The sequence below is a fragment of the Eumetopias jubatus genome, unplaced genomic scaffold, assembly GCF_037043125.1.
Source record: "Eumetopias jubatus isolate StellerSeaLion01/CBP00866 unplaced genomic scaffold, mEumJub1_p1.0 scaffold_13, whole genome shotgun sequence".
Taxonomy (NCBI): domain Eukaryota; kingdom Metazoa; phylum Chordata; class Mammalia; order Carnivora; family Otariidae; genus Eumetopias; species Eumetopias jubatus.
The window spans coordinates 30,742,242-30,886,420 of NW_028274819.1; positions in this window are offsets into that span (position 1 = coordinate 30,742,242).

The window sequence follows — 144,179 nt, forward strand, 5'->3', positions numbered from 1 at the left end:
ACCTTAGATACATGGGCTGTCATTCTAGAGAAATAGATTAGTGTTTGGGCTTTGCAGAAGCAAAGGACTAGGGAGAGAGACTTTTTAGAAGTTTCCTGCAAATTGGGCAGGTCACCCCAGAAGAAGTAGGATTGAATATTACTGAAAGCCCTTCATTATTCTGTTGCTTGGTCATGTCAGTCATTTTTGTTCAAATATGGTTTCATATTTCCTGTATTCAACATCACCTGATATTAGGCGAAAAGCATTTTGGATACTACATTTTTTTTTCAGGGTTCTTATCTCTCATGGAACTTGAAATAATCTTTAAAGTAATTGAATATTAGTAAAAATACTCTTCATTTAGATTTATTGGGTGCTATTTTGTCCTAGGTCTGTGTAAAGAGATAGGGTGTGTGAAGTGATGGTAAACAGAGTACTTCCACTTGTGGTGTATATATTCTGGTGTTTATTAATTTAGTTCTCTCAAAAACATGTAGCACAGGATCTAGCGTAAAGCAGATAATACATGAACAAAAATGGAAGAGGTGCATGACCTCCCAGAGCCTATATATTATTCATGGCAGAGAAATTTATAGAGTTAGTGTTATCAGCAGTAAACAAGTTCATCTTCCAGTTGTTTCACACATATTTGATGAGTACTTCTAAGTCTCAAAGAACTGTGGCAGTGAGTGAGTACAAAGGATAGATTGTGATCCTTGCCATTTGTGGGGCTTATAGTTCTGATTAAAATTAGTCAAAATATTTTAAAGACAGTATACGGTACATTCCATCACAGAAATACTACCACACTACTAATTATTATTAATTATTATTATTATTGATAGTTGTAGTAACATTAGTATCTAATGCTCATTTTGCTCTTACCATGTGCTGGACATTCTTCTAAGAGGATTGTATGTTTTAACACCTTTACTACTACAGTAACCATGAAAAATAATTATTATCATCTCCATTTTATACTCAAGATATAACTGATGATATTTCAGATAACTAATAGGTTAAAATGTTTTGCTCATTACCACATGGGCTAGTAGGAAGTACTTGCCAGATTTTCAAATCCAATGATAAGGCTATAGGATTTGGATCCTTAAGAACCCCAGGAATAAGTACAAATTCTGTTTTGTAAGAATAAATAGGAATTTTATTGGGATAAATAAGAACAGGTTGCTTATGAGAGTGTAGAAATATCGTTATTTCAGACTGAGGTGATCAGGAATGCTTATTGGACAGGATGGGGTTAGAAGCGGGCTTTATAAAATGGGTACTGCCCACAAACAATGATATCAGACAAATTACTAAGGTGATCTCCTAAGCTCTTCTTCTCTTAGATGGCATTTAAAAAGCCCTTTGTACCTATTCATGAGAAAGAAGGTCTAATTAAATTTGCAGAATATTTTGCAGGAACATCTGAGAGCAAAATATGAATAGTCCTACCTTCCAGAAGGTTTTCTGTTAGGAGCCTCAGAGTGTGAAGATATTTCACTATAGAGAGAAGACATGATTCCAGGTTTGCCAAATTTAGAAATCACATGAACTGTTGGATGTAGAACAAATTGTGATTTCTCTTTGGTCTTTCATTCCACCTTCTGTTAGATCAATGTGAACTTTCCCTGCTTTCTCCTGTCCTTTATCTTCCTCTTCTTTTTTTTTTTCTCCTCCTTTCTCCTCCTTCTCTGTGTGTCCTCTTCTAAATGCATCTCAGACATGACAATATATATAAGACAAAATAAACTCTTTGCCAAAGTTAACCTGGAATGGATCAGGATCTTCTTCCTGGATCTCATTTCCTTAGAAATGAACATTACTTTAAAAATAAAGCTAAAATAAACATAACTTCATAGGGCCAACAATATTGTGTCTAAAGATTATATTCATGCTGGATTTGGTTAGAACTTTATGTTCAGCTAAATAGGCCACGGGTTTCTGTTAAATTGCAGTTAATGTCATCCATTTTTTTGAAAGTTCCAGAGAATAAATATAACCCTTGAATTTTGATGCATTTGCATGACTACACTGCATACCATTTTCTCTAGATTACGCAGCACCATACTTGATATTTATGTAAGCAGTATTGTGAGAATACACATTTTCTTCCCCCAGAATTGCAATGTGTTCAACAGCATAGGCCTGCCTACTTTGGGAGAACTTGAGATAGGAGCATATGAACTTTTGGTACAGATAAATTAGAAAGTTCGAAAACAACACCTGGCTTTAAAGCAACTCTATAATGGAACAATTTTGTATGCAATGAGATATTCATAGTATTAAATTTCCTAGACCTTTTTTTTTTTTCAACTTCTCAGTATCCTACCTATCACGTGAAATGAAGAACCCATATTCATAGAACAGCTTTCTACTTTAAATTGTTTTAAAAATAATTATGTGATATTCCAAGCTTCAGGGTAAAAAATAGGTAGACAGGAGCCTTTATGGGACATTGTTTTAAATATGACTTATATGGGTAAGGATGCAATATGTATAAATGGAAAAGTTTAATCAGAACCATGGACACAAAATCAACACCAATATAGATTTCTGTGGCATTTTATTCCAGGAAAGGGGAATTTAGCCCTCAAAATAGGATGTGTATTCCCAAACCAATAATTAACTCAGAAAAAAAATAGTTGAGGCGGATTTTCTGAGTCATTGGGATATGGTCTTCAAGTCATCTTTCTAATTAGTTGGGGGCATCCATCAGCACACTTTGCTAAGTTAAGTGATATGGTGCAGTGTTGGTAGTTTGATAGGTTACTCTATTACATTTCAGTGGGAACATTTTAACAAACAAAGCTTTAAAAATAGCATTTAAAAAATAGGTGAAATGAATAACTGTTCAAAAGCTTCGTAGCCATACTTATTGAGGAAAGATTCAGGACAAATGAATGCCTTCTGAATTATTGTTTGAAATATTTACTTCCAGTGCATGCACCCATTCCCAAATGGATATTTATCATAGCAATTCATGGAGAAGCAAGATGGTGGTTATGGAATGAGGGTAACCACATGGAATCTCTCAATCTCTCATCTACCCTTCCACTACACTGTGGTGCTTCTGATATCTTTGTCCCCAAAGCAGTGGCCCTCCAGGCAGGCAGGCACAGAGAATGACAGTGGAAGAACATGAGTTTAAAAAGGCAGTTTCCCAGGCATATTACTCAAGGAATGGATCATTGGAATTAATTCCAGAAGCATGGTGATGACACAGTGATTGCCAAAGACGCAGGCCCCAGAGAGTCAAACAAACCTGAGGATGGCACCTTTTTCTTCTACTTATTAGTGGTATGGCGTTGGGGGAGTTTTCTTTTTCATGCTTTACTTTCTATAATTATGCAATGGAGACAAATAATACCTCAGGGAATTTCTTTGAGGATTAAATTCAATTAAGTACAAAGCTACTATTAATATTACCATTATCACTTTTGCTTTCATTCAAAATTTTGTTTGCATACAGCTGCTATTCTGAAAGCCCAAGTCTAAATTCATTTATTAAGAGTTGTGATGGACAATCACACATCCTTGATTTCCTCTTACCTAACCAAAAGAATATTTATGCTATAATAAGCTCTTCTTGCTGCACCTACATAGGAGAGGGCAGATAACTAAGCTTGCGAGTAAACTAAGGAAAAAAAAAATAGCCACTTGCCTCTCTAAAAGAGACCCAGCAGGATTCATTGCCTGGAGTTTAGATTAATGTCCTGCAGTCTAACTTTGCCCTTGGCCGGAAGGGAAGGAATGAGAAAGAGATAAGCCATCCCTGACATTCAGGAACTGGCCTGGTAGTATCAGCTAAATTTTAATGCTGCTACAGGCTGACCTGGTACTCACAGCTCTGTAGGCTTGGTGTTCTTCTGTTGAACATAGACAATTTCCCAGAACATCAGGATGATACAGAGTCACTTTTTGATCTTTATGATTCAAGACAAGAACAAGGTCGTTCTGTAATTGTGTCTGAATAAAGACAAAATACATACATGTGTCCAAGCCATAACATTAACCAAACATTTTCTCTCCCTGGCCAATATGAATGACTGCTGCTTCTTTATTCAATAGTTTTTAAGTCTCAATCTAGTCTTCCCTCTTTCTAGATAAAATTAAGAAACCCAATCATAGAGTTACCCCTACTTCCTGAGTAGGGAACTTCCAAAGAAAACCCCACCTCCTTACAGTCTCCCTAAAATCACCTAACACAAGCCTAAGTCTATAAGTGTTTTCTAACACCCTTTTACTGGGATGCCCCATGGTTCTGTATGGTGTGTGTTCTCCCTCACTCCCACAAGTTGTAATAAACCCAAGTTGTTAAATTTTAGGTGCATTCCTGATGGTCTTTGACTGGAGGATGTGGACAAAGCTGAGTAAATAAACTATGTGATAACAAGTTTTGAAAATGAGAATATGAGTTAGGTAAACTGCTATAAGTGTTTTTAAAAAATCAAATGGAGTGACAATTTTACTTTCCCAAATCTCTAAACAGAGTTAATCTCTTTTGCTCCTTCGGTACCAACATGGATTAGCTTACTTTGGAAAGGAAAAATGGCAAATGGATTTTTTCATGATGGACCAGGGCTCCCTTTGAGAGCAATCTCTGCCATGTATCCTGAGGGAAAATCTTTTACAAAGACAAACAAAGAAAAATCCCTGAACACCATACTCTGATTTGTAAAACTTTTTCTTTTTGAACAGTAAAATTTTCGTTACTACCTTGTGATAATAGTTGTTAGGATTGGGTGGGTAGAGAGGAGTTCTGGTTTACCGAATGTTCTGATTAACTTGAATGTTAATAATCAACAATAGTGTGACAGAAACAAAACAACCTTGAACTTGCCAGCATTAGGAAGGGGGGACATTGAGAGAAAAGACGAAGAAGGATGATGTGGATTGTTCGGCAATATTTTAGGAACTAGAGGAACATTGTATAGGCTGGAGGGTTTCTATGGCCAGCTAAGAGCAGTGTCAGAAAAGCTTACAGAGAGAAGCGGAACTGAGCTGTCATTTGGGAGAAAAGCAATGATATCTATATGCATAAATGTAAATCCATTGAGTATTCTCATAAGAATGTAAATGTATAAGAAACTGATAACAGTTTCTGCCTCCAGGCAAGAGGACTGATGGATGAGTTAGAGAGAGGAAGGGAGATTTATCTGCATCGCGCAAGCGTGCGCGCGCGCACACACACACACACACACACACACACACACACACCTTGAAACATTTTATATATATATATGTACAACTTGAAAGTTCTCTGGAGCCTTTTCGGAGTCAGATTTTAGTCTGAATCCTGGCTCTCCTGTTTTAACTGGATGATAGTGTCCTTAAGCATAAGTGACTTAAACTTTCTGAAACATAGCTTTCTCATCTTAATAAAACAGTTTAAGAATATCTACCTTCCAGCATCATGGTGCAATTTTAGCTGAAATAAAGCAGAGATGCACTTAGCTCAGTGAGTGCTGCGTATGCCTTCCTGTTTCTTTCATGTTTGTCCATTATGTTCCTCCCACCCCCACCCTCACCCCAGCTCACTTCCTTGGAGTGACCAGCACTGTAACCTGTAACAAGAGAAGACATGTCAGGACAACTTGGCAGAGAGGAAAGGTAGAGGAGAGGGGGGCACAGTCTCACTCTGCATAGAGACTAGAGGAGTAGAGTGGCCAGTCATTCCTCCATTAGTTTCCTCAGGCTACCAAAAGAAATTACCACAAACTTGCTGGCGTAAAACAATAAAAACTTATTCTCTTACAGTTCTGGAAGTTAGAAGTCTGGAAACCAAGTGTTCAACTGCACCATGCTCTCTCTGGGGGTTCTGTGGGAAAATCCTTCCTGGCTATTTCCTAGCTTCTCAGGGCTTTGGGCAATCCTTGCCCTCTCTTGGCTTGTAACTCCATCACTCCAATCTCTGCATCTGCAGCCTCATGACCTTCTTCCCTAGGTCTCTGTGTATCCTCCCCTCTTTCTATCAAGGACAGCAGTCTTTGGATTTAGGCGTACTGTAATCCAATGTGACCTCATTTTAACTTGATTACCTCTGCAGTGATCCTATTTCCAAATGAGGTTATGTTCATAGGTACTAGAGGGTTAAGATTTGAACCTATCTTTGAGGGGGAAATTATTCAAACCACTACCTCACTTCCATCAGAAAACAGACTTGTAGTAGTGTAGAGAGGGAAGAATGATGATAACTAATTTTGACTGTGGCCATTCCCATCCACCTGTATTTCCACTGAGGAAGGACCAATACATTTTTCTAAAAGCATGAGAGAGCAGTCAAATGCACAAAATGCCCCCCAACCCCACACCCAGCTTATGCTCCCAACCTACCGCTTTACAAATATTTTGCCAGACATGTTTTAGATGCAGGAGAGCACAAGTTTTGGACCTAGCAGTAAGAGAATCAGCTTGAAGCAATCTGAGTGTCTACATTTCCCAGGAAAGAGCATTCTTTTAGCTTCAGAATGTGCTGTGCAAGATTATACCCATTTAGGTTTATGTTCTATTTATTAAAAGTCTCATTTTTCAGTTCCCTTTATTTCTTATGTTTTTTTTTTATTCTTAGAATTTATTCTAAGTTCTGATCTTTATGTCTTGAATGAATCCTAAGAAAAATCCTAAGAAATATAAATACCCTGGCATCAGTCAGGGGGCAAGGGAAATAAACTTAAAAAAAAAAAAACTTTAAAAAATTGATTGGTAGTTATTTAGTGGACAGTTCTGTGTCCGTCACTAAAGGTTCAAGCAAATTATGCCTGTTTTAACAAATAGCTTAGCCTAAACTCAAATGCAAGAGAAGGAAAAGAGCCAGTTTGGGGAATTAACTTCAGAGAGACCACGCACCATGAGGCTCTGTGTTTCATTCGAACAGATTTTGTCCAACATGTCCAGCTAATGGAAAGAGAGGTCATACAGAAATTTTGCTAATTATTTGGAGTAAAACTATGTTGTAAGAGGTCGTGAACACTGGCTTTGAGTTCATGAAGACCTTGTTAAAATTTTATCTCTATCATTTTCCCTTTCTCAGGTTCAGTCTTCTCACTTGTAAAAATGAGATGATGGTACCTATTTTCCAGTGAATTAAATAAACTAATTTAATTAATAATAGTTTGGAATAATTTAATCCCAAGAATTAAATAAACTAATGTGTGCTTAGTACACTACCTGGTGTGTTCTTAATGCTCAGTAAACAGGAACCATGTGGCATTATCAGGTAGTAATATCATAGTATGATTTCCATAGTGGCACCAAATATATACTTTCCCAAAGTTGTTCTGAATTGGTTAGAGGAAGTAAGGGAGATCCATCGAAGTATCTTTAACCATGTGTCAAATTAAAAATAGCATATGGCAACTTAGAAAATACCAAATCTCTATATGGAGAAGTTTCCAACTGACCTATGTGTATATGAGGCGAAAAGAATATTTTCTAGTGATGGGCTTATTAAGAATTAGGAACCTGTGCTTGGCTAAAAAAAGGTAACAAAATACATAGAGTGAATTTAATAAGGTTTAAATTTCAAAGCTTCAGATTTGGATTCAGTACCCATTTAGACTAATGATTAGCACCAGATTTTTAATGCTGACTTCAAACCTGTTTTTAAAATAAATTTTTTTCCTGAAAGTTGGATTTATTTTTCAGAACTAATTTTGAATTTATATTTTTACCACATACCTTGACATTTTGTTTTTTATCTCCCCAAAATGTGTTTGGGGCTAGGACTACATCTAATACATTTTTTTTTTACATTTCTCCAAATACTTAAAAAAATTTTTTTATTATGTTACATTAGTCACCATACAGTACTTCATTAATTTTTGATGTAGTGTTCCATGATTCATTATTTGCGTATAACACCCAGTGCTCATTGCAATACGTGCCCTCCTAAATATCCATCACCCCAAATACTTAGTACAGTATTTGACACCTAGTAGATCCTCACTACACACAGACATATACCTACATAAATGATGCCATTATTACCTGTTCTTTAGTGTGCTCCTATTATTTATTGAGCACTGAGATAATAAATTCATATTCATTATTTTATTTAATTTTCTCAGCAATGCTGAGAAGTTAGCATTGCTATTCACATTTTACCAAAGGAAAAACAACAACAGAGGCTTAGAGAGGTGACCTTAAGATGTATTCAAAGACTATATCATTAGTAAGTAGAGACCAACCATATTAGGTCTGTTCCTAAAGTCTCCGATTTTAGCAATGGTATTGCATTTTTTGAAGGAGGTGTGATATGTCCAGGGCTTTTAGATGATTAAAGTCTTAGGGTGTAATTTTGAAAAAAACAAAACAAAACAAAACTTATATCTTAGAATGAATGTTTGATCGGCAGTTAATTCTATTAGTTCCAAAGGCATTCAACCTGCTTCCCACCCCCCTCCGTAATAGTTCTCACATCTACCCATTGGGAAGGAATTATCTGCCTTTTTTTTTTTTTTAATTAAGCATTGCTGAGGAAAAACAAAATCTTTACCAGGGCTTTTGCAATTCAAAAAGGAAATTGAACATAAATTTAGTAGTAGAAAATGAACTCAGCCCTGATGACTCATTTCAGTAACACTGTCAGAAAGAAGAAAATCAATAAGAAAAACTGTTTCTAGCATTTGCTTCGACTTCATCTGTAACCATGAAGCTGATTTCTTTGACACTAGGATATTAGGAACTTCCACAGTTACCTAAATACTATGTTTCAGTAAAGTTCTCAAATTGCTCTGATTCCCCTACGGGTTAGATCAGAATATTCTACACATTTTATGTATTTTGATTATCAAATTATTTGCAGCGCTCACATTATGTGCAGTATAGCACTGGCACAGGTCAAGATCTAGCGTGAAGTAGGAACTCAACACATTGCAGGTAAATTAAGTCAATCTATATGTTACATATTGTGTTTGTTTGGTTTTCTACATATTTTTATTTAAATAAAGTTGAAAATAAAACACAGGAACACATGTAGGTAAAGTGAGGGAATCTGAGTCAACAGTAGAAAAAAACAAAGTAAAAATGGTTGTAATTGATGGGGACAGAATTGAAGCCAGCTCAGAGTTCCTTATATACTCTAGCGTCCAAATTTTTAACAATCGAGGGAAAGACAGAAATATAATCTGTTACGTGAATCATTGTGGGAAAAACAAAAAAACAAAAAACACACCAGTTCAGGAGGAGCACAAGCACATCTGGTCCTGAGCCTTTTTGAATCAGTCCTCACTGAGTAGAAAATACATTATAATGAGCAATAGGTTTAGAGTAAATAAGACCATGCATTTTCAAAGGGTGTTTCTTCTACCAACCTTCACTGTGGGTTGAAAGCACTGTGGGTTAAATGCAAAATAATAAAAGAACCCTCATGGGAATAGATGGAACATGGAGGATGCTAGATCCATAAAGTACACACATCATTGTTAATTATGTGGTTTTTCCCTTCCTAAGGTATTTTACTGTAGAATTTAGTTACTTGGCATTGTGAACCATAACATGACTAGTTTTAATTGCCAGAAGATTCAGAGAATGTAATCATATTAGGCATTAAAGAAACTGTAAGCAAAGGTTTAGAGGAGAGTGTTTGAATAAATCCCTTTAAAGAGCATTTCTCCCTGTATTGTTTATTTCAAACAATAGGTAGAACTTGGAGTCCCCAGGCAGTTTGCCTTTACATTTTCTGGTCTTTGCATTTTTCTGTAAAGAGAATCTAAAGTCTGTCCTGTTTGCTTTGATGTCATTTCCATCATTTAATAAATCCTCTCATAAAGAAGCAACAGGTATATCACCAGTTATGGAAAGAATGCTCTTCTTCATTTTACTACTTTTTTTTAGTAGGCTCTATGCCTGCTATGCCTGTGGAGGCCAACACAGAGCTTGAACTCGTGACCCTGAGATTAAAACCTGAGCTGAGATCACGAGTCTGACACCTAATCAACTGAGCCACCCACTGCCCCAGAATGCTCTTTAAATTGCCTGCCTCGAGAGGTGTAAAGCGTGGCATGGAGGAAAGAGCTTGACCTTTGGGATTAGACACACTTAACATCATTGCATAGTTGTTCTGTGAACTTGGATATATTTTTAACCTGAGACTTAGTTTTCTCATCTATAACATTACACTAATGAAACATATTGTGATAGGGTTCATTGGTTGCTAGCAACAGATAGCCATTGGTAAACTTAACAGAAAGAGAATTTATTGGAAGGATGTTGGGGAAATTAACAGAATATATAGAGAGGCTATAAAACCAGAATTCTGGATGAGAAGGAAGTAGGGATGCCATGGAGGGGTTCAAGAGGCAGAAATTACTTCATAATATTTTCGGAGACCATTGTTATAATACTTCCCACTGCTTACCCTTCCACCCTTTAATTAATCAACTTTCTGGGTTCCTGGAAAGTCCAATTGGCTTAACATGACAGTTTGAGTAGGTGAGCACAGAACATTTTGATTTACAGACTTGCAAAGATTACACACAATGGATGAGAGGTAATTTCCCCAAAGGGTACTTGCCATAAGAAAGATAAACAAGTGCAAATCACCTTAAAAAAAGAATAAAAGGAAAAATATCTCCATTACATCTATGGTGGAGTCAGGTAAAGATTAAGTGATAAAACATTCATAAAGCCTTTGACACATAATAGATTATCCTGGAATGTAAGCTCCATGAGGTAAGGCACCTTGCTTTATTCAGTGCCTCATCTGAAGTGACTTAGATTACTAATTTGCAAAAGTAGGTGCTCGATTAATGGTGGTTGAATGTAGACTCTTAGGATATATTCATTTCCTTCTTAATTTCTGCCATCCTGACTCCTTTACTGGTTAAACTTGACAGGAGATGATAGTTTCTAGTAAGATATCTTCTCAATAAATGGCATTTAACAGCATCAGCTACTTGTACATGATCTTTGGATTTCCAGTCATCCATTGAAACAACAAGGAAACCAACCAACAGCTGGGCACTGGAGGGTAGTGGCATTTCCCTCAACACATGTATGAATGAAATCATATCTACTTTTCTATCTGAATGTCTAGTTCTGAGAATCAGAGATCTTTTGCTTTGTTTTCTCTGTCTTGCTTACCTTTTTCCCTGATCTTAAATTCCATTTTCCTCTGGATATTATTTTACATAACTACACAATCATGTGTTACTTATTTCCCTGATCAAAGCTGCTAGGTGAAACTGAGTGTCACAAAGGGATCCAGAGGCTGCCCACTGCAGCTGCAAGTGAGGCATCTAGAAGTTGTCTCTTAAAGAAGACAGCACCATTTATATTCATATAATTTGGTGCTGCTAAACATTATGACAAGTTTTCTGCTTCTTAATGGTGCTGGGCAGGCAAAAAGCAGGTATCTAAAAAGAATTAAAGGTTACCTTGGCATATCCAAATGAGAATTGGAAGAACTTTGAGTTATATTGTCCAAACTGCTTGTGATAAGTGATGCTAACTTATTTTGCACAGCCAAAAGCATACACACAATCTTCGTTGGCCTCTTGTGTATTGAGGGGTGATAGGACAAAATGAAATAAGTATAAGGAATCTAGGTTTTTGAATATTGTTCCTACCATCACCAGTTGTATGACTCCTCTCTGAATCTGAATTTCCTTTCCTGAAAAATGGGCATACTCTGCCTGGGTGGTTGTTGTAGAGATCAGTGTATTAATGATTATAATTCGCCTAGAAAAATGACACATACAGATATTCAGAAATATTAGACCCTCAACTCGGCAGGATAAAGAGACCATGCTAGTCTGTGAGATACTCTCTTATAGGTGAAGAAATTCCCACTAATATTCAGAATGCTTAAGATCAAACCCTAGATCTATCATGAGGTAGATCTAGATCTATCTAGATCATAGATCTATCATGAGGTAACCGTGTGAACTTGGATAAATTGTTTGAACTTCTTTTAGTTTCAGATACCTCATATGTAAAATAAGGGAAAGAATCCTCATTCTGTCTAGCTAACAGGGTTTTTATGAGAGCTCCCTGAAACATGTGAAGTTGTGAATGGTGAGTTCTTGTTAATTGTAACAGTATTCAGTGCGAGTAAATAACCTCTTCCATTTATTTTGTACTTATTCTGCACTAGACCCAGTACTAATGCAGTAGTATACATTGTCACAACAATCAAATAAAGTTGATAATCATGTTCTTCCACTTCATATTTGAGCAAACTGGGGCTTAAACCATTTAGGAATATTTTCTATATTAGTTTCCTAAGGCTGTTGTAAGAAAGTACCCCCAAACTGGGTGGTTCAAAACAGAAACTTAGTCTCTCACAGTTATTGAAGCTAAAAGTCCAGTTGATATGGTCATGCTCACTCTGAAACTGGTAGGGAGCATCCTTCCTTGCCTCTTCCTAGCTTCTGTTGGTAGCAGTCAGTCTTTGGTATTCCTTGACTCTTAGATGCATCACTACAATTTCTGTCTCTGTCATCCCATGGAATTCTCTCTCTATTTCTTCTTCTTATAAGGACACCACTCATATTAGACTAAAACCCACTCCAATGAGCTCATCTTAACTTGATTACATCTGCAAAGACCCTATTTCAAAATAGGGTCATATTCGTTCACAGGTACCAGAGGTTAAGACTTCAACATGTCTTTTTGGGGAACACAATTCAACTTCTAACATTTCAAAAGGCCAACTATCTAGAAAGTGTTACAGATTTTATCCTAGGCATGCTGTTTCTTAAACTTGAATTCTTAAGCCATAAGACTTAAAGAAATCCGTTTATTTAGATGGTAGATGAGCCAGAACTGGTACCGGAGCTTCAGGATTCCCAGGTGACTGGCTTTCATTCCATGCCAGGCTGCTACTCAGGGAAGAAAAAAATTACAAGCTAAAAGCAGCAACAGTTTTGGGGCGCCTGGGTGGCTCAGTCGGTTAAGCATACAACTGTTGGGTTCATCTCTGGTAATGATCTCATGGGTTATGAGATCAAGCCCTGTGTCTAGCTCTGTGCTTAGCAGAGAGTCTGCTTGAGATTCTCTCCCTCTGCCCCTCACCCCACTTGCTCTCTCTTTTTCAAATAAAATCTTTAAAAAAATAAAAACAAAAGCAGCAGCAGTTTCTATCCATTTTAAGAAGTAATGGTTTGCTGTTGTGTTTAAGGTCCTGCTTCATAAAAAAGGTGAAGAGTGGGCTATTTTACTGAATAGTGAGGAAGTGATCCTTTTTTTTTTTTTTTTTTTTTTCTGACTCTCAGCCTATGTTCTTGGGTGGTTGAAAGTGGGTATATAACAGGCTTGGTCAATAAGAATATTCTATTTCCCTGGTTTCACCGACAGGTTGTAGGATGGGCAAGCAAAATCAACCAGGTCAATGGGACTCAAATACAAAACTCATATCCAAAAATGTCCAGAAGAAAATATTAAAACCCTTTTTGTCCCCCATCCCATGTAGAGTTGTTAACTGTGAAGAAGCGGATCTGGAGTTGGTGCTTCCCAGCACAGTGTCAGAAATCTGGGCATAAGAGTGACAGAGAAGAAAGTGATGGAGAGTACCTGGATTCAGATGCTGCTGATGTTAAATTGTTCCTGAACTTTTGGTTATGTGAGACAATAATTTTTATTTTTTTGCCTAAGCCAGTTAACTCTATTATTTGAAACCAAAGTAGTACAGAGGCTTACTGGAATCTGAGACCTGAGTATTTGTAGATTATGGTGATAATTTATTTAGAGCTTGTGCCTTCCTTAAGATTGATTTCTTGCATGAGGGAGTGAAGAAGTAGATTCTCATGAGAAAAAATGTCTGATCTTGATATAATAAGAGCAAAAGAAAATGCCATTGTCTTAGATGTAACTTAAATATCCTCTCAGTTATACATATCCTAAGGATAAAATTCAATCACATTCACAATTTTTAAGTGTGCTCAAGCAGACAACCCAGCAGCCACCATGAACTCTTCTGTACATACTGATCACTTTTTCTCAGACGAAGACTCTTCTTGGAACCTCATTATAATGGGCATATCCTTGAATCAGAACTTTAGTAGATTCTATTTCTCTTCACATCGATTCTCTGGTGACTTCCTAAAAGTTTGTAAAGCAACTTGATTTCAAAGTCACATGTTTCGCTAAGAAAAGAATTAGAGAAAGATGATTAATGAATATGTGCTTCAATTATTCATTATTTCACTATCTATTATAGTTGACAAGAACAAGTTTCTTAATTGCCAACCAATCTGACAAATTGTAATAATAAAACCCAGGCATTATTAAGCATCTTTTCAGGAGATATGCATGGCTATCAGAAAGATTTATAGTTCACAGTTTTAAATTACAGATGGAACTGTTGATAACAGTGGAAGAAAATGAGTGAAAAGATAAAAGTCTTGCTAAAATAAAACCCAGTCTTTCTTTAGATCAGAATGAAAACAAGACAAATTACTAGATGAGTATATATTTGAGATGGGTTTCTGTAGGGCAAAAACTGGCTGTCTTTATAAAGTAACTTGGCCAAGTTTAGCTTTGCTAGTCTTTCCAATTTTGTGGCGTAATTCAGAGAATTGGGCTAAAGAGTTAATATCTCAAATTGTTCCCAGTATCAGAGTAATTAAGAGCCCTAGGCTTCAGAAGAAGATTGACATGTGTTTTAGTCCACTTACTAAATCCTGACACTTGTAAACTATGGGCAAATCATCTAATCTCTCTGTAAATCAGCATCCTCATTAGAAATCCAAGAATAATCATAGAACCTGCCTTATAGGGTTTTTGTGACTTAAGTCACATAAACACAAAAAGATTAGATTGTGGTATATCTTATACTGTAAATTATAAAAATTATTACAATAATGGTGGCAAAATTATTTTTAATCATATAAATAATTGTATATTTTTCTTATGTACTATATTTGGAGGTCATAGACCATTAATGCACTCAGCAAATATTTATTCAGCATCAATTGTGTCAGGCAGTGTTTTGATTTGGTGGTGTTCACTGGGACACATCAGTGAACAAAACTGACAAAATTGTCTTACTTTATGGTATTTCTTCCTATTGTGGATGGGACATAGTCAATAATAACCTAAAAAAGAAAATGAAGAGTATTTTTTTTAAATTTTATTTTATTATGTTACGTTAGTCACCATACATTACATCATTCGTTTTTGATGTAGCGTTCCATGATTCATTGTTTGCATGTAACACCCAGTGCTCCATGCAATATATGCCCTCCTTAATACCCATCACTGGGCTGCCCCAACCCTCCAACCCCCCTCCCCTCTAAAACCCTCAGTTTGTTTCCCGTAGTCCATAGTCTGTCGTGGTTCATCTCCCCCTCTGATTTCACCCCCTTCATTTTTCCCTTTCTACTATTTTCTTCTTCTTCTTCTTCTTTTTGTAAACATATATCATTTGTTTCAGAGGTACAGGTCTCTGTTTCATCAGTCTTACACAATTCACAGTGCTCACCATAGCACATACCCTCCCCAATGCCCATCACCCAGCCGCCCCATCCTTCCCACCCCCACCACTCCAGCAACCCTCAGTTTGTTTCCTGAGATTAAGAATTCCTCATATCAGTGAGATCATATGATACATGTCTTTCTCTGATTGACTTATTTTGCTCAGCATAATACTCTCCAGTTCTATCCACGTCATTGCAAATAACAAGATTTCTTTTTTTGATGGCTGCATAATATTCCATTGTGTATATATATGTGTGTGGGTGTATATATATATATATATATACACACACACACCACATCTTCTTTATCCATTCATCTGTCGATGGGCATCTTGGCTTTTTCCATAGTTTGGCTATTATGGATATTGCTGCTATATACATTGGGGTGCACGTACCCCTTCATATCACTACTTTTGTATCTTTGGGGTAAATACCCAGTAGTGCAATTGCTGGGTCATAGGGTATATCTATTTCCAACTTTTTGAGGAACCTCCATACCATTTTCCAGAGAGGCTGCACCAGATTGTATTCCCACCAAGAGTGTAGGAGGTTTCCCCTTTCTCTGCATCCCCACCAACATTTGTCGTTTCCTGACTTGGTTAATTTTAGCCATTCTGACTGGTGTGAGGTGGTATCTCATCGAGGTTTTGATTTGGATTTGCCTGATGCCGAGTGATGTTGAGCATTTTTTCATGTGTCTGTTGACCATTTGGATGTCTTCTTTGGAAAAATGTCTGTTCATGTCTTCTGCCCATTTCTTGATTGGATTATTTGTTCTTTGGGTGTTGAGTTTGATAAGTTCTTTATAGATTTTGGACACTAGCCCTTTATCTGATATGTCATTCGCAGATATCTTCTCCCATTCTGTCGGTTGTCTTTTGGTTTTGTTGACTGTTTCCTCTGGTGTGCAAAAGCTTTTTATCTTGATGAAGTCCCAATAGTTCATTTTTGCCCTTGCTTCCCTTGCCTTTGGCAATGTTTCTAGGAAGAAGTTGCTGCGGCTGAGGTCGAAGAGGTTGCTGCCTGTGTTCTCCTCTAGGATTTGGATGGACTCCTGTCTCACATTGAAGTCTTTCATCCATTTTGAGTCTATTTTTGTGTGTGGTGTACGGAAATGGTCCCGTTTCATTCTTCTGCATGTGGCTGTCCAATTTTCCCAACACCATTTGTTGAAGAGACTTTTTTTCACTGGACGTTCTTTCCTGCTTTGTCGAAGATTAGTTGACCATAGAGTTCAGGGTCCATTTCTGGGCTCTCTGTTCTGTTCCATTGATCTATGTGTCTGTTTTTGTGCCAGTACCATACTGTCTTGATGATGACAGCTTTGTAATAGAGCTGGAAGTCCGGAATTGTGATGCCACCAGCTTTGCTTTTCTATTTCAATATTCCTCTGGCTATTTGGGGTCTTTCCTGGTTCCATACAAATTTTAGGATTATTTGTTCCATTTCTTTGAAAAAAGTTGATGGCATTTTGATAGGGACTGCACTAAATGTGTAGATTGCTCTAGGTAGCATAGACATTTTCACAGGATTTGTTCTTCCATTCCATGAGCATAGAACACTTTTCCATTTCTTTGTGTCTTCCTCAATTTCCTTCATGAGTATTCTATAGTTTTCTGAGTACAGATTCTTTGCCTCTTTGGTTGGATTTATTCCTAGGTATCTTGTGGTTTTGGGTGCAATTGTAAATGGGATCAACTCCTTAATTTCTCTTTCTTCTGTCTTGTTGTTGGTATATAGAAATGGAACTGATTTCTGTGCACTGATTTTATATCCTGCCGCTTTGCTGAACTCCTGTATGAGTTCTAGCAGTTTTGGGGTGGAGTCTTTTGGGTTTTCCACATAAAGTGTCATATCATCTGCAAAGAGTGAGAGTTTGACTTCTTCTTTGCCAATTCGGATGCCTTTTATTTCTTCTTCTTGTCTGATTGCTGAGGCTAGCACTTCTAGTACTATGTTGACCAGCAGTGGTGATAGTGGACATCCATGCCATGCTCCTGACTTTACAGGAGAAGCTCTCAGTTTTTCCCTATTGGCAATGGATATTTGCTGTGGATTTTTCATAGATGGCTTTTATGATAGAGGCTATGTACCCTCTCTCCTTACACTCTGAAGAGTTTTAATCAAGAAAGGATGCTGTACTTTGTCAAATGCTTTTTCTGCATCTATTGAGAGGATCATATGGTTCTTGTTCTTTCTTTTATTAATGTATTGTATCACATTGATTGATTTGCGGATGTTGAACCCAACTTGCAGCCCAGGGATGAATCCCACTTGGTCATGGTGAATAATCCTTTTAATGTACTGTTGGATCCTATTGGCTAGTATTTTGGTGAGAATTTTTGCATCCATGTTCATCAGGGATATTGGTCTGTAATTCTCCTTTTTGATGGGGTCTTTGTCTGGTTTTAGGATCAAGGTAATGCTGGCCTCATAAAACAAGTTTGGAAGTTTTCCTTCCATTTCTATTTTTTGGAACAGTTTCAGAAGAATAAGTATTAATTCTTCTTTAAATGTTTGGTAGAATTCCCCTGGGAAGCCATCTGGCCCTGGTTTCTTTTTTGGGAGATTTTTGATGACTGCTTCAATTTCCTTAGTGGTTATGGGTCTGTTCAGGTTTTCTATTTTTTCCTGGTTCAGTTTTGGTAGTTTATGCATCTCTAGGAATGCATCCATTTCTTCCAGATTATCTAATTTGCTGGCATATAGTTGCCCATAATATGTTGTTATAATTGTTTGTATTTCTTTCGTGTTGTTTGTGATCTCTCCTCTTTCGTTCATGATTTTGTTGATTTGCATCATTTCTCTTTTCTTTTTGATAAATCTGGCCAGGGGTTTATCAGTCTTGTTACTTCTTTCAAAGAACCAGCTCCTAGTTTCGTTGATCTGTTCTACTGTTCTTTTGGTTTCTATTTTATTGAATTTTACTCTGATCTTTATTATTTCTCTTCTCCTGCTGGGTTTAGGCTTTATCTGCTGTTCTATCTCCAGTTCCTTCAGGTGTAGGGTTAGGTTGTGTATTTGAGATCTTTTTGTTTCTTGAGAAAGGCTTGTATTGCTATATACTTTCCTCTTAGGACTGCCTTTGTTGTATCCCAAAGATTTTGAACAGTTGTGTTTTCATTTTCATTGGTTTCCATAAATTTTTTTTAATTCTTCTTTAATTTCCTGGTTGACCCATTCATTCTTTACTAGGATGCTCTTTAGCCTCCACGTATTTGAGTTCTGAGTTTCCTCTTGTGATTGAGTTTCAGTTTCAAGGCACTGTGGTCTGAAAATATGCAGGGAATGATCCCAATCTTTTGGTACCAGTTGAGACCTGATTTGTGACTTAGGATATGATCTCTTCTGGAGAATGTTCCCATGGGCACTGGAGAAGAATGTGTATTCTGTTGCTTTGGGATGTTATGTTCTGAATATATCTGTGAAGTCTGTCTGGTCCAGTGTGTCATTTAAAGCCTTTATTTCCTTGTTGATCTTTTGCTTAGATGATCTGTCCATTTCAGTGAGGCAGGTGTTAAAGTCCCTTACTATTATTGTATTGTTGATATGTTTCTTTGATTATATTATTAATTGGCTTCTCCCATGTTAGGGGCATAGATATTTACAATTGTTAGATCTTCTTGTTGGTTAGACCCTTTAAGTAGGATATAGTGTCCTTCCTCATCTCTTATTATAATCTTTGGTTTAAAATCTAATTTGTCTGATATAAGGATTGCCACCCAGCTTTCTTTTGATGTCCATTAGCATGGTAAATGGTTTTCTACCCCCTCACTTTCAGTCTGGAGGTGTCTTTGTATCTAAAATGAGTCTCTTGCCAGACAGCATATCAATGGGTCTTGCTTTTTTTATCTAATGTGATACCCTTTGTTTTTGATTGGGGCACTTAACCCACTTACATTCAGGGTAACTATTGAAAGATATGAATTTAGTGCCGTTGTATTGCCTGTAAGGTGACTGTTATTGTATATTGTCTCTATTCCTTTCTGGTTCTATGTTACTTTTAAGCTCTCTCTTTTCTTAGAAGACCCCTGTCAATATTTCTTGTAGGGCTGGTTTCATGTTTGCAAATTCTTTTAAGTTTTTGTTTGACTTGGGAACTTTTAATCTCTCCTTTTATTTTCATTGACAGCCTAGCTGCATATAGTATTCTTGGCTGCATATTTTTCTCGTTTAGTGCTCTGAATATATCATGCCAGTCCTTTCTGGCCTGCCAGGTTCTGTGGATAGGTCTGCTGCCAATCTAATGTTTCCACCATTGTAGGTTACAGACCTCCTGTCCTGAACTGCTTTCAGGATTTTCTCTTTGTCTCTGAGACTTGTAACTTTTACTATTAGATGTTGGGGTGTTGACCTATTTTTATTGATTTTGAGGGGGGTTCTCTGTGCCACCTGGATTTTGATACCTGTTTCCTTCCCCATATTAGGGAAGTTCTCTGCTATAATTTGCTCCAATAAACCTTCTGCCCCCCTCTCTCTTTCTTCTTTTTCTGGTATCCCAGTTATTCTAATATTGTTTTGTCTTATGGTATCACTTATCTCTCGAATTCTGCCCTCGTGATGCAGTAGTTGTTTATCTCTCTTTTTCTCAGCTTCTTTATTCTCCATCATTTGGTCTTCTGTATCACTAATTCTCTCTTCTGCCTCATTTATCCTAGCAGTTACAGCCTCCATTTTTGATTGCACCTCAGTAATAGCCTTTTTGATTTTGACTTGGTTAGTTTTTAGTTCTCTTATTTCTCCAGAAGGAGATTCTCTAGTATCTTCCATGCTCTTTTCAAGCTCAGCTAGTATCTTTATAATCATCATTCTGACCTCTAGTTCCAACCTCTTACTAATGTCCATATTGATTAGGTTCCTAGCAGTTGGTACTGCCTCTTGTTCTTTTTTTTTTTTGAGGTGAGTTTTTCCATCTTGTCATTTTGTCCAGAGGGGAATAGATGAATAAGAGAAAAAAAAATGCTAAATGGGTAACAACGGCCCCAGAAAAATATACACTAAACAAATCAGAAGAGACCTGAAACCAGGGGAAAAAGAAAGGGGAGAAAAAAAGAAAGAAAATGATCAGGCTGGTGAATATAACAGAGCCACACACTAGATTTTGTGTGTATTTTGGTCTGTTAGAAGAAACTGCCTCCCAAAGTTTTAAAGAAAGAAAAACTTACATATGTATAAAAATAAAGGTAAATATGATGAAGGGATGGAATATGACTGTAAAAATAAAAATTGTAAAATATTTTACAAAAGGAACTGATAAGTTGGTTGAAAAAAGAAAGAAGAAAAATTAAAAAAAAAAACACAACAAAAGGGGAGAGAATGTGATCAGGCAGGAGACTAGAACAAAGCCATACACTAGAGATTTAGTGTAAATTTTGGTCTGTTGGAAGAAACTGTATTCCAGAATTTTAGAGAAAATCTTAATAAGGTTAACTACAATGAAGGGGTAGAATAGGGCTCTAAAAATGAAAATTAAAGAAGATTTTTAAGAAAGGAATTGATAAGATGTTGGTTGAAAAAGGGAAAAAGAAAAATTAAAAAAAATAGAAAAAGAAAAAATAAAGAAAATTAAAAAAATTAACTTTGGAAGACTAAAGAATCATGGGAAAAAAGCCATGAATTCTATGTGCTGTATTCCCCTAGTGCTGGTATTCTGCCGTTCCCATTGATTGGTAAACTTGGTCTTGGCTGGCTGTTCTTGCTGATCTTCTGGGGGAGGGGCCTATCACAGTGATTCTCAAATGTCTTTGCTGGAGGCAGAATTGCCCTGCCTTTGCCAGCTGGGCTAAGTAATCTGCTTGGGTTTGCTTTCAGTAGCTTTTGTTCCCTGCAAGCTTTCTGTACAGCTTTGGAGGAGGAGAGTGAAAATGGTGGCCTCTCAGTCTCCCCCACTCCTCAGTGAGCCCCCAGAGAAAAGCAGTCAGTCACTCCATCTTCCCAGTCTCTGGCTGCACTCCGTGCTCACCCAGCCTGTGACTGAGCGCTTCTATCTCTGGTGCATGACCCCGTGTGGAGTATCCAAACCCAGCAGATCCCCACGGTGCGCTCCTGCACCGCTCCTCCCCGGGGAGGAAGGGGAGTCTCCCAGGATCTGCCCCTTGTTGGGTCCCTGCTGGAAGAGCAGTGGCCTGAATGTGCCATGGATCAGTTTATGGCAACCCCGAGCTGAGAGCCAGCTCCTCGGCTCCGTCTCTGCAGCTGGCTTCCCTGCTCTGATACCTGGGAGCTCTGCCACACTCAGGCACCCCTGGTCTTTCTGTGACCCCGAGGGTCCTGAGACCACACTGTCCCACGAGGGTTCCACCCCCCGCTTAGCCACTGGAGTGACGTCCCTCAGAGGAGCAGACATCTAAAAGTTCCGATTTTGTGCTCCGCTTCTCTATCACTTGCTGGTATCGCCTGACCGAGGCTCCCTCTCCCCGCCGTCTATCCTCCTGAATATCGCCTGGGATTCACTTCTCCACACGTCCTACCTTCCAGTAAGTGGTCGCTTTTCTTTTCAGAGAGTTGTTGCTATTCTTTTCTTCCATCTCCTGTTGAGCTTGTAGGTGTTCAGAATGGTTTGATCCCTATCTAGCTGAATTCCTGGAACCAGATGAAATTTAGGTCTCATACTCCTCCACCATCTTGCTCCTCCTCCTGAAGACTATGTTTTAACGTGAAGAATTTTGTGGGGGAAAATGAGTAGCGGAAATTAAGTGGAATTGGAAATTTCAGAAAGTGCAATTTTCAATAGGGTAGTATGTCAGTCAGGGTTTTCTTACTGGTTCTGTGAACACATTCCTTTAAAAATTTCTTAAAATCATATACATATATCTCATACACCCACACACACACACACACACACACACACACACACACACACACGCACAGATTTTAAGTAATTGGCTCACATATTTGTGGAGGCTGACAAATAATGAAATCTATGTGGCCAGCCAGCATGGTGGTAACTTAGGTGGGAAATGTTTTACATTCTTGCGGCAGAATTCTCCTGGAAGCCTCAATTTTTGCTCTTAAGCCTTTAACTGATTGGATGAGTCCCATTCATATTGTCATAAGTAACCTCCTTTACCTAAAGTCAACTGATTTTAAATGTTATTCCCATTTACAATAAGTCTTCACAGAAGCACTTAGATTAGTGTTTAACCAAACAACTGGGTACCATAGCCTAGCCAAATTAATGCATATAATAACCATCACAGGTAGTCAGGGCAGGTCTTATTAAACATATGGCACTGAACTAGGATTTGGATGTAAAGGAGTTATTCATGTGAATATCTACAAGAAAGAATGTTTCAGGCATAGGGAATATCCAATGCAAAGTTCCTAAATTTGATGTGTGCCTGGCATGCGTGATGGCCAGCACAGAAGTCAGTGTGGCTAGAGTGGAGTGAAGGAGTGGGAAAATAACAAACTGGTCAGAGAGTAAGGTGAAAGAAGCAAATAATGGAGGATGTAGTTTATTTAATGTAGTCTCTTTAATTACAGGATAAAAGAAGAATGGCTATGGAGTGGGTCAATGTAACACTTAATTGGTGGGCTCTGTAAAAATATCTGAAATCAAGATAGAAGTGATCCCTCCCAATCTTGGGATATAGGTTTCCTGAAGGTAGGCACTAAGTATTTCTTGCTTACTGTTGTATCCCCAGGACCTAGTGCAGTACATGGTATGTTTGTAGGTATTACGAATATTTAAAAAATGAAAGAAACGTCTACTTATAAACAATTATTACTTATAGATGCATTTCAATTGTGGAAAACCATTAATGCTAATCTACAGGCACTGGAATGCTTTCTTGATTATATTCCAGTACTTTATTATTTTCTTTTACCATTCCCAACATGGTCTCATTTCTGCCTGGACCTTGAATCTTTTGTTCATCTGCCATTTGCAGTCTCTGGTGCAGCGTAGAGAGTAGAACCCACCTTCTGTTATTGATGCCTCTGATGTTGGCATAAGTTTTTCCAGGCTTTCTAGATCTTGGAAATATCAGTGGATAATATGGAAAAAAAAAGTTTTGATCAAGTGAATGCGTATCATGGTCTTTGATTATATAGGGGATTTCTGAAGCACAGAGATAAGCAAAGATAGATGCACAATCAATTAGGTGAGAGATCTTTATTTTAGAATAAGGAAAGCTGAGGGAAGACGTGATTGAGCTACATGAACTCAAAAGTGGACAAAATATGAGAAGGATGAACATAAATTCATCAAATTCTTACATGTTATAGCTGAAGTCTTCAACCAGTTTGGGATAAGCAATAATTTACATCATAACTGATACCATTAAGGGTAAAAGGAAATACAGGTTAAAAATATAAATAGACTCAAGAATGGATTGGTTAAATTCTTGGAGCACAAAGCCATAGTTTTATTGGGGTAACATACTTTAGAATTATACTTTATAACTTAGATATTGATGGTGGTGTTCTGGAGACATTTAACAATAGGCTCTCTGATAAAAGAACATGCATATATATGTGTACTTATGTACTTAAGTTTATAATAAACTTTAATGATATAAAGGCTGTATAGCACATTTACAAATAATTATGAAATTAAACAATATTCTTTATTATAAATTCTACACAATCAAATTATTCTCAACAAATGATTTTGTCAAACTCTTCTATTTGCAGTTTACCTATGGTTGTAATTCAACAGTGATCTGACAAAATCAGAATACAATAAATTCTTGGTTACTATCATATTTGACAAAGGAGTCACTCATGACATTGTTAAATGAGTGTAGAACCAACATGAATGTTGACTGAGATTTTAATTTACTTTAATAAGTAAGATTGCAGCTTTATTCATTCTTTGATCATGCAAGCAATTTCTTTGCTGAATTGGATAATTGTTTTTGAATACTAGAAGCATAATTTCTCATTTTGAGGGGAAATTCATAACATGACACCCAGAGACACGATCCATTTTAAATTTAATCTTCATTATTAACATTTCCCCAACACTTTAGACAATCAATAAAATAATAAGTCAACCCTAGATTTCTAGCATTTAGTGGTTTCCATGATGTAAATACTCCAAGCATGGCCAATTTCAAACTATTGATATGATGTCCCTGAATTTGGAATTAGGAAGAGATGCAATTATATAATAATTATATGTATATTACATATTATGTTGTATAGTATTTCCATTATACAGATAAAATACATATAAGTAAACTCAAGACCATAGTTGATAATGAAATATGGTAAAAAATAATTAGGAAGTGATCAGTTTTCAGTATTTATTACCTTTGTTTTTAATATAATTTTTCTACTTTACATTTATATAATATAATTTTTTAATAGTAGCTGTATTTAAAAACCAGTTGTCAGGATTCCTGAAAATTTAGCACTTGGATCTTGCTATCTAGTGCTAGCAGCTTCAGTATACCACTAGAGATGACCACAGGCAAGAGAACTTGTCCTTCCCACACATTGTCTTAAACATAGAACCTATATTCAGTAGAAGAAATATTTCATCCTGCATGCCATTACTTATAGTATTCTTCTATAAAGGAATCAGTTGACTTCTGTCTCCTAGATACCACTCTACTTTCAGATTATTTTCTTTAAATCAAAAAAAAGGCAATTCCTCCCCCCTCCTCCATCTTTCAACCATAATAGCTAAGGAGAAGTAACCACATGTACTAAAGTTTTTTTTTTTTTTTCAAAATCCTTTTCCAATTTGCAGGATTAGGTACTTCACGACAGAGTACATAAGAACACAACAGAAAACATCATAAAAGCTGGTTTTATCAGTCTTCTTTGTTCCCCTTTTATGTGGATATCATTTTTTTCTCAGTAACCAACTCAGGATTATAAATTCTGGCTTGAGTACAGTCTGCTATGCCTTCCTTTAGCTTTCTTAAAGCTGCTTTGCAAAAATATCCATAGTCTATCACTCATTAGTTCTATTTATAGTTCTTAACACCCTACCCCAATTTTTAAAGATTATTTCCATCAGACACTAACATATCTATAGTAAGTCCTGAAAACATTAGCAGTCTTCATTGTAGTTTTCTGATGAGATAACTATTTTTTGGAACATATGGTTATAAAAGAATTTTTGGGTACTTCCAGCCATCTTGAACATGAACCCAAATTCTTGCCCAATATAGAGCTGCAAAATAATATTATTCCAAATAATAAATAATAATAACAAAGTTAACCATGTAATTTTCAGAGCAGCTCTATTCTCAGTTGGACCAGGTGCCTTAATTCCTGAAGATATTATTGATTGATTTACAAGTGATCTCATTGTATTGAGACTTCAACTTTTCCAGTTACTCACTTCTGGCAACTTTTTTTTCTAAGTATGTGATCCATGTGACTAAGTACATGTGTCAGTGATATTAAAGTAATGGTACATTAATCGCATCCTAAGTAATGAGTTTATGGGGCAGAAAAACAAATTGGAAGCATGGACTTTTATATTTGTTCAGAAAGGATGTTAACAGATGACATTTTGTAGGCTAATCATTTATAAGCATACCTATTTTCTTTTGGCTATTTATCACACTAAGAACTTATGATATCCTAGTTTAAACTTATGAATAAATAACATATATGGAAGTTGGATAAACTTAGTTTAGTAAAACAAATCTAGTTTTCCCAAATAACTATTTTTTATTTTTCCAAAGTAATGCTTATAGTGGGTCATTCTGAGGCAAAATCTGTTTTTAGGCTTGTATTAATGCTAAATAGTATTGACATTCTTTGTAATGAAAATGAGACAGGCATTAGTTGGACCCAGGAAATAGATTTATGATTCCAATGGCATAAGAAATCTTTATGTAATTATAATGGAACTAATTGGGATTCTAAGTAGAATTCATATTTTATAATAATAAGGTTGTAGATAAGAAAATCTATTGATTATAGCTTTAAAAAAAAAAACAAAAAAACAAAAACTAAAAAAGATTATGCCAGGAGGGAGAATTTCCTCTGCTCTTCAGGGTCCTTCTAGCAAGACTAAGAATCAAACTGATGGATTAACAGATTTGCTCCTGACAGATGAACAGGAGCAAATCAAATTTTTAATTTCCTGTGTACAGAGAATCACACAAACATGAGATTCCAAAGACAGGCAAAAATGAGGTATTTATTTCATTTTGAACTTAAGGGGTGGGGGTCTGGGACTTCAAATAAAAGGAATGCAATTCACAGGAAGATGAAAAAGAGTAAATGTTTGGTAAACAAATGTTTGTTGGGCCACTCAGAAACAATGGGACACAGAGGACTGTGATCAAATAGGCCTTGCTAGGTTCCTCCCTGTCTACCATGCCTAGTTCATGTTATAACTTTATACTGATAGCTCTGTTACTGGAGCAGGTCTTTATCTAAATTCTTCTGAGGCAGTTGAAAGGGAGATAAAGAGTTTTTCCTGAATCTACTAGGCTTTGATTGCTTTTTTTTTTTTTAAGATTTTATTTATTTATTCATGAGAGACAGAGGAGGAGAGAGAGAGAGAGGGAGAGAGAGAGAGAGAAGCAGAGGGAGAAGCAGGCTCCCAAGAAGCAGGGAGCCCGATGCGGGACTCGATCCCAGGACCCTGGGATCATGACCTGAGCCGAAGGCAGACGCTCAACCATCTGAGCCACCCAGGCACCCGGCTTTGATTGCTTTTTAACTCAAAATAATCTTCATTCCAATGTGACCCATCTTGGGGGCAGCCTGCCCTTCACCCCTGCAGTTATGATAACTATGCTCCTTCCCTAATCTCCTTCACATGTAGATCATAAGTGACAAATTTTGCCCGGTGAGTTAATAGTGAGGCTGTCGGATGGGGTGTCCAAATATTGTCCTTTAAAAGTAAACAGTACTCTCTCCTTTGCACCTTTCTCCTGCTGCTTGAAAGGTGATGTGTCCAGGTTAACAGCTCCCTCTCTAGGATAATGATATGACCATGAGAACTGAAGCAAGGTACTGTCTAGTAACAAGAGAGAAAGATCCTGGATCCCGGGCACAATGAAGCCACCATACAGATTGCTCATCTGTGGACTTCTTTCTCTGGGTCTTTGCTTCTCATAACTGAATCTAATTGTAATTAATAGAAATGTGAAGATTAGCACATTTAATCCATACATATAAGGCAGGTTTTATTATTACTGTCAACATTCTACAGATGAAGAAAGAATTGCAGAGACTAAGGAAGTAACTTGCCTAAGGTCAAAAATCTCAGTAGGGAGTTGGAACAAGGACTTGAACAGAGGCAAGTCTTTTCTAGGGTTTCCTAACTGTTACATGAGAAATAAGAAAACTCAGCCTTTTTGGTAAAAGCAGTGAGCATCCATAGTACTAATAAATATAAAGTGGGTGCCTGGGTGGCTCTGAAGTTTAAGCGTCTGCCTTCAGCTCAGGTCATGATCCTGGGATCCTGGGATCGAGTCCCATATCGGGCTCCCTGCTCAGTGGGGAGCCTGCCTCTCCCTCGGCCTCTGCCTCTCTCTCTGTCTCTCATGAATAAATAAATAAAACGTTAAAAAAAATAAATATAGGGGTGCCTGGGTGGCTCAGTCATTAAGCGTCTGCCTTCGGCTCGGGTCATGATCCCAGGGTCCTGGGATCGAGCCCCGCATTGGGCTCCCTGCTCAGCAGGAAGCCTGCTTCTCCCTCTCCCACTCCCCCTGCTTGTGTTCCCTCTCTCTCTGTCAAATAAATAAATAAAATCTTTAAAAAATATATAAATATAAAGTGTCAGGTACAATTCCTCATAATTTTAATGGAACTTTACAGAGTATCAAGTTACCTCATGTTCTAGATGTCAATGTGAGAAATTGAGCGTTGGTGATACTTAGAAAGACTTTAATGTTGTATAAAGTGCTAAGGTCAGTCTTCAAAATATAATAAGAGAAGGAATTGTTTTTGTCAAAATAGTTCAAATACTATGGTTAGGAAAGGGCCATGGGGGAAATTTGAAATTATTAGACATAGATGCTCAGGGTGCTCTTATTCCTGAAAGTTCTTAATAGGATGATCTGGTTTTTAGAGCATAAAAATTGGTAATGAGATGATTGATAGATGAATGAAAGTACTTGGTCAGAATGCTAAGCTATTTAATACTAGTTCAAAGAGGTGAAATGCTGCAAGTCTGTTTGAAAAATATATTTTGTCTCAAATACACTCTCTGCCCTAGTCAGATTGATTGATTCTTTTTTGTTTTTCAAATGCTGTTTTTGCATCTATGGCTATTCCTTTCCTAAATTTTGACCGGTTAACTCATTTTTCCAGATCACTTTGAGCACAGTTTCAATCTGGCCTTTTCAAAAAAGGTTTTGCTGACTAATCTGGCCCAGCTGTCTTCCCTAGAATCTGATGATGTCTATTAATTTTACTTTTTTGCATTGTATTGCTTAGAGACCTTGCCAATGGATTCCTGATGTGTCTTTTCAAATGCAGAGTTCTAGTACTATGTGTGTGTGTATGTGTGTATATATATATATATATAATATATTTATAATTACATACTATATAAAATATATAGTTATATGTATTTTATATTTATAAAACTATATATGTGGATATATGTAACATAACATATATAACATCTATATAAGCATATATATAAACATATATATTTTATATATACATATATATATAAAACTTATCCAGGGTGTCCCTAACCATGTGCTCAAACAATACATTCTAATACGTATGTTTTATATTTTTGGTTTATTATTTATTTTTGTCACTCCAGATGTTAACTAGGGCTTCGTTGTTTCTCAGAGATCTAGATAATGATCCATTTTAATCCCTGCTAATTCCATGCCTGTGATATCCAAATTCCTCAGGATTACTACTCATTTCTATGGACTCTTGCTCTCACTCTCTTTTCACCTTTCACCCTTACATGCACATATGCTTATCCTTTATCCTTTTCTCCAAGTTTCTCAAGAAATATACACATTTTGTGAATTAGTGATATTAACTGAAGGGGTGGGGGTGGGCAACGGGGTACCTTCTTATGCAGCACCCAATTGTCTACCATCTTGCCAGTTTTCTTACAACTCTTACTCTTCCTCCTCCCCACCTCTCCGTCCCAGCATAACCTCTCAGGCTCTAACTATTCCACTCTCTTGCCCATAGAACTTTACTTCTTCTCAGCTCCTGAGCAAAACTTGCAAGCCCAGATCCATCAAAGTGTAGCAGAACAAGGGAACTTTGAATGACCAGACTCCATGTTCTTTAGGAAATACTTGATAAGAGTTTTTTTCCCCATTTATTTATAGGCTTACCCACATGTATAAGCTGTAGACTAGCTCAGTGCCAAGTGATGCATTGTCTGAGCATATGGTTAGGAATGCCCTAGGTAAATACCCAAATTGCCTATTGCATATGACATTCTGGAGAATTAAAAGTACACATTTAGTTTAATAAATATTTTTGAGCCCCTATAGTGTGTTAAGCACTGGGAATATAAAAAATAATAAGAGAAAATCTTTGACTTCAAAGAACTCCCAATCTAGAGGGAAAGGCTGACACATAAATGGATCATGTGAATATAGTCTGGTAAGAATAAATTGAATAAATAAAGTGATAGAGATCTAACAGGGGACTGTAACATGTCTTCTGTGAGAACAGAACAGAGCTGAATTTTGAAGAAAGAACAGGAATTGCATAGGCAAATAAAGATTGACAGTGGAGAATGAAGGGTATCCTAGGTAATTGGAAGTGTACAAAAATATGGAGATCCAAAGAAAATTGGGTATGCATGGGGTACTACAGCAAATTCAGTATTTCAGGAGTGTGAGTGTAAGGGGAATGTTGGGAAATGAACCTGGATTTAGAGGATAGAATCCATACGCTATCCATGCAAAGGAGTCTGTATTCAAGTCCAGACCCAGTGGCACTGCGTGATCCCAGGAGAACCACCATCACAGTGTGCACTGTGGCATCGCTGTAGGGCAAATGAAGCAGAGGGACAGACTGAGGCAGTATTCAGGGATAAAAATCAGCAGTCCTTGGTGAGCAGTTAGCATTTGTAGAAAAGGGAGATTTTAGGGAGACTACGAGGTTTCTTGTTTAGAGGAATTTAAAGATTTGAAGATTATGTTCCAAGAGTATTCTTATGGGCAGAAATGCCAACCACCCTGCCCTTTATTCTTGTAAACTGGACTATATATAAAAGCAGAAAATTGGCTTTAGCTCTGGGTCCATAGGATAAGGGGGAAATACCTCAACAAAAGTGAATAGCTGGGAGGTTATTGTACCTCTAACAATCTTTCTGTTATTTGGGTAATGTGATAATCCAGTAGTTTCCAAATATTTTTGATAATACACCAATACAGGTAAAATATTTTTGGGTTTCCACCAATATTTGCACATTGATTTTTTAAACAAATTATACAAATGTATCGCTTTATCAATATTCTGTGTATATATGAACATATATAAGATAAAGTTTTGAAACTTCAAGATAAAAAGTAGGAAAAGAAGTTCTATTCTTTCCATTCCTTAATGGATGATTTGGTCTTCACTTTGGACAGTGCTGTCTTAATCTAAAAGGCCTGTTACAGTTGATATGGCATTATCCACAGTCATTCTAGAATTTCTCTGCTACCTGAAGTCTGACCCAAATCTAGGTTTACATTGCATTTTCTCTTTCTGTCTCTCTCTTTTCCTATTAGAAGAGTACTTGTATGGAGCATTTGAAGAGAACAATCAAAAGTGGCCAGGAGCCATTTTAAACAGCATTGTTCTAGTACTTGGGAAACGATAAAACTGACCCAAATAATAAAAGTAGTGCCAGTTGGTTTTGACATGAACAATAAAACTGTATGACATAGCACTATCAGAACTCCAGTTCTGAGTTCTCTTTCTCAGTTATACTTAAGAGACCGGAAAGATGCTGGTCAAAAATGAAGGCTTACCAATCTCAAAAGAGGGGAATGCTAGTTGAGGTCTGACAGTTTGCCAAGCCCTTACAAGCTAAAGCTATATTGTTGCTAATTAATATGATATTCTTGTTCAACATGTTCCTTTTAGTTTAAAGGTATAGAGTCTCTCCAGTCTGGCACAATGGGTTTGCTATTTTTTGCTTTTGACAAAACATTAAGGTGGCAAGGTGAACTCACAAAATCTGGAGGGGAAGTAGTAGAACAAATGGCATGAAAGGGACCTAATTCTTCAGCATCTGGGCAGGCATTACAGTTGAATAAAGATCTTTGTAGGGACTGTGAAAGGGACACAGTGACTGGATAGATAACGGTGTAATTATCAGAGTTGGGATATTTTGGAAGAGGATCATATTAGGGAAGGTGAAGAGAGGAGAGGGGAGGGGGCACCAAGGTGTGGAGAGTAGACAGCTGTTGAGTTCAAATCAAGGTTAATTTGTCATCTGTTTGGAGTCACAATGAAAGTCAGAGGTAGAATGGAATATAAAACACTTGGGTCATTGCTTCTAGCTTAAGCACTCACATTTCCCTATCCCTGCAATGAATCTCTATTTACTTTGAAGGCAATCTGCTTGTTTGGGGACTGAACTTGAAGAAAGCTGGCAGAGGGAAGGCTACTAACAATTAACTTCTTATTACGGTTAAGATAATTGGAGTTGTCACTACAGAAAGGCATGTCTATTGCAGAAAGCTATTAAATTTAATTTTTCCCCTTCTGTCTATATAGCCTATGCAATAGTTTTTATTCTTCAGAAAGGATGATATATCATAAGTAGGGAATGACTTAGCAGTATGTATCTTTTGAAGTTGGAATACCAGCAATTTTTATTAGAGTGGCTTTGTCTTTCCAGCCAGAATGAATCAAAGATGTTATCTTTAAGCATTTTAAAATTTGCCATGAAATGACAAAAGCCAGAGACTTCAAAACAAAGGTTGGTTATTTTCCCTAAACTTGTAATTCTGAGGTAGAAGAAAATGCTATTTAAAAATTGAAGTTGCATAACATCTTGAATTTTTTGGTGTTAAGCACATAAATCGTTTTCAATTTTTTCCCATTACAACTTCTGTTTTAAATAAATGAATAAAGATGATCATAGAAATTGAATTTCTGGATGCTACTAAATGTGTCACAGGCCAGTAATAAATGGATTTCATTTCTACTCTTTGTTAAAGAAGCAGATATGATTCTTGAGATTAGGTGTTAGCTGTGGGCTCTATGGGTTTGAGCCAAACCCTGGAAAGGAAAAGCCACTGGTTTAAGTTCTGGCTTTGAAACCAACTAGACCATAATCTTCACCATATTGTTCAACCTGTTGACAACTCACTATTCTCTGATGTGCAATGGGAGTCCTAAACATTTCTTCCTAACTCACTGTGGTAACAAGAACAAAAATAACAGCAAGAAAAAAACAAACAAAAAAACCCCAATAACTACCGCTAAGATCTACTGGACAATTATTAAGGGGGGGCCATCATGTTATATACTTCACTTAGCTTAATAAATATAAAAAAAGTTAAGTTCACAGCTTATGACTCCACTAAAGAGAAATAAAATGTTTTTTAAAAGGAGAGACTGATTTTTCTAACTTTCATTTTGTCTCAAACACTGTGATTCATAGATAAATATCTAAAAATAATTTACCCAAGTCTTTATTGAGCACAGATTATACCCAAAGCATGGTGTTGGACCTTGTGTAAGCTATTAAGTTGTATCAAACTAAGAAATGTTTTCAGTGAGCTTACAGTCTATTAGAGAAGGCAGAATAGTGGAGCATGGCCAAGGGTAAGTTTTAGGGTCAGACTGCCTGAGTTTGAAGGCTAGTGCGTCCATCCTTTGGCAAGATAGTCTACCTCAGTTTCTTCACCTATAACATGGTACAGTAATAGATTCTAATTCACAGGGTGGTTGTGAAAGTTAAATAAGACAGTTCAAAGAAAGTGTTTAGTGGTAACTGGCATAAAAGCTCAATTGCTCTTACTACTATTACTATTGTGGGGAAAATGTTGTATATTAAATAATTATATAATTAGAATAGGGTAAATGGCCAGTGAAAAGCATAGGTGAATTATACATGAAGCTCAGAGAATAGATTTTATTTCTCCTGGGAAGAATCAGGAATTAGGACTGGGTGAGGTTGGTTGCATTTGTGCTGGACCTGGACAAGTAAGTATAATTTAGATATGTGAAGAATACAGAGGTATCCCAGCTACAGGGAGGAGGTTAATTAAAAGGATGGAGGAAGGAAAATACAGGGCTACAAATAGGAAACAGTGATTGATCCATTTTGGATATTATACAGGATGATGAAGAGGAAGAAGTTGAAAACTAAATTGGAAAGGCAAGGTGGGTCCATTACATGGAAATCCTTGAATATCAATCCAATGAAGGAGTCTGAACTTTGGTTTGCAGACAATAGGGAGTCATGGAGCTTTTGGGGGGAGTGATGTGATGTCAACATAGTCATCATTTAGAAAAATTAACCTGGGTGTGCTGCTTAATGATAAATAGTTTGGACTCGGAAAGGAATAGAAAGTGCCAAAGATAACCACTTAGAAGGATTTTAAAATGAGCCTTGGGGGAAATAGTAAGGCAATAGAGGTGACTAAAATCTTACTGATTTATTTTTATTTATGGATGTATTTATTTAGCTTTATTTTCCTCTAACACATATAGGCTTCTTTGGCCATGATGGGGGGAAACAGCCACCAAAGGCTCTATAGCCTAACAACTTTAAAATTCTGTCTCCAGAGAGTCAGCTTCAGTCAATCCTTAATTCCAGCTCAAAAAGAAAAAAGTCATTCAGAAAGATTCTGATGGGCTCAGATTGGGCCAGAAAATGCTTCTTGTCCAATAGACTACATGAAAAATTTTGGATACCATATAAAGGAGTTTGAATTGTATCCTATGGAGCAGGGTTTCTTAAATTTTTGTGTGCCATGCACCTCTTTGGTAGTCTAGTAAAGCCTATGGACCCCTTGTCAGAATGGTATTTTTACATGATGTATAACAATGCTATTGGAATTTCAAAGGAAGGCATTTGGATTGAACCAATTTTTAAAAAATTTTGATATATGTATTGCTTTGTGCATTAAAGGTTGGTAAAAATAAAGATGTAAGGTTTTTTTTTTTTTTTTCTCATCCATGTTCATAGACACCCAGAATTCTATCCACAGCCAATTTATAGCAGAATGAGGAACCTTGATAGAGATGATGGGAGCTATCAAAAGATTATAATCTCAAGGGAGTAATGTGATTATAGAGACACTGTGTCAAAATAGTTAAGGGCATGAAATTTGGCATTAGAAAAATGTGGGATTGAGTCCCAGTCCTATAATTTTGCAATCCTTGTGGATTGATTGAACCAGTAAGGTGTTTTTCTTTTTCCATCTACTAAATGATTATAGCTATAACTAAACCTAGAATCATTGTAAGGATTAGATTTAAATGAGATAATGCATGTGGAATGATTAGTGAATGTTTGGCAAAGAAGTTTTAGGGTAAAAATAATCATTGTGTGTATTGCTACCCCCCCCCTTTTTTTTTAACCTCTTATACTCTTTGGATATTGACATACTTTGATATATATATTTGTAGAAAAAAGATCTTTGGTTATCTTCTTGGAAAGAGTGCTAGACTATTGCACATTAAACCTTTCTTGGAACGAGATGAGGGAGAATGATATTTCCTTTTCCTGTTAGTTTGGGGTTACAGGCATAAATTCAGTGACATCTTGGAAAGAGTGACTTCTCATATGGATGGCAGATGGGGCTGTCATGTTTCTTAAAATACCAACAGCATAACCAGGAAAGGCTCTATTCTAAGTTTGGGACGTAAGCTCAATCTCTTGGGTATGGCAAGCTGTGCCTCCCAGCCTTCTGAAACGATTCCTGCTAGCTAAAATAACACTGAAGTCGCTAAAATTTTAGTTGGTTTTGTATCCAACACCTGGCTCTTGGTTGAATTGTTTATACTCGTGGGTTTAATTTTAGATTTAAGCTTCATATTTTTCCTACTACTCTAGATATTCTTGATTTCCTAACTGAATTTAAAATGTTTATGATTTACCAGCAGATTCTGTAGTTTTAGAACTTATTGTAAATATACAAAATGCTACAGCAGCCCCCTAGCATGAACTTGGTCTGTTTGCTCTCTTTTGCCAGGACACGAATTTTTAGATGCTTTACCAGTGCCTTTTATATTTAACCCCATTTTCATTAACAAAACCAATTGAAATATAAGTAATGAAATGAAGGGTTGTTTGTTTGATTAGCTGGCTTTTTGCCAGATTTCATTTTTATTCTATCTATTTGAAAGAACTTTAAATATATTCCAGCATGTCTTGTTAGACTACAGGCCTCTTTATTATTCCTTTAGGTTGTTAGTAAAGCCATTAACTTCTCAGGGATCTCAGCTCCTTTTCTGGCCTTTTGAAGTCTCCACGAGTAATGGCAAATATCATACAAGATGTCTGGAGTTCTTTTGCATTTGAACATTTTTCCTGCCTACTTGCCCTTCTAGACTGAAATCAGGCATGACTTTCTCCTTCGCTGTTTAAGTGGAGGTGAGTTTCTTCCCTCAGTTGTCCAAAAAGGCACTTAACCCACTTTCTATAGTGGGACGCTTGAATTAGACTATCAATTAGATTTTTCCTCCTGTCAGCTCCATCAACTCCGCATTTATATCACTATTATCACACTCATAGCAGATAGTGTAATTATTGCCACTAGACTGTGAACTGTTTGCAACCAGAGATTTCTCATTCATTCATTCATTCAATTAATAAATAAAAATTATTTATTTATTGAGCACTTCCTCTGTATCAGGTAAGTGCTAGGCATAGAGTATATTATTGGTGAGTAAGTACGAAGGTCTTACTCTCACAAAATTTAGAATCTAACGACTTGCATTCCATACCCCTAATACTTCCTACCAAGTCTGCCATACAGGAAGTAGTCAGGAAATGTCAGAATAAATAATGAAAAATTAGATGTGTAGGTAAATGACTGAATTTACCAACATCTAGTTATAATAAATAAAACTAACCTGAGAATACCCCAACCAGAGGAAAAAGTAAAAGACAGGTGAAGTGTTTTAAGAAACATGCCTTCTTTTGCAGGCAAGACAGGATTTAATTTTGGAGAAGGTCACTGTAGTACCAATGAATTTTGAGGGAGCAATGCGTCATTTCTAAAACTTTCCAATGCTGACCTAAGACAAGGCAGCCTGCAGGTATTTCAGGCCTCTGAAATAAACGTTCATTTGCAATGATTATATTCAGATGGGTACTCATCAACATGCACTGACATCTGTTATAATGGAGTGTATTTCCTCTGCCTGACTAGATTTCAGTGCACCATTCATTTGATAGTTTTATTCATGAAAAACCAAGCTGTACCAACTCTTCCCTATTTCATTATCTTTGAAATAACAACCAGTAAGCAAAGGTAAGAAAGAATGGATATTACTAATAGAGCAGGTTATAAGAAATGCACTAAATGTCTGATATGACTGGGAGATTGTTTATGTTATTATTTAAGGCCAAAATGAGGAGGGGAGAGGGAATCTCAGTGTATGCTTAGATAAGAGCAATGCAGTTCACATTGCCTGGCACAGAGGCTCCTAGAGTGGGAGACAAAAAATAAGTGGAACAAAGAGTAAGGAATAAGGAATAGGACATTGGATAGGAAAAGGAGGTATTTGAAACATAGACATAGACATTCTGAATTAAATGGATCCACTGAGTAAGATGGTTTGCATTCCTTAATCAGGTAAGGGGACAGCTTAAGAAATCTGCTTTTAACAGAATAGCAAGTCACTGACTCTGAGGGAATTTAGGCAAATGATTTGACATCTCTGGGAGGCAATTGCCTTATCTACCTTTTAAAGACATAGAGAAAGTAGTTCCTAGGGTTCTTTCTTACCCAAGAGTCTCTAAATTTTTTCAGAGCACTTAAAGGCATTATGTGCTTACTTTGGCTGCTAAATGTTATCAATAATAAAACTTATATATCAAAAAGAAAAAAGTTCTTAGTGCTTTTAAAACTAATGACACAGCACTTTAATACCTTTTTTGGTGCATATTTAGCTTTGCATAGGTATCAAATTTGTCATAGTTTTGCAGCAGGCATGAGAATTATATCATCTTTGTATCAGTCAGCAAATAGATGCAGTGTAAGTTTTATGGAAACTGGGGGATTGTTAAGAAATGTAGGAGAAGAAGTGAAGTGGAGGTCTGAAAAGGGGAAGTCTGAGTCAGACCAACAGTTGCTAACCAGCCTGCCTGCTACACTGGTGTAAATGGAGAGGTCAGAGCCAATGTGGACCACAGTCTCTACAGAAATGAAGTTACAACTTTGTGGATTTTTAGCCAAGTCTCTGGTGCCGTGCCTCGTAATTGCTGTTGGCCAAGAGAGCCTGTAGTCAGGCAGTAGCTGGATATGGAGCACAGGAGAACATGGGCAAGCTTGGTTTTGCTGGGTACCTCTTCATCTGTCCTTATTGTGTTGACCTTTACCATGTTTGACGGCGACAACTTTCAAGGGGTGTTGGTTCTACCTCAGCTCTGTCTTCCAAACCACATGCAAGTTCCTCTTTTGACCAACTCTGACCTGGAACCATATAGTTGATATTAGTATTTAGGAGCATGTGCGCGTGTGCGCACACACAGACAGACAGACACACACACACACACACACACAAGCCTCGAAACCAAGAGTGTTTGATTTAAATCTTCTGATACCAAATTTCGAATATATATGTCCTTGGATACTGTCTTTAAGCTTGTTTAAGTAGGACCAAACAGACAATTTCTAAAAGCACTATCAAAAACAAGGAGAATAAAGACAAAGACTGTGATTTGCTTGTCACATTACAGTGTATAAAATGCTTTGATTTTATTATCTTATGTGATTTCACAATTAGCCTCAAAACTGAGTAAGACAAGAGTTACTAATCCTGATGATATGTTAAAAAAAAAAAAAGCAGTCATGGCTAAACTCTAAATAATTGGCCAAGATTGGATAATAAGAGAGAGTGATAAAGTTGGTTAATCTTAGAATATGCTGAGTAGACAGAATATTAAAGGATTCTACAAAATGCACCTCACTTCAAGTGTCTTCCCATTATTTTGTTCTGACCAGGTGAAGATTTGATTAATGATGATATATTTCTTTGGATTATAAATAATTATGCTTAATAATTACATTACTTCATATGTAATCTATTTCAGAGTTTACAGTGGATTTTCACATCTTTTATTTCATTTTTCTTCAGAAAATATTCATTGATTTTTAAATTTTTTGATTTTGATTTTGGTCTCCATTTTACAAACAAAATAAGTCAGAAAGACTGGGTAACTGCCTTACCCTCATGCTGACTTGACTTGGAGCAGAGCTCAAACCCACTCGCTTCAAGTTCTAGTTCAAATTTTCTTTTTACTGTTTTTCTACTGCTTGTCATAGTGGAGGCACTAAAAATATTTTGCATGCATAGATTTATGAATGGGAAAAATACCTTAAACTTGGGGTGTTAAATAATCTTTTTCCTATTAAGTGACAGAGCAAAGTCTGCATTTGATGCATCAGCGCGAGGAAGGAACCATCTGAAAGAGGCTCTGAATCTAGAAGCCAGGGAGAGAGGTGAATGTTGATGAGAGAGAGTGAAGAGATGCCTGAAGTCCTTTATCAAGTTTAAACAAGGCATGCTGGTATGGAAATTTGGAAAGTATCAAATTTCCTGTAGGAAAATGAGGATGTGACCAGATGGAACAAAGAATATATCTTGTTCTCATGTATATCGTTTATTTAGAATATTGATGGAGAGATGGTCATGAGTGTCACAGGAAGCCCTTGAAATTAGAGACTTTGAAAAATATATTGTACTGTTCATTTTATAACTTGTATTTTAAATGGCTTGAGAGAAGCTATCTGTTGATGGTTTTTGTCAATGTATTGTTTTAGTATATAACTATTTTAGGTACATCCCTGGGTTCACTGTTGTATAACAGAAATAGGCTTGTATAAAGGAGGAGTGTAGTCTGGTAGAATGTAGTAGTTTATCCTTGGGTCTCTCCCCTATTTCTTTTTAACTTTTTTTTTTGTTATCAGATTCTTGAACCACTGAGGAATTTATACTTTTCATCCCTGAAGCTCTGGGATATGTAGGGTTAGAGAGCCTGGTCCCCAAAGGAAAAATATCCCTTCCAGAGCAGATCCCATTGAACTATAAGTTATGGCTGCTGCCTGAGAACTTTGGTCTCCTTGGGAATAGGGACCAGCAGATGAGAAGCGTCACCATCTTAGCCAGGACAATTGATCCTGGTCAGCAGGAGGAGATAGGGTTGCTTTTACACTTTGGGGGCAGAGAATATATGTGAAACTCAAGTGCTTTATTTGGTTTTTCTTGGTACTTTGTTAACTATTGTTACTATGAATTATCACATGAAATTATCCTAGCTTGAGATATGTGTGATTACCGGAGACTTAGGAATGAAGGTTTAGGTAATACTTGGTAAGCTACCAAGACCTGCAGAAGTGATAAATGAAGCTAAGAGGAATTCTGAATGGATAGTAGAGGAGGGGGATGATCATCAGTTGGTTTCCAGACCAAAGGCAACAAGAGAGGATGTAAGTCATCCCATTAACCTATTTCAAGTTTCCTTTTATGAAGAGAGGGTCAAATGAAAAATGGAGCAACTACTTTGAAAAACTATGGAAAAAATTGATCTGTGCACGGTGGAGTGTGGACTATGGTAGCAACAGAGTTCTGTGGCTCAGATATCATGGTAAGAGAAAAGGTCTTGTGAGGAGTGTGGTAGCTGATAGTCTCTAGCTACCTTGTTATTGGAATATGCTACATTATTTACACCAAGATCATAACCCCTCCATCCAGTAACTGAATGCAGCAGGGGTACTAGACTCTGGCCATTTATGCTCAATGAAGGATTTCTTCTCTGGCCTTCTCAATGAGCTAGCTGAGAATTTCTCAGAGCTCCAGTGCATCATGAAGCTCTTCCTATTGCAGTCTCCTTTCTTCCCTCTCTCCCTTCATAGGTATCAGACCTGTACCAGTCTCAAGTCAGTCATCACCTACTCTTGATCCCTCTCCCCTTTATGTTTTTTACTGGCCTTTCTCTACAAAATATCTTGTGCCTAATTCTGTCATGGTATTTGCTTCCTGAAGCAACTAAACTGACACAAGGCCACATTTCATTCCCTTCCGTGCCCCCCTTCTTTTTGAGATGGCATCCATATACTTAAGATGCTTGAATAACAACACAGCACAACAAAAACAAAACAAAACAAAAAAACAAGGCAATGTGGTTGGCCCATGACTATGATATAGTGCTATCGATAGGTCTGAACTCTGTTTTGCTCCACTAACTGGTCAATAATAGTTTTCTAGACCCTAGTAAATTAGAACCAGAGGAGTGTCCAGACAAAATATGCTGCTTCCTGCACTCCTGGCAACATACACATTCAACTCAATCTATCTTGGTCATCTGCTGATTCTCACTTTTCTGTTTGGCAGCTATTCCTTCATATGACATCACAAATTTCTCGTATTAGAGCTTTTATCCTCCACTTCCCTTCAATAACTATAGCCCCTCTTTCAGCTGACCAGTTTTCATGCTTAGGACTTTAAAAAACTCTATCATGCTTCTTTTTCTTCCAGGCAAGTTTTGGTGACCAGAAATCACCCAAAGACTCCTTTGACCCTGACCCCATAACAATCATTTAGCTAGGGTTTCAACATAAACTTAGATTTGTTTTAGCTAAGTCATGGCATTTATCTATAACATTATTGCAGTTATAGATAACATTACAGTATTTGGTGTTTGTAGTCCCTCACAAACACAATTCATATGAAGTGAATTAATTGTTAATCATCTCTGCGAAGAGACATTCTTAGTCTCCTCATCAGAACTTAGCTATGTGACATCATTTTAAATATTCCTTTCATATTAATCAAGAAAGACTACCAATTCTGGATAATGACTGTAAAAGATCTGAAGAGACTTATTTTTTCTTATATTTGTCTCATCTCATGCATTATTTTGATGTAACACCCCGGTATCATCATTGTTAAGCAGACATTTGAGTAAATAATTCTATTATTTGAGACTCTGGATCTTCTTAATCTGATGGGTTTAATGATCTTGACAAATAAAGCCTATACTGCTGCCCCCAGATGTCCTATCAAAGACATTTCAATTGTGTCTTAGTCAGTAAGCATAGTGCTCATAGGAAGTATAGGAAGTTAAATCTTCTCTTCCTTTGCTGGGAAAGGTCAGGCTCAAATATAATGAAAAGTATAAGTTTGTGAGAGAATGCTGATTTTATCAAACACAGTGCCCATCACCATGTCATAAACTCCACCATTTGCTCCAACTGACATTGTCCAGATGGCCATAAAACCTCATGAAATTGGTTGATAGTAAGGAACACTAAGATAATGAATAAATAATTTATGTAAACATGACTCTAATTCTTAACTTTCTGCTGGTGTTTGTAATCAGTAGGGGCAGCCAATTTAGCACCTTGTTTTTCTTAGGTTGATTGAAAAGTTAAAGTTTCCATCTCCCAGATGTCTTGTTGAGACTATTCATTTCAAACAACTAATTTACTGCTAGTTTTCCTCCAATTTTAGCCTTTCCGCACTTAATTGAATCTCATCTTTGTGTAGACATGGTGACGCTTGGCTATTTCTTCAGACTGAATTTATAAAAGTCTGTCTGGTATCTGTACAAATCACCTGTGTCTGGGGACCACTCCAGACACTTTGATATTAAAACCTAAGTATTAGATAACTTTAAAAATATGGAACCAATGTTTCATTTCAGGGAAAAGATCCAAACTAATTGCAGATATTGGCATCTCTGGTGTTGTAGGTTATAATCCCTGGTCACCCTGAGGTATAACCCAACTTATGGTGTCAGGAATATTTTCATAAGAAAGCTAGTGTTTAATAAATGTGCTTTATATTCAGCAAAAATGTTCAAAGATAACATTGACTCTAGTTGTGATGGATGTTAAAATGGACACAACTGGGACATATGGTACAGTCATTGACAGAACTATTTCTTATTTATTTGGTGTAAAAGAGTAAGTTGTATTGGACTCTAAGCCCTTTGAGAATAAGAAAATTTTCCTTGCCATTTTAGTTCAATAAAGTGTTCAATAAATGTTTACTAAATGAATTTTTGACAGATTCATAAAGGAAAGTAAACAATTTAGAGCTAAATGATATAGCATAGATGATTCTTATAAAGCCCTGACAAGAAGTAATAAAAAAAATAGCCATCAGAAAGGATGAATACCCACCATTTGCATTGACATGGATGGAACTGGAAGAGATTATGCTAAGTGAAATAAGTCAAGCAGAGAAAGACAATTATCATATAGTTTCACTCATATGTGGAACATAAGGAATAGAGCAGAGGACCGTAGGAGAAGGGAAGGAAAACTGAATGGGAAGAAATCAGAGAGGGAGACAAACCATGAGAGGCTCTGGACTTTGGGACCCAAACTGAGGGTTACAGAAGGGAGGGGGGTGGGGGATGGGGTAACCAGGTGATGGGTATTAAGTAGAGCACGTGTTGGGATGAGCACTGGGTGTTATACACAACTAATGAATCGTTGAACACTACAACAAAACCTTACGATGTACTATATGCTGGCTAACCAAACATAAAAAATAGCTAGAAGGCATAAGATCTTATGTCATATATTGAATAGTGATTTTTAAGATAGCTTTGATTAAAGTAATGGCTTAAATTATGGCCTCAAAGAGACAGCCTTAGTATAACAAAGTTACTGCTTCTTTGCTTTGACTGAACCCATTTTTCTGTTTTTTAATTCCTGAGACTACTTTTTAGGTGTCATTTCTTCTTTCTGGAAAAAAGAAATCATTTTCTTTCTTGGTGAGTTTCTAAGCATCACATTATGTTCCCTTAGAACCCATCTGCTCTCAAACCTGCCTTTGAAATCACACATTATGCTGGTCAGCAGCTTGTGAATATCCAGAATGAACCTTGCAGGCATACACTTTATCTAATTACTCTCCACTCTGAGCACTCTACTCAGTTAAAAGATGCTTTTTGCATGTAAATCTCCCGATGTAGGGAAGTAGCAATGAATATGGGTGTTTGTAATGTTAGCCACTCCTTATATTTCTGGTCTTTTCTAAGTACAAGCTCTGACATCTTCAACCTGCACCCACCTATGCCAGTTGCTGAGTCAATTCAGTCCAAACTGGATCGTATATTATCTGTCTCATCATACCTATGAATAAGTGGAATCTAAATTAGTCTTGCTATGTTAATTCTTATGTAAAGCCTGATCATTTGACTCCCTCAAGTCAGCTTGAGAGTTAATGTAGTAGTAATGTAACTTTTGTAGTTAATGAACTACAACCTTGCCCTAACCACTGCATCTGCCATATTTGGATAGTCTGAATGAAGCGTGTCTTTCTTCTATTTCTGATTATATTCAGCTCATAAAATCTTGAATTTTTCTCTGAACAATCTATTTGACTGGCACTTCGGCAGCTCCTCCAGCCATGGTCAGTTTCTCTTCCTCAGACTGGTTCCTATGTAGGCCAGGGTTATTATTACTATTATTTTAAAGTATGGGACATGGGATACATGTCCCATGTATCTTAGACTGATTAATAAAGTGAACATTTCAGTACCTTGCTATAGACTTTTGAAATCATGATCTCTATACATAGGACCCTAGACCTTGCAAGTGAACAAACTTTTACAATTTGAAAAAGTTTGAAGAATATATATATATATGTGTGTGTGTGTGTGTGTGTGTGTATAAATATATATATATATATATATATATGATGGTGGATGTTAAATTACCATGGTAATCATTTCACAATATATGTAAGTCATATCATTACACTGTACACCTCAAATTTATACAGTGCTGAATGTCAATTATATCTCAAAACTGGAAAAAAATTTTGAGAAACATTACACTAAAGTTTGAGAAATATTACTGTTGCTTATACACCCATACTCATTGCTACTTCCCTACATCAGGAGACTTACGTGCAAAAAACATCTTTTAACTGAGTAGAGTGCTCAGGGTGGAGAGTAATTAGATAAAATGTATGCCTGCAAGGTCGATCTGGGCATATGTATAAACTATAGTAATAGTTGGGCTATATTCCAATCAAGATATAATTATTTTAACAACAGCTTTATTGAGATACAATTAACTTACCATAAAGTTCACCCTTTTTAAAAGTTCAATTCAGTGGTCTAATTGTATTCAGGCTGTGATCTTGAGTCTTGTTTTTTTTTTTTTTTAATAACTCCTATCCCGAGACTTCTACTGCAGTACCTTTATATACAGTATAGACCCTTCTAAATCAAACTGATGAGTTTCCCATATCTCTAAACATTTATTTTTATTTTTTTGATTTTTTTATTATATTATGCTGATGAGCTACCTTGGAGTCCAAGTCTATTGCTGGGAATATTTTATTGGACTCATGATTGCAGATTTTTTTTCTTCCAAACCAGCTTTCTTCTGAAGAAGTAGCAGACCTTATAGTCAGCCCTGCTAGAATATTTCACATGAGATTTTTCAAGACAGTCTTGTATAGAATAACAGATAAACATTAAAGAGAATATACCACAAACATGGCAGAAAGGATGGGACCATATTAATAAAATAGTTTATATCGGTTTTGGGAGAAAATAGAGACTCACTGGAAATCAGTGAAATAATATGAAAGAATACGCTGTGGGTGTTTGTATAAAATTGGACAGGTAAGGATGTACCAGATAAGTCAAAGAGGAGTGAGCCTCATTTCAAGAGAACCAAGAAGATGGATATTTATCTGAATGAAGAGCTGGATGATGAGGGCCTGGATTTGAGTGATATCAGTCTGAATGGAAAGGTAATGTTGCTAAGATCTGTTGAATAAATGGAGCCGAAAAGGTTAAATTGCATAATACCATGGCTTGGTGGCTGAGAGGCTGGTGGTGCTGCTGAATGTGCCAACAAAGTTGATAGAGGAGTTGATAAAGATGAATGAAAGCTCTAAGCCCTGTACCTCACAGCTGAGCCCAAGCTGCCATTGTCATTTCTCAGCTATGAAGTGTGATTGATGCCAGGATGCAGAATGAAAAGAAGGTGATTACTGGATGTTGGGGTGAGGTACATAATGCTATGTTGTTTGAGCAAATAATATCATTTCTGGAAAGTGACAAGATGAATGGCGCTAGTGTGCACTCATCAAATGGAATCATATTAGGCATTTATCCAGTAGTTTACACAGGGCACATTCTCTCCAAAGAGACTCAGTTTTACCCTCTTCACCTAATACCTTTCCTTCTCAATCTTCTTTCCGGCAGGCAATTTATTTATAATTTACTTGAAAAATATTTCTGTATTAGTTAGGACACTTAGTCAAAAAACCCAAAAAAGATTTTGTGGTAAAAAATATTGCTCAAAATATTTAGTACTCCTATTTTCTTGGCACAAAAGCCATATGACTAGTTTTAGCCAACAAAGCATGAGCAAGCATGATACGTGCAACATCTAGGCCAAAGTATTTGAGAAGAATGTATCATTTTGTCTCTTTTGAGGGGCAATTGTGCAGGCCACATGTTGAATCAGCCTGGATCCCTGAGTAACTGTATGGAGAAGAACTTCCCTTGAGAGTTGCCTGATCCACATCAGATTTTGTGTGCGTGAGAAATAAATGTTAAGCCATTGCGTTTACTTGCCACCATGGTCTTGCTTATGTATCTTGCCTGATATTCTAAGTTAGTGTGTCTTGTGCAAAAAAAATCACATAGCCTAAAACTCTAGAGGTAAGTGACTTTAGGAATAGCTGGACTTAAGTGATTCTGCATCTTTGTCTTGTGTTTCTCTGTGTTGACTCCATTCCTAGACAGGCTCTCTTCCTGAAGTATATCAGCTTAGTGGAACAATAAAGAGGTTTTTGAAATTCTGATATTCTCACTCTGAAAAACAACAACAAAAACCAAAACTGAAAAACTGGGAGTTGAGTATCATTGATTTGGTTTGGATCATTTATTTCTCTCTCTATCCATGAATATGAATTGTGACCATAGATTTAACATGTTGTGATTGGCCTGGCCAGGTGCCGGAGTTATGGTCAGTCCCACCCAAATCATATAGACTAACAATAGACTAACAATGAGTGTTTCCCTAAAATTAAATAGAATTGCTATTACTAAAAGATAATAGTTGATGCTGGGAGGCAAAAAAAAAAAAAAAAAAAGGTCAACATTAATTTATATACTTTCAATACAGACATTATTTCCTTATAATTCTAGGTAACATTGTGCAGGTGTACCCTATAGAGTATCTCTTGAAATAATATATCCTGATAGCATGATTTCTTTTAGGTTTTAAGATCTAAACTTCATTGTGCTTATAACACTCAATTCCAACATTTCAACCTATGTTTGCATATGAAAATTTATACTTCTGTCCTCAGAGTTCAATATAACACTTCAAGCAAAATGTTTAGGAAAAGCCTTGAGTTATGTTCCAAAAACAATTAGTAGAATGTCAAAGTCATGATAAGTATTTTGAAAGGTATAAAGAACAATGAGTGCTGAAAAAGGGGACATGTAGGTTGGACATGTCTGTTGCTAAGAAAGACATCACAGTGTTAACTCAAGGTGAGCCATTCTCTGCCATGGGGCATTTGTTCTGAACGTCTTTCATATTGTCGCCACTTTTTTGCCAAGAATTTTACAATGTGACCTCTCAAATATGGGGAAATATTCATGAAAATTGTGGGGAAATAAAGCAAATGAGAAAGTGATTGCGATGGAACAGAAATGTTACTGCATAAAATGTAATTTTTAAAAATTACTAATTATTTGATAACCACAGAGCTATATTCTATTTTATATCCTAATATGATAGTTTGTTAATTCTCTAGAGCCTTTGTATATTTTAGTCATATTTAGAAATAGGGTGAGAGTGTTGGGTTGAGGCATAACATGCACGTGCACACACAATTTTTGCCACATAAAACGATGGAAATACTTTCCAGGTATTCTTTTTTTAAAAAAATACTTTCTAGGTATTTTATGTTTTGTTTCTTTTGGCTTCCCCCACCCCCCATAGTACATGTGATTTTCAGGAGTGGGTTGCTAATCCATAAACAGGAGATATCTGTACTTCTAAGTTGCTGTCTTGACACTTTACTTGGGTTTGTGTTAACCTCTCTCTAGAGTCACCTTCTCTGCTGTACTTCCTTTTCCAAGGCAATGGGGTATCAAGAACTTTTACTCAATGAAGAGTACAATATAAGACTGAGAGCCAAAAGTTAGAAATGGCATTAAATACTAGCATCTTATAGACCTAATTTTATGCCATATAACATCATTAAATAACCCCAACACCCTCATGGATTCTGAGAATGTTCCTTAGGAAATGGAATTGATGAATTCAACACCTTTATTTTACTTTATACATATTTATGGATTATACATTTCATAAGATGGTATAACACAGGGAACATAACAAATAACTAATTGGGCTAATAATCAGTCCAATTTGTAAATATAATATGTTGGCAACACATTATAAAGAATAGAGCATCTGAAATGATTTTTCCTATTTTTGGGTGAACATCAGCTGTGCCTTTTTTTTTTTTTTATTTATTCATTAATTCAACAAATCTATTATTGACCTCCTATTGTTTACAGGGCTTACTCTGACCAAAATATTTCCACTTTGAAAAATGAATCTTAGCTTTTGATACTCTCTTCAGTGATCTATTCATTAGCTAAGGTTTGAAGGGATGGAAAAGAATTCATTCACATCTTTGGGGACAGAGTTCTGGAAACAGAGAATGGCTCAGCTAAATGACACTATACTGAATGAAGATAAAGTCTACTTAAATACTTGAGGTGGGTTTCAATAATAAATGGCTTTTATTGAATATTTATTGTGGGCCGGACACTGTAGTTAAACCCTTTACATGCAATATGTCTTAATCTTCCTAATAACCCTGGAGATAATTGCTATTGCTATACATATTCTATAAATAAGGAGAGGATTAGGGAGATGAAGCAGTTCATCCATGATTACTTAATTAGGACATGGGAGCTAGAAAGTGTAACCAGTTGTGTCTTGAAAGATGGTTAGAATTTGGTACATAGACACACAATCTGTATCACAAGCAAAGACATGGAGAATGCACATGTCAAGTTATATTAAAAACCCACTAATCCAACTGGAATGAAAAGTTTGTGTAGGGAGGGTATCACAGATTCACATACCATTTAAAGATAATGTATGCTTTAGTTATCTATTACTGTGTAACAAACCACTCCAAACCTTGGTGGCTTAGAGCGATAATAACCATTTATTATCACTCAAAATTCTGTAGGTACTATGGGTTCAGTAAGGTGGTTCCTCTCCTGCATATGGCATCAACTGCCCCTATGGTGGTCCAGAGGCTTGAATCCATTGGAGTTGTAAGAGCATTTACTCAGATAGTTCACCCATAGTGATGGTTGTCAGCTTGGGGCTCACCTGGGATTTTGAGTGGAGTGCATTGGTTCTCCTCCACATGGTCTCTCCTTATGGCCTGGGTTTCCTACAGAATGACATATGAAATCTATGGAAAATGTATGAAATAGAAGCTATCATACATTTACACATTGCCATTTTCTACTGCATTCTATCAGAGCAAATCACAGAGCTACTCAAATTCAAGTGGAGAGGAAATATACTCAGCTATAGTCAATATACTCTTATGTCAAAGAGTTTGTGGCCATTTTTAGTGAATCAAGCAGTACATATATGAGATTTAAAGTGGTAGGTAACATGCAGCTCAGAGGGCATTTTCCCCCTCCTATGTACCTTAGATTTTAGATATTTAAGAAACACTGTTCAGGCCATATAGAATAGGTTTGATTTTCACCATTGCCTGCTGTTTGTAAGCCTTGATGTAGGGAAATGTTGGGAGATATAAACTATATAGGTAATCTTGAAATTGTTAAGAACAGAAAAAATGTTTTGAATGCATTCTGTTAGAAATATATGAAGAAAATGAAGTAAAATTTGGTTTGATAAAATACTGAGGACTTTTTTTTCTATGTTCATGAAATAAACCAGTGGCCTAAAAGTAGGATATGCAAAATGATCCATGATGGAGACAATGAAAAATATTAGACTTAACATTAATATGTATTACTTCATTCTTCCTTGAAGTACTATTTTGGTCTATGTATTGTTATGCAAGTTCTTTTCAAGTAGTATAGTCCTATGCATAATTTATAAATTATATGTATGTGTTTTGCAAAATGTGTGCCCCCAATTTTTGTACTGATAGTTGTGTGTGATATGATTGTTAGGGATGTAGAATATTGGTCTAAGAAATGAAGACAACCAGTGTAACATCACATAATTAAGCATGTTGCCAATTGGTGGTATAAAATGTCCTGGTGCATGGGTATAGTTAATGCTAAAGTTTAGACCCAGTATATGACAAAAACAAAAAGAAAATCTTTTCCCCCCACCTTTGGAAAAAGAAAAACATTGTATTCATCACTGTTTAAAGGGAAAAATTATAATTTCGAGGATAAATGATCAAATTTTATTGTTTGGAAAAAACAGTGTCTGTTAACTTAAAACATAGTCTCCTTATCTGGAAGACCAATGTGGCTATATTTGCATGTGGTGATTACTAAAACACTCATATTATATGTGAGCCTGTAGCTAAATGTCCAGACAAAACTCCTTGATTACTAAAATTGATTTATTAAGCACTTGATTGTCTAGAACATTATTCTGAGTCATAATTTTATTAGCAGTTTTTTTTTCTCTATATCAAACTCCTTATGAGCATGTATCCTTTTCTCTTGTAGAACTCTTGCCCCCACATGTCGTCTTCAAATTTCTTCCTGTTTCTCTCCGTTTTGGGTGCTGGAGCTCTTCATAATGTGGCTGCATGTGCTATTGATGCTCCTTATTTCTTTGGGAGCACAGTATTTCTTTTTTATCCCATCTTTATTCCTTGTGTAACTTCAGAAAAGTCACTTGGTGTTTTGTCTTAAGTCTCTTCATCTGGAAAAAGTCAAGATTGGAAAAGGAAATTTCTAAGAACTTTCTTAAATCTAGCAATACAAGATTTGTCTCTCAAGATCTCTCTTTTGATAAGTACCACTAAGAAATCAAAGAGGTCCTGACTTGTGCAAATTTTACTTATAAAAAATGTTTTGAAAGGTAACCATGAGTAAAGAGCTATTTCCTAGAGAGATGGGTAGTTACTAGGCAGGCTACAAAAGGGGAAACACCCGTGTACATATGGCCTGTGTTAGGTATAGGTGAGGGAAATGGTATTGCTGATAAAAGTAGTACAAGCACTGATTTGGGGAAGGGAAATAATATTGTGGCTTGGAATTGGAGCAGAAGTCAGTGGCTTGAAAAATCTATACCATGTGTTCAGTTGATTGGGTTTATATTAAATAATCAATAAAACAGGGTTAAAAAATAGAGCCAGGAATGAGGGTAAGGTTGATAAATAAATGTTGGATGTCTGTGTAGGTTTGAGTCCATCAAGAAGCAGATGCCAAAGTAGGATTAAATTGCAGGACATTTATTAGGGGAAACCTCTGAAGGATAGATGGGAAGGAGAAGTCAAAGGAGGAAGGGGATACTTCACACTACTATGCAGGTCTGACACTTGAGAAGGAAGGGGTGAAGAAGACAGGGCAGGAAGAGTCTCAGTTTGGAGGCAGTTCTAAGAAAGTTTTGGCCAGGTTGATGATGAGTCCTCTAGCCAAAGACATTTGTTAAAATAATCCTGTGTTTTATAAGATGGATATACATTACTATTCTCATTATGCTCAGCCATTGACTGGGAACACCCCACCGGAAGTGGGGCCTTGCCTTGAATGTGGGGATGAATCCAGAAAGGCAGTTGCCGGGGCTGTCCATCACTTACACTCTCACTGCAGGTGATCTGAGGGGCACATTTTTGAGGCTGCCATAGTATCCAGTGGACCCCCAATATGACTGCCATACTTAAACTGGGTTGAATAATATAAAACATACTCCTTTGTGATAGATTCTAGATAATAAATTTTTCTGAGCTCTTGGGGAGCATAAGATAATGATAAACGCTGTGTTTTGGCTTTATTCTATGAACTAGCCCCATGCTGGGAAGTTTACATGCACTATCTCGTTTACATTGTAAAAGAATGCAATGAGATAGCTACTATTATTTTAAGACTTATTTTACAGATAAGAAAATTCTCTTTTTGAGATTATCATTCTTACACAAGGTTGAACACATAAATGGCATAATTTTTAACCACCATCACAAACAATTTTTTAATGCTACTGGAGCCCAATTCAACCTAGGAATTATGAATCTCATTGAGAATTTTTATTCTTTTTTTTTTAAGAGAGCACATGCATATGCACGAGGGAGGAGGGGCCAAGGGGGAGAGCGAGAGAATCCCAAGCAGTCTCCAGTCACAGCATGGAACCCCATGAGGTACTTGATCCCATGACCCTGAGAGCATGACTTGACCAGAAATCATGAGTCAGACACCTAACTGACAGAGCCACCCAGGTGCTGCTCACTTAAAATTTATCACAAAGAATTTGACCTGTTGTGAGGCTATCACACTGTCATGATTTTCATTACTGTCCAAGAAAATCATTATTTTGTATTGCAGTTCCCCAATATTTGCTAGCTTTTATTTTCATATTTCTCTTCCAAATCATCATAATCTAGTCCTTCCTCCTAAGATATACCTTTTTATGTTTCCCTCACTATATTTCTCACTATGTATTTCCTCACTATATATTTATATGAGGCTTTTGATAGATGTCTGTGGTACATGAGAAGGAAGGGAAACAAGGCAATAATGCTCATAATATTGTAATGTAACAGGAGCATCATTTCCTAAAACATCCTTGAAATAGCTCAAAGTTTAAATGACTACTATATTTTAAGTTTCCTGAGGGCTAGGACTATGTCTTATGCAGACTAACCCTGAGGAAAGATCCTTGTCCAATGCATGAGTTCAATCAGTAGTTCTTTAATGAAAAAAAAAAAAAAAGAATTAAGAACTTGTTTCCCTATGTTCTTTAATAAAAATAGCTAATAATTTTTGAGTATTCTGTACTAAGTGCTTTTCTAAATGTTTAACAGGCATATATTAACTCATTTAATCCTTACCAAACTATATGAGCTTAATAATTATCCTCATTTTAAAGATGTGTAAACTGAGACACAGAAATGTAAGTTAATTTGCCCAAAGTTATATTGTCCAAACTAGAAGGGCCAGAGCCAGGATTTGAAGCCAGGTGGTCCGGCTCTGGAGTCCATTCACTGCCTTGATAGAGTCTCTCTACTTAGTAAAGACTAATTACTTAGTAAGGAAGAGGTACACTGTAATAAATAGTGACCAAGTAATTATTCAGTAGTTCTGGTGCAATAACTACCTGAGGTGAAAGAGTTTGTCAGAATTGATTTTGCTCTCCTGTTGGCATGGTCATACAATGATTTTAGTTTGAAAGAATATTTATTCACTTATTTTCCCTTCCTTTGTTTGCAGCAAATGTAAAAGAGTGAACAGAGAGGCAGTGGAGCAAGTATGTTCCCTGTGACTCAGCTTTGTCCAGGCAAAAGGCTGCTGGTCATGTGCTATTATTCTACTGGCTCCATTTGGAGCAAGAGTATACTTTACAGCTTCTTCCTTCAGGGCTCCCACCATTGCCTGGGGCCAAAGGAGAAGTTTGGCAAGAGGATTGGTACACTTCATTTGTGAATGAAAATCACTTAATGTCAAATTGAGGGGAAGAGATTGTTGGTCACTTTGAGGAATGAAGCTCAGTCACTAGTTGTATTGAGCAGGGGCTAGGTGTACATCTATTTATGTAAGGTGGAACACAGCCAAGCTTATCCACTGATGTATTATTTGTGTCTGCTTTTGCACTATACCAGTGAAGTTGACTGGTTTTGACAGAGATGTTGTGGCTCATAAAGCCTAAAATATTTACTATGTGGTAAGTTTGTTGGCCCCTGGTCTTGAGCATGGAAGTTCAGTCCATGGCTCTGGAGCTAAATTGTCAGTGTTGAGATTCTAGCTCTGTCACCCACTAGCCATGGGGCATTGGACATGGCATTTAACCTTTCATCATCATAGTTTCCCACTTTTATAATTTGAGATGATAATATTTACCTCTGAAGTCTTCTCCAAATTAAGTATATTAGGGCATGTTAATCCTTTAATATAATGGGTGATACAGAGTGAATACTCAGTAAATGTAAGCTGTGATTATTTTTATCATCATTATTTTTACTTTACCATTATTAAGCCTTAAATTCTTTCTTTGCTTAGCCCAATCCATGATCCTTATATCTAGGGGAAAAATTAAAGCACCTCCCTTTTGAATTAGACTTTGTATTGGGATCAAATATTAATATTTATTCCAGGGAATGCAAACTACGTTTCATGGCTGCCTGGGCTGTCACCTGTCTCTCTACTCCCATGGAGAACCCAGAGTGCAAATTTCCCAACCAGCATAAATTATTTTTCAGTATGTTTGTAAGCTTCTTATAGTTACTTCCTTAGAATGAATGAATTGATAGATCAGTTATCATAAGAATGGCCATGGTGGTTTCTGTGATTTCCTCCTCTCCAGAGAGGAGTGATATATTTACAAATGGGGTAGGTGACACAAAAAACAAGGACAGTGGTGAGAGATGTGTGGTCTGATGTACTAGCAAGTGAAATGAAATTCAGCCCCTATGGTTCTTTAGGGGGTCAAAGAGTAAGCTGCAGACACAGTGGTTCTGCTGAGCTGTCTGTGGCTTTCAGCGAAGCTGCTAATGGAATAATGATAGTTCCTGACATAAAGCAGAAGGTGTTCTATTTTTAGGCAAGAGGAGCTATGCACCAGAGATGATCCAGATGCATTCTTATCTTAGAGGATACTGAAAAATGCCCACACTGTTTTCTTTCCTACCACCCTGTTGCCGTATGTAAGATGATGATCTTCCGGAAAGGAGCCATACAGAAAGAGCCCTAATAATGCTACCATTTAACAAGCATTTACTATGTACCCAGAACTGTGCAAAGCTTATTATCACAGTGAATCCCGGCAACAATCCAATAAGGAGACATTAATATTGTTCCCATTTTATAGATGAAATTGCCACTTAGAGGAGTTAAATACCTTTTTGGGTGTGAATAGCAGAACTGGTTTCAAGTCCATTTCTGGATGACTTCAAATTCCAAGCACAATTGGAAAAGGAAAATGGGATATAATTAGTTTAAGACCTTAGCTCTTAAATAAAATTAGAGAAACAATTCCCTAGCCTTTCAATAATTTCAAGGCATATTGCTCTCTAGCCCGTGGACTGAAAATGAATAAAGCAGTAAGTTTAGATTGTGATGATATTCCGTGTCAGTGGAAAAACTCAGCCAACAAGGGGACAGAATCTAAAGTTAGACTTATGAATAGTGAAAGGAGTTACGATATGGTATTCTAAGGAAATAGAAATAGTGGGATCAGGGCAACAGTTACCTTCAAGGAGAACTGGTGGGTAGATCACAGAGGTGGGTTATGCAAGAGTAGGCACTATTTAGGAAGGCATCTACAAGGGAGTCAGGCAGCAATTCAAAGAAACTCAGCACTGGGATGGGTATGTTTGGGTCAGGTATTCTATATGAGGATTTTGGTAAAAGATTGACAAGTTCCTGTACAAGGAGACTAGATTCATGGAAAGTTTTTCAGGACAAAATATTAACTACAATCTCAGTTATCAGAATAAAGATTCAGCTACTCAGATTATAAAAAGAAATAAGAAACAGTCCAGCAAAAATTTGAAAACAAAATCTTTCAACAGTTGTATGTTAGCCACCTACTGTGTTCCAGGAACTGGGGACCAGAATATTAGGCCATATTTCTAAAATTTTGGTTTCAGAATCTGGAAGGGAAGATCAGTGAACTTAGGACAAATGAATAAAGCTTCAGATACGTTTGTACTTAGTAGTTTTGGATAGTATATGGGTTTGGCTCCACTTGAAGTAGGTATCTAAATGGAAGTGAGTCATAGGACATGGCAGCGTTTAAATCTTAGAACTGCACATGTCGTTTATTCATCATTTACTCTTTCATTCACTCATTTCTTTAAGAAAAATTATTGAGTTCCTATACATATGAGGCACTGTGCCAGTAGCTGGGGATCCAAGGTGAAATATGATTTTGTTCTCTCCTTGAAGAACCTAAAGTACAAGGCAGAGGTTCTCAGATGTTGATATATATATAAAAATGACCTATAGCACAAGTTAAAAATTCAGATGTAGGTACCCACTCTGAGATGTGGATTAAGTGCGTCAAGGTACGTAGACTGGAACTGTACATTTCATTAAGCACCACAGGGGATGCTGCTCAATCAAGCTTGAGACCAATGTCTGGAGAATTCTGAATTAGATATATAGGAGAGTCTCTGGTGAGACTTTTTCCATGTGAACTGTCAAATTTCAGTGCAAAAAGAGGAAAAAATCTAGCATTTTGACCTGCATTGAAATAAAATATGTTATTTAGGGAGAAAGCAAATTATTCATTCCTAAATGTGTTCAATTAAGCATTGATAATCACCTAAATTCGGTATAGGAAGATGAACCCCATGTCTTTTAAAACATTCTCAACACTGGTATGTGTATTTCTGTGACATCAAGGTTTAACTCACCCCAAATTTTATACTTAAATAAAAATGATTTTTCTATTTATTGTAGTCAAGACCTTGGTTTTGGTGATAGCTTAGTGTTAATTTTGTCCTTTTCTTTTCCTTTTGGTATTTGCCCCTCCCTCTGTCCTTCCTTCCTTCCTTCCCTCTCTCCCTCTCTTCCTTCCTTTCCCTGCCCTTGAGTTACTTACCACTTCCTTACTCCTATTGTTTCAATACTTCTTCTGAGAAATTTGTAGCCAAGATTTTTAAATATAGTTAAATCATATTACTTGAATATAAACTAATTTTGAAAGACATGAGACAGCATAAATGGAGGCATTATTCAGTTTTATTCAAATTCTTAGGATCACCTTTAACTATTTCAAAATCTCTGAAAAGAGGGTAAACTTGATATTAGTGTTTCTGTATCACAGGTGAGTTAGAGATAGATGAAGGATAAGTACTTGCACAATGTCTCATTGGTGTTTCAATTATCTATGGATGTATAACAGACCATCAAACAAAGCCCCAAAAGTCAGTGGCTTAAGAAAACCTAATTTATTATTTCTCGTGATACTGCAGGTTGAATTGGTAATTTTACTGCAGATCTCATGCAACCATAGTTACCTGATGGGTCAGATGGGAGGACTGGAATAGCCCAGAAAACCAATCTCTTTTTATCCTCATTGATTTTCATCTTGCTCTTTCTCATAGCATGGTGGTCTCAGGTTATGATAGGAAAAACGCTATGATGCTTAGTGAAGACTTGGCTTAGAATGGCTTTCTTCATATTCTTTTGGTCAAAGCTAATCACCAGGCCAGCCCAGATGGAAGAGGTAAAAAAGTAGACTCCACATATTGATGAAAGAAATGACAAAGTTGTGTTGCAAAGCGGCTTTTATAGTAGGAATGGGGAAATATGGCCATATTTTACAACTTTTCACATTTTACTAGTAAATTTGATAAATTTCTGGCTCTCTGGCCACAAAGTATTCATATTTCCCCCACATAGAAAAAATACCCCACCTCATTGCAATATCCACAGTGTCTCATTCCCATTGCAGCATCAAACTTGAAGGTCTTATGTTGTCAGGTTCTCCTATTTGTGAGAAAGAACGTATTTTTAGATTAGTTTAGGGGTCATCTCCTGCTTTCTGAGAGTAATTCTTTGGTCCTCTTTTCTCTTCTGCCATTAACTCTGACCTCTAGCTCCTGGTTGTGCCCACTGAGATGTAACTAATATTCCATGTATATAGCTAGGTGGCTTAATTATCCTGTTTTCTGCTTATAGAATTTGGGGAACTACAAGCCTCTTTTCATTTTGAACTATCTCTTCTAGTCTGAGTTGGTAAATCACCCATAACAAATTTTGTGGGGCTTTATAAATCTGATTGAGGTTAACATTATGTCCCCAAAAGTTATATCCATAATTCTTTGTGTGACAGACATCTCTCTACCTTAAGATGCATATGCTATGGAACCACAGTTTTAAGATTCCAAGAATGTCTAGTAGCTACCACCTTAAATCTTTCTGCAGCCTTAATAAGGGTTCTTAGAATCACACTCTTGTTTTGATTTCTACCCGAGGTCATTTCTTACTTTGAGAGAGTTTGGTCTCTATTTCTAGAGACCAGAAATAGGAAATAGTCTTATTTTCCAACCCAGAAAGTCTTGGATTTTTTCTTTTATATTTCTTTTAAATTCTGTTTTTAAAGGGGAGAATTCCTTTTTTTTTTAGTTCATCATTCTAGTATCATAATTTCTAATGGTCAGCTTAAAAATAAAATCCAATTGATGTATTTAACATTCTTCTCTGAAACTTTAGCCAGATCCACAAATCCATTAATTGCATTTTATGACTATCCCAACTGACAGATTTTTTCAAATTACAGCATAATACAGGTTTCCCTTGTCCTAGTCTCCAAGAGCAGTTTCTTCAGGTACATCAGGTATATTTCCACTAAATGTTTTCTTGCTTCTTGTCTTGTCTCTGCTTATTGCCTTGTCCAAGAACCAATGCCACATGATTTAGGTTTTAGTTATGGGGACACCCCATTTCCGATACCAAATTTTTAGGTGGCATAACCGGCAACCTAAAACTTATTAGGTTCAAACAATAATTTATTACTTCTCATGATTCTGTGTGATAATTGGGCAGTTCTGCTGGTTTTTCTTGACATTAATCATGCAACTTCAATATGCTGGCGAATCAGCCGGAATTGTCAGAATATCTGGACCTTTCTCTCATCATCACGTCTTTTAACCCAGGCTTTCTCACAGCATAGTGACATCAAGATTTCAAGAGAATAAGTGCAGAAATATTAAGACCTCTTTAAGCCTCAGCTTGAAACTCACAGTATATCACTGCTGCTACATGTATTGGTCAAAGCAAATTACAGGATCAGCAGAGATTCAAGGGGTGAAAAAATTGATGTTCTCCCTCTCTGGGAGGAGTGGCAATATCACAATACAGAAGCGAAAGTATACAGAATGGGAGGAATTATAGCCATGTGTCATCCCTCACACACAGGTAATGACAGCTTCAAACAGAACTCAGGTATATTGATTTCCAATATAAAAAGTGCCCAGTAATGTGTCCAATATATAAGAAATGTTTTTAAATGTCATTCTTTAACAGTTTTTCCTTCCTCTACATACTTCACAAGTTATTATTTTTTTGCAGGAAATAGGTTGATTTGCTCTACACGTTATATAATTTAAAACCTGTAAGTAAACATGCTTCAAGTGTTACAGATTTTTCACTATAGAAGGTGGCAGAAATGATATCAGAAATTCAGCAATGGGGATTAAAGCGATTACAATTATAGGGTGATTTTTTTCTCCTTGAGTTGACATTTGAAACTTTCTGAGATAATGTAAAAATAATGGTAACAATGGCTTGTGTGCAGAAATGAATATTCTAGGAAGTATAAATCAGTTTTGAGATGCAAATGTAAATTGAGATGTAAATTTAGTTAACTAATGAGTTATTAATAGGGAAGCCCCTTTAGTGATAGCACATATGGATAACTCTGAGCAACAGGCATGTCCTTAAGAGAGTTTAGACATCTGGAATTTTAGGGGGACTTACCTCAACATGACTGATGAAGGCAATTAATGGACAAGTTTATTTATAAACAATTAAAATATTAAGTTTTTTAAATCTTACCTTTTGAAGTGCATCTTCTGGTTACTCAGTATTGCTTCTCTCTGGCCTTGCTTGGAGAAAAACGACTTTTCCCTCTCCTTGAATTTGGCTATCAACTCTGTCTATTACATGTGATGATTGATGGCTAAATTTGGCAGACAGTGGAATAGGAAAGACAGGCAGGAACCAGATTGGGAAATAGACACCTGTTGTGAAGGTGCTGTAGCTGCACAGTTAGGAAGAGTTCAGAGGGTAGAATACATGCTCTCCCGAATAATTAGAACATGTGGTTTGAGGCCCTTGGTAGATGTCAGTGGGGCACAGTCAAGGTCTGTTGAAGTACAGGGTACCACAGTGAGGATGTGGTGATGAAAGCAGGAAGAAAGTTGGCAAGAGGCAGGTGTGAGAACATGTAGCAGGACCCTGTATGTTGGAAGAGCTGGAGGTGATAATATAGAAGAATTGGATAGATCAATATTTACGAAGACAGTGTTCTGGTCAAATCATTGGCTTTAGATTACACAGATCTAGATGTAAATCTCAGCCCTCCATGTATTAGCTCTTCAAACTTGGGCAGGTTATTTGTTTTCTCCTTAGTTTTTTTATCTAAAAATAATTGGGAATAAAAATGGTTATAATTTGTGAGGATTAAAGGAAGATTATTTGTGTTAAGCACATACCAAGTGTTTAACATAAATATTACTCCTCATACTACTACTAATTGCAACAATAACAACAATATTAAGGGTGAAGTTCAGGCTTAGAGAGAAAGATGGGGGAAAAATTCTCAAAATGTGGTTCAAGATTGAGACTTTGGTCAAAAATGAGAGAGAAGTTTGTTTCCTAGGGCTAGGGTAGTAGGTCACAGGGGAAAGAAAGCAAAAGTGACTTACTGATAAGTCATCCAAGTTACTGAATTTGGCTCAGCTTCCCTTACCTATAGACCTAATAGACTGCAGAGCAGGCTCCCAAGGGAACTTCTGGAGGTGAAGAATGGGAGGAAGAAATCAAGAGGAGACACCAATGATGCAAGATGTGGTGGCCAGTGTTAGGGAGCCAGTCAAAACATCACACTAAGGAAAAAGCCTTCTGCTGGTCTGTCTTGTTCGTATGCTAGGATCCATCACGGGCATGCTGGTATATTTTTACAGGCACCTCAGTTATCTAGTAAAACAGATCCTTCTAACTCCTTTCCTCAACTCCATTTTGTAAGCTGTGAAAAAAAATCCTGGCTGGGGAACACCAACAGGACTCTCTCATCCAACTATACAACCTACCAACTTCTTTGCTCTGTTCCCACTTGTAGGCAGACATTTCATTCTACAAGTACACCTGGGCTCAGAGACCCAGTCTGTTAACCCTGTCTAGCTGTACAAATTGGATAATAGGTACAAATGGACCAGCCGAAAATCACTTCTAGGAAGAAGCACAGGTTGGTTGTTGTTTTCCTGTTGGCACCAAAAACTATTGAAGAAGATGGGCTGTGCTTTTCTTTGGAGTTATGATTTGGTGGATTACCATTTTGGAATCATCATCATGTTGATTTCTAACACTTTGTATCCTAGATTGCAAGTTTGCCACTGCAGGGCAAGTTTCTCACCTTAAATTCAGTGTGTGTCTTGGAGCTTGTCAGTGTATACTCATCACGATAATTAGATCTTTCATTTTTAGAGTGAATTATATTTCTTATAGAAAGCAAAAAGAAATTATTCCAAAAGGAAAAAAAAAGATTAAATTCTCCTATAACTACATTTTGATATAATTCTCTACTAAGCATGAAAGATGGTCCATATGAGCATTATAACTGTGTGCACCATGAAGTACCTTGTGGGCATGTCTTAAATGTTTCAGTGTACAGTTCATCCTAATGTAGGTCTCCCATCCCCTATCAACTTCTCTATGCTTTATTTTCCTCGTAGTTACACACTCTATAATCATTTGTATTAGTTTTTTGTTTACTATTTGTCTGTTAGTCACAACCACCTTGCCACCCTGAAAGACTGTAAAGAATGTTTTTTCCCATGTTTCTCCCCAAGTCTAAGCTTCCCCTTAATTATTGTTGGTTTTGGTGGTAATGTGAGTAGTAGTAGTAAAATGTGTCAGGTACTTTATTGTGTGCTTTATGCACATATCTGATTTAATCCTTACAACAAAAATTCAAAGTAGCTATTTATACCTTCGCTTCTCTACAAATGAAAAACAAAACAAAACAAAAACAAACAAACAACTAAGGCTCCAGCGTAGGTCATTTGCTTTGTTCCTGGAGTATCACCAGTGCCAAGAAATATACTCGGCATATGGTAGTAGGTCCTCAGTAAATTTTTGTGAAAAGAATACATAAAGAAGGTGGAAAATAAGTCATCTTCAGACACTCACACTACAAAAAGAAGAGGTTAATAGAAAAGGGAAAGTATTAGTTATAAACACAGTTGCCTTTTAAAGGTGGTAGGTTATATTACTTAAAAGATCCTTTGTTCAGGTGAGTGCTTTGCTAGCTGGCTGAGTTATTTGGTATTTGCTATGTGAGCCCTTCAGGATGACCCTCAAATCTTCCTGGAAAAGGAGAGGAAATGTGAAGAGGTTAAGTGAGTGCAGAAGTAAGACTCAGTTCAGGGAACCAACATACAGGAGACCCAAGAAATCAGAACCAAAGAGGAACTTGAGAATGCGAACTCCCTGGAAATTTCAGTTCCCTCCAAGGAATACTCCAAGGAAACCAATCTAGTTTCAATCTTAATGAAGTGGAAGACATGAGCTAAAGTTAGTGTTACATGTACCTGGCACAAAGAAGGCATCCTCCTTTCTTAAAAACTAAAGACAACAAAAACAACATACAAAATATGTATTCAACATAGTTTAAAGGGGTAATGTAGTTTTCCTTTAATTGAAAATGAAAAAAATTAAAATTTAGAATAAGGAGCTGAAATTGCATATATGTGAACATTAAAGAAGGCTCTAATTTCAAAAGATGTGTTAACGAAGCCAAGGCATTAGGAATGGCAAAGAAGTAATTATTCTGTTTTTATAGATGATTATCCTCTTCCTCAGATGCTATATGGTTTCCTTTTTAAATCTTGGTTAAAGTATGGATTGGGACAGAATTAAACCAAAAATGCAAATAATAAGTTGTGGAAGCAAATGGCATAGTACTATCAGTGCTTTTAGTGGGGACACTTAGATGAAGCAGTCACCTCTCAGAATATATTTCTTCATTTGGTTGATTTGGGGACACCACTGTAGGCCCATTGTTGCCAATTGGATTTATAATTTCCTGCATGCCTGGCATATTTTAAACGCTCAATAATTGGTAGCAATTTTTAATGATACTGCTTTTTGGTTTGTGAACTTCTCAACCTATAACGTCCAATTCAAAGATTATTTTTTCTTTGAAACATTCTCAACTTCCCTTTCTTCCTCTCTGGCAGGAATAATCTTTCCCCCTTTTATTGTGCTCCCATAGTACAATACACAATTCTCCCGTGGCCCTAAACAATTTCTATTGTGAGTATTACGTGCACATTTGTCTTCTCTGTTGGATTGTGTGCTCTTTAAATGCCAGGCATACACCTTATTCATCTCTGCCATGTGCAGATGGCAAATGTTTAATAAATGAAAGGAAAAAGAAACAATGAATGAGTGAATGAAAGAAAGAATGGGGTGACCTTGAGTGATGGGTAAGTCCTATATCAACCCCAGTTTACTGAAAAGTGGCAATGAGGGATGTTAAAGTGGTCATACTTTTAGCTAAAATTTACGGAATACCTATCATGCACCAGCTCTGATGGTTACTTTCCATGTATTACCATCATCCCTGCAATACCCATTCCAAGTAGATGGTATTAGCTCCATTTCACATTCAACTTGTTAGCAACCATGAAATATATTTATTGTCATTTTGCAGATGAGTAAGTAAAGGCTCATAAAGATCACAGACATGACTTAAGTTATATAGCTAGTAATTGTCAGGGATAGGATTTTACCCAGTCAAGCCAGCGACAAAAGAGCAGTTAAAAACAAATGGGACTAGAACCTAGACTCTCTGACATTAAGTCCAGTATTTCAATTTATTGCTCATTCTCATTTTTAAAGTATCTTTTTAAAGATTTTATTTATTCATTTGACAGAGAGAGACACAGCAAGAGAGGGAACACAAGCAGGGAGAGTGGGAGAGGGAGAAGCAGGCTTCAAGCGGAGCAGGGAGCCCAATGTGGGGCTCGATCCCAGGACCCTGGGATCACGACCTGAGCCAAAGGCAGATGCTTAACGACTGAGCCACCCAGGCACCCCTAAAATAAATATTTTTAAGTAATCTCTATACCCAATGTGGAGCTTGAACTCACAACCATGAGATCAAGCATCACATGTTCCAAAGACTCGGGTTACAGTGGGAGGGGGATGTGGGGGATGGGGTAACCAGGTGACAGTATTAAGGAGGGCACATGTTGTGATGAGCACTGGGTGTTATACTCAACTAATGAATCAATGAACACCACATCAAAAACTAATGATGTACTATATGCTGGCTAACTGAACATAAAAAAATAAAAAACAAAAACCAAAACAAACAAACAAAAAAACCAGACTGAGCCAGCAAGGTGCCCCTCATTCTCATTTTTGCATCTCAAAACTTTTAATGAAGGGTTTAATAATCCCAAAGATAATCATGTATAGATAGGTCAGGTATTCATATACATTGTGAAAGTTGAGAGTAAATGAAAATTTGCCTTGCTCTTTATTATCTGCCTCATCAATTTGCTAATGTATCTGTAACTCCCAGCATCACAGAAGATGTTTTTCCCCCAAGTGGGTTCTGTGGGCTATTAATAGATGTTTTGTGTTCATATAGTCCAGGGATTTGGGATTAAATACAGTTGTTTAAGTATCTTGTGCAGGACTCCTTTGATATGCTAATGTACCTTGTGAATTCATAACAGGTGGATAAGATATAGAACAATACTCAAATTCAAACATGGACACCACCCCCCTTCCTTTATAATGTTTTTCTAAGTATCACAAAAGAGTTTTGTTCTGTAAAAGACACTTCTGAAAAGTGCTTGTTTAAGGCACCATGCCTTTAGAAACCTCTCAAAAACGTCGACGGTATTAGTTGGGACAGTTTGCACACGGACCCGTGAGCCTTTACCAAGTTGTGGCAGAAAAGGACTATTTTCTATCATGCAGTTCTTTTTTTTGTTTTGTTTTTTAATTGTTATGTTAATCATCATACATTACATCATTAGTTCTTGATGTAGTGTTCCATGATTCATTGTTTGTGCATAACCCCCAGTGCTCCATGCAGAACGTGCCCTCTTTAATACCGATCACCAGGCTAACCCATCCCCCCACCCCTGTCCCCTCTAGAACCCTCAGTTTGTTTTTCAGAGTCCATCATCTCTCATGGTTCGTCTCCCGCTCCGACTTACTCCCCTTCATTCTTCCCCTCCTGCTATCTTCTTCTTTTTCTTTTTTCTTAACATATGTTGCATTATTTGTTTCAGAGGTATAGATCTGTGATTCAACAGTCTTGCACAATTCACAGCGCTCACCATAGCACATACCCTCCCCCATGTCTATCACCCAGCTACCCCATCCCTCCCACCCCCCACCACTCCAGCAACCCTCAGTTTGTTTCCTGAGATTAAGAATTCCTCATATCAGTGAGGTCATATGATACATGTCTTTCTCTGATTGACTTATTTCACTCAGCATAACACCCTCCAGTTCCATCCACGTCGTTGCAAATGGCAAGATCTCATTCCTTTTGATGGCTGCATAATATTCCATTGTGTATATATACCACCTCTTCTTTATCCATTCGTCTGTCGATGGACATCTTGGCTCTTTCCACAGTTTGGCTATTGTGAACATTGCTGCTATAAACATTGGGGTGCACGTACCCCTTCGGATCCCTACATTTGTATCTTTGTGGTAAATACCCAGTAGTGCAATTGCTAGATCGTTCTACCATGCAGTTCTAAGTGGAAACTGGACTATTTAGGAGCCGGATCTGTATCATCATCTGAGTTCTGTACATTAAGAGGAATTTGTTCAAGTTATTTCTCTGTGTTAAGTTCCAGTTTCCTCTTCAATAGGGTGAATAATGTAAAAACTACCTCTTGAGAATGTTGTGACTAAATAATAAGAAAAATAAAACTATTAAAAGAGCAACACTTACTTTGCCCCTATTACTGTCAGGTACAAGTTTAGGTGTTTCATACATTATCTTTTTTAATCTTTGTGGCAACCATGAGAAAGGGTTATTATTATTGTCATTTTGTAGATGAGCAGACTGTGACTCAGAATTGTTATGCAGGTTTCTCAAGATCACACAGCTAGCAGGTGAAGGAACTGAATTTCAAATCCAGTACATCTGATTCTTTTACCCAAGGTTTTCTAAATTTAAATTTCAAATATGATTATTACTATGATAAATAACAATTATGAGGATAACAAGCTTTTTTTACTCATTTGTTTTCTTTTTTCTTTTTATTATGTTAGTCACCATTCATTACATCATTAGTTTTTGATGTAGTGATCCACGATCCATTGTTTTCATATAACACCCAGTGCTCTATGTGGTATGTGCCCTCCTTACTACCCATCACCGGGCTAACCCATCCCCCCCAACCCCCTCCCCTCTAGAACCCTCAGTTTGTTTCTCAGAGTCCACAGTCTCTTATGGTTCATCTCTCCCTCCGATTCCCCCCTTTCATTTTTCCCTTCCTTCTCCTAACGTCCTCCATGCTGTTCCTTATGTTCCACAAATAAGTGAAACCATATGATAACTGACTTTCTCTGCTTGACTTATTTCACTTAGCATAATCTCCTCCAGTCCCATCCATGTTGTTGTAAAAGTTGGGTATTCATCCTTTCTGATGGCTGAGTAATATTCCATTGTATATATGGACCACATCTTCTTTATCCATTCATCTGTTGAAGGGCAACTCGGCTCTTTCCACAGTTTGGCTATTGTGGACTTTGCTGCTATGAACATTGGGTGCATATGGCCCTTCTTTTCACTACATCTGTGTCTTTGGGGTAAATACCCAGTAGTGCAACTGCTGGGTCATAGGGTAGCTCTATTTTTAATTTTTTGAGGAACAAGATAACAAGCTTTTAATACTCCCAGTGCCAGGCACTGTTCTAAGTAGGCTATGTGTACTATTTAATCATCCAAATAATCTTATTTATGTAAACGTGCTTTGTAGATTTTGTGTTATATAATTGTAGTTTTATATTATTATTACTATCCTGAATAATAAATAAATCCTTATGTATTAGTTTCAGGATTCCATTTCCCTATTTTTTAAAAAATTTAATGTAAACCATTTTATTTTTATTTTTTTAAAAGATTTTACTTATTTAATTGACAGAGAGAGAGAGACAGAGAGAGAGGGAACACAAGCAGGGGGAGTGGGAGAGGGAGAAGCAGGCTTCCCACTGAGCAGGGAGCCCGATGAGGGGCTCGATCTGAGGACCCTGGGATCATGACCTGAGCCGAAGGCAGTTGCTTAACCAACTGAGCCACCCAGGCGCCCCTAATGTAAACCATTTTATAGACTATGAAAGCTGAATGAGTTGTTGGGGTTATTTAATATTATTGCTCTTCTTTTTGAGTCTATCTCTTACTTTCTAATCCACAATGGACCTGGTGCTTGGATTGGATTGTTCATGATTCTGGACTTTGGTCAAACTATCTGGGAAGTACAGCTTCAAAAGATATATTGAGCAGCAAACAATTACCAGACATTACCTAAATCTAGAAAGTAAGTTTTAACTAGAAATTAGACAGACTTCTTTTTTTGAGCATATTTGCCCAGGATTTAGCGGACAGGACTCACTACTGCCAAGAGCCTCATTCTTGGTAGCAAACACCCAATTATAGAACTTGGTGTTGGAGGAAGTCCTTAAAAGGACATAACCACCATTGACCTACAAGCTGGACCTGGGCAATTAGAAGCTCCTTTCTGCCTCCCCTGTCCTTGGAATATACATTCTTCTCACTATTCTCATACTATGAGCCACTTTCAAGGGTGTGGCTGTGAGAGAACAGTGCAGTGTTAAGGCCGTCTGGATAATGTACATGACCGAACCCTGTCAGGTCCTCTATATAAACTTTTAAGAGCCTGGCAGGTGAATGTGGAGATCTACATATCTTGAGTTCCTTTGCTTTTTAAATCTGCCACCTACCAATCTGGAGTGGTCTGCTTCTTTCTTAGGTCTCTCCTTGCCTTCTGGTTTCACATGGGAAGCTCTCAAATTTGGGAACCAACACTTAGAGATGCCTTTGTGGCACAATGAAAAGCACATGGGTCTAGGTGTCATGAAAACTGTGTTCTAAGGCACATTCTGCTATTGGTTTGCTCTGTAGCTTTGTTTTTAATGAGACAGTTATTCATTTATGCCATACATATTTATTGAGCAGTTGTTAAGTGTTAGGTGCTGTGCTACATAGTAAGGATAAGATAGGAGCAAAAATTGGAACAGTTCCTAACCTCAAAAAACCAACCTGATAAGGCTGATTTAGAACACATAGCACCCATAGATAGTGTATTTTGCACATGGTATAAGCTCGGTACACTGCATTTTCTTTTTCTTGGTTCCTTGGACCAGTAACTTCAGTTTTCTTGTCATTTTTTCATCTGTGAAGTGAAGGTGACAGGATGGGGAAAGTGAAATGATGGAGAGGATGATTTCCAAGATTCTTTCTGGTTCCAAACTTCAAAGATTCATTATTTTCAGGATAATAACTGGGTGCTGATCCAAAATTCAATGTGTTTGTGATGGATGTTGTTTCGCAATAAGAAAGCAATAAGTTACTCTTCTGTTTATTTTTCCTTTCACTGTTATAATTTAATACCATGAATCATAAATCCACCCAATATGCAATCCAGTTTACTAACATACCTTGTGAGAATCTAGACTATGAGACTTGAATGCAAAATGAAACATCCCTGAAAAAATTAAATCCACCTCCTCCTGCCTTTTGCAAGCTCCTATACTTAAGCTGGGTCCAGCCTTTATCACTGGTAAGAGCTGAATTTCATTCTCTGTTGATAAGTAATCTTATTTAAAAAGCATTACATTTTTTGATGATAAACTTTGTACATAAATTCTATGAAGTTTATCATACCAGCTGCAACAGGAATGCAAGTCATAGTTGCAAACTTTCTTTCCTTGAATATGATCAGAATTCAAGTGTCCTCATCCGGGACAAAACCATTATGTTATATACCATTTCAAATAATTAGGTTTTAAATGGTTGAATATATTTTTTATCTCCTGTGTTGCTGGGCATATTTTAAAGAGTTGGTTATCATTTCTCAGAGAAAATAATTGGTCTGAAAGTTTTGGGGCAGATTTAAATTCTAGTGACAGAATTTTCTTTTTATAGTCATTCAACTTCTATAATGGGAAAGAATTTTATGAAATTTTGGTCAATGAGTACTGATTTCATCAATTTCTAGATATGAAAAGCTTTGCTAGTAGCCTATTTGGAATGTTGATGCAATGATGCCATGAATGTCCAATGAATAACAACAACAAAAACAACAACAATAATAATAAATGCCATTTCATACCAGAGTCTCTGAAGTTTTTAACTCAGAAGACTTTCACAACAAACTTGATTCCTATGGAATAGTCAAATATTATTATTGCTGTCTTCTGATGAAAAAAAAATTGCAAAGTAAGAAGTGGGTGTAAATAAAATGCATTTCTACACTTTATAGATATCTCACTGCATCCTGAAAACTGTCTACTTTTAACTTCTTTCACAATTTATAATTATTTAATAACATATCCCCAGATTGTAAGTTTCTCAAGATCAAGGTCCTTCTATATGTCTTTGTATCCATGGCAACTAAATACATTGATTGGCACACAGTTGCTGCTCAAATATATATTGAATACATATCTCCTCATAACACATAGATAATTGTGACCTGATTGAATAAAGTTAGACCTGACTTGAATAGGTTGAAACTTGTCCTGCATGTAAAATTTTTTGAAAAATATAAAAGATTGAGGCAACACTGCTGTCACATTTAGGACTCTGTTCCTTTAATTTATTAATTCCCTCATTTATTTATTCTTCTATTATACATTTGTGCCTACTACTTACCATATACCTTACTATAACTTGAATAAGCTCATAGCTTTTTTGTTCTCCTTAGACTTGCTTTTCTTCATTAATATTTCGAGTCTTCATCTTAGCTCCTACCTGAACTTTTAATGATAAGTCAATTTCAGAACTTCTGATGCCTCCTCATTTTTTTTTCCTGTGAAATAGAAATTATGATTCATGCACTTGTTCTTTAGGGTGAGAGATGACTAAGGAGCAATTATTTTGAGATAAATGTTTTGGTGACAGACAAGGGAAAAGTAGAATGAGTTCATAATAGATAACCTCATTTCCAAGAGAAGAAAATGATTTGTGGAGCTGAGTGATGCAGTGTCCCTCTGCCTTTGTCAAAGTCCCAAGACTCTCCTCATTCCTTCCCTGTCTTTTCCTTAGGAGATCTCATTTATGTTTCTTCTTCCTAGTGGGCTGTAATTCTTCTCTCATGGCTTTCTTCCTCTCTCCCTAACACTTTCTTATTGGTCTCTTCTACTCCAGCCTTTCTCTGCTCTACCTAATACATGATCCCCCAAGTACAGCCCTGAACCTTGCCCACACCTGGTAATCATTCAGCGGCTTTCATTGTCCACACCTATTAGTCAGGCTTTTGGTGCCTTCTACTTTCAGGCTACACTCGCTTTAAGAAAATTATTTTGTATGGCTTTCTTTACATGTCTATCTCAAGTCAAACTGACCATTTACCTTTCCATATTCTATTTCTCCTAGGGAGCTGCCTCTGTGCATCGTTCATGCTTTTATCCTAACCCTGTCATAGCCTTTCCCTTTCACTTCCTAAATCCATATTCTACCCATTCTTGAAGACTCTGTTACCATCTTTGTTTCTTTATTAAATTATTCTTGATCTCCTAAACTAGTATTTTTCCTCTACTTGAACTCTAAACTTCAAGGCACTTGTCTGCAACTATCTTATGAAACATAAATTTTAGTTCGACATAATGATTAATATAGAATATAATACAATTCTAATCAGGTGTACAAGTTTTATTTGCATTTCTAAACTAAAATTTCCTTTACAATGAGGTAAATATCTGATTTCTTATTATATTTGCCGCATATACTGTAGAGAACTATGTTGAATGAATAAATGAATGAATAAGTGCATAAAATAATGAATGAATGAATGAATGAGGTATTTATCGAGGACTATCAAGGTGCCCTATCTTCTTTAATGCTACAGTTAATGTATACCTAGCATGACTTTTTTATGAAATGATCAGATTGTTGGAATCCTCAACTATCTAATTACAGCCAAGAAGCTGAAATTAAGTGAAAAATTATTCTAAGCAGCAAGGAAAATAGCTATCACAATGTTTATTTACATTGGTGCATATCCTCAAGCTAGCTGGAGCTTATTTGGTTAGTATTAGGTGTTAACTTGAATTATTGCTTTAATGAGCTTATTTAGTTGCCATAGAAACTAATAGCAATAAGAAGGGACAGGCATACCATGAGGAAGAAGGATGAATATAAGCAAATAGTGTTACACATCATATTAGTCTGGAGACCATTGCTGTTGTGGTGTTACAGGTCTGAGAAATAATTCAATCATTTGTATCAAATACAGTTGGGAATTTGTATTTTGCAAACATTTCCATCACAATGTTCCCCCAAAATTTAAGTTTGTTACTTAAAGGCTTCAGATTCAGTTATCTGGACATGATAATTGTAAGAATATATTACAGCTGTAAAGCATTTTGACACCTTTAAATGACTTTAATATAAGATCTGTGAATGGTAAATATTATTTCCAAATGGATGAAGTAGAAAGAGAGGCTTAAAGAAATTACATAACTTGGTTAAATAGTCAGACTAGGAAATGAAATAGGCAAGACTCAAGTACATAGATTCTATACCCCAAAGTAATTTTATTTCACTATAGATTCAATTTTATTCAATTTATTAAATTTGTTCAATACATCCCTTACTGGTTTTGAAAAATATATATATATATTTCTCTTTTGGGTTAATAAATCTCTAATGCGATAACTTGGCTGGAACACACCTTGTGTGTGTTCATTTCAAAGGCCACTTTAATATTAGAGCTACATAGAAGTCACTTGCCATAGTTTAGAGCTGTATCCTGGAGGCTGTTGTGTTTGAGTCCATGAGTTATTGTTAATTTCAGATGTCCATTCAGTGCCCTGGACATCTTCCAACTTTCTGTATATGCATCTCTTTGCCTGCAGGCTTTTTCCAGGAGGCTGCTCTGTTCATTGACAGTAGACTAGAAATGCTGGGGAATTAGCACCCTCCACCAATTACTGAAGCATGTGAATGTATAAATATACCAACTCTCTTGACTTTCAAGTGATATGCAAGCATTTTCTGGGAATTCCCTGCAAGATTAAGCTTCAGTCACCCTGTGTATTGGCTGACTTAATTATTTTGACTGCTTCCCTCATATCACTGTCTTGTTTCCCTGCAATTCATCTCTGAACCCTCCACATAAACCTCCTGCACTCAAATCCTTGTCTTGGTCTACTCTGAGGGGACTCTACATGAAAACAAACATACCAGGGGAAATTACTGCATTATAAACTACATCACTTCATCTACTAACTTATAATAAGAAACAATGTAACAACTTATAGTCTTTTGAGGGCTATTATATGGTATCCACGATTCTAAGTGTTTAAATGTTTTATTATCACAACAACCCTATGAGGTAGAAACTATTATTGTCCCCATTTTACAAGAAATTGAGGCATGGAGAGGATAAGTAACTTAGCCAAGGTCACTCAGCTTGGCAATGATGGAGTTAGTAGTTGAACCTAAGTGTCTGATACTAGAGCCTAGTTTTTAGTTTTTTAGAAATTGAATTGATTCACACTTGTGTGGACTTAATGGATTTATACATAAATAAATATGTTTCTTTATCTTTCTCATTTCAGTACAGTATGTTGTATTCCCTGAAGAAGTAAGGTACACATTTTAGAAAAGGACTGAAGTAAAGCTCCAATAAAATTGAGGTAAACTGTTCAGGGTCTGGGGACCAGGTGTGATGGCTCTGGGCTTGGTGATGGGACAGGAGGAGTCTGAACAGTAGGGAGCTGTTTGCCAGCAGGGAGTACACAGAGAGATGGGTTTCTTCTCGGAGGGACCCATCTGCAGCTCCCTAAACTCTCTACGTCCTGAACTTTTATCTTTCAGAGGTCCAAGAAACAGCATCTAATTTTAGTGTCAGTTTGAATGTGTAAATATTTAACTAAAATAATGAAGCCTAAAAAAGCATGGTTTCTTTGCAGTTCCCTTCACTGTAAGGGAATGGTGATTAGAATAAATAATTGCTCTGAAAATAGCTCCAACCCATTTGTTCAAACAATTAAGCCCATCAATGAAGTTAATTTATGGGAGGAATGACACACATGTTGGCAAATTGTTCTGTTCATCTTGGCAGCCTTCATTCTCATTCTCTTTTTTATCTTCCTTTCTGCCTTTATTGCTGTTTATGCTGTCACTTCTCAGTGTCTTTTAGAAGCTGATGTTTCCTATAACAAATTTGCTTTTTTTAAAATCTCAGAATTCATGCACAGATTTATTTTATCTACTTGCTTATAAGGACAGGCTTGCTATCTCCTTTCTTTTAACTTTGGGTGATGAACATTTGATTTCTCCTGGCTTTGATCTGTTACAGTCATCTTTTATTAACTGTCCCTCAAACTTCCTGTGTTTTGGTGTTGATACAGCATAATCACATAGAGTCAGGTGACTAAAATAGAAGCAAATGATTCTTGCACATGTAAAAGAAAGAAAAATAATCTCTACTTTAAAAGATGACTGTATTTGAAACCTACTAAGTAGAATTCCTGCTGGGAAGAGATTTGCCTCTTTGCTTAGGAAAACCCTTTCTCTAGGCTTGTTTGGTTATGAAAAGCCAAACCTTCCATCTCTTGTCCTGTTCCCCACTGTTTTGAGAAGATATTTGGATAAATGGAAGCAGGAATTCTGAACCTGCCTCTGATTGCTGGGTGAGGGGTAGATAGGAGCTTGGGTGGGGATCTTAAGACCTGGAGAAGATGAGGGAGAAAGATCTGGATAGACAAAAAAGGTGTTGTGACAAGGTAACAGTGAGGTAGGGCTGAAGGTAAATGGAAGCCAGTGAGAAAATCCTGGTAGTAATTATCCAGGGACTTTTAAGAGAATGAAGTCGAATGTTCAATGTTAAGTTTTTGCCTTTTTTGTACTCTACTGAATTCCCTTCTGTAATCACTAAATATTGGTTAGAAAACATAACACATACTGTCTTGTGTTAGCAGTGTTTAGAGGACTAAAGAAAACAGGGCAATTTCCAGCGTTGGGATCAAAGGATGAAAGACAGAATTGTAACCACAGAATGCATGTTGATGAGTGGGATGATAGAAATTAAATGAAAACAGAAATTCAGAGCACAAGATGGGCAGGAGAACTTATTTGTGTCCACTGCCCCACATACACATCCTGCACAGAGAATTGATTCTTTACATCCAAGCAAAAGTGAAGTTTTGAAAACACAAAAGTGATCATGTCATGTCCTACTTAGAACCCTTCTGAGGCTTTCAGGAAAAACCCCTTGTGATAATTTACATGCTCCTATATTGTCCTAGTCATTTCTTCAGCCTCATCTTGCAAAAAGTTCCCTTCTATGTTTGTCCTTCATCTCCACTGGCATCTGTCTATTCCCTCCAATTTGCTGTAATCTCCTTTACCACAGGATCATTGCACATGCTGTCCCACCTCCCTGAAACATGTTCCTTAACTATTTTGAAAAGTTGATTATTATTTATCCTTTAGATGGCAACTCAAGCAACCCTTCTTCAGAAAGTTTCCTTGCCCTCTTTGACCAGTCCCTCTGTCAAAGCCTTTTGCACCTGTTTTTCACTACACCTGCCACAGTTGTAACCTGATTTGTGGGATCACATGATTGCCATCTCCCCCACTATTTGCAAAGCTCTATTCAACAGGTACATCTGACTGAGAGTTTCATCCCCAGGGCCTTGTCTAGGGCTTATCACATCACAGGCAATCAATAAACATTTTCTAAAGGAAGGAAGAGGAGAGAAGGAAGAAAGAAGAAGATAAACATTTATAAGGGGCCTCAAAAGTCTTCTCTGCCTGGTGCTGCTTGAAGGACAAATATTGGAAGACTCTAGTCTCCTTCTGGTTCTCAGAACCGCCTAAGAGTTCTGTTTTAGAGATAAGGGAAACATTTGCCAAAATTAACAGTGAAGGAAATTCCTTATCCATTTAGTTAAGCTTTGTCCTTGGATGATGATGGTGGTGGTGATGGTGAATGAAATTCATTTTGATTACCCTTCTTAAACTCTTTGATATGTATGCAGATTTGTGTATGCATCTGTTTGTATAAAGAAGGGGAACTTTCTTTCCAGCTGTGATCATTTAGCAACAAGCTCAAGACCTTGTGAAGAAGAAGAAATTCTCTCTTGGTCTAAATGAGTGACAGTCACTTCTGCTTAGAAAGGAGAATGATTTGGCAGGAGCATGGGATAGGAGTGAACAGTGATCTAATTAATGACCTTATCTTCTTTTCCCAAGTTTCAGTTTTACAAAACAAACTCTTTCTCTCCTGTTCTAGCTGACTGTTAAGGTATTTTATCTGGAGGCACTAACTATGGAGTTGGATTCCTAAATTAGGACTGTTATCCAAGCTAGAAATCCTAACCTGACTTCACCTTTTAGTAGCTTTGTGACCTTGAGCAAGCTATTCAACCTATTTGAGCCTTGGTTCTCCCATATTTTAAATGGATATAATACATTCATGTCAGGGAGTTGTGGTGAGTTCTAAATGAGATGACGTGGGGAAAGCCAGCTGCAGAGTAGATACTTGAATGTTCTTTTTTTGTCTCCTGTTTGAATCCCTTTTTTTCTGAGCATTTCCATCCTTCCTAGCTTCTGCCAAAGTAAGTTGGCTCATCAGTTATTCCACAGTACAGGTGGATCGCCTTCCTGTACCAGGAAAGATAGGGAAAGAAAAATAACATTGGTAATTTTTTTTTAAATTGACCTTCCTGAGAAGGATCAAATACCTGGACTAAGTTTTAGGAGCTGCTTCAAATGCAAGGGGCTGAAGTTAGATATCAAATTCTTATGAATACAGAGGAAGGACGTTGGTTCACAACTTCCTTGGAAGCTTCCAAGGTGTAATCTGGAACCAGCCCCACCATGGAGGGCAGGGAGAGACCAAAGAAAGAGGCACACCACATCAGACTGGTAGGTGGCAGGTTTAACAGGTAAAGGAACACTTACCTACAAAGCGCATCTTGGGTGGCAGCAAGGCAAGTAGCTCTCCACACTTCTCCCCCAGAATCTTAAATGTTCATGTAGAGGCCTTAACTGGTTTCAGTCACATATACCATCCAGATGGTCTCAATGCCACATCACGTCTCAAGGCTATGTCTTTGGGGGCAGCTTCCGGGACTGGGAAGACAAGCAGAATGCACATTCCAAGGATGGGGTGGGTGGCAAGAAGGCTGTGATTGTCAGAGTCCAGTTCACAGGTCAATCTGTGGTCATGTCCTCTCAGTGACCTCATCCAACAAAGGAGAAATCTCTACCCAGGACATCTTTTGCTTAGTGGTCTAATTTAGCATCTCTGAGAGCAACTGCATCATTTAGGTTTTTGTCTCATTAGTTGAAAAAAGGGGGGAACAGAGGAACAAAGAGCTCCTCTGACTTCTCCCTCCAGCCATACCTTCCTCCACGAGCTACCTGAGGGAGGTGGGGAGCTCACCAGTGCCAGTCAAAATCTTTAGAGAGAGAATACCTTTCTTATTTTCCAGCTTTTGCTCTCCTAGGATTACCAGAAGGATTACAAGAAGAAACTTCTGAGCAGGACTCCTCTATCTGCAGTGACTTGTCCAACCTATAAGAAATAGGCAAATGCCACTTGTGGTGATTTCATCTATGCTTCTCTTTTTCTCATTCAGAAGCACCTTAATTCCCCAAATTGAGTTTTGAATGAGATACTGTTCACTGACCCTGGGGACAGTTAGTGTATGCATAAATGGAATCGAACCTCTTTTCTCAAGCAATTTGTCTTCACTCTAGTCTGAAATTGTCTTTTAAAGCTGGGGAACAGCCTTAATTCAGACTCCAACTCAATAGTTAGTGTCTGGGGATTAAATATCTTAATGATCAACCAGAGAAGTTTGTTTTGTAAAAATAGGAAGGGAGATGAGGTCATTATAACATTGTCCACTAGTGGTCAGGAGAGGAATTGGTAAGGTCAGGTCTGGACTATATGAACAACTTTTGGAGCGAAGAAATGAGATCTCAGCAAAGTACTATTGCATTTAATTTTCTGCATCAGGAACCTGTTAAAAGTTAGTGACTATTGTGGTGCCTGGGTGGCTCAGTCAGTTAAGCATCTGACTTTTGATCTCAGCTTGGGTCTTGATCTCATGGTCATGAGTTCAGGCCAAGAGTTGGGCTCCACACTGAATGTGGAGCCTCCTAAAGAAGAAGAAGAAGATGAAGAAGAAGAAGAAGGAGGAGGAGGGGGAGAGGGAGGGGGAGGGGAAGAAAGAAAAGTTAGTGACTATTATTACATTAGTCCATTTTATAGATGAGTTCTGAATGGGGTTGAGAGAAATTCAGTAATGTGTGGAGGATCTAATAGTTACTAAGTGATAGGGACATAATATAAACAAGAACTATCTGACCTAGACAAAACTAGAGCCAAAATTCCTAACTGTGTAACTAACTGTAAAATTCCTAACATTATATTGCGAGCTAGTATTAAATTTGTGGAGACATACTTAAAATGATAGCTAACAATACAAGGTGATTTGGGATAGAAGTGAAGAAAGCAGAGCAATCCACAAACACGGAGGAAATCTCTGATGAAGTTCTGTTTAGGATGACAGCCTACTATGGCACCAGAACCTGGAACCTGGTTTCAAGGTCATTGGGATACCTGAAGCCAGGGTTCAGGTATCCCAATGATACACCAAACACTGGTGTTTCAATTTGTCACACCAGTGAAGGTTGATGAAGCTGTACGTCTAATAGAAAGTTTGGACCCTATTCATACTTTCATCCAGTGTCAAAGTGTCCCACTCACTTTATTCCAGTGAAAACATTTTCTTAGTAGGGAAGGTACTTGGATTTTTCTTATGGAAGTCTTTTGTCATCATGGAAGGTTTTAAGATGGCATATTTGGAACTACGTAGAAAAACTTCATTTCTTATTCTACTTTTACATTTGTCTTCATTCATTCATACATCCATTCAGTTACCCAACATCTCTTTATTGAATGCCTTCAATATCCAGGCACTATATACTCTGTCCTTTACTTGGCCTCCTCCTTCTAGATGCCATCTACTCTATAGAGGACTCTAATATCCCTCTGAAATTTGCCACAACAGCTGCCTCCACATTTTGTGGAAAAGTAGATGCTGTGATTCAAAGATAGACAAGTTACTTAAGCTTCTTAGCGCCCACATCTGTAAAAGAAAGGCAGGTAGAAATGAGTGGCTTAGACTAGGTAGGCTAGTAGGTATCTTCTAGTTCTAAGGTTCTTTGATCTAGCAGCTTTGGTCTTAATTAAACTCAGAAAACCAGTGTATGAGTTCACTCAGGTTTGAAGGCCTTGGGGATTCCAATTAGAAAATAAAGTTTGGATGCCTTTTCTTCCAGCTCTGAAGTTCTATGATTTAACCAAACTTCTGCTCCATTTTGCTACAAAGCACCTCCTTGGGGTAGAAGAGTGGCTGCATCTCTGAAATGGCCATTGATACTGAAGAAGTCCTACTTCTCTTGTTGGAGGAAATGATAGCTTGAGGAAAAAACACCGCTTTCAGAGTCCAAGCTAACCATTTGTCATGTCCCTCTTTTTGTCCCTTCATGGGAGGAAATGTTGAGGGAAGAGAATTAGGAGCAGGAGTTCCAGCCTCAGATTGCCTGTGGTTGAATCATGATTTCTTACTTCCTGCACATCCTGAGGCAAGTTATTTAACTTCAGTCTCTTCACCATAAAATTGAGCTCATAGTAATTCACAGGGAGGCAATGACAACTGGAGGCTAGAATACTTACAGAGCACTTGGAATGGAGCCTGGATCATGAGGAACAATCAGTAGATACTCTTGCTATTATTTTGTCAAGAGAAGCAGGTGGTCCAATATTGTCTCCATGGTTGGGAGCCTGTGAACCTGAGGGAGTACCGTAGGAGCATGGCTGGGGACACAGGGAAGCAGGAGGGAAGCAGGAGGACTGGTGAAGGGATCAGGAAAGGGCTGTGGCCTCGGGTTCAAGCCAGTGGGAAGAATAAGAATGTGTGAGCCTATTTCCAGAATAGAAAGACATCTTTTTAAAAATATTCCTTTCTATATTTACTCAACAAGTAATTATCTCCTCTTATCCCATTCCTCTCGCTCCTCTCTTTTTTCTGTCCTTTCATTACTTCTTCCCATTTTTCTTCTTTTTTTTTTCTTCCCTCCTTTCTTTGCTTCCTTTGATATAAATTCTAACTTGGGAATGGAGAAGAGCCCGGACACAACAGTGGAGCTGGGAATACATGGGAGAGGAATGCAGGGCAGAGGAGGGAGTCTATTTTGGTCTTCTTTCCTTTTGACTTCAAGCCATGCTTCTCTCATGGCTGGGGAAAGGCCAAATAGGCCTGTGACTTATTGATCAAGAATGGAAGAAAAATCATGTTGGCAGGAGGCAGGCTGTGCTGCATCCAAATGAGCCTGGGCCTCATTGTGGGAAGCCTGGAAGGGAAATACTGGCTGTTCCAATGGAAGCTGAAGAGCAGGTCCAAGCCTTGGAACTGACCAGGGTGAATATCGCTGTGGAGTAGGGCCCCAGCCTTGAGGGAAGTCATGACATCCAGCCCCTTTTATTCTGTGCTGGTAACAAATGGGCCACCTGGCTGGGGTGGGGACAGGAATCATGGTGTCTCTGGAACAGGAATAGGGCAGCCTTCCAGAGAGAGAGCTCAGAGGCTCATCTGTCAAGAGGTGCACTGGGATTCTCAAGCTTTATCTCTGCCTGTTGCTATTTACAGTGAAAAACACAAAATGCATCCTCACCAACTAATCTTAAGCTTTGCTCCGAATCAATATCCAGGTTCAGACTGTCATTAAAAGAAGCACTGCCATTGTGGATTGGGAGAAGCTCTTTGATAGAATGCCTGTGCCTGATGACACGGACAGAAATAGGGAGAAAGCTACAACTAAACATATGAGACAGCATGCCCATCGTGTTCCTCTCTCCTTTCATTGTCCTATATCTTGTCTCTTTGATTCTTGAAATAGAGCTTTAAATAATAGGACACACACACACACAACCTGGCATAACTAAACCCCATGAAAAACAGACTCTTCACAATTCACTAAAAGTTAGAAGGGACTTTGGGTATCCTCCACAATTTCTCAGTCAAAGCAGGAAGTTTTCTACAATATCCTGGCCAGGGGGTCATCCTGCTCTCTTAAATGTTTCCATTAGCAGTCATCTCACCACTTCCTGTGGCTGCTCATTCTGTTGCATTCAGCCACACCTCTGGGCTCCTGCTTTTCTGTATGCACCAGTCATAGTGATGATGGGAGAAATCAACTCTTTATCACTGACCTACAGCTCCAGCTCAATTTAGATCTTGTGTCTCAAATTCCAGAGCAATCCTTCCCTCAGCTTCCTTACTTTACTGCAATGCCACCAACCTCATGACCACTGATGCCAACTCAGACTGGTGTCAGACACCAACTAATTCTAGAAGAATGGCTATACCTTAAAAGTTGCTTCTGCCATCCTTTTAGCTACTATTGCCCTCAGTATCACAGTGCTTTCTGTGTCAATTAAAGAAAGGTGTTTCATTTTCTCCATAATCATTCTTTATCCCACAAGACATTCTTTGTCCTGTTTTATAGCTCTCAATAGGAACTTATAGCGTGTTCGCAAGGAGAGGATTGAAGAGCTTCTGGTGAAGGTAACATCTTAAGCTGGATGATCAGTTTCTTTTACTTCTACCAAAACTATATCAGGACAAGGTACACAGTCTTCAATCCCCCCGACCCTGAGTGAGCTACCCTTGCCTTCTCAAGGCTCCTTAACTCACTGATAGGGGTTGGGAAAGTATTCATCACTTCTTTAGCCAAAGGTCTTTTAGTCAAAAGTTCTCACTGTATTCATCCCCTCCATTCCTGGCCCCTTTAAATGATCTTCTCTATACAAATAGTTAAATAAACACCCTAGCTGTAAATGTTAGCCCACGAGAGCAATTTGTCCAGATTCTTCTATTCTGAGCTTGATTTCTTCTTGCATCTTCCACTTTATTCTGGTTCTCTTGCCTAGAAAATAATCTGGGTGTTTTTCTCTAATATTATGCTCAGATAAGAGCCTGAGATTCACATAAAGTTATACCAGAACAGAGTGGAAGACAAACTCTCTTCCCTTAGCTCTATCTTTGAGAAGCCTGGTGATCGAGATCAGAACTTCTTGCCCTTTAGGAAATAAGAATGGACTGAGAGTCTAACCTGCAACCCAGAGTTCCCTTCCCTTCTATTTCTCTGCTGTAAATGAAAACAGAGTAGACCCAATGCAAACTTTATCCATTAATATAAAGACAAAACTTATCTCCCAGTAACATCCATTCATCTTAGGTCTGCATCATGGAATAGCACAGATATGCCAAACCTCAGGTATTAATTTGGCAAAGTACAGAGAGCCAGGGCAAATTCAGCCAAGACTAAGGCAATTCATATTTGCTATAATAAGTAGTTCAGTAGCATTTCATCATACACTCTAATCCTTCGATGGAATTTAAGAACAACGTGAAAGAGCATTAAATGGTTTTGCATTCAGATAAAGGTATATTTCCATTGCACTTGTTGTCCTTAGGCGCATCCCTGGCAGAAACATTTATGGCTGACTGAATTTCCACCTGTTCTCCCTTCCACCCCATCCCTACACCTTTGCAATGATGAGAGGTTATGTGACCAGCTCTGGGCAATGGACTATAAGTCTTAGTAACGTATATCATTTCTGGACCAAAGCATCTAAGAGCTTGTGTGGAAAGTGCCTGGGTGCTGTGTCACTGCTGGAGTGCAGCTTCTCCAGAGAGTCATCAGCTTGCATAAGAATTTATAAGACCAAAAAATAAAAATGTCTTTGTTGTATGACATCTCGGAGATTTCAAGCCTAATTGGTTGGCACAGCACAGCCTAGCTCACCATGATTGATACAACATCTTTGTCACAGTGCTTAATAAAAATGGCCATCTGGCTTGCGTAACTGTACTTCACTTGTCTTGGGCCCCATGCCACCCTTGTTAGATTGGAATGTCAGACCCTGAAAAGTCCTCTCTGAAAAAGGAAGAACAAGGGGATAATATATGGGCAGCTGTGTTCTTTGAGATTACGTAGAACTGGTTAGTATTGAAGGGCCTGATGGCTTTGCCACACACTCTGGTTCATCTCTGGGCTGCTGGGACAAAATGCAAGTTTGGGAGAGAAACATACTGGGGATCCAAGAGCAAGCTTTCTAACAAGCATATGAGAAGGTCCTTGTTATTCCATTTTACAAATGAATTATGACTGAGAGGTGTTACATATCTTACCCTAGGTCATATAATGGCAGATCTAGACCCCAAACTCAAGTCTGTCTGTTTCCAGTTTAAATGCTGCTATGATGGGAGAATCGAATTGTGGTGACACAGACCATGTAACCTGCAAAACCTAAAATATTTGTTATCCAGCCTTTTAAAGAAATAGTTTTCCATATTGTGAATTGAAAGCAAGAGTACAGAACCTTTGCACACTGAAGAACTCTGAAACACAGCGTTTATCAAAGGCTCCATATCCAGTAAAATAAATTTAGTTTGTGATAGGTTAAATTTCTTTTGTGGCAGAGAGATAAATCTATTACTTTTTTCAATTTGATATTAAGAAGGCAAAATATAAAGTTATTTAACAAATATTGCAATAATAAACATGTAGTTCAACTCTGTTGTTTCTGGATAAGCTACAGAGAAAGGGAACTGTATCTTGTGGACTGATTGCCTTTTTCTGTGGGCAGAATGTTAATGAGAGTGTCACTGGACAGCCTGATGAGCTGTAGCAGCCCAACTGTGATCCCCAGGGAATAGTACCCCATCAATCCCTGGAGATCCAGAAGACTACATTTGCTTGATCATCAAAGACTGGAACTTTCTGAGAGGACACATTGTGCTTTACTCAATAATGAAGGAGGTAATAAATTCCAGGACTCTTCAGATTCTTTCTGCTTAACCACAAACAATTTGATGCTTTACTACAAAAAGCAGAACATTTTATTTTGATTAAATCAAAATGATTCTTTGTACACAACATCCCATGGAGTTTTTTACATCCTCTGGCTTTAATGTCTGCTTAATAAGATCACACATTCAATTATTTAAAAGAGCCAAGAACCAATAGGGGATTTGCTGACCCAGTGCTTAAAGCTTAGAAATCCAATTTGCCTTTCCTTCATTGCTAGCAGATCAGCCCCAGTTTGAGAGTGATGGAAACTATCGGACATTTTAGAATCATTACAAAGAGCTGAGAGGTTTGGCTCAGCAAGTCTCATCTATAACTGAAAAGAATGAGTTTTATTATTGATGTTATCACGATTGACATTTCCCCAAGTTTTCAGCTATTCTATCTCCAGATTCATTACCTTTTTTCAAATTCTTAATGTATTAATGTACTGACTTCTGGCAATTTCCACTATGATTTTTGTCTGTACAAGAATTCTCAGAAATACTGAGGATAAACCCATAACCAGCTGTTAAACTAGCCTGGAAGGATGGTCAGTAAGGCTTGCCGGAGTTGTCTGCACCTTCTTTAAATATATCCAGCTTTCCTAAAACAATTACATGCATTTCACGTAAAGAAAATAACTGCATAATTGTTGAAGATACCTAGATATATTTTTCCAAGTGAAGACTGAGGAATATGGAGTTGAAATTTTCTTTTCCATAATTAAATTTTTACTTAATACTTAGAATAAACTTAACCTTGGGGTGCCTGGGTGGCTCAGCCAGTTAAGTGTCTGCCTTTTGATTTTGACTCTTGATTTCAGTCAGGTCATGATCTCAGGGATCTCATAAGTTCTCTAGGAACTCATGAGAAATGCAAATTATCTGCTGCCACTCCTGGAAATGGAGCCCAGAAATCTGTATTTTAAGCCCTCTGAATGAGTCTAATTCATAGTGAAGATTGAGACCACTGCCCCCTCCCATACAGTTTGCTGCTTTTCCTCATTTTATCCTATATGCCCTGTTTCCTCCTTTTTACCTGATTAAAAACAAAACTAACACACACACACACACACACACACACACACACACACACACAACACACAAAACAAAACCTTTCTCTTATTCCATCTGAAATGTCTTACTTGGTTTCTCCCTTCTTTGAATTGTCTTAGAATTAACATTATAAACAGTATAAGACATATATCCATTAAACCTTGATTTACAGTTGGTAATATCTACTGTCTCCCCTCCAATGATATAAGCTCCCAGAAGTCAGGCACTCTGTCCTTATTTTCTACTGGTGTGTAACCTGGTAATTGGTGCTCAATCAAGGGGTTGATTGAACGCCAAATCTTTTCTCTAACACATATCCTCTACTACCACAGACTCATTTTTGCTTCTGAAACTTTCCTAACATTGTTCTACCTTTCTGCAATATTTATTCCTACCTCTATGCTGTATAATTCTTATTAAGCTCCTACTCAATCTCTCTCCTCTCAAGAACTCCCCGATCAGACTTTGTTTGAATTTCTACTTCTGGCTTTAATGGGCTACCATTTAGGAGACCAACCCACCCATCAAGAACAACTGAAAAAAAGCTAGATAGAGTAATTAAAATAAATGATTTTAAGGCATCAGTGGGCTATCAAGGCATCTAGATCTTAGAGGAAGGAAGTACTGTATTGAATGAACCTGATACACTACCCTGTTTTTTCCTGAGATATTCACTGATTCCTGAGTCATGAACTGAGAGGATAAGCTGCTGCAAAGAAGTTAAGATGTTTTATTGAAGCAGTGTTACACTCATCCTTTACATAGTGTCAGAGAAAGAGACCCTATAACTTGTAAATCTTTACTATCTGACTCTTAACAGGAAAAAACAGACAAACAAAACTGAATTCTAGACCACCTCAGTGGGCTTCCTTGTCTTTTAAGTTCCAGCTGGTTGATGCATGTAAGATCTCCTTGAGATAGGGAGTTCCCCCTGCCAAAGCTCTTAATTCTTAAGACAGTTCTCTGTTCCTTACTCTTCTTTATCATAACTCCATACCTTCATCCGTTCCCATACTGAGATAGTGATAGCCCTGCTCTATCTCTTGGGGTTTCCCAAAGCCTTCTAAACATCTTTGAATTTGTCCCTTTATTGAATGCTCCTCAAATTACCCTAAACTGTATGAGCCACATATTTCCCAGTGGGACCCTGGTTGATAATGTAGTAAGCACATATTCCTTGCCATACCCTGTGTTAAGAGCTTCTTATTCATTCTGTAACTTAAACCTAATGAAACAGCTCTCTGAGTTGAATATTATTATTGTTCTCTTTTTATAAATGAGGCAGTCGACGATCAAGTTTGGAGGCTTCACACAATTAATGTGGCAGACTTGGGACTTGAATGCAGTGCTATTGATTACAGAGCCTCCAAAGCTGAAGATCCTATTATTCTCAATAATTTTTTATCATCTTATGGTTTTCTTGATAATACCTTATTGAATTGATGCTTAGCATAAAAAAGTTTTATTAATTTCATTTAATCATACCACAACAGTGGAGCTGAAATGATTCTTACTATTAAAGAAAGATATGTTGAAACCAATGAAAATTAAATTATTTTTTTGAGGATTCTATGAAATAAAATTCCATATAGCCAAGTTTCATGTCTCTGAGTCTTATACATAACTGTAATGTCATCCTTTATGAAATATATATATTCATTTTGAATGATATTTAGAATTGTATTTGCTATAAAAATCATATATATTTATATGCATATATATATATACTTATATTTATAAGTTACTATTCTGAGTAATGTGGTAAAATGTGGTACATGTTATGTGAATGAGATAGAGGGAGAAGTTTAGGAGAAAAAGCTAAGAGGCTGAAAATAAATTTTCCATATGAATTGGGATTATTTTTTTCTGGTCCTCAAGTATTATAGGTTAATTGATTCGAACCAAATTTTAAAAGTTGAGATAAAATGCCCTCCCATGCTGCTGATGGTGAGAGGGAATGTTTCAGCCAGGTTGCCAGCTGATGTCTGTGTAAGCCTTGGCTTCCTACAGTCACTCAGTCCCAAGCCAAGAGCCTGGCCAAGAGAACTGCTGGAGACACACAGATTCTGCATTCCTTGTTTAATTGGCCTTCTGAAAAGATAAACAGAGAGCAAGCCTGAAACAAGTCCTAGCTCTTTCCTCCAGCCCTAAGGCAGTGTGCTCTATGGATTGCAATAGAAGCTCCTCTTGTTGGTCTGTGGAACACCTTTTATATGACCAGTTTCCTGTTGTGGGCACAGATTCTCCTACTTGCCTTCCCCACATTCAGACAAGATCTATTTAAGGAAAATTTGTTTAAAAAAAGATACAAATATCTAATCTTATTTGATTTATTCTGTTTAAAGAGGATATAATTTCAAAAGTACTGACTTTTTCTTGAGGTAAGAACTCAGGGTGTGTGTGTGTGTGTGTGTGTGTGTGTGTGTGTGTGTGTGTGTGTGTGTGTTCGAATCCTTTGTTTTTGATGATATCCTCCCATCAAATCCTCCTTTCTTGGATTCCAGGTGGAGTTGGGAGATAAGGAGAGCATCTGATTTGAGAAGCCATCTGCAGGACACCCTTCTATCCAACAACAGGACAGTCAGCCCTTTATCATGTGTCCATACCAGTAACCAATGGAGAAGACATTTTTGTTTGTTAAAGTCCTGGAATGCATCAGTTCAATCACCATAGATAAGCTATGATAGCAATGCTCTATCTCCCACATGTCCCAGAAGCAAATGTCACTTCTGGGTTCTAAGAAAGTCAGTAAGATTCTGCTCTAATCCCTAAAGAGGAATCTTCTTTCCATGACTTATTAAACATACCATTTGTGTGTATATTTCTACTGGGCTTATATAATTCCGGTGGAATCTGCCAGTTAGTTGGTCAAACATTAAGTCTGCCTGCCAACTGATCAGTCAGGCAAAAATGCAGATAGTTCAGTGTTCCTTGCCTGGTGCACAAGGCTCAGTCCCCTTCTGGAGGAAGCATTCTAACTGTAGTTGGACAGAACTGAACACAGCCTATTAAAGAATCTGGGTCACTGGGTCCCAATATGTTTAGAACAAACATTGGTATTCTATAGGCTAAACTGAAATGTCCCATACTTGAAATCTTTTAATGTTAACGCTTCTCCAATTACCAGAAGCATATTGAAAGTGACATAGATCTATTGCACTAGCTTAAGTATTTTTTTCCACACATCTTTTTCTCAAAATACTATCCTTTCCTCTTATCTGCTAACAAGTGCCCACTAAAGACAAAAACAAATCAATAGCCATATGTTTAATAGAAAACGCTAGGAATAGCTGATTTCATTTGACAGCATATTTTTGAATACAAATTTATGATGGCTACCTTTTTATATGTATTAATGATATGCAGTTTGGTTCAGAAGATTTCCTTCCAGGCCTATAAAGTTGGATTATGGAGATATTTTCAGAAAGGCAGAATTCCACTTTGGGGTGGAATAATCCAGACCTTTTCCTCAGCTATCTCTGGAGCTAGATCTGAAAGGATTAACAGGATTTTGACAACTAGAGAGGAGGGGTGACCACCAGGAGTCAAAGATGGAAGGGAAGACAGTGGGTGGCATATATAGAAGCCTGTTCAGGCTAAAATGTTTGGATGGAAGCCTTATTGGAAGTGTTTGGTAGATAATAAGAATGAAACGTTTGCTTAATTGTTATGTAAGATATATTTACTTGATTTGTCATCTTGTTTCTGTATGGAGTGTAGCGGTCTACCTTCTAACGTTCTGAGGCCAAAACTCAAATGTTTTCATTAATACAAAAGCCAGATGTCCTCCAGTGTCATGGCCCCACCAGTACTCTGGCCCCTGGAACCACACTTGCTGGTTTCTCAGCCTGGGATGAACTTTCCAGCCAATATTGCCAATATACTTGGCCAACTGTGCTCTCACAATGAAAGGAGTCTGGAGAAGTCTGAAGATGGCACCTTCTGTCCTTCAGCATCTCGTGAACTCCCAGAAATTCTCCAATTATCACAGTTTGCCCTGTATGAACATCAGTGGAAATAACCAATTTTAATTTCTCCTTTGAGGATGTTGCTGCAACCTACATCTGCTTGCCGGCTAATTTCTGCCCTGCTGACATTAATGGATTTGAGTTTCTTCCCAACCTGTCATGATATGAGAAGTTTTAAAATTCTGAATTTTTAACAGCAAGGGATGTATTGGGAAGGGATGTGTTGGGAAGAAAGTTGGAGGAACGGACATGTACACTGATGCACTGTTTTGTGGCATGTATGTAATCTAAATTTACTGTTGTTTTTTATTGTAACAGTGAATCAGATCATCAGTGTTTTTTTTTCCTTTTGAATATATTTAAGATATAGATTATTTTTACATATAAGGTATATTAAAATATGTTTTTCTTTTCACCACCACACAATTAGTATAGTTCCTCTTATACATTATTGTCTTTATCACAGTACTCTATATTGTCATTTAAAAACGAAATACTGCTTTCCCTCTTATATGGATAAGATTAACTCTATCATGATATAGCCAACAGTGGTCCCTAATATATTAAAATCCTATTTTAGTTATGAAATTTCCAGCCTTTCTTAATATCCTGTTGTCATGTATTTTTGTTCTCTGTCCACATATTTGTTTTCTATTTATCAATCTATAAATAAGAAGGGCTGCCCTTTGCTGTACTCTCATCAACTTGTGAAAGTGGACTTTTCCACTCAGATTATCAGTGTTTTATCTTCAATAAGAATGGAAATATCTTCTGATAAAATGTGGACCAAACTAAGGTCTCTTTTCTTTTTATGAAAATGTAACCTATGCATATGTCCCCTTTCTCTTTTCAAAGTGTGAAAATCTAGAAGGCCGAGTGAAGTTTCTCTTCTCTTTGCTCTAAAAGCCCTGTTCTAATCTCTGCCATAGCTATTACATTGCACTGATATACCTATTTACTTGTATGCCCATCCCGCTGGAGGAAAAAAAAAAACCTCATTTATTGATATTTGTGCTGCCCTTGGAGTAAAATTAAATGTCTCAATAGAATTGTAGAGCCTTCCCAGTCAGAGCCCTGTCCCTCTACAGCCTCCTGTTAGCACTTTCTCATTTGTTTGATACATTGAGTCACACTAGCCTTACTCAAGGTCCTTCAACTTTTTAGACATTCCATTTTTGTCTCTTGAAATTCTGTCCTATTTACCAAAATTCTGAACACTGAGGATCTGCCTTGATGAATGTAGAATACAAGTACAGTCATGACAATGATAATGATATATTTTGGGTTCTGATTTTACACTAGTGACTCTGCTAGGGATTTCACTAGGTTTCCTCATTTGTTCCTCATATCAGCCCTATGATATATATACTAATATTCTCATCCTGAATTTACAGATGAGGAAACTGAAGTATAAACAAAATAAGTCAGGTGCTAGAGGACATATGGTTAAAGTTGTGTGTCAAACTTAAGAAGTCTACTTCTAGAGGCTTTGTTCTCAACCATTCTTCTGAACTGCCTCTTAAATTTTATGAGACTTTCTGGACTCCAGATAATGTCCTGGAATAGTCATGATCCTAATCTACTCACAAGGGTCTTCTCTGAAGTAGAGGTAAATGGTCCATCTCCTGCATGTGTGTGGAGGGTGAATCAGAACCAATTCATTGTTCTCCATAAAGGGGACCTTGGTCTATGTGTCGGGGACTGTCTGTAGACTAGACTATGTTTTCGCCTCTCTATACACTCCCAACTGCAAAAGTTCTCAGTTAGCCCTGCTGATATCAATTGCTTCACCTTTAATTTGATCTAAAATTGTATGTCTTTGGGTAGTCTCTGTTTTGATTGGACACTTTTCCCATTTTGACTACCCCCCCCAACACCTTATTCCAAAGATGCAGGCTAAATAATCTCCCATCCCCACAGTACACATATACTCAGTTCTGACTTCTGAAATCCTCATCTGAGTCTGAGTTTCCAGGTCCTTGGCTGCTCAGGTGGAAAACGCAGATATTATTAATGGTTGCATGTATTTGTTGCTTTCAGTGGGGTTGTCCTACTAAGGACAATTTGAGCTCAAATATGATTGAATTTAAATTGTCAGATTTCTTCAATGGTTTCCTCCATCCCCCATTAGGATACTTAGTACTGTGACATTTCTCTTAATACTCCATGAAAAAGGAGAAAGGATTGAATTGTGATTAAAAGCGTATGCTTTGTAGTAGAACAGATCTGGTTTCATAGATAAGCTTCGACACTTGGTAACTGTTTATCCTTAGGCAAGCTATTTAACCTCACTAAATCTAAGTTTATTATCTAAAAAAGTAGAAATAATACTAGTACCAACCACAGAGAATTGTCATGAAGTTAAGTGAGATAATGCACATGAAGTATTTATAATAGTGCCTGAAACCTATTAAAATGAGTTAATAGGCATTCATTTGGGATTCTATTTTAAAAAGGTAAGGCCAGGGCACCTGGGTGGCTCAGTTGTTTAAGCGACTGCGTTTGGCTCAGGTCATGATCCTGGAGTCCCAGGATCGAGTCCCACATCGGGCTTCCTGCTCAGCGGGGAGTCTGCTTCTCCCTCTGACCCTCTTCCCCCTTGTGCTTTCTATCTCTCATTCTCTCTCTCTCTCTCTCTCAAATAAATAAATAAAATCTTTAAAATAAATAAAATAAAAAGGTAAGGCCATTAAAAATTTTGGTCCATAAAGGCTAATATTATATCTTTACTTTTGCTATTTTAAAGTACTGTTATTGTCTACAAACAAGAGCTATGTGAGCTAGTGGTCAGTTTGTAATCAGAATTAACCAGATGGAGAGGGTTTGTATTTTTAAAGAATGCTTGGGACTCCCAAGTTATGGCCATTGTGTATTATATTTTAGTAATAAAATGTGAGGGCATCCAGCTGCTTCTATTGGTGGTTTCACCTTGAGGGAATAGCCTCAGCTTCATAGTTTCAGAAAGTTAATTTCATTAGCTTACTCTGGGGTGACCAAAGGCATTCATTAGTTTATCTTGGAGAAATAACACATGCCATCCAAACTAATCTGGCATAGTGGTAAACCAAAGCTCTTTTTCTAAAATGCAAATATAATCATGCCTTTTCCTTCCTTGCTATCCATCAAGGATACCCATTGGTCTCAGGAAGAGATAGAAACTTCTTAATATAAGCTTGCAAGGCTCTCCCGTGCTGTCTTCCATGAACCTCTCATGGAGAGGTTCTCCCGTGCTCTCTTCCATGCCACCCTCATCTCTTTTCACTTTCCCTTGGTAAATGATACTCCAAACATATTAAAATTTTGACACTTGGTACAATTTATCATAATTTCAGTAGGCTGTGGGTCTTTTCAGATGTTCTTTTATCCTAGAATACTCTTCACGCTCCTTCTGTTCTCTAGAATCATTTCTATTAATCCCTTAGTGCCATGTGAAGTACAAATTCTTCTGGGAACCCCTTAGTTCTGGTTAGGTTCCCTGACACCCTGCATCAATCATTCAGCTGTCATTGGCCACTTTCTTGTTTCTTTCAACTGATTAAATTTAGTGAAGTGAGGAACTGTCTATTATGTTCACCATTATATTTCCACAACTCAAAATATACATGAAAAATATTTGCCACTGAATAATTCAGAATGAAGAAACTTGTGCAGTGGAAAAAATATGTGTCAATCAGACTCTGATTCTGGGAGTGGTACCCTACTTTGCCCTTCTCAGCTCCTTCACTCCCAACCTGGGTGGTCTTATTTAGCAAGGCTTAATTTCCCTGCAGACAATTGCTTGCTTGCAAAATGGAATTTAATAGAAGTATCCATAACATTTTATATGCCTTATTATTTGCCCCTCTATATGCTAGGTATTTATTTCAAAATCTGGGATCATCTAATTTAGAATCACCATCTTTTTCTTTATGATACATTGCAAGAGTCTGTAAATATTTTCTCATCTGAGTGTGAAGTTCATTCCTTCAACACAAGCTTTGATTTAATTTATCTTTTCAGATAGAGTCATCCCTCAGTGAATAGGCATGATTCAATCTCATCAAAAATAGTCCTGAATCCATAGGCTATATTTTGATCTGTTGAACCACCTGTAGTTCCTCCATAAGGATCAATTTCTAGCTATTTGTTGTTGTTGTTGTTGTTGTTGTTGTTATTGCTGGTAATTGATGATTTTATGACTTCTTTACTTGGCGTGATTCATTTGGATACCTAGTAAACGACCTAGCCTTTGGTCCTCAGTCTAGCCTTTGCTTCTTCTTTAGGTTCGGGCTTGGAATTAAGTCACTGCTTCTGTCCTTATATGCTCCTTGGTCTTGTCTCATTGCCACTTACCCAGTCATTTTGGTACATTCAAATCTGTCTCCTGCTAGTAAAACTCTAAGAGAATGGCCTTCTCAGATAAAAAGAAACTTTGCAGTAGTGGATGGAAGATGAGCTCAGCTATTCTGTTAGAATTTCTAAACAAGATTTTATTTCATGTATCTTTTAGGCAGGCTGATTCTCAATGGAATTATTCTCTCAATAATGAGGAGATTAAGAGCATAAGCCTTGAAGTTAGGCAGCCTTACAGTATTATCCTTGTGACTTTAGAAAAATCACTCCTACTTCCAAGGCTCAGTTTCTCCATATATAATAAAAGATGATAATAGTACCTATCATATAGGGTTCCCATGCTTATAGAGGGCGATAATGCTTACTGACCTCTTATTCCAATACAGATTAAATAAATAGTATGGATATTTCTATTTTTTAATTATCAATTGTCAGCCATCTTCAATGATAAGCCATCTTCAAACATTACAGTGGATGACACAGTCTCTAATTTGGGTTCATAGTCTGGCAGTAGGTCATGAAGTCTAATATGGGTGAGGAAAGTTATCAGTAATATTGGAGATAATACAGCAGTCATAGTGAATAATGAGCTGGTTTACGGTCAAAGAAAGGAGGCTTCTACAATGACACCTAGAGTCCCGGGGAGAATCCTGGAATTCAACAATGATGACCTTTCTCATAGTTGGGTCCAAAGACTGCCCCATGGAAAACCTTGTTTTTATGAGATGACATTGAGAAAAATATAACCCTTTGGCATTTTCATTATGAAATCAAAGGACCAGATGTCATCCTAAGTGATTTGTGCTTATTTGTATGTGTATGTCCCTGAATACAGGACATGTACTATTGATTTTGAACTGGCAGTTACACAACAGCTTCTGAAGCCTGACCTTGGATTATTTGAGTTGCACATAAGAAAGCTCCTTGGACGTTTAATCAGAACATGACTCCATCCAGGCACAGAGAGGAAGGGGATGAGGAGTATGTGAGGACAGCTTCAAAGTTCTGTAAATAATCATTTTTTATACATTTCCTTTTTAATGAGGCAGATAAGAAGAGAGGCTTCTAATTAGAGAGCTGGAACTGTGGAATGGCACAGGATCTTAGTTGATCCACCCCTCACTTTAGACAGGAGAAAAGTCAGGTCCAAGAAGATAGATCAGGTCATGTTATAGAGACGAGCCAGATGTGCAATTCTGCTCTTCAGACTTTAGGTTTGGTAGTTATCAATTTAAAATCTTGCATTGCGTCTGTCAAGTCTTTAAAGTACAGTACCACTGGAATATATTAATGTGAGACCATCAATCAGTAACTTTTATAGGACAGTGGTTAAGAGCATAGTCATTGGCATCAAGCAAACCTGGGTCTTTGTCTTGGTTCTGCCATTTGCTAGCCATGTGGCCTTGGACAAATTACTTAATCACACTCAATTTAAAATTCTTCATCTCTAAATAGGATAATCGTAGTTTGCATCTCTTTATATATTTGTGAGAGTTACAGTGTTTAATAACTTAGTGCAGTGTCTAGCACAAGCTAAATACTAATAAATAGTACTTAAATTATTTGCTTCAATCAGTAATCATTGTTACAAATATCAAACTATCCAAATTTGTTTAACCAAAAAATAAATTTATTAAAAGATATTGTGTGGCTCACTAGATTCCTAGAAGGCTGAAAAAACTAGATTTTAAAGTTTGTGGTAGGATTAATGTCCAAAATCATGTTCCAGAACTGATGCAATGGTGACACTGTTGCTGGGGAGTGACCTAGAAATTTGCATATCTAATTCCATGGATGCTGGACTCTACAGACTACTTCTAGAGTCTCTAAAGCGTAAGGCCTGATTTTTCACATTACTAGCTTTATAAAATTATTTTTTATTGTGGTAAAATACATATAACATAAGTTTACCATTTTTTCAAGTTTTTATTTAAATTCTCGCTAGTTAACATATCGTGTAATATTGCTTTCATCACTTACATATGACACCCAGTGCTCATCACAAGTGCCCTCCTTAATAGCCACCATAAATTTACCATTTTTAAGTATATGGTTATGTGGTATTAAGCACATTCATATTATTTTGGGTCACTAGAATTTTATTCAAAATAATTTGATGTGGATGTATATTTTTGGTGGAAACTTCTATATCTGGCTTCTATAAATGACTTGTACTAAATTCCATATATGTAGGGAGAATATTCAAAGACTTGGTGTACCTACATTTAAGAAAATTATCTATTATAATCCCCCTTTTTTTGCCCAATATTAAATTATGCACTTAGATGATATTTAAATTTCAAAATTTCCTTCCAACCCACGCTTCAGCCTGGCATAATGCAATTATTCTTTTTTTCTTTAAATTTTTTTATTGTTGGGCGCCTGGGTGGCTCAGTTGGTTAAGCGACTGCCTTCGGCTCAGGTCATGATCCTGGAGTCCTGGGATCGAGTCCCGCATCAGTCTCCCTGCTCAGCGGGGAGTCAGTTTCTCCCTCTGACCCTACCCCCTCTCATGTGCTCTCTCTCTCAAGTAAATAAATAAAACCTTTAAAAATAAATAAATAAAAAATAAATAATTTTTTATTGTTATGTTAATCACCATACATTACATCATTAGTTTTTGATGTCATAATGCAATTATTCTATAAACAAAATACTCATTTCTTCTCCTTTCAAAAGTAGGAGAGTGTAATACTTATAGCAGGTGTCTCATTAGGGTGTAGTCCAATTCTTGTTGTAGCTAATCCAGCTTACAGTATAAGACCTCTGCTATGACACCTATGATTTGATGGATACAATGGTGTTCAAGATATCTTTGGAAAATCAAGCTGCTGTATGAAGTCCAACCCAACATTTTATCAGTACTGTGGTTTAGAATGAGGATTCTGGAGCCAGAACTGCCTAGGAAAAAATTCAGTTCCATCATATTCTTGCTTTGTGGTCCTGGACAACATGTTAATCTCTCTTTGACTCTTCATTTTTTTTCATTTGTAAGTAACTATCCCCTATTTTCTAAGAAAGACTAATGAATTAATATAGGTAAAGTGCTTGGAAAATGGCTTGGCATAAAATAAGCCCTAACATAAACCTGTTTGTTGATCTATTACTGCTTCCTTTCTGCCTTTAGTTACATATTGAGCCCCTTGATATTCTCTAAGTTATGCAAATTATGCAGTAAGTTGTAATGTTAACCACCAATAACACATTTGACATAAAACGGGGCAAAGGAAGAGGAAAGCAGAAGAAATTTATTTAAATTAAATAAACAGGAGAGAAAACATGGGTAGATATGGTGGCCCTTATTTCTCTTCCAGTCGTAGGCTCATAGCTGGTGTTTATTCTTCCTGCATCCGCTACCAAACTCATGTTTCCTTTAAATCAGCTGCTGGGGTATCATAGTCACATGGTATCCCAAGACCAGGTGTTCAGTCTCTATCAGGGCATGAAGGCAAAATAAAAGCGATTTTGAACGTGAAGAAGGAATGCCTTTGCTTTAAAAGGTCAGGTGTCTCCACCATGATTTCTCTAGAATCTTAATAAAGAGAACATACTAGTTTGTCCATTTACTTTACTGGGCACACTCAGAGAAGTAAGGGCCTCATTGTGTATCCCCAGCACCAATGGGCTTACACAAACATTTGTTGAATATTCAATAAATATATTTTTGAAGGGAAATCCTTAACAACTAAAATGTAAATATATGAGTGTAGAATTTTCCTCTGTTTTATTTACTGCTATGTCTACCATGCCAGTACCTGGCATATAACAGATCCTCAACAAATATTTATCAAAACAATAAATGAACCATATGCAGTAAATGAAACATAATTATAAAAAAATGGATAACATAACACTTCTGGAGAGATGATATGAATAAAAGTTAAGTATAGGTGGTTGGTATATTTCTTCTTGTAAATCATAAATACTACATATTTCCAGGAAATAGGGTTTGGTTATAGTTATGCTATGGTTAAAAATTTACCCTAAATTTTAGTCATAAATGTTGAATAATATTTTCAAAAGATGATGAATGGCTAGAAAGATGGATATAGGATAGAATTCTGTAAGTGACCTTGATAGCTTCTTTGACAATGAGTACTCAAATTATATTCCATTATTTAATATTGTGTGCAAATTGGGAGGAAGGAGGCCCTGATGTGATTTATGATCCATCGCTAAGGGAGTTAGTAGAAGGCTCAATTGTTATGTGAATGACTTTTGCTGGTTTAGTCAGCTCTCACTTTTTTTTTCAAATCTTAGATATTCTCATTTGCATGAGTAAGTGAAAAAAGGGCATCATTTATAATCTAATGGAAAAGAAATTCTGTCCTTTTTCAAGAAAATTTCAGTTTAAATTTTTGTAGAGAGGATAACCAGTAAGTTTGAAATTCCTTTTTAAAAGCAGAATAGTTTTGAGTTACCTAGAATTTCACATAAGCATTTATATAATTTTCAAAAGAGGCCATCTGGATTAAGGGGGTGTAACAGAGGAAATTTATTTAAATTTTACCTAGGATGAATGATTCTTTTTTACATATCGTCTCTACTTGCAAAAATGTTAGCAGTGACTTAGAATCCTATATCCTGAGTTTTTTCAGACTACCCAATCCCAAATCCAGGTTAAAAAGTGGGATCCTATTAATATCACTCATTCAGGTTTAATTGTTCTTGTTAATAGTATTGTCAAATAACTCACCTTCTGTAATGTCTTCTCTTAATTTCTTATGTATGTTTGCAAATATGAATGACCTTAAAACATGCACTCCCTCATTGCCCCACAGGCATGAGGCCTCTGCAAAAACTTCTGGTCTTTGAGTCATCTCTTCTTGTGGAATCATTATACCCTTGTCCTCCTATCCTAAAACCATGTTTACTTAAGCTATTATATGTGTGAGCTTGATGGCTTACCTGCACTCAAAACATATTTGCATCATATAGCCTTTCTCTCTCTCTCCACCTTGGGTAGTTAGGATATGTTTCTTTGTGTACTCTCCTCAGGGTCTCAAAAAATATGAAATAGTGAAAAAGTAGTTGTGCCAACCCCCTTCCCCCAATAAAAACCCTGAGAAGATAGCAAAATAAAGAGAATGGGAGGGGACACAACTTGAATTTAACCATTACTGTACTCCCAAGAAGGGATTCCAGCATCCTGTAACCCTGAGAGTCTCATTCAGGGAGGAAGCTAAGATGATAGAAATCTGAAGGCTTAACAGGAATCTCATACTTTTCACCAAAGCATATCAGTATCCAACATGGCACCTAAGAGATGCTATTTCTCTCCTTCCTTTCTTTTCTTGCCTTTTGAGGAGGTGTTCACAACCACAGTACTATCCACAAGAAATCATCTTCCAATTCTACCAGTCTATTACCAAGGATAATCAAAACTTTAATTCAGATATTATTGGAGTCTTTCAAAGCACATCAAATGGTATATTAATTCATGTGTAAACAGAACTTAAAAAAAAAAGATTTCATTTACTTAGTTGATAGAGAGAGCATGAGCACACAAGCAGGGGGAGTGGCAGGCAGAGGGAGAGGGAGAAGCAAGCTCTCCCCTGAGCAGGGAGCTGGAAGCAGGGCTTGATCCCAAGACCCTGGGACCATGACCTGAGCTGAAGGCAGACACTTAACCCACTGAACCACCCTTGTGCCCCATCAAAACTTTTAACACCTCTCCCAATTCTGTTGTGATCTCACTCACACACACGGAAGCGGTTCTCAAGTGTTCTGTACTTTATTCATGATGTCAGCCTCCATTTTTCAGGCTTTCTACTCAAATTGAAGGTAAATTGTGGATTGTGATGCTCTGGTTTCTCTTCTTACTGTTTTCTCCAGTTCATCCTCCTTTTTTGGTAAATTAACCAAGATTTACTGGCTTCTTTTTGTTTTCTTTTTTTTATTCTTCTATTGTCCATTATTACCAGATTCTGTAAAACAAAGGATGTTCAGGCTCAGGGGTTGATCAAGCAATCAAGATTAATTATATAACTTATTTCATGTTATCCCTGTCACCTGCCCGTCTTCCTTCCTCCATTCAGCTTTTACTCTTCCTTTCTTTCAAAACAAAACTTTCTCTTATTTATGAAATGAGAAGATAAAATTATCTTAAATATATTAGTAGTAATTGGGTCTGGGAAACATACAAGGATGGATAATTTATTGAAATTGTGAAGTTCTCTGGATTCTTTTTCTTAATCAGGGGAGCTAAATCTTCTCTGCTTCAGATTTCTTCATCACTGCTGTCCTAGGTTAGGTAATGTTACAAACCACTGTCATCCTGGATTCATGTCAATTAATCATGAACACAGGAAATAAGCAGCATTCCTTTGTTTCCCTATAATGCTTTTCCCATCTAGTTGATGAGATGTATCTATAAACCCTAGATGTTTCTCTGGTATGGACTCAAGTTAATTCAAATGAAGTTTTTATTGCTAAATGCTCACTAAAGCTGAGATGCTTGCTTATGGACAGGTTCTGAAGGTCACACAGTTCTAATAGAGAATAAACAGAAGAGGAGAGACCATTGAAAAGGAGGTGACGATCCCAGTGAAAGTCTGACAACACTTATCTCTCTTGACCATGTTTATTCCACTCCTGCCATGTTCTCCCATGTGTGATAGCATTTAGAAGGAACTGAAAATAGGGAGACTATGAGAAATGTTGTCATGGGTGCTGTATTTCCTATATTTTTTTAATTAAAATGAAGTTGATGCACAATGTATTATTTCAGGTGTACAATATAGTGATTCAGCATCTCTGTGTTATGCTATGCTCAACACAAGTGCAGCTACTACCATTATTCACCATTCAATGTTAATACAATACCATTGACTATATTCCCTATGCTGCACCCTTTATCCCCATGACTTATTCATTCTGTAACTGGAAGTCTGTATCTCCCACCCTCCACCCATTTTGCCCATCCCGCCCACCCCCTTGTATTTACTTTTAATTCACTTTTATTGAAATATAGTTTAAATATAATGAAATGCATGTACTGTATATACCTATGAGTTTGACAAATTTAAATGGACATGTAATGACAACCACAATCAAGATATAGAACATTGGGGCACCTGGCTGGCTCAGTCAGTAGAGAGTGTAACTCATGATCTTGGGGTTGTGAGTTCAAGCCCCACACTGGGTGTAGAGATTGCTTAAAAATAAAATCTTTAAAAAAAGATATGGTACATTATCCCCCCAAATTAATTTTTGCCCCATCCCAGTCCATCCTCTGTCTTAGCTCTAAGTAACCATTGGCTAGCTTTCTGTCATTATAGATAAGGTTTATCTTTGTAATTTTATATCTAAGTGAAATCATATAGCATATATTCTTTTATATTTGGCTTCTTTTACTTAGTATAATGTTTTTGAGATCCATGTTGTGTCTATCAGTAGTTTGTTCTTTTCTTTTTTGGGGGGGGGGGTAAGGGATAGAAGGAGAGGCAGAGAGAGATTCCTAAGCAGGCTCCATGCTCAGTACAGAGCCCAACTCAGGGCTAGATCTCACAACCCTGACATCATGACCTAAGCTGAAATCAAGTCAGATGCTTAACCAACTGAGCCACATAGGTTCCCCAGTTTGTTTTTTATTGCTGAATAATATTCATTATATGGCTATAGTACTGTTTATTCATCAGTTGATGGACATTTGGCTTGTTTCTAGTTTGGGACTATTAGCAATAAAGCTGAATATTCACATCCAAGTTTTTGTATGAATATATGTTTTAATTTCTCTTTTGTACATTCCTGGGAGTGAAATTTCTGATATATAGCAATTTTACATTTAATTTTATAAGAAACTGCAAACTTGTCACAAATGGCACAATCTCATTCTTTTTTACAGCTGAGTAATATTCCATTCCACGTGTGTGTGTGTGTGTGTGTGTGTGTGTGTGTGTGTGTGTTTCACATCTTCCTTATCCATTCATCTATCGATGGGCACTTGGGCTGCTCCTATATCTTGGCTATTGTAAATAATGCTGTGGTAAACATAGTGGTGCATATATCTTTTCAAATTAGTGTTTTCCTTTTCTTTGGGTAAATACTCAGTGCAATTACTGTATCATATAGTATTTTTAATTTTTAATCTCAGATCTTCATGATATTTTTGTCTGCAAACATAGCTATTTCACTCCCACCTCATCCTCTGCTTGGTAATAGATCCTGCCACCTTGATCAAAGGTTAGCATAGGACCAGAAATAAACCAAGCAGATAATTTTTCTTCTAATATTCTTATGTGGAGAAATATGAAGCCTGGCAGTGGTTGTAGCAGAGTCATGTGATGGAGGATCCCCAGGTGGACTTGTGTCCTGCTGATGAGATTCTGGACTGCCCTGGAGCCTGTCCTCTAAAGGCCTGGATTCTATATTCCTTCTTGGATTCTGTGATTTTTACATTTCAGTTTAAATTTAGTTAGAAATAGTTTCTGTATTTTATATTCAGAAATCTTAACTGGAGCTATCCCTTGCCATCTGCCTCCATAGTGCCCTTTGCTCTTGTCTGATAACATGTCACACTTGTAATTAATTGCTCAACATTTGTTTCTCTTACCAAAGAGTAAATTCTATAAAAACAAGGAACATTGTCATCTCTGTTCCTCTTTTTTCCAGTGCTTATTAGCATAGTACCAGACACCTAGAAATGGTTAATGCATGGATAAGTAAGGAGTTTATATAAAGTAGTTCTTACAGTGCTTAATAAATGTAAATGCCTTTCCTTTCTCTTTTTCCGCTTTCCCTCTTTTCTTTTTTCACCAGAAGCACATTTTTTTGAAAATACAAATACAGCAATACCCACATGTTCTGGTGCTTCAAATTGTGCACACATATCTCTCTTCTTCCTACCTCTCTAATCATTGATTCAAGAAAACACTTTAACTTCAAGTTTCTCTTGCAATGAAAACAGATTCAGAATATGTTTTGAGAGTCAAAGCAAAGGGTTGGTGTCTTTGCTTTGGGAATATGATAGAAATGCCCCTCATCCAGTTAGTACAAGGAGGTTTTTAAAGAATAGAAATGGTTTCTGCTGAACTCTTGCCCTTTGCTCCATCTTTTCTGTGGTCACAGCTGTATTAGGGATAAGACTAGCTCAAGTCCTACTGTCAAGGAGGTCTTATAAGAAAGTTAATATAATGGGTGCACACAGGGATTGAACCTGTGACCCAGTCCTTATTAGCAACTCTACCCAGCAGAACTGACTCTAAAGAGGCTGCTGAATTTCTCTCAGATAACCCCTGCTGTGCTAGCTCCAAGGTCATGTGTCTGACCCAATAAAGATAGTTAACTTGAAAAAGTCTTTATGCCATTTTTAGAATATCTGGAGCAGAATGACAGCATTGGACAGTTTATAAAGGGCATTTGGTTTGTGAGAAGAGGAACACATTGCTATTCTGGGGACCTACAAGACAATGCCATGTTTTTGTTTTGTTTTGTTTGATTTTTGATCCTGGGGGTGGTTTTGCAGGATAGTTATCAGACTGTAGGAACAGCCTTCTAGCTTAGTATGTAGCCAAAATTAAACAGAAGGCTCTACAAATATACAGAGGATTTAGGACTATCCACACAGGAGGAGCTAGCTATTTTAAGAAAAAAAAGGTATTTCTAGCTATATTCCTGCTACATATCAGACACTCAGTTACACATTTTTAGTTACAGTATTGTTATTCCTTTACAGATATTATTTCCCCTACTTTATACATGAGTAAGCTGAGGCTTAGATTTAAATAATGTGTTCAGGACTACCTAGTAAAGTAAGCAAATTGGTCACCTACTTCTCTCTTAAAAATTCTTCCCATTCTTTCAACAGTACTGCTCTGTTCATCTGTTATCCGTAGCCTCTATGAGTAATTGTGGCATATGAAGTGATTGAGATTCTGCTTCAAACTTAGTCTTAGCTACCACAGATACACAACATATTTGCCCATCACATTAGCCAGTTCTAAAAAGATCAATAATAGTTATTCAAGGGCGCCTGGGTGGCTCAGTTGGTTAAGTGACTGCCTTCGGCTCAGGTCCTGATCCTGGAGACCCAGGATCGAGTCCCGCATCGGGCTCTCTGCTCGGCAGGGGGTCTGCTTCTCCCTCTGACACTATCCCCTCTGATGTGCTCTCTCTCTCTCATTCTCTCTCTCAAATAAATAAATAAAATCTTAAAACAAAGAAAGTTTCCTTAGGAAAAAAAATAATAGTTACTCAAAATTCCATTTCACTTCAATCAACTTCCTTCCAATATCATGGTGTTTAATATTTTCAGGTTTCCATCTTTCTTCCATAGTTCTGGATATGTTTTTTTCAGTAGGTCTGTGTGAAGCTGATAAACTTGCATTTTTAACAAGACCTTTCCCCACCCCTGCTCCAAACCCAAACATCCTGAGCTACAAGATTCCAGGACACAGAAAGACTATGCCAAGGGGTTATGCTGTTTTTCTCACTGCATTTAATTTGGAAGTTGGTCTGAAAGGAGGCTGATGTTTTGAAGACATAAGGATTTTGTTTAAATCTTGTCTCTCTTATTGTTTATCTGCATAAACTTGAACAACTTTTCTTAAAGTGTCAACTTCCTCATCTATAAAATATACTAATAGCACCTCCTTCATAGGTTGTTATGAGGTTAAAATGAGATACAGTGCCTGACACAGAACAAATATTCAATAAAAATTTCCCTAAAATTTATTATAAAGATTGTACTTCCTACATGATACAGGATAATTCCATAGTAGACTCAGTAAGAAAATTCAGAGTAAAAATTAGAAGAAGTTTGGGAAAATGAGTGAATGAGTTATTCTTGGAAATTAGAACTTCAGTCATTCCAACAAAATTTGCTATGTGTCTCTTCTCTGTTCTAGGCACTGTGCTAGATACACATATATTTTGCAGACATAGCTAAACCTTGTGGCTGATATACAGGTGGGCAAAACACCCCACTTACTTCTTTTGTTGGAGACAAACATTGGATTGAGAAATTCATGACTCTGACTTAATATGGACAGATTTGGGGATATTTAAGTTTCAAGCCTTTAAAATATGAATGGATTACTACTAAGTGAAAAGATCTCTCATTCTCCCCAAGCATAAAAATAACATAGCTCATATAAGATTTGCTTAAATTTGCAAGTCCAGGAAAGTGTAGAACTTTACCCTGAATATTCTCCTGCCTTGCTTCTTTTGCATGACTTCAACTCTGTGACTTAAATGAAACCAATTTATTTTGTGAGGATTTTAATAACATATTAATTATGATCAGATTGAAATCTAATAACTAGCTCCTTCAGGCTGACAGTCACTGGACTATTTATATATACTCTCCGCCCTTTCAGTCTGACCTACTTTGACAGTTCAATTAAACCAATTGACTTTTGAAGTTTGTTTATGAAGTGGTTGGGGAATGCTGACTACTTGGGGTGTTTGGCATTTGTACAACACACCATTTAACAAGTTCCCTCAGTGAATTTCTCAAGTCCAGGAAAATACTGTTCTTTAACCTGTTAGGCAAATCACGGTTTCAGTCACATATGGAGAAATGGGGTGTGTTAGTCCATGTGTGTACTCAGAACTTATGTATATGATGCACACATGTAATTTCCCCATTAAAAAAACAAAAGAGCTCTGTTGTGTGTAACTCAATTATTGTCAATCTATAGTTCTCAATTTCATGTAACTTGAATGAGATTTGTTCAGGTCCTTAATTAAATACTTTTTCATTCACTGTCCATTCATTCATTTATGCAACAATTATTTATTGAGCATCTACTCTGCTTTGGGTGCTACTAGCCTCGGGAAATAAGCAACAACAACAAAAACAGAGTTATTCTCTAAAAGGGCTAGATCAACCTTAAGTAAATAATCCTATGAATGATTTACTAAGTACAATAGCCATAAGTACCATAAATGAAAAACAAATGTTACTTCTTTTATTATTGTATTTTATTTTTTAACTATTACATCTTTCTATTGTTAACATTTCCCCATCCCCCAGAATACATATATCCTGGGATTCTGTGTTTGAGCTACTCTTTTATACCTAGTTGGTGTAAAAAAAAAAAAAAAATGAAAAATATATTTTCAAACTTTTTTGAAATTTCTATTTCTAAGTGCATGATATTGTGTATATGCAATGCTATTGTTCGAGAATATATAAATTATGTATCTTTTCACTGCTAGCTGAGAAATACCCTAATTTTTCCCCCCATCACCACCAACCCTTCACTGCCTTTGATACCTTTGATATTGTCTTGTGCTGACCACTGTCTTATTTATTTAAGCCTTAATTCCCTGTGGAAACCCTAGGCTCCTTGCGGGCAGGTCCGTACCTGGTTACAGTGCTGCTAGACAGACCTTAGCTCCAATATGTGCTTAAACAGTATGTGTTGATTTGCTGATGCATTTCTTCCTGTTTATATGTTATAAGTGGATGAACATTGATTAGTGGTCAGGATCATTGTAGCCTCATAATTGTACCTATTGTTGATTATTTTTCAAGGTTACAAATCTTGTTGTAAGTCGTAAAAGGCAGTAGAATCCAGCTTTCTTGGCTCTATGACTTTGTAGCTAAATTACCAGAGTTGAACTTAGTTGAATTAACATGTTAACCTCACACTCCTCCATGTTGATATAGAAGCATATTGGTTTTAGACCAGTCCACTGCCAAGGGAAATGAAGAAAGGACTGACAGAATTCAGTTAATATAAAAACTTGGTAGTGGAGGGACACCTGGTTGGCTCAATTGGTTAAGCGTCTGCCTTTGGCTCAGGTCATGATCCCAGGGTCCTGAGATCAAGTCCCACATCCAGCTCCTTGCTCAGCAGGGAGTCTGCTTCTCCCTCTGCCTACCGCTCCCCCTGCTTGTGCGCACTCTCTCTCCCTCTCTCTCTGATAAATAAATAAAATCTTTAAAACAAAACAAAAAACTCGGTAGTGGAAATGTGGATGGGATCCAATTCCTTACTTCCCAATATAAAAGATAAAAACCTCAAACCCACCTGAGAAAAGAAGCTATTGTTGCTGACTACACCTAGGCTTTAATAATTTTGCCTTATTATTGGTATCAGATATCTGTCCTATGAATCTTCTGTTATAACCTCAAATGCCTTTCCCCCTATTTTTTTCCCATAAGTGGATTCATACTTGCTTTGTTTTTATTTAATTTAGATTTACCTAGTAGGGGGCTTGTTACCTTTCTAATTAAGGAATAATGGTGGGGTAGATTGGAAAGTTCAATTTCTGTATTCACCCTCTATTTGTAGGCACCCAGTGAGAGGCAGTATATTACAAAGAATAAGAGCTGTCTCTTGCTAAGACCAAGTTTTCTGGCTTTACATCCCTGCTTTGCTACTTATCAGCAAACTGGCACTCATAAGGTAGTTAATGCTCTTATGCTTCAGTCCCTCCAGTTGACTGGGTTGTTCTTAAGACTTCATTAGTTAATAGATATAAAACATTTAGAAGGGCTCACAAGGAGCTCAGTGTATATTAGCCTCTATTGTTATTATCAGTATTGCTACTGTTGTACACTACATATTCAGAGGATGGGGATTTGATGGTATTACCTCCAAGAGCAAAGGTAGAGTCAGACCCTGCCCTCCATTTACCTTGCCTCCCAGCAGAATTTCGGGAAATGATATAACAAAAGAAGAGTGAAGGGTATTGAGTTAGTGCACAGTAATGTCCACAGCAAGCCTCACTAATTAAAGATAAGTTGTAAGATGAACTTTAGGTATTTACTCATGTCTTCATCTCTAAGAAGGAGGAAAGGGATAAATATTAAGAGTAACACATACTCCTCCACTTAAGTATGTGTGACTTCAAAGGGTGAGAACAAGAGTAAGAGAGACAGACATGCTGGTTACAGGAGAAACCCTAGGTCTGCTTATTAAAATAATAGTAATCAGAGTGACAGGATTAATCAAAAGTGCTGCCTAGTAAAACATGGTCTGATATCATTTTTTCAACCAGTAATATTAGCAATTCCTCTTAATCTATATAATTGCTATAAGGAGGACAGACAGAGGTAGATGTATAAGGAAAAGATAAGAAAATATTCCTTTACCTGTGCTATATTCAGGACTTGCTGCCAAATCTTGTCCAGATGCTGTGGCCGAAGAATTTGCAATTAAGTAAGGAAGATAAAATGAACCACATAGTTCACTATTACAAAGGGTTGAATAAGATATTTTCCACATGGAAAAATCAAGAAAATGCATAGGCATTGTGGGCAGAGGTTCAGCTTGGGAAATTTAAGAAGGTTTCCTGGAAGAGGTGACATTTACCGAAAGTCAAAAGTTACTATGCACTTGCTTTGTATAAGCACTGTGTGAAGTATTATATATACATGATCCCATTTTAGTCTCACAACTACCCTAGGAGGAGAAGATATTTGTTCCCATTTTACAAATGACAAGAGGCTTAGAAAGATAGAACAATTTCTAAGGTTTGCAAGTAGTAACTGCCCAAATCTGATTCAAAGCCAGGTTGTCTGACCCTGAGTATTAGAGCCTAACCTCTGTTGTACTTCCTTCTTCCACTTTGCCCTGCTGTTTCCAACTAGGAGATAAGACGTGTCTAATGAAAGGAAAAATAATGTGTTAAGAAAACAGTGGATATTACAATTGGTTCCATAGGCTTCACATAGCACTTTGTACAGGGCCTGAGGCTGACGGTGGAGACAAAGACTTACAAGACTTACAAGCCACAGTCAGTTCTACTAAGGGGCTTCACTGAGGGACAAGGCTATGAATAAAGAGTACCAGATGAATAGTGCCAGTAAGTAGTAAACATTTAATCGATGATTATTTATTAAGCACCTGGCAGGTGCTGAATTAATGGAGTTGTAAAGATGAATATAATTCCTACTTCTAAGTGTTTTTGTAACTTGATAGGTAAGATAATAAACAGCTATAATTAAAGGCAGGAAGTGGTAAGCCCTAGCATAGAAGATTAAAAAAAAAAAAAAAGGGTCCAGAGGAGAATATTGAAATAGAAAAGTAGAAATGTCATCCACTGTGCATGGAGCACATTATGGCTAGCCCTCTATTTCAGCATTTATATTTTTTAACTCATTGATTTTCACCACAACCCAATAAAAGTATCGATACTTACTCTAATTTCTTGCATCAGGACACAAGGGCACATATAAGCTAAGGGTTATACTTAAAGATGGTAAGTGGAAGATTTGTCCAACTGCCAAGCCTGTTTTCTTTGAAGGTAGTCTTTGACATTTGATGAAATAAGAAGAAAAACATATAGAATAGTATAGTAGCCAGACTCCAAGATAGTCCCATCTTCCAAAATCCATGCTCTGTGTAGGCTTCTCCCACATTAAGTTGTGATTGGCCTTATGTGACCTTATTCATATGGCAGAAGTGATATTGCGTGACTTCAGAGACTAGGTCATAAGAAGCCTTGTAGTATCTGCTGCGGTCTCTTACAAGACTTTTGCTGGGTGCCCTGGACTGCAAAGTAAGCAGTGTGACTGCTCTGAGGCCACTCTGCTGGAAACACCACATGGAGAGACCGTGAGACTACATGAAGAGAGCGAGATGCTCAGTGAGTTCCCGTCTCTTTCCATCCCCGCAAATTCTAATCATCCCCGTTGAAGCTCCAGATATTACAGACCAGACACAAGTCCAACTCAGTAAGTCCTAGCCAAAGTGAACATTATGGAGCTCAATGATTATTGCTTATTAAACCATTAAGTTTTTGGAGTGACTTGTTACACAGCAGTAACAAAAGAAGGACAGAGAGTATATGTATATTAGTTACATATTGCTATATAACAAACTGCCCCCAAATTAGTTTAAACACACATACTTCTGTTACCTCAGTTTCTGTGTGTCAGTAATCTGGTCATGATTTACCTAGGTCCTCTACTTCGTATCTTTCCCTAGGTTGAAATCAAGGTATTGGTCAGGACCATAGTCATCTCAGGGATCACCTGGGAAGAATGTGCTTCCTAGATCACTCATGTAGTTGTCAGCAGAATTCACTTTCTGACAGTGCTGCACTTCAGTGTCGATGGCTCACAAGCTGTTAGCTGAAGGACTCTCTTGGTTCCTTACTACACAGCCTCTCCATATAGTATTTCAGTCAAAGTAAAAAACCAAAAGAGTGCCAGAAAAAGAACAATAGCAAAGTCACAATCTTTTGGAACCTAATCACAGAAGTGACATCCTATCACATTTACCGAATTCTATTCATGAGAAGCAAGTCACAAGATCCAGTCCTCAACCAAGAAGAGGGGATTATGCAAAGATGTGAATACCAGGAGACAGGAATCATTGAGGACCATTTTTAAAAGTCTGTTTGCCATATATGATGAGTCTTTTATTTTTCTTTCTTTTTTTAAGTACCCAGTGTGGAGCTCAATGTGGGGCTTGAACTCATGACCCTGAGGTCAAGATCTGAGCTGTGATGGAGTCAGATGCTTACCTGACTAAGCCACCCAGGTGTCCCTGATAAGCCTTAATACTTGTTGGAAAGAGTTGATTCTTTTATTTATTTATTTTTTTTTAGAAAATAATGAAGAGAAGTAGTAGTTCTTCGAGAAATAGAATGCCTTTCTGCATCTCTGCTCATTTTTATGTGCCAATAATAGTTCTTTGTTCACAGAATTATTATGAATATACCACATTTTCTTTATCCATTCATCTGTTGATGAACATCTAGATTCTTTCCATAGTTTGGCTATTGTAGACATTGTAGCTACAAACATTGGGGTGCAGATGCCCTTTCGGATCACTGCATTTGTATCTTTGGGGTAAATACCCAGTAGTGCAATTGCTGGGTCATAGGGTAGCTCTATTTTCAACTTTTTGAGGAACGCCCATACTGTTTTCCGGGGTGGCTGCACCAGCTTGCATTCCCACCAACAGTGTAAGAGGGTTCTCCTTTCTCCACATCCTCGCCAACATCTGTCATTTCCTGACTTGTTAATTTTAGCCATTCTGACTAATATGAGGTGGTATCTCATTGAGGTTTTGATTTGGATTTCCCTGATGCCGAGTGACGTTGAGCACTTTTTCATGTGTCTATTGGCCATTTGGATGTCTTTTTTGCAGAAATGTGTGTTCATGTCTTCTGCCCATTTCTTTTTTTTTAATTTTTTTATTGTTATGTTAATCACCATATATTACATCATTTGTTTTTGATGTAGTGTTCCATGATTCATTGTTTGTTCATAACACCCAGTGCTCCATGCAGAATGTGCCCTCTTTAATACCCATCACCAGGCTAACCCATCCCCCTACCCTCCTCCCCTCTAGACCCTCAGTTTGTTTTTCAGAGTCCATCGTCTCTCATGGTTCGTCTCCCCCTCTGAATTACTCCCCTTCATTCTTCCTCTCCTGCTATCTTCTTCTTTTTCTTTTTTCTTAAAATATGTTGCGTTATTTGTTTCAGAAGTACAGATCTGTGAATCAACAGTCTTGCACAATTCACAGCACTCACCGTAGCACATACCCTCCCCAATGTCTATCACCCAGCCACCCCATCCCTCCCACCCCCAATCACTCCAGTAACACTCAGTTTGTTCCTGAGATTAAGAATTCGTCATATCAGTGAGGTCATATGATACATGTCTTTCTCTGATTGACTTATTTCACTCAGCATAACACCCTCCAGTTCCATCCACGTCGTTGCAAATGGCAAGATCTCATTCCTCTTGATGGCTGCATAATATTCCATTGTGTATATATACCACCGCTTCTTTATCCATTTATCTGTCGATGGATAGCTTGGCTCTTTCCACAGTTTGGCTATTGTGGACATTGCTGCTATAAACATTGGGGTGCACGTACCCCTTTGGGTCCCTACATTTGTATCTTTGTGGTAAATACCCAGTAGTGCAATTGCTGGATCGAATGGTAGCTCTAATTTCAACTGTTTGAGGAACCTCCATACTGTTTTCCAGAGTGGTTGCACCAGCTTGCATTCCCACCAACAGTGTAGGAGGGTTCCCTTTTCTCCACATCCCCGCCAACATCTGTCGTTTCCTGACTTGTTAATTTTAGCCATTCTGACTGGTGTGAGGTGGTATCTCATTGAGGTTTTGATTTGGATTTCCCTGATGCCGAGCGATGTTGAGCACTTTTTCATGTGCCTGTTGTCCATTTGGATGTCTTCTTTGGAAAAATGTCTGTTCATGTCTTCTGCCCATTTCTTGATTGGATTATTTGTTCTTTGGGTGTTGAGTTTGATAAGTTCTTTATAGATTTTGGATACTAGCCCTTTATCTGATATGTCATTTGCAAATATTTTCTCCCATTCTGTCAGTTGTCTTTTGGTTTTGTGGATTGTTTCTTTTGCTGAGCAAAAGCTTTTTATCTTGATGAAATCCCAATAGTTCATTTTTGCCCTGGCTTCCCGTGCCTTTGGCGATGTTTCTAGGAAGAAGTTGCTGCGGCTGAGGTCAAAGAGGTTGCTACCTGTGTTCTCCTTTAGGATTTGGATGGACTCCTGTCTCACGTTTAGGTCTTTGAACCATTTGGAGTCTATTTTTGTGTGTGGTGTAAGGAAATGGTCCAGTTTCATTCTTCTGCATGTGGCTGTCCAATTTTCCCAACACCATTTGTTGAAGAGACTGTCTTTTTGCCATTGGACATTCTTTCCTGCTTTGTCAAAGCTAAGTTGACCATAGAGTTGAGGGTCCATTTCCGGGCTCTCAATTCTGTTCCATTGATCTATGTGTCTGTTTTTGTGCCAGTACCATACTGTCTTGATGATGACAGCTTTGTAATAGAGCTGGAAGTCCGGAATTGGGATGCCGCCAGCTTTGCTTTTCTTTTTCAATATTCCTCCGGCTATTCGGGGTCTCTTCTGGTTCCATACAAATTTTAGGATGATTTGTTCCATTTCTTTGCAAAAAGTGGATGGTATTTTGATGGGGATTGCATTGAATGTGTAGATTGCTCTAGGTAGCTTTCACATCTTCACAATGTTTGTTCTTCCAATCCATGAGCATGGAACGTTTTTCCATCTCTTTGTGTCTTCTTCAATTTCTTTCATGAGTATTTTATAGTTTTCTGAGTACAGATCCTTTGCCTCTTTGGTTAAATTTATTCCTAGGTATCTTATGGTTTTGAGTGCAATTGTAAATGGGATCTAATCCTTGATTTGTCTCTCTTCTGTCTTGTTGTTGGTGTATAGGAATGCCACTGATTTCTGTGCATTGATTTTATAGCCTGCTACTTGACTGAATTCCTGTATGAGTTCTAGCAGTTTTGGGGTGGAGTCTTTTGGGTATTGCACATACAGTATCATATCATCTGCAAAGAGTGAGAGTTTGACTTCCTCTTTGCCGATTTGGATGCCTTTGATTTCTTTTTGTTGTCTATTGCTATGGCTAGGACTTCTAATACTATGTTGAATAGCAGTGGTGAGAGTGGACATCCCTGCCGCGTTCCTGACCTTAGGGGAAAAGCTCTCAGCCTTTCCCCATTGACAATGATATCCGCTGTAGGTTTTTCATAGATGGCTTTTATGATATTGAGGTATGTGCCCTCTATCCCTATACTCTGAAGAGTTTTGATCAAGAAAGCATGCTGTACTTTGTCAAATGCTTTTTCTGCATCTATTGAGAGGATCATATGATTCTTGTTCTTTCTTTTGTTAATGTATTGTATCACCTTGATTGATTTGCAGATGTTGAACCAGCCTTGCAGCCCAGGGATAAATCCCACTTGGTCGTGGTGAATAATCCTTTTAATGTACTGTTGGATCCTATTGGCTAGTATTTTGGTGAGAATTTTTGCATCCATGTTCATCAGGGATATTGGTCTGTAATTCTCCTTTTTTGATGGGGTCTTTGTCTGGTTTTGGGATCAAGGTAATGGTGGCCTCATAAAATGAATTTGGAAGTTTTCCTTCCATTTCTATTTTTTGGAACAGTTTCAGGAGAATAGGTATTAATTCTTCTTGAAATGTCTGATAGAATTCCCCTGGGAAGCCATCTGGCCCTGGGCTTTTGTTTGTTGGGAGATTTTTGATGACTGCTTCAATTTCCTTAGTGGTTATAGGTCTGTTCAGGTTTTCTATTTCTTCCTGGTTCAATTTTGGTAGTTGATACATCTCTAGGAATGCACCCATTTCTTCCAGGTTATCTAATTTGCTGGCATAGAGTTGCTCATAATATGTTCTTATAATTGTTTGTATTTCTTTGGTGTTGCTTGTGATCTCTCCTCTTTCATTCATGATTTTGTTGATTTGGGTCATTTCTCTTTTCTTTTGGATACGTCTGGCCAGGGGATTATCAATCTTGTTAATTCTTTCAAAGAACCAGCTCCTAGTTTCGTTGATCTGTTCTACTGTTCTTTTGATTTCTAGTTCATTGATTTCTGCTCTGATCTTTATGATTTCTCTTCTCCTGCTGGGTTTAGGCTTTATTTGCTGTTCTTTCTCCAGCTCCTTTAGGTGTAGGGTTAGGTTGTGTATTTGAGACCTTTCTTGTTTCTTGAGAAAGGCTTGTATTGCTATATACTTTCCTCTTAGGACTGCCTTTGCTGTATCCCAAAGATTTTGGACAGTTGTGTTTTCATTTTCATTGGTTTCCATGAATTTTTTTAATTCTTCTTTAATTTCCTGGTTGACCCATTCATTCTTTAGTAGAATGCTCTTTAGCCTCCATGTATTTGAGTTCTTTCCGATTTTCCTCTTGTGATTGAGTTCTAGTTTCAAAGCATTGTGGTCTGAAATTATGCAGGGAATAATCCCAATCTTTTGGTACCGGTTGAGACCTGATTTGTGACCTAGGATGTGATCAATTCTGGAGAATGTTCCATGGGCACTAGAGAAGAATGTGTATTCTGTTGCTTTGGGATGGAATGTTCTGAATATGTCTGTGAAGTCCATTTGGTCCAGTGTGTCATTTAAAGTCTTTATTTCCTTGTTGATCTTCTCCTTAGATGATCTGTCCATTTCAGTCAGGGGGGTGTTAAAGTCCCCCACTATTATTGTATTGTTGTCAATGTGTTTCTTTGCTTTTGTTATTAATTGCCTTATATAATTGGCTGCTCCCATGTTAGGGGCATAGATATTTACAATTGTTCGATCTTCTTGTTGGATAGACCCTTTAAGGAGGATATAGTGTCCTTCCTCATCTCTTATTACAGTCTTTGGTTTAAAATCTAATTTGTCTGATATAAGGATTGCCACCCCAGCTTTCTTTTGGTGTCCATTAGCATGGTAAATGGTTTTCCACCCCCTCACTTTCAATCTGGGGGTGTCTTTGGGTCTAAAATGAGTCTCTTGCAGACAGCATGTCGATGGGTCTTGTTTTTTAATCCAATCTGATAGCCTGTGTCTTTTGATTGGGGCATTTAGCCCATTTACATTCAGGGTAACTATTGAAAGGTATGAATTTAGTGCCATTGTATTGCCTGTAAGGTGACTGTTACTGTATATTATCTGTGTTCCTTTCTGATCTTTGCTGCTTTGAGGCTCTCTCTTTGCTTAGAGGACCCCTTTCAATATTTCTTGGAGGACTGGTTTCGTGTTTGCAAATTCCTTTAGTTTTTGTTTGTCCTGGAAGCTTTTTATCTCTCCTTCTATTTTCAATGACAGCCTTGCTGGATATAGTCTTCTTGGCTGCATATTTTTCTCGTTTAGTGCTCTGAAGATATCATGCCAGTCCTTTCTGGCCTGCCAGGTCTCTGTGGATAGGTCTGTTGCCAATCTAATATTTTTACCATTGTGGGTTACATATCTCTTCTCCCGAGCTGCTTTCAGGATTTTCTCTTTGTCTCTGAGACTCGTAAGTTTTACTATTAGATGTCAGGGTGTTGACCTATTTTTATTGATTTTGAGAGGGGTTCTCTGTGCCTCCTGAATTTTGATGCCTGTTTCCTTCCTCACATTAGGGAAGTTCCCTGCTATTATTTGCTCCAATATACCTTCTGCCCCTCTCTCTCTTTCTTCTTCTTCTGGGATCCCAATTATTCTAATGTTGTTTCGTCTTATCGTATCGCTTATCTCTCGAATTCTGCCCTCGTGATCCTGTAGTTGTTTCTCTCTCTTTTTCTCAGCCTCTTTATTTTCCATCATTTGGTATTCTATATCGCTGATTCTCTCTTCTGCCTCATTTATTCTAGCAGTTTGTGCCCCCATTTTTGATTGCACCTCATCAATAGCGTTTTTGATTTCGACTTGGTTAGATTTTAGTTCTTTTATTTCTCCAGAAAGGGTTTCTCTAATAACTTCCACGCTTTTTTCAAGCCCAGCTAGTATCTTTAAAGTCATGATTCTGAACTCTATGTCCGACATCGTACTAATGTCCGTATTGAGTAGGTCCCTGGCTGACGGTACTACCTCTTGTTCTTTTTGCTGAGGTGATGTTTTTCATCTTGTCGTTTTGTCCAGAGGAGAATAGATGAATGAGAGAACAAAATGCTATCAGGTTTACAACGTCCCCAGGAAATATACTGTATACAAATCAGAAAAGACCTGAAACCAGGGGAAAAGAAAGGGAAAGAAAGAAAAAAGAAAGAGAAAAAAAAAAAAGAAAAAAAGATAAAAACAAAAACAGAACAATACAAAGAAAGCAGGATATGATCAAATATGATCAGGCTAGTGCATAGATCAGTGCCACACACTAGATTTTGGGCGTATTTTGGTCTGTTAGAAAAAGATGCCTCCTAAAATTTTAAAGGAAGAAAGACATATATGTACAAAATAAGGGTTGATACAATGAAGGGATGGAAGATGACTGTAAAGATGAAAATTATAAAAGATTTTATAAAAGGACTTGGTAAGATAAGAAGTTGTTTGAAAAAAGAAAGAAGATTTAAGAAAAAAAAAAGGGAGAGAATGTGATCAGGCAGGAGACTAGAACAGAGCCATACACTAGTGATTTAGGGTATATTTTGATCTGTTAGAAGAAACTGTATATCAAAATTTTAAAGAGAGAACAACTTATATATATATGCCAAAAATAAGGGTAACTACTATGAAGGGATAAAATATGACTCTAAAAATGAAAAATAAAAAGTTTTTTTTTTTTTTAAAAGAGATTGATAAGATTTTGGGTGAAAAAGGGAAAAAGAAAAATAAAAAAAACAGTTAACAAAAATTAACTTTGATGAACTAATGAATCATGGTAAAAAAAAACGCCATGAATTCTATGTGCAGTATTCCCCTAGCGCTGGAGTTCTCCCGTTCTCCTTGATCAGTAAACTTGGTCTTGGCTTGCTGGCTGTTCATGCTGATCTTCTGGGGGAGGGGCCTGTTGCTGTGGTTTCCAAATGTCTTTGCTGGAGGCTGAATTGCCCCGCCCTTGTCGGTCTGGGCTAAGCAAGCTGCTCGGGTTTGATCTCGGGAGATTTTGTTCCCTGCAAGCTCTCGGTACAGCCTTGGAGGACCAGGGCAAAAATGGTGGCCTCCCAATCTCCACCCGGAGGAGCTGAGAACGCAGGGCCCCACTCCTCAGTGTGCCCCCAGATAAAAGCAGTCACTTCCGTGTCCCCGGTCTCTGGCCGCACTCCGTGCTCACCGGCCTGTGACCAAGCATTGCTATCTCTGGCACCCGACCCCGTGTGGAGTCTCCAAACCCAGCAGATCCCTGCGGTGCGTTCCCGCGCCACTCCTCCCCGGGAAGGAAGGGGAGTCTCCCCGGCTCTGCCGCTTGTTGGGTCCCTGCTGGAGTAGCAGTGGCCCGACTGGGCCGCGGATCACAGTTTATGGCAACCCCGAACTGAGAGCCCGCGCCTCGGCTCCGTCTCTGCAGCCGGCTTCCCCAGTCCGATACCTGGGAGCTCTGGCGCACTCAGGCACCTCTGGTCTTTCTGTGACCCCGAGGGTCCTGAGACCACACTGTCCCTGGAGGATTCCACCCCCTACTTAGCCACTGGAGCGACGTCCCTCAGCGGAGCCGGCTTCTAAAAGTTCCAATTTTGTGCTCCGCGGCTCTAGCACTTGCCAGAGCGGCCGGTGGAGTCCCCTCCCCTGCCGTCTATCCTCCCGAATATTGCCTCGGATTCACTTCTCCGCACGTCCTACCTTCCAGTAAGTGGTCGCTTCTCTGTTCAGAAAGTTGTTGCTACTCTCCTCTTCAATCTCCTGTTGAGTTCATAGGTGTTCAGAATGGTTTGATCCCTATTCAGCTGAATTCCTGAGACCAGAGGAAATCTAGGTCTCCTACTCCTCTGCCATCTTGCTCCACCCCCTCTTCTGCCCATTTCTTGATTGGAGAATTATGAATATTAAATGACTGAATGTAATTACAAAGATCTGTTAGAGCATCTGTAATATATGATGCTCTTAGAAAATTCATTAGATCTGATCTTGAGGTTGTGTGTTAGAAAGTTTAGTTGAAGAGGAAATCATAATTCTGATGGACGTTTAAAACTATATGCGGTGCCTGGGTGGCTCAGTCAAATGTCTGACTCTTGGGGTCATGATCTCATGGGTTATAAGTTTGAGCCCCACATCAGGCTCTGCATGGAGTCTGCTTAAGACTGTCTATCTCCCTCTGTCTTTTCCCACCCCCCTCTAAAATAAATAAATAAATCTTTTTTTTAAAATAGAAGGCATGTGTTGTGATGTGCACTGGGTGTTATACGTAACTAATGAATCATTGAACACTACATCAAAAACTAATAATGTACTATAGAGTGGCTAGCTGAACATAATAATAATAAAAAAATAGAAGTATAGACATGGATTAGAATCCACGTAATCTGCAATCCTCAGGTACTTGCTAGCATGGAAAATAATCTTTCTAAATGTGAGACAAGAAAAATCAGTTCTAATTTTTCAGTTTTTAAAAGTCCTCTCCTTTTTATTGTCTCTCTTGTGTGTCTTGTGGAAAGGAAGTTACTGAAGGAAGCTGTCTTATGATTTCTTGGTCTTAGAATTTAACATTGGCTGGTAATGATGCCTTAGAGGAAGTACCAAGCCCATTCAGAGGAGAATGAAGTGGAAGCAACTATGAGTTCTTCCAGCATTAGAGCAGCCAAGGATCTTTTGTGGTGGCATAAACACGAGAATCTACAGAGGAGATCTGGCTTTGCTTCATTCTAGAGTGAACCAGGAATCAAACAAGCAAAGCAAGGCCCTAAATGTGTCATGTTTCCCTATTGGCTTGAGCCAAACTGTGGATACATAGAATAAGAGAGTAGCATAGGGTCTTTTATCAGTGCTGGTGAACCATAAGAGTGAACAAAAGATAAAAGATGCCAAAGAGGCCAGAGTACTGCTTTCAGCCAGTTAAGCAAACAACAGGTATTTGGACATCAACTATGTGTTGGAAATCTGGGATACCAAGGTGTTACAAAGCAAAGTAAAAAAAAAAATCATCATCAACAATAAAAACTGTAATAGTTTTCCCTTCCTGGAGCACTGGGTGTTATACACAAACAGTGAATCATGGAACACTACATCAAAAACTAATGATGTAATGTATGGTGATTAACATAACATAATAAAAGAATTAAAAAAACTAATAGTAAGTTGTATGGGCTATAGAAGAGAAAGAATCTGAATCAGGTGATGTGAAAACATACATGGAAAAAGTTATTTCCAGTTGAGAAAATTAAGAAACAAGGAAGCCACATTTGACTTGACAGTTGAGTGAAAATTTGCTGAGTCTGGAGGTACATCACTTTGTTACAGAGCAGAAGTACCCTGATGATATATTATATACTCTTACCTCCAATTCTGTACCTAACTATCCAGTGATTTTCATGGGGGTCTGGAGCCTCCTGGAAATGAACTTAGGAACTCCAGCCTATTCATCCTTGGGGGTCAGGGATATATGAACATCTATGAGACCTATGAAAGTGGTACAAAGAGGACACAAATACAGAAGTCTCAGGGAAGGATTCATTCAATCTGAGCAAAGAAAGTCTATAGCTCAGTGAGCCAGACTTCACAAAAGAGCTTGAGGGTCATATGGGAAAAGTGACTCTAGAATAAGTACATTGTTTTTCTACCTGAAGTGGGCCAGAATCAACCATCTGAGTAGTGTGTATGCTTCCTCGGAAAGGGAAGTATTTTATCCATAAATATTAAAATATTTGAAACACCTAGTTGTTCAAGCCAGCTAGCTGAGGGACCCTGAAAATGAGCAGAAGAGTGAGATCCAGGGCGGACAGAAAGGAGGGGAATGTGCTTAAGCAGATTGGAGGGAGGTGAGTACCAGAGGTGTCAGAATAGAGATGACAATGATGCCAACAGTAGCCAGAGGGGATGTTAGTGTCCCAGGATTGGTAACTGCATGAGTAGGGGCCATGATGTTGTGAAATTTCATTCCAGAGGAAAGCACACAGCAATGCTAAAAGAAGCCTGAACTGAGCATTGGAGGTAGGGTGACCAACCGTAACAATTTACCCAGGACTGAGAAATTTTTCAGAATAGGGATAACTGGGGCAGTTTTGCCATGTTAACCAAAGGGCTGTACAACTATAATGTGATAACAATGGGAACCTTGGAAGACTTTAAAAGAGGAAGATGGCCTTAAATAATTGAGGGACAGGGGCTTTATTGAGAATCAGCCATTCTGCAGATGGAAGATATCAAACTAATGCAGGCCAGGTACACATGAGGTTTAACTTCATTTTTATACTGACTTGTGAAACTTAGGGTTATTGATTTTTCAAACATAACCCACCTTCAATTTCCCTATTCTCAAACATAAAGAGTTGGTCCAGTGGTTAGGCTGAAGATGCAGTTCCATGGGGCCAAAACTGAAAAATGGGATTGTTACCTGAGACCATTAGTTCAGAAATCAGGCTGAGCCAGAATTGGCAAGGAAAAATAGATTCACCAAATGTCACAGTAGGTGAAGACGAGGTCTAATCTAAAGCTGCCAAAGCCATGGATTCAAGATGGTGTCACACAAACATGGCCTTGACCTAGGGAAACAAGATAAAGAGCAAGCAGATAGAGACCAATTGTCATAGAAGGAGGGATCAGTTATGGGAACAGTACTGATAAGTTACAAAGAATAAAGCAGTTTTTATTTAAGCTGCTTTTAATAGACCAGCGGTGGATGGTAAATTAATAGGCTATCCTGGTTTAAAGAGCCAGAGGGAGGGGTACATTTTGAGCCTACTTTGGGGGGAAATTCTGCAAGTGCTAGCACAGTGTCTGGAACACAATAAGCCTTTAGTTAAGTGTTGGCTTTCTGTCTTCATTCTTCCTGAATATGAGGGAAATATAGCATTTTTCTGAATTACATGCCTTGCAACTAGCTGATCTGATTCTAGTACCTTCTTCAGGCTGCTTCCAGAACTATCATCTTCCAAGAATAATAGATTACTTTTTAAAAATCACTAGGTATTAACTATCATTAAAAAATTATTCAGGGTGCCTGGGTGGCTCAGTCGTTAAGCATCTGCCTTAGGCTCAGGTCATGGTCCCAGGACCAAGCCCCACATCAGGCTCCCTGGTCAGCAGGAAGCCTGCTTCTTCTCCCACTCCCCCTGCTTGTGTTCCCTCTCTTGCTCTCTCTCTCTCTCAAATAAATAAAATCTTAAAAAAAAAAAAAAGATTCAAAATTCCTGGCATTCAAGGTCCTTTTAAACCTGACCCCAAAGTTCTTCTCCAGTACTGACTCCAGTCACTCCTTATCACACATTGTTTAGTCCAGACAAACCAACTCTCTCTTTCAAAAATAAAAAAATCTGGGGTGCCTGGGTGCCTCAGTCGTTAAGGTCATGATCCCAGGGTCCTGGGATCGAGCCCCACATCCGGCTCCCTGCTCAGTGGGAAGCCTGCTTCCCCCTCTCCTCCTGCTTGTGTTCCCTCTCTCTCTCTCTCTCTGTCAAATAAATAAATAAAATCTTTTTTTAAAAAGTAAATAATAAAAAAATCTGTCCCATATTGAAAACACCCTATTTTGAGAAAAAACAAACAAGAATGAAACAAGAACACATGTGAAAAAATAAACTTGACAAATAGTATGTAAGATCTACATGAAGAAAACTGAAGTGTTCCTAAAATATAAACAAATGAAATAAAATACTGTATTCTTGGGCTCACATAATGTTCTTAGGACAAATTTTATCCATTGTTTTCTTACTGGACAAATTTCATATGAGAAAATAAGCGACGGTGTCCAGGACATTGTTTGACTGGGGAGGGGATAGTCCTAACAAATATTAAAACATAAAGCTAGAATAATTAAAAATGTATACTATTACATACATGGACCCATCAATGGGATATCATAGAAATTTCAGAAATAATACCAATTATACATGAGATTTTAAGTATGTGGTAAAAATGACATTTCACATTGGTGAGGAACTGACAGACTATTCAATAAATGTTGTTGGAATATCTGACCAGTCACCTGTAAAATAATAAAATTATTCACAGCTCATACTTAAATGAACTTCAGATTTAAACATGAGATATAAACTGCTAAAAATATTGGTCCAATAAGTGGAGAATAATTTTAAAAATAGTTTTCTTAATGTGACACAAAGTCCAGACTGAAGAGAGAAAAGAGAAAATAAATAAATACCACTAAAAAGGTATTTGAAATTTATATTAGAAAAACACCATAAAGTCATTGGAAAACATGAAACTCTGGAAAGCATTTGCTAATCCTATCACAGATAAAATGGCTGTGAGCTCTATAAATCTGTAAGAAACAGGCCAACAATTCAATAAATAAATAAGCACAGGAAATTAACAAACAGTTCAAAGAAAAGGAAATATAGCTGGCTCTTAAACACATAAAAATCCATTTGACCTCACACATCATAAAAAGAATATAAACCAAAATTACACAGGTCTTCACATTTACTTCTCAGATTGTAAAAGGTCAAAAATCTTGACTATACACTATGGCCAGAGTATAGGGAAGCAAGCCTTCTCATAATTCATTCGTGGAAGTGTAACTTGATATAACCTTTATAAAGAAATATATTGGCAATCTCTAATAATTTCATTGCTTAGGATATTCTAAATTTACTAATAGAGACTTGCAAAAGTCTGATAGAATCTGAGTAGGTTCCTATTGCAGTTCATTTATGCCTTCAGCGTATTTTTGTTGAAAATTTAACAAAGAATCCAATCATTTCAGAAATGGTAGGACGCCTGGGTGGCTCAGTCGGTTAAGCGTCTGCCTTTGGCTCAGGTCATAATCTCAGACCGTGATCCCAGAGTCCTGGGATTGAGTCCTGTGTCTGGCTCCCTGCTCAGCAGGGAGACTGCTTCTCTCTCTGCTTGCTGCTCCCCCTGCTTGTGCACCCTCTTTCTGTCTCTGACAAATAAATAAATAAAATCTTTTAAAAAAAAGAAATGGTAGAAATAGTAGTGATTCTCTTATGCATGAATTCCCTTTTTAACAACTTCGCTGCCTTTCAAAGCAGCTTAACCTATGCATTTTTAACTGTTAAAATTCCCTTCCTTAAGTTGAATCCCAAACTTCCGGCCTTCATTCTGTCCTTTGAAGTTCCCACAAAATTCTAATTCCACCGATTCACAATGATATAATGCTAGATTTGAGTTTAAAAACATCTGATTTAATAAACAGCCTTTTTATCAGCCTTCACTCTAGACAAGTGTGTCTAAGGCAACATTTTTCTTTTGGGAAAGTGGGTATAATCAAGGCTCCTATTAGTCTTGATTAAGTAGAGATTATTATGTCATATGTCCTTTGTTGTTAGTGTATGCACAGAGCTTACCTCAGAGTCAAAGGCTCCTTCATGTGTAGCACTTAAAGAAAGCTCTAAGAAGCAGGAGACTCACATTTCACTTAGGGCAAGATAAACTGCTTGCCCACGGCAACACCTTAATCAGAGTTTTTTTATGATTCAGCAAGGGAATGTCAGCTATGATGCTACTCCAGGAAGAAGCATATAACGAACAAGTAGATGGATCTCTTTTATGGCTATAGTACAAGTGTCTTTGATGATGAGAACAAAGAGATGCAAATGAAAACTAGGGACAACCTTCTGTCTATAAATGTTTCCAGCATCTGGGATCTTTTCCCTAAGCTTTAGTATCAAAGAGATAACATTGAACTAGAGCCCCACAGCCAGTGAGCTCTCAGGTGCACCTGGTTACCTGCTGAAGTGGCCAGGCAGATACTTCAGGGAAAGATGTAGAAAGTAGGAAATTGAGTTTACTGGACATCTATGGAGATGGGGGGAGCATGGTCATATACAGAAAGTTGGAAATTCACTTTCCCCATATGATACAGTTGAATAAAAATGCTAACCAGTAATGTCATAGGTAAAGAAGATTTACTGGCAAGTTGTGATGTCTTTCTGAATATACTTTTATTCCCAGGAGAAATTGTTTAGGTAGCTTCTCATTGTACAGATAACTGCCCAGTGTGGCTATGGGAATGTCATAGATAGCATTAGAAGGGGATGCTTTTCCTTGGAATCTTGGATTTTAAGTTTTAATTGTGGGCTTCCGTGAGTGCTCTGGTCTTCACAAGATGGCATCTATTATTAAAGAAAAATTGCACAGGACAGAGTCAAAAGGTCAAGGAAGACTTTATTCAAGACTTATAGTAGGGGAAAAAGGTTGAATTCAACTCTACTGAAACAAGAGGAAGGAGAGGTTTTAGGCACTGGGTGAGTTAGTGGAAAATGAGGATATTAGTGGGGAGGTTGATTGGTGTGATTAGGCCATCTGTGTTTTCCAGCTGGTGCTTATCAGTTAGGCTCCTAAGCCCACAGAGACTAGAAGATAGGGGCACTATCTTTCTTGGTGATTGTGTTTCAAGAGGAGGGCTCCCCAGTCCTTGAGAAAGACATTCTTGGGTTGTGAAACTGGCAAGAGGCTGGGAAAAGACTTACATCTGAAAGGGGTAGAGAAATAATTTACAATTAGAAGTTTTCTAAAATAAATGTGCTAAGCAAAGGGAAGTCAGGGACCTATGTCAGGAAGAAACCTTGTTAAAGGTTAGTCAAGTTGAGGGAAAATTTAAGACCATCTTGGGCCAACTTAAGGCATAAGGACCTCTATCTTGAATTCCTGATGGGATTAGAGAGGAAAATTAGAATTTTGAGGAACTCAAAAACAAAAAAAAAAGCTAATCTTCCTATCAAATATGGAAGATCCTTTTTATCTTGGAGCTAGAATTGTGAGCATTGCCAATAACAGTTCAGGATTCTGAGAATGGGGACTCCTACCTGTTGGCAGAGAGCATTTCTCACTTGGTTCCCCATCCCTGATTCTGTCACTTTACCTAAAACAACTTCATAATTGGAAAGTTAAGCCCTAGAGACCAACCTGAAAGGAAAGAGAAACAAAGGGAAGAAGCAGTTGGTAGACATCTAAAGTTAGGTGCCTATGCACACTACCTCATTTAATTCTGACTACAATCTTAGTATTGTTTCTAACCCATGCAACAGATAAGGATGTGTTGAGGTTTATGGAAGTATTTTGGTCATGGATGCACAGCTAATGCCCATCAGAGTCATATCATAACCCAGTTCTTTCTGGAACTTAAGAAACCTCTGTTTTTGTGTGTGTATATGTTTCTTGGAAAGTTTGGGACAAGACAGGTCACAGTTCTGTGTTTTTGCCTTATGAATATTAATCATAGTAAAATACGCAGAGTATGGGCCAATCTACCATCAGTCTATTCCCCACTCTGCAGCCAGAATGATCCTTTTATAATGCATATTATAGTAGGTTTCTCCTCTACTTGAAGCCAATGAATTCCCACCTTCTTCAGAATGAAATCTAAGTCCTAACCTGAGCCTATAAAGCCCTCAACAATCCATTCCCTAGTCTCTAAATACTCTTTCCCTTGCTTTCTGTGCTTCAATGAGTGAAATCACCACTTTGTCCTATTTAAAACCAAACATGTCCTGCTTTAGGACCTTTGTACTTGCTGTACCCTCTGCCTGGAGCACTTCCAGATAGCAACATGGCTTACTCCCTAAGCATTTTGTAATGTCTAATGGCTATTTGTATTTCTTTTTCTGTGAAATGTCTATATATTTTATTTATTTACAATTAGGGTTTTCTCTCTCTTTTTTAATTTTAGGACCTCTTTATGTATAGGACCATGAGTCCCCCCATTTTGTTTTCTGTAATATTGATTTCCTCAAAGAAAGTTAAATAATATGTAGTTGAATATATTACTTTTTCTTCTAATTCTATTTTTTTTTTTAAGAGTTGGGGAGAGAAGAGGGGCAGAGGCAGAGGGAGAGAGAGAATCTTAAGCAGGCTCCATACCCAATGTGAAGCCCAACACAGGGCTTGATCTCAAGACCCTGAGATCATGACCTGAGCCAAAATCAAGAGTCGGTTGCTTAACTGATTGAGCCAGCCAGGTGCCCCACTTACAATTACCTCTAAGTCAAATCATAGAGATTTCCTCACTTAGAGATTGCAAAAGAATAGTCTTTTTTTTATTACTTGTTTGGTTTTATTTTTACATTTAGATTTTTTTTTTTTAAAGATTTTATTCATTTATTTGACAGAGAGAGACATCAAGAGAGGGAACACAAGCAGGGGGAGTGGGAGAGGGAGAAGCAGGCTTCCCACCGAGCAGGGAGCCCGATGCAGGGCTTGATCCCAGGACCCCGGGATCATGACCTGAGCTGAAGGCAGACGCTTAACGACTGAGCCACTCAGGCGCCCCATATGTTTAGATTTCTAATCAAGTTATATTTACCCTTTGTGTGGTATAAAGTTGGAAGTGCAAATCCAAATTTATCTTCTTTCTCAAATAACTATTTGCCCTGATACAATGTCATAAAAAGTTTTCTTCACCCCCTCCACCCCTTAGTTTGAGAGACCACCTATATAACACCAAATTACCATATGTGCGTTTGTTTATTTCTGGATTTTCTATTGTTATTTCTTTGGTCTCTCTTTCTGTTCAAATAACTGATGCATATTTAACGTATGTGACTGCATCTGCTAAACAGTGAAGAAGTCAGCAGCATCTGCTCAGAATTGGCCTGGAGTCCCTTGTGAAGTGTGCCTCAGTGCATACTCTACATCTACATTATATTGGATATTTATTAAGACTTTGGATTCCTGGGCTGGTTACTAAGAAAGTGCATCAGAATCTTTGGGGGTGGGGCCCAGGGAGCCACATTTAAAAGGAGTGTGTAGGTGGCACAATCAGTTAAGCAATCTACTCTTTTTTTCGGCTCAGGTCATGATCTCAGAGTCCTGATATTGAGCTCCACATTGGGCTACATGCTCAGTGTGGAGTCTACTTGGGATTCTCTCTGCCTCTCCCTCTGCCCCTGCTGCTCATGCTTGCTCTCTCTCTCTCTAAAATAAATAAATAAATCTTAAAAAAAAACTAAGTTTACTCAGCAATCAAAAACAATGAAATTGGGCACCTGGGTGACTCAGTCAGTTGAGCATCTGCCTTCAGCTCAGGTCATGATCTCGGGGTCCTGGGACTGAGCCCTGCATGGGGTTCCCTGCTCAGCGAGGAGTCTGCTTTTCCCTCTCCCTCTGCTCCTCCCCTCCCTGCACATTCTCTCTCTCTCTCAAATAAATAAAATCTTTTAAAAAAAGAATGAAATCTTGCCATTTGCAGTGACATGGATGGAACTAGAGGGTATTATGCTAAGTGAAATAAGTCAGAGAAAGACAAATACCATATGATTTCACTTATATGTGGAATTTAAGAAACAAACAGATGAACATAGGGGAAAGGAAGGAAAAATAAAATCAGATAAAAACAGAGAGGGAGGCAAAGCATAAGAGACTCTTAACTATAGGAAACAGACTGAGGGTTTGCTGCAGGGGAGGTGGGTGGGGGGATGGGCTAACTGGGTGATGGGCATTAAGGAGGGCACTTGATGTAATGAGCAACAGGTGTTGTATGTAACTGATGAGTCAGTAAATTCTATCCCAGAAACTAATAATATGGTATATGTTCCCTAAATTGAATTTAAATAAAAAAAATAAAAAGTTTAGCAGCCAATTTTTAGGTGAAGTTTAGAGATTGAAAGAAGAAAAATCCATTTGACATTTTATTTTATTTTTTTTAAAGATTTTATTTATTTATTCGAGAGAGAGAGAATGAGAGATAGAGAGCATGAGAGGGGGGAGGGTCAGAGGGAGAAGCAGACTCCCTGCTGAGCAGGGAGCCCGATGTGGGACTCGATCCCGGGACTCCAGGATCATGACCTGAGCTGAAGGCAGTCGCCCAACCAACTGAGCCACCCAGGCGCCCCTCCATTTGACATTTTATAATGGATGTCTATTTTATCCTTTCTGTGCCTAAATGCACAGAAAGATATGTTGTCTTACAAAATAAACCACAAAACCAGAAAGGAGCTATTATAGCTCAAATTGCAACACTTTTTGACTACCACCCAAATCAGTAGGGATGATTTCCTTTGGCATCACTTAATGACATACTAACTGTTGAGACTGAGGTAGGCCAGGCTGGAGAGTTAGCCAAATGAGGAGAACCAGAAGGATTAAGTGATTAATTAGAATTAATCTATCTCAGTTTTAGCTATAGCGCTATATTAGCATCAACACATGAAGAGTCCCTAATTTGTATATTCAGAAAACCAATGCCAGATGGGAGGAGTCATTGTGTTAACATGTTTGCTAACCATATTTAGAATCAATAAATTAAGATCAGCTTCTTTGCATAAAAAATCATAACAAGTGTGAAAACAATCAAAGGAAAGCAGTTCATCACAAAAGGGCTTAAGATCTCTATGCTTCCATAATTCAGTATTACTTACTCCTGCTACAGGATGCATGAGGTCCTTCTGCTTTTCTAAAGCTTGAAGTCTCTGGTTGAGGGCTCTGGACATTACTCTGATAAGAAGCCCCATATCAGAATTGATCTGCAGAGGCTGTATAATCACTGGGGAAGAAGAAAGGTCATCCTTCCTACACAATATTTAATAGACCAATTCAGAGACTGTGTCAAGGTCCTATGGCCTTTTTCCATACCCTGGGAAAATAAATGGCTTATTTATTAATAGGAAAACTTGGTTTGCATAAATTGAATAATTTCATATTCAATTTTTTAATATTGAATAATTCTATAATAAATACAAGCAGTTTTGGGAGGTTACATTTTGTTGAGTTAGTTATTTAGAAACCAGTGAAATAAATGGAAAGCAGAAGAGGAAAGGGTACTTTTCAGGAGTCGCAGAAATTTGACAGGCAAGATGGTGGAGGAGTAGGAGACCTGGATTTCGTCTGGTCTCAGGAATTCAGGTGAATAGGGATCAAACCATTCTGAACACCTACGAACTCAACAGGAGACCGAAGAAGAGAGTAGCAACAACTCTCTGAACAGAGAAGCGACCACTTACTGGAAGGTAGGACGTGCGGAGAAGTGAATCCGAGGCGATATTCGGGAAGATAGACGGCAGGGGAGGGGGCCTCCGTCGGCCACTTCTGGCAAGTGATAGAGCCGCGGAGCACAAAATTGGACCTTTTAGAAGCCGGCTCCGCTGAGGGACGTCGCTCCAGTGGCTAAGCGGAGGGTGGAACCCTCGCGGGACAGTGGGGTCTCAGGACCCTCGGGGTCACAGAAAGACTGGGGGTGCCTGAGTGCTGCAGAGCTCCTAGGTATCGGAGCGGGGAAGCCAGCTGCAGAGACGGAGCCGAGGCGCGGGCTCTCAGTTCGGGGTTGCCATAAACTGTGATCCGCGGCCCAGTCGGGCCACTGCTCCTCCAGCAGGGACCCAACAAGCGGCAGATCCGGGGAGACTCCCCTTCCTCCCCCGGGGGGAGCAGCGCGGGAGTGCACCGCAGGGATCTGCTGGGTTTGGAGACTCCACTCGGGGTCGGGTGCCAGACATAGAAATGCTCGGTCACAGGCCGGGTGAGCATGCAGTGCGGCCGGAGACCGGGGAGATGGGAGTGACTGCTTTTCTCTGGGGGCGCACTGAGGAGCGGGGCCCCGAGTTCTCGGCTCCTCCTAGTGGAGATTGGGAGGCCACCATTTTCACCCTGGTCCTCCAAAGCTTACCAAGAGCTTGCAGGGAACAAAATCTCCTGAGAGCAAACCCGAGCAGCTTGCTTATCCCGGACCGACAAGGGCGGGGCAATTCTGCCTCCGGCAAAGATATTTGGGAACCACGGCAACAGGCCCCTCCCCCAGAAGATCAGCACGAACAGCCAGCAAGCCAAGACCAAGTTTACCGATCAAGGAGAACGGGAGAACTACAGCGCTAGGGGAATACTGCACATAGAATTCATGGCTTTTTTACCATGATTCATTAGTTTTTCAAAGTTAATTTTTTTAACTGTTTTTTTGTGGGTTTTTTTTTTGAATTTTTCTTTTTCCCTTTTTCAACCAACATCTTATCAATTCCTTTTTCAAAAAAACATTTTTTATTTTTCATACTTAGAGTCATATTTTATCCCTTCATAGTAGTTATCCTTATTTTTGGCATATATATAAGTTCTTCTCTCTTTAAAATTTTGATATACAGTTTCTTCTAACAGATCAAAATCTACCCTAAATCACTAGTGTATGGCTGTGTTCTAGTCTCCTGCCTGATCACAGTCTCTCCCATTTTTTTTAAATCTTTCTTTTTCAAACAACTTCTTATCAATTCCGTTTATAAAACCTTTTATAATTTTCATCTTTACAGTCATTTTCCATCCCTTCATTGTATCAACACTCATTTTGTACATATATGTCTTTCTTCCTTCAGAATTTTAGGAGGCACTTTCTTCTAACAGACCAAAATACACCCAAAATCTAGTGTGTGGCACTGATCTATGCACTAGCCTGATCATATTTGATCCTATTTTGTTTTTGTTTTTTGGTTTTGTTCTGTTTTTGTTTGTTTTTATCTTTTTCTTTTTCTTTTCTTTTTCTCTTTCTTTTTTCTTTCTTTCCCTTTCTTTTCCCCTGGTTTCAGGTCTTTTCATATAGGTATACAGTATATTTGCTGGGGATGTTCTTAACCTGTTAGCATTTTGTTCTCTCATTCATCTATTCTCCTCTGGACAAAAATGACAAGGCAAAAAACATCACCTCAGCAAAAAGAACAAGAGGTAGTACCGTCAGCCAGGGACCTACTCAATACGGACATTAGTACGATGTTGGACCTAGAGTTCAGAATCATGACTTTAAAGATTCTAGCTGGGCTTGAAAAAAGTATGGAAGTTATTAGAGAAACCCTTTCTGGAGAAATAAAAGAACTAAAATCTAACCAAGTGGAAATCAAACAGGCTATTAATGAGGTGCAATCAAAAATGGGGGCACGAACTGCTAGGATAAATGAGGCAGAAGAGAGAATCAGTGATATAGAAGACCAAATGATGGAAAATAAAGAAGCTGAGAAAAAGAGAGAGAAACAACTACAGGATCACGAGGGCAGAATTCGAGAGATAAGCCATACCATAAGACAAAACAACATTAGAATAATTGGGATCCCAGAAGAAGAAGAAAGAGAAAGAGGGGCAGAAGGTATATTGGAGCAAATAATAGCAGGGAACTTCCCTAATGTGAGGAAGGAAACAGGCATCAAAATTCAGGAGGCACAGAGAACCCCTCTCAAAATCAATAAAAATAGGTCAACACCCTGACATCTAATAGTAAAACTTACGAGTCTCAGAAACAAAGAGAAAATCCTGAAAGCAGCTCGGGAGAAGAGATATGTAACCCACAATGGTAAAAATATTAGATTGGCAACAGACCTATCCACAGAGACCTGGCAGGCCAGAAAGGACTGGCATGATATCTTCAGAGCACTAAAGGAGAAAAATATGCAGCCAAGAAGACTATATCCAGCTAGGCTCTCACTGAAAATTGAAGGAGGGATAAAAAGCTTCCAGGACAAACAAAAACTAAAGGAATTTGCAAACACGAAACCAGCCCTCCAAGAAATATTGAAAGGGGTCCTCTAAGCAAAGAGAGAGCATAAAAACAACATAGACCAGAAAGGAACACAGACAATATACAGTAACAGTCACCTTACAGGCAATACAATGGCACTAAATTCATACCTTTCAATAGTTACCCTGAATGTAAATGGGCTAAATGCCCCAATCAAAAGACACAGGCTATCAGATTGGATTAAAAAACAAGACCCATCCATATGCTGTCTGCAAGAGACTCATTTTAGACCCAAAGACACCCCCAGATTGAAAGTGAGGGGGTGGAAAACCATTTACCATGCTAATGGACACCAAAAGAAAGCTGGGGTGGCAATCCTTATATCAGACAAATTAGATTTTAAACCAAAGACTGTAATAAGAGATGAGGAAGGACACTATATCCTCCTTAAAGGGTCTATCCAACAAGAAGATCGAACAATTGTAAATATCTATGCCCCTAACATGGGAGCAGCCAATTATATAAGGCAACTAATAACAAAAGCAAAGAAACACATTGACAACAATACAATAATAGTGAGGGACTTTAACACCCCCCTGATTGAAATGGACAGATCATCTAAGGAGAAGATCAACAAGGAAATAAAGACTTTAAATGACACACTGGACCAAATGGACTTCACAGACATATTCAGAACATTCCATCCCAAAGCAACGGAATACACATTCTTCCTAGTGCCCATGGAAGAGTCCCCAGAATTGATCACATCCTAGGTCACAAATCAGGTCTCAACTGGTACCAAAAGATTGGGATTATTCCCTGCATAGTTTTAGACCACAATGCTTTGAAACTAGAACTCAATCACAAGAAGAAAGTCGGAAAGAACTCAAATACATGGAGGCTAAAGAGCATCCTACTAAACAATGAATGGGTCAACCAGGAAATTAAAGAAGAATTTAAAAAATTCATGGAAACCAGTGAAAATGAAAACACAACTGTTCAAAATCTTTGGGATACCGCAAAGGCAGTCCTGAGAGGAAAGTATATAGCAATACAAGCCTTTCTCAAGAAACAAGAAAGGTCTCAAATACACAACCTAACCCTACACCTAAAGGAGCTGGAGAAAGAACAGCAAATAAGGCCTAAACCCAGCAGGAGAAGAGAAATAAAAATCAGAGCAGAAATCAATGAAATAGATTGATAAACCCCTGGCCAGACTTATCAAAAAGAAAAGAGAAATGACCCAAATCAACAAAATCATGAATGAAAGAGGAGAGATCACAACCAACACCAAAGAAATACTAATAATTTTAAGAACATATTATAAGCAACTCTCTGCCAGCATATTAGATAACCTGGGAGAAATGGGTGCATTCCTAGAGATGTATCAACTACCAAAATTGACCAGGAAGAAATAGAAAGCCCGAACAGACGTATACCCAGTAAGGAATTTGAAGCAGTCATCAAAAATCTCCCAACCAACAAAAGCCCAGGGCCAGATGACTTCCCAGGGGAATTCTACCAAACATTCCAAGAGGAATTAATATCTATTGTCCCGAAACTGTACCAAAAAATAGAAATGGAAGGAAAACTTCCAAACTCATTTTATGAGGGCACCATTACCTTGATCCCAAAACCAGGCAAAGACCCCATCAAAAAGGAGAATTACAGACCAATATCCTTGATGAACATGGATGCAAAAATTCTCACCGAAATACTAGCCAATAGGATCCAACACTACATTAAAAGGATTATTCACCACGACCAAGTGGGATTTATCCCTGGGCTGCAAGGCTGGTTCAACATCTGCAAATCAATCTACGTGATACAATACATTAAGAAAAGAAAGAACAAGAATCATATGATCCTCTCCATAGATGCAGAAAAAGCACTGGACAAAGTACAGCATCCTTTCTTGATCAAAACTCTTCAGAGTATAGGGATAGAGAGTACATACCTCAATATCATAAAAGCCATCTATGAAAAACCTACAGCGAATATCATTCTCATGGGGAAAAGCTGAGGGCTTTTCCCCTAAAGTCAGGAACGCAGCAGCGATGTCCACTCTCACCACTGCTATTCAACATAGTATTAGAAGTCCTAGCCACAGCAATCAGACAACAAAAAGAAATCAAAGGCATCCAAATCGGCAAAGAGGAAGTCAAACTCTCACTCTTTGCAGATGATATGATACTCTGTGTGGAAAACCCAAAAGACTCCACCCCAAAACTGCTAGAACTCATACAGGAATTCAGTGAAGTAGCAGGATATAAAATCAATGCACAGAAATCAGTGGCATTCCTATACACCAAAAATAGGACAGAAGAGAGACAAATCAAGGAGTCGATCCCATTTACAATTGCACCCAAAACCATAAGATACCTAGGAATAAATTTAACCAAAGAGGCAAAGGATCTGTACTCAGAAAACTATAAAATACTCATGAAAGAAATTGAGGAAGACACAAAGAAATGGAAAAACGTTCCATGCTCATGGATTGGAAGAACAAACATTGTGAAGATGTCAAAGCTACCTAGAGCAATCTACACATTCAATGCAATCCCCATCAAAATACCATCCACTTTTTTTCAAAGAAATGGAACAAATCATCCTAAAATTTGTATGGAACCAGAAGAGACCACGAATAGCCAGAGGAATATTGAAAAAGAAAAGCAAAGCTGGCAACATCACAATTCTGGACTTCCAGCTCTATTACAAAGCTGTCATCATCAAGACAGTATGGTACTGGCACAAAAACAGACACATAGATCAATGGAACAGAATTGAGAGCCCAGAAATGGACCCTCAACTCTGTGGTCAACTCATCTTTGACAAAGCAGGAAAGAATGTCCAATGGAAAAAAGACAGTCTCTTCAACAAATGGTGTTGGGAAAATTGGACAGCCACATGCAGAAGAATGAAACTGGACCATTTCCTTACACCACACACAAAAATAGACTCCAAATCGTTGAAAGACCTAAACGTGAGACAGAATTCCATCAAAATCCTAAAGGAGAACACAGGTAGCAACCTCTTCGACCTCAGCTGCAGCAACTTCTTCCTAGAAACATCGCCAAAGGCAAGGGAAGCAAGGGCAAAAATGAACTATTGGGATTTCATCAAGATAAAAAGCTTTTGCACAGCAAAAGAAACAGTCCACAAAACCAAAAGACAACCAACAGAATGGGAGAAAATATTTGCAAATGACATATCAGATAAAGGACTAGTATCCAAAATCTATAAAGAACTTATCAAACTCAACACCCGAAGAACAAATAATCCAATCAAGAAATGGCAGACGATATGAACAGACATTTTTCCAAAGAAGACATCCAAATGGCCAACAGACACATGAAAAAGTGTTCAACATCGCTTGGCATCAGGGAAATCCAAATCAAAACCTCAAGGAGATACCACCTCACACCAGTCAGAATGGCTAAAATTAACAAGTCAGGAAACGATAGATGTTGGCGGGGATGTGGAGAAAGGGGAGCCCTCCTACACTGTGGTGGGAATGCAAGCTGGTGCAACCACTCTGGAAAACAGTATGGAGGTTCCTCAAACAGTTGAAATTAGAGCTACCATACGATCCAGCAATTGCACTACTGGGTATTTACCACAAAGATACAAATGTCACAAAGATACAAATGTAGGGATCCAAAGGGGTATGTGCACCCCAATGTTTATAGCAGCAATGTCCACAATAGCCAAACTGTGGAAAGAGCCAAGATGTCCATCGACAGATGAATGGATAAAGAAGAGGTGGTATATATACACAATGGAATATTATGCAGCCATCAAAAGGAATGAGATCTTGCCATTTGCAACGACGTGGATGGAACTGGAGGGTGTTATGCTGAGGGAAATAAGTCAATCAGAGAAAGACATGTATCATATGACCTCACTGATATGAGGAATTCTTAATCTCAGGAAACAAACTGAGTGTTGCTGGAATGGTGGGGGGTGGGAGGGATGGGGTGGCTGGGTGATAGACACTGGGTAGGTATGTGCTATGGTGAGCACTGTGAATTGTGCAAGACTGTTGAATCACAGATCTGTACTTCTGAAACAAATAATGCAACATATGTTAAGAAAAAAGAAAAAGAAGAAGATAGCAGGAGGGGAAGAATGAAGGGGAGTAAGTCGGAGGGGGAGACGAACCATGAGAGACGATGGACTCTGAAAAACAACCTGAGGGTTCTAGAGGGGAGTAGGGTGGGGGGATGGGCTAGCCTGGTGATGGGTGGAGCACTGGGTGTTATGCACAAACAATGAATCATGGAACACTACATCAAGGACTAATGATGTAATATATGGTGATTAACATAACAATAAAAAAATTAAAAAAATAAAAGAGTGACAGAAATTTGATAGAGTTATAGAGCAAATCCAAATCTCTGTTCTCAAAAGCTGGGAGCATTCTGGAATGACTATATCAATTATCACATTTGAAGGCTGGGGAAAATAGAATAAATAAGTCAGAATCCAGGTGAATGGAAAGAAATTAGTGATATTAATAGAGACCAAGGCAGAAGGCAGAGAGAACTGGGATAGAATTTAGCAAATTGAAACTCTTTTCATGGGTAGGCCAGCTAGAGTGGGAGGTGTAGAATTGGGGCAAAGACCTTCAGTCTTGGGTCTTTCACTATTCTCAAATATTCTTATAGTTCTACACAACTTCATCACCACACCCCCCAAAGAAAACAACAAAACCCCAAAATCCTGATCAACTTTAAATAGCCACAATCTATAATACCATTTACCATGATCTATCCTGGCTTTTTTACATCTCCTTTGTTGTTGTTGTTGTTTTGTCTTGTTTTTGTTACATCTCCTTCTGAAAGTCATTCTGTCAGAGCCAACCAAGATCAGCTATTCCTCTTTTATATCTCAGTGTCTGCCCGTTAAGAAGCATCTAGCATTTCTTTGAGAGTATAAATGCCAGACAGGACTCCTGCCACAGCACTAAGAATAACCTCTCATCCTTCCAATCTTCATTACAGAAATGAATATGGTGATGCTTACAGTGGATTGCAGCCAGAGTAGTTAAACTGGAAAAGAAAGAAAAAGAAAAAAGGACTAGAAGGCTTTGAAGGACAGCTCAATGCCATGGCAGTAAAGTAGGATAAAGTTCCCAAACTCTTCCTATATGAGGAAAGAAGGGCCCAAAGTGACTTAAAAGAAGATAAAATTGAGGACTGAAAAGATGAGATTTATTCTCAGGCTCTATCAATACCATGTTTGTGAAGGATCAGTGGAATGGCAGAAGGAATAGGAGAAGCAGAAATCAAAGTAGTTGTGGAAGTCAATAAGCTACTGGTGCTATTCTGTTCTATATTGGAGAGAAAGAAGGACAAAGACCTAGCTAGACACAGATGAATAAGTGACACAAGTATTTAATAATAAATACAACACGACACGAATCATTTTAAACAGACTCTAGCACTACTGCTGGAGCAGGACCTTGGAAGCACAAACGAGTTTAGTTGCTGGATCGTGGAAATATATAGGGATTCCATGGGAATGCTGTGGGAGTAGGTGGGCCATTAAAAGTCTCAGGGAAGTAGCTAACTCTTTACCAAGTGTATAGCAGTATTTTAGTACTTACTTGGGTTCCTAGTATGGCTCTATTGATACCTACAGGCAGAATACCAGAGTTTCAGAAGATATACATGCTATGTTGTGCTGATATATGCTGTGTTTGAGTATGCAGTGCTGCAAAGGAGCTGAGGTATTGTTATATCCATATGTCCCAGAAGATGTTGGCTAGTCATGGGATAGATGTGCCATTGATTTAAAAATTTCCAAATCAAAATTTAATTTTATTCTCCAAGAGCAACAGCTTTTATAAATCCAAAATGTATGAGATGCTAGACAGATGAATTGACAGACAAAAGTTCTAGAACAAATCTGGACACATGGCTTGGGTTTGTGTGACACTCCACTTTCCAGTGATAGTCGGTATATTCAAAGTCAACTCAGAACCTCAAATCAACTTCGATGGGATCAGAATTATGAATCACAGATAGCATATGGGCATTCCCATGTGTCCTTCACTATATTTTCATAGCCTTTATGTTGTGTGTATTTGCATGTAATTTATGTCTATCATCTTGAAAATACTATGAACCACTTTTTAAATAAGAAAAAAAATGACATTTATTGAAAAACTTACTGTGTGGTGGGCACTGTACAGATGTGTTATATGGTTTCATTTTATTATTGCAGTAACACACCAGGGTGGAAATTTTATAAGTGAAGATATTATTATTTTTTTAAAGATTTTATTTATTCATTGAGAGAGAGAGAGAGAGAGCATGAGCAGGCGGAAGGGCAAGAGAGAATCTCAAGCAGACTCCATGACGAGCAGGGAGCCCTACTCAGGGCTCGATCTCACGACCCTGAGATCATGAACTGAACAGAAACCAAGAGTCAGATGCTTAACCAACTGAGCCACCCAGATGCCCCTGTAAGTGAGGGTATTAATATCTCAGATATATCTGAGGATATTTTGTAAATAAGTGCCAGAACCAGGAATGGAAATGGAAACCTGTTTGATTCTTTTTCTGTTATACTCTGCCTGAAGCTGGAATACTTGGGTGTTTTCATGGCCTGCGAAAACCTAGCTAGTTAGAGTGGAACTGTACCTAGAACCTCTCAAGTGCTCCATAATATATTTACTGACAAGTGAAAACTTTTAGAAACTTTTCCATCTTCAGGAAAACTTCTGAGCATTTTAGAGGTTTGCTTTTTTTTTTTTTTTATTGCTAATTGAAAATGTCCATTCTGTTATCCCCAGGCACTACATTTGATCATCTCTCTCTATAAACTGAGGAAGACCACGCTCATAGCTATAAAGGATGTGTTTGTACAGGATGCTTCCAAATCCCTGACAGAGATGAGTCCTTATGACCAGAACAGGGATGGGGAAGCACAGGGAGAGATAATGCTAGTGAGAGATTCATTGAGAACATAAAGTGACAATATTGGTGAATGTTCCAATGAGCATTTCTTGTTGTCTTAGCATGAAATATTCCTCCAGAAAGTGGAAAAAAAATTAGCTCCATGTAGTATTGAATTGAAAAGGACATAGGACATGATACAGACTTACATGAATTAATGCAAAACAGGCCTGGCTCTTTTCAAAGCTGGTTATGTTATCTCGAGCACTAAGGCTGTACATTTTGCATTATTTAATTCATTCACTACTAGTTGAATTCCAGAGAACTATGTCAGAAATATTGACTAGTTTCCTATGTTGAATAGCTGACAATCAGTATTTTCCTTGGGGTGGAAGTGGAGGATGAAATTACTTAAGCAAATTTATCCTCCTGAACAAGCTTTTACCTTATGTCTGAGCCTTAGATTCTCTCCCTCTCCTTATACTTTTCAAAGTGAAATTGACAGTTGCACAAAGTGGGAGCCCCTGTTCCCCTTCCTCTGCCAAAGCCCTGTGGATCACTTTGAATTTCCTTACTGCTGACTCATTTCACAAAAGGTTTAAAAGATGTTCTAGGAAATATCTTTCCTGCCACATCTTGTTGCCCTGTTCATGTTTTGTGGCCACACTTTTCAAAAATCATTACCTCCAGTGGAAACAAATTCATCCTGAGCCTCTTGCAATATAACTCAAGTCCATGACACTTTTGGACTGATATCTATTCATAGATCTATTATAAATAGGCACCAATTTACACCCAGTTAGACAGGGAGGGAAATCTGAGTTTCCTGGAAAATTTCCAGTCACTCAGTATTCAGAGTCTGTGTGATGGCTGAGTAACAGATATAACTGCCATTTGTTAAGATTTCATCTTATTTATTCATCTTATTTAAGTCTGAATAATGAGACCATATTCTCCTCCTTTAAATCCTCCCAAATTGCAATATTCTGATTGAATTAAAATCACCAAGGACACATCTTCCCTAAGAAAATGTAATCCAAATAATAAGCTGCATGCTTTGGTCACCCCTGAGAATCACAAATTAGTTTCAACCTGGGCTGGATAAAATGAGCCTGTGGCTTTGGAGAATGGGAGAAAGGCAGGTATTAGTCAATGAGGGACTTTGATCATATAGAGTCTAATCACCTCTATTCACAAAATCTCATCTAAAATGAAAATGTTGAATCCCTAAGCCTCCACAGGACCTAATAGTGATGAATTCAAATGAATCTAAATTGCTGCTAAGAATTGATTATTATGAAGAGAAATCTAAAGAAAGTTTGATTAAATTAATGTAATAAATGCTTTATTCCGCTTAAACAGAATAAACAGATAAATAAAATTTAATCCAATAGTTTCAGATAGAATCATGCTTCTTTACACACACATATATATAACATGCATTTCTAATTTTTGAAGAATTAAAATGGAAAAAGAATCGTTCAAATGGCACTGAACCTAGTTTCATCATGCCAAAGACATTTTGAGATCTTGTAAAACAGTACTTTTCAAATTTTAATGTGACTCAGATCATCTGGAGATCTTATTAAGCTGAAGATGCAGATTCTGTAGGTCAGAGGTGAGGCATGAGATTTGCATTTCTAGTAAGCTGTCTGGTGGTGCCAATGCTTCTGGTCCTTGGACCAAAGATACTTTGAATAGTGAACTCCTGGAGCATCTAGGTCATGATTATGAAAATTACCACTGCACGGGGATAAGTTAGTTAATACTATGTGCTGATGTATATAATGCCTGATAAGTAGTAGTTTAATATAGTCACTGATATAAAAATCGAATGGTTTAATAAGTTACAGAACTAGAAGATAGCAGAAACTTCTAGTCTTGCCTCTACTACACAAAACAGCAACCCCTAATAAGTGTGTAGTACTTTACATTTTACAAAGTAATTTTACATAGTTTATGTTGCTTAATTTTATGATGATCCTCTCAATAACCCTGTGAAATAATTCACGCATGCATTTTTTTTTTCATTTTCCTTGTGAGTATCCTGAAACTGAGAGTTGATGTGATTTGCTCAATTTCACATTATTATTCAGCAAGAGAGACATGATTCTAACCCATATCTCTGACTAACAATCTGGTGTTCTTTCTACTGACTCATGGTGATTTTGTGTGGATCATGTAACTTCTCTAACCCCTCTCTTACTTATGAAGTGGGTGATTCAGGTTCAACTAGACCAGTGGTTATCAGCCCTCATTGTGCAACCGAATTTTCTTGGGAATACAATAAATAATACCAGTGACCAGCCCCATCCCAAAGCAACTGAACCAGAACCTCCAAGGGTGGAGCCAGGGTGCCATTTCTTTTAATCTTCTAAGCTGATTCTGATGCATAGTGAAGGTGGAGAACCAATAACATTAGATATCCACTAATGTACCATTGAGTGCAGGAATTCTACCTGGCTATAAAGATAGGTTTTGTTTCTGTCTGCTCCAGGAAAGTCTTGGTGACGATGAAATCTAAAAGTGTAAGTGTGGATAAGTCTGTCACTGAAAATGTTAATTGTGATTTAGCAAGCTTTTATTATTTCTTGCGCAGGTCTTGAAAATTTAGGTAGATTTTGGTTGATGCTTAAAAAAAAAATCACTTTTACAACGAGTAGAGATTTTACTTTGCTCCCTGTATCCACGCTTAGTGCAACAACAGTATTTCTGAGTTTCCTATTTGACCTTTGAATCTGGTGTTAAATATTTAGTTTCTATTTGGGCTTTCATTGGGATGGATGTCTAAACCTCTCAGATTGCTTTCTGACATGACTTCTGTTTACTCTTGTGTCTACAGTGAGGATTTAGACATGGAGTATGTTTACATAGTTACTAGATTACATAGATTTCTTTTTATTATTATTTTTTACAGATTACATAAGATTTCTATGTCAGAAGTTGATCATATAAATGGTTTAGAAATAGTCCTATTTGGAGTTAAAATTTCAGTACTAAGCCCCTCCTAATGTAAGTTTTGGAAAAGTTCAAGTTGTTGAAAGCAGATTTTTCTGTTTTTCTTTTACAGATCCTTTGGTTTTCTATAGTTATCATAAGATCAAGAAGACAGGATTAGTCAACGTCTTACCCTAGTAGATTCCATTCTGTTGATCATTTTTCAAAGTTGAATAAACAGGAGGAAAATGAAGGCTTTGAGCCCTTGGGAGGGCCCAAGGGGGATTTTGGCCTTTCTGGGTAATTCTTGAATAGTTGATCACCTGTGGCCTAAGAGGCTTTTCAATAAAGCTATCCTTTCTGGAGGGAAAATCCCAATTCGGAGTGATGTCACTGGGTGAATGATGAATCCCTTAAGATTCTCTAAGAAGGGTTCAGTGTCTGAGGCATAACAGGTAATACAGCTCATTTCATTTTGGTAGTGGAAATTCAATCAAATATGCAACATTTGACATGAAGTCCATGTCTCGATTTCCAAACTTTCTGGCTTGGATTTTTCTAGAATCAGGTAGTTTATCAATAAGGAAATAAAATGCATACTGCTTGAAAGAAAATGATAGTATTGGTATATTGGGATAGCAGGTGCAGAATGATCTTCCTCACAGCAGATCATCAATACTGGTTCCTTGGTGTTTTAGCCTGATCACCTGGCCTTCCTCACACCAATTCTTTGAAGGTATTCATGAGAGCCAGAGATGCTGATCTCATTTGATTTTACTGTGAGATTGTTGGATACTGTGGAGAATTATCTGGTTATCATTATAAAATACACTTTTATGCACCACAAGCAGAATGGTCCTATAACACCCAATTCCCTTAACTAATTTCTAGATTTTTCTATTCATTCCTACAGTGTCTTTAATAACATCACTCCTGCACTCCATGGACCTCACAGGGAGTGGATTCTTTTCATTTGGGAAATTTCAGGTGTATTTCCTTTATCTCCCTCCCTGATAACCACCTTTGTCTGAGCCCAGCTGTGCCTGGCCTCCTAAAAAATATTTAGCTACCACTGTTCTTGAAAGATGGTTACTGTGTTCACAGAGTACTGGAAATTTTTCCTGCTCCATTAACTCCCCTATTTGTATCTTGGAACTTTTTTTTTTTTTTCTAGTGGACTATTTCTGCAATTCATAGCTGTTTCCCTACAGGGCAAAGTACGGAGTCAGTGACTGACATTAAATAACAAATGTCAGCAAAGTGATTACTCTCATTTGGAATTAATAATATTTTATTAAAATTCATAAGAGCACTCAGCTGGTAGCATCAGAGCCAATTACTCATGTGAGCACTGAATGTGCCTTCCCAATTCATCTTTGTAGTAGGTTGGAGGATCTAAGTTTTTAACTCTTCTGGTATCAGTCTGAAGGCTAGATTAATATATAATGTAAATGTTTAAATATGAAGAACAGTAGAAATTTAACTATTCCAAAGGAAAAATTCCTACAGCAGAGTCTGATGACAGATAGTATCATTTTTATTCCATTCTTAGAGATTTGCCCTTTTGTTAGGGTTTGAATCAGAGTACAACGTAGGTCAAAACCATCTTTAGTTTCGTTGGTCTCAGAGTTAAATATTTGTTAGGAAAATGAGAAAGAAAAAGACAAGCTAGTTGCATCAAGTGTCTGTTTTCTGTCTGTCCAGATCTATTCTCCAATGACCTCCATTCTGTATTTTCTTTAAGGGTCTGAACTTTATGGACACAGTGGAAGAGACCGAGCCCCCTTGATTTCTGGGTTCATACAGTGTTCAGCTAATAAGAAGTCATGGCAAGAGATCAGAAGGAGAGAGGGAAAAGGTAGGATTTTATGTCCCCTGGATCCTTCCCTGGGAGGTTGCTCCAGGTTAACTGTGTTTTTCCATGAAATGTCCCTGCCCCTCTAAAGATGGCCCTCCCTATAGAACTATCCATCCTGATGCTGGGTAGCACTTGTCTCCAATTTCTTCAGGCCCAGAGGCTGTTGCAGCTCTACAATTACTAATTTCATTGTTCTTCACTCTCCCTTATAATTTTTTTATAAATGTGACTATTTCCTGAAGGAACCCTGCATGATTTACTAGTCTTAAAATAGATTTGAGTGGATGGGATATGTTTGTCTTTTTGGGGGGGTGGGGAAGGGGGGCTGGGAGTAGGGGCAGAGGGAGATAATCTCAAGCAGACTCCTGAGCAGGAGCCTGATACAGGGCTGGATCTCATGACCATGAGATCATGGCCGAAGCCAAAACCAAGAGTCAGAGGCTTAACTGACTGACTCACCCAGGTGCCCCAGGATATCTGCTTGTCTTATCTCCAAGTACAGTACAAGGTAAGGGAGCCTGTTAACTATATACAACTTCCAACCTTAAAAAAAAAAAAAAAACCTGGATTGTGATATAAATGGTGAATAATATGAGTGGTGAGTGATAATGAGAGATGAGAAAGTATATATCTATAATATTTAAGGATATCCAGTTGGTATGCATTGATACAAACATATTGTTGCTAATAACTGGCTGCCAGGAATCTTATTGACAAGTATTTTTGTTTTGTTTTTGTTTTTGTTTTAAAGATTTTATTTATTTATTAGAGAGAGACCAATAGAGAGAATGAGAGCAAGCACGAGTAGGGGGCAGAGGGAGAGGGAGAAGCAGGTTCCCTGCTGAGATTCAATCCCAGGACCCTGGGATCATGACCTGAGCCCAAGGCAGACACTTAACCCACTGAGCCACCCAGGTGCTCCATTAAGTATTTTGAATATCACCCTGGTTACACTGATATATATTATTCATGTGGATAAATCAACTACTTGGTAAACCTTTTTCCACCTGAAAATTGCCAGAGAAAATCTTCATTAAAGCCTTAGAAAACTATCAGAGAACTTTAAGATATTTTCAGAAAATTAGAAAACAGTTAATTTCAAACTCATATAAAATATTTTGAAAACATATTTTTAGAAATATTACAAATGATTGATTTATATTACTGAAATTGTAATGCAATGGTTTTCACTTAATTAAAAGTGATACACACATACACACACACACATTAATATTTTATATTTTTTAAGGAGTGTATTTCAAATTTGAAGTCTTGTGATACTCAAATCAATAGGACTAAGTTTGGTTTGGCACCCATCTGCAAGAAACAATCTACTTACAATATACTATATGTGAACTGAAAAAGAAGGAAAGTACACCATAATCATAGTTTTATCATGAAACTCACAATAGCTATTATTTATAGAGTGACTTCTATGTTCTGGGCAGTCACTGTGTATACCTCATGAGCAGTATCTTATTTAATCTATCACTCAAGTAATATTAATTAGTACTATTTTATTTCACTTTTTCAGTTAAGAAAAATAGGACTTAGAGAGGTTTAACTTGCTCCAAGACATGCATTTAATTAGCATTTAACTGGACTTTAATCTGAGGATTGTTTAACTCCAAAACTCATGCCTTCAACCATTATGATAAACTGTTTCCTTGAACATTTTTATAGCTTAAAGCAGTTCTTATGTCTTCATACAACAACAATCAAAATTATTTGATAATCATTAATTAAAGGAAACATTACTTGTATTAGTGTATGCTTATTTCTTGTCATCTAAATTGGCTCAGTAGATCTTTCTGTAATGACTGTTAAAATAAGGTATGAAAAAAAAATAAGGTGTGGTGTAGTATGGTCCAACTAGGAACAAAATGGGCAGCTGTGGAAATGTGAAGAAAGAGCATATATGCAGGGAAACATGAGATAATTGGCAGGATTTTTTAATTAAAATCTAGACTTAAAAGGAAAATTAGATATTACCTGGTGTATACCCTTCTTTCATACAATAATGAAATGGAAACCAAGATAGAGTGGCCTCCCAAAGGGTACTGTAGAAATACCTGAGGACAAAAAAAAAAAAAAAGTATCTGAGGACAGTTGGTAGGAAAGGACTTCCTTCAATGATTCCATTAAAACAGAACCCAACATATCTTAATCAATTTGAAAAAAATAAGATTTTTAACTTTAACAAATGAGAGTAAATATTACTAAATAACATATTAGTTGAATGTATATGCTTGGGTTTATTTCTGGGCTCTTGATTCTTATTCATTGGTTTGTCTGTTTCTATGCCAGTATCATACAGTTTTAATTACTATAGCTTTATAATGTAACTTGAAATCAGGAAGTGTGATGTTTCCTGATTTTGTTTTGCTTTCTTGATTGCCTTGGCTATTCAAGGTCTTTTGTGGTTGTCCTTTCACATAAGTTGTAGGATAGTTTCTTCAAATTTGTGAAAAATGACATTGGAATCTTGATGGGGATTACATTGAATCTATAGATAACTTTGGGTAGTATGGACATTTTAACAATATTAATTCTTCCAACCCATGGACAAGGGATGTCTTTACATTTATTTGTGTCTTCTTCAATTTCTTTCATCAGTGTTTTATAGTTTTCAACATAGGGGTCTTTCACCTCCTTGGTTAAATTTATTCCTAAGTATTTTATTGTTTGTTGCTATTGTAAATGGGATAATTTTGTGCAGTTTTACTGGATGCCTCTATGTCAGGGTCTCTTACAAGGCTGAAATCAAGATGTCATCTGAGTAAAGTCATTTCAAGGCTTGGTAGGAGAGAGTCAGCTTTCAGGCTTATTCCTGTATCTATTGCAGGCCTCAGGTCCTTTCTGGCTGCTGTGTAGGTATTAATTCCTTGCTAGATGGGCCTCCCTAAATGAACAAATGA